General features: G+C 39.5%; 9 protein-coding genes across 12 annotated transcripts; 5 read left to right on the top strand and 4 right to left on the bottom strand.

Annotated features, from left to right (window-relative positions):
• The first annotated feature begins 4,610 nt into the window (after positions 1–4,610).
• Positions 4,611–5,345, top strand: LOC117302599 (snaclec bothrojaracin subunit beta-like). The gene has a single exon (XM_033786576.1). The coding sequence runs from the start codon at positions 4,611–4,613 to the stop codon at positions 5,343–5,345; it is 735 nt and encodes a 244-aa protein (XP_033642467.1).
• Positions 5,346–15,699: 10,354 nt separating this feature from the next.
• On the bottom strand, positions 15,700–16,437 carry LOC117302600 (asialoglycoprotein receptor 2-like). The gene has a single exon (XM_033786577.1). The coding sequence runs from the start codon at positions 16,435–16,437 to the stop codon at positions 15,700–15,702; it is 738 nt and encodes a 245-aa protein (XP_033642468.1).
• Positions 16,438–17,783: 1,346 nt separating this feature from the next.
• On the top strand, positions 17,784–28,396 carry LOC117302262 (alkaline phosphatase-like). The gene is made up of 10 exons (XM_033786119.1): positions 17,784–17,986; positions 21,295–21,521; positions 22,833–23,010; positions 23,452–23,627; positions 24,369–24,471; positions 24,857–24,955; positions 25,163–25,303; positions 25,737–25,928; positions 26,873–27,010; positions 27,588–28,396. Exons 1-10 carry the CDS (start codon positions 17,920–17,922, stop codon positions 27,878–27,880), a joined length of 1,614 nt encoding a protein of 537 aa, XP_033642010.1. The 5' UTR covers positions 17,784–17,919; the 3' UTR covers positions 27,881–28,396.
• Positions 28,397–29,673: 1,277 nt separating this feature from the next.
• On the bottom strand, positions 29,674–41,279 carry LOC117302261 (alkaline phosphatase-like). Its single transcript, XM_033786118.1, has 10 exons — positions 40,992–41,279; positions 38,388–38,614; positions 36,870–37,044; positions 35,033–35,208; positions 34,423–34,525; positions 33,653–33,751; positions 32,492–32,632; positions 31,671–31,862; positions 30,864–31,001; positions 29,674–30,305 (listed from the first exon to the last, which is right to left on the bottom strand). The coding sequence occupies exons 1-10, from the start codon at positions 41,080–41,082 to the stop codon at positions 30,034–30,036; spliced, it is 1,614 nt and encodes a 537-aa protein (XP_033642009.1). The 5' UTR covers positions 41,083–41,279; the 3' UTR covers positions 29,674–30,033.
• An 8,621-nt stretch (positions 41,280–49,900) lies between these two features.
• On the top strand, positions 49,901–65,404 carry LOC117302346 (ATP-dependent RNA helicase DDX19A-like). The gene is made up of 12 exons (XM_033786262.1): positions 49,901–50,048; positions 50,724–50,892; positions 51,589–51,618; positions 51,770–51,914; positions 53,125–53,217; positions 53,646–53,748; positions 54,902–55,016; positions 55,842–56,019; positions 57,277–57,514; positions 60,279–60,441; positions 61,447–61,638; positions 63,853–65,404. Exons 1-12 carry the CDS (start codon positions 49,986–49,988, stop codon positions 63,909–63,911), a joined length of 1,548 nt encoding a protein of 515 aa, XP_033642153.1. The 5' UTR covers positions 49,901–49,985; the 3' UTR covers positions 63,912–65,404.
• Positions 65,405–68,793: 3,389 nt separating this feature from the next.
• On the bottom strand, positions 68,794–78,753 carry LOC117302146 (selenocysteine lyase-like). Of its 2 annotated transcripts, XM_033785948.1 has the most exons (13): positions 78,522–78,753; positions 78,150–78,255; positions 76,825–76,934; positions 76,175–76,278; positions 75,491–75,683; positions 74,968–75,095; positions 74,126–74,287; positions 73,317–73,423; positions 72,075–72,111; positions 71,106–71,189; positions 70,829–70,931; positions 69,269–69,344; positions 68,794–68,969 (listed from the first exon to the last, which is right to left on the bottom strand). In XM_033785948.1, the coding sequence occupies exons 2-13, from the start codon at positions 78,215–78,217 to the stop codon at positions 68,813–68,815; spliced, it is 1,329 nt and encodes a 442-aa protein (XP_033641839.1). In that variant the 5' UTR covers positions 78,218–78,255; positions 78,522–78,753; the 3' UTR covers positions 68,794–68,812. The 2 variants fall into 2 exon arrangements, with proteins under 2 accessions (XP_033641839.1, XP_033641840.1); XM_033785949.1 differs by lacking the exon at positions 69,269–69,344 and having other exon boundaries at positions 68,852–68,969.
• A 79-nt stretch (positions 78,754–78,832) lies between these two features.
• Positions 78,833–100,187, top strand: LOC117302145 (6-phosphogluconate dehydrogenase, decarboxylating-like). 2 transcript variants are annotated; one of them, XM_033785946.1, is made up of 15 exons: positions 78,836–79,144; positions 86,405–86,438; positions 87,157–87,198; positions 87,771–87,950; positions 89,288–89,353; positions 89,754–89,872; positions 90,937–91,003; positions 91,959–92,093; positions 92,587–92,712; positions 93,175–93,238; positions 94,425–94,555; positions 95,524–95,657; positions 95,932–96,031; positions 96,627–96,749; positions 97,925–100,187. In XM_033785946.1, exons 1-15 carry the CDS (start codon positions 79,137–79,139, stop codon positions 98,042–98,044), a joined length of 1,449 nt encoding a protein of 482 aa, XP_033641837.1. In that variant the 5' UTR covers positions 78,836–79,136; the 3' UTR covers positions 98,045–100,187. The 2 variants fall into 2 exon arrangements, with proteins under 2 accessions (XP_033641838.1, XP_033641837.1); XM_033785947.1 differs by lacking the exons at positions 96,627–96,749; positions 97,925–100,187 and adding an exon at positions 96,471–96,545 and having other exon boundaries at positions 78,833–79,144.
• A 1,267-nt stretch (positions 100,188–101,454) lies between these two features.
• On the top strand, positions 101,455–117,444 carry LOC117302755. The gene is made up of 15 exons (XM_033786774.1): positions 101,455–101,866; positions 103,334–103,381; positions 104,346–104,450; positions 104,976–105,138; positions 106,204–106,553; positions 107,543–107,599; positions 108,209–108,365; positions 109,114–109,214; positions 109,720–109,887; positions 111,200–111,261; positions 111,781–111,996; positions 113,413–113,525; positions 114,365–114,531; positions 115,804–115,962; positions 116,298–117,444. The coding sequence occupies exons 1-15, from the start codon at positions 101,543–101,545 to the stop codon at positions 116,373–116,375; spliced, it is 2,268 nt and encodes a 755-aa protein (XP_033642665.1). The 5' UTR covers positions 101,455–101,542; the 3' UTR covers positions 116,376–117,444.
• Positions 117,445–124,903: 7,459 nt separating this feature from the next.
• On the bottom strand, positions 124,904–131,597 carry LOC117302293 (putative tRNA (cytidine(32)/guanosine(34)-2'-O)-methyltransferase). Of its 2 annotated transcripts, none has more exons than XM_033786169.1 (10): positions 131,556–131,597; positions 130,575–130,731; positions 129,395–129,464; positions 129,131–129,233; positions 128,079–128,210; positions 127,620–127,673; positions 127,302–127,404; positions 126,627–126,710; positions 126,111–126,160; positions 124,904–125,190 (listed from the first exon to the last, which is right to left on the bottom strand). In XM_033786169.1, exons 2-10 carry the CDS (start codon positions 130,693–130,695, stop codon positions 124,936–124,938), a joined length of 972 nt encoding a protein of 323 aa, XP_033642060.1. In that variant the 5' UTR covers positions 130,696–130,731; positions 131,556–131,597; the 3' UTR covers positions 124,904–124,935. The 2 variants fall into 2 exon arrangements, with proteins under 2 accessions (XP_033642060.1, XP_033642059.1); XM_033786168.1 differs by having other exon boundaries at positions 126,111–126,214.
• Positions 131,598–138,044: the final 6,447 nt, after the last annotated feature.

The following is a 138,044-nucleotide window of genomic DNA, read 5'->3' on the forward strand; positions in this document are numbered from 1 at the left end:
TTTATCCTTGTGGGACCAGTCTAGTTGTTCTTGACCTTGTCCTATAATTTGTGGCTACGTTAATATTCATCAGAGGCGTGCCATGTGCATCACTCATTCAATTACAAAGTGTTTTCCAGCGAAAACGTCTTTAAAGAGATGTTTGAACAGCAGTAAAACAGTCTCAATGTGCCAGAGGATTGAAGTGTGATGTAGACTTGTTGTGACTGTATAAATTGAATCAAATACCCCTTGATAACTACTGACATTTCAGGCAGAGGGCTGTTTTTGGTGGGAAAAAAATCCATAGATCACTACAAAATATGTTCATACGCTTACAGCAATAGGTTTTTTCCTCTTTTGTGTCTAATCAAACTTTTTTTACCGGTACCAACACAAGTCTTTGTGACGAAAGTCGTGCGGTGCATTTTATATGAAGTACTTACTTAAATTAAACCATATTCGTGTGAAATGTGTGATGGTAAACTTAAGTGGTCTATAAACCTTTTTTAAACCTTTGCTTCAAAAATTATGTATTGCTTTTCCACCCGTTTGGTCTAGCTGTACACTGAACAACTCTTTGAAGCGTATTTTATAGAGCCGAAAGCGCTGTTCCGGTTGCCCGTCGAAGGACCAATTAATTCTGACCTGCGGATAATTTGACGAAGGTTCCGTGTAGACTTGAGCGCGAGCAAACTATGACAACGTCAATTGAAAATTGCGAGGCTTTTTAAAATCTACACAAAATTAAACGCCACGTCGTCAGTCGATAAAGCTCGCTTCGCGATGTTGATAATGAACGAATCCATAACCAACAGCGTCAGTGTGAAAAGCCAGCACCGTTCTACTAGAATTGTGATGTACATCGATCGGTGGTGGGTGTTTTCATGAACTCTTAGCGACATGTCCCAAAACTTCAAGTCACAAAGTTAGAGAGACGACCACTAACGGTTCTAAAGACAAGCTGTTCAGTCCCCCACACAGTCTTCTGTAACCTTTCATTGCAATCACTTGTGGTGTTCTTCTTGTGGCAGTTTTTTTTTTGTCATCACAAAAAGCTGTGACATCATCTGACATTGATGACTTGTTAAATCCTATCATCTAAAACAAACAAAACATCAGTTGTTAAACATTGTAACGTCTTGCAAAGGAGCTTTGATTTTGAGAGAATTTACGTGGTTTTTGTCACAGCTTGTCGCGATGCGTTTTTATTGTGTTCTGTTGCTTCTTGTTTGGTGTTATACAACCATGGCTGCTATCTGCCCTACTGACTGGCAGCGATACGGCGAGTCATGCTACTTACTGATCACCGAGTCTATGAGCTGGGCTGACGCAAAGACATCCTGCCTCAAATCAAATGCAGCTCTAGCTGTGCCTAACTCAAATACAGAACAAACTTTTATCTGGTCGGCGTTCCTGAAAATCTTCAATGGCGAGCCAACCGACAATCTCTGGATAGGTTGTTATTTCAACTCGGTGGCTGGGGGATGGCAGCACTGTCCATTGAGGGACGTGCCTGACACCTTTGAACATTGGAGGCAAGAAAAGCCAGATTCAATTGGTAATAGGGTTTGCGTTACTATGGATAAAAGAGACAATGGACGATGGAATAACGAAAAATGCAGTTACATCCATTTTGCAATCTGTGAGCTCCAAGTTGACATCACCCCTCACTCTTTCTGCCTTCAGACCGGTCCAGATGGTCGCATCAAGTCCCAGTGTCTGGTCGGTCACGTCATGAAGGAGCTACGGGCTGATGGTGTGGTGTCGTGCGGGAAGGCGTGCCGATCAGAGCCCCGATGTCGCTCCTTCAACCTGCTGATGAAGCAAGGCCCAGGGAAGATGGTTTGTCAGCTGAACAACGCAACTCGTCATGAAGCGACTGATGTGGATATAATGGAGAATGATAACTGCTACTTCTTTGATCTGTAAAGAAAAAGAGCCTATTGCTGTTTCAAATTTATAAGAACCGCTCTTAATGAACAAACGCGTATAGAGATGCTTTCGTCAATGATATCGGATAAAAGGTCATTTAAACTGCTTTTGCAACTTTTATTCTTGCGTTTAGTCATTTTAAAACTGAAGACTCATATTAAATAAGCTTGTGAATGTAGTAGGAATAGATAGATAGTGCCTTACGAGTGAGTATTTCATCTTTTTTACATCGTCATCTTTAAGAAGAGAGAATTCGTTCCCATCATCAAGCTTGCAATAAACCCAATCTTTGTTAAGGCTCGCTATCAACGTAAATCTGAATTGTTCACTTAATAATAATATTGGTAACATTGCGTTATAATGTTTGCGACTGGTTTGATGAGAAATTTATTAATTCATGAAACGTAAAAAGGTTAATGAAACGGTTTCGTCACTTTATGAACATTCAAAAAGCAAAACCACGCCTATTTTGGCACCGTGCCTGTGGTGTGTATTCAAGTGGAATTTTGTGGAGAATTTTGATCTGTCACTTAAAAAAACAAAAAAATTGAAACTTTTACTCATTGTGTCATGGATGGAACCATAGTATAAAGGGTAGCTCCAATCAGTTTTCAAGGAACTGATCTCACTGGGAACCCTGGATACTTACAATAAAAAAACATAAGAAGCTAAAAAGTAAATCCTTTTTTGTGTGCAACTCGTCATTTTAAACAATCTTGTGCGAACATGTTGTGTCCTCCGTAAGTTAATACGGGCTGATGGAAGATTATCAAGAGAGCGCGCTATCAGATGAAATTGCTACACAATTCTCTGTAGTGTGTGATAGAATTATCTCCAGGGGTTGTGTGATGTTGGGAAGAATCTTCTGTCACACCGATACTAAAGATGGGATGTACAATAATTATACATCAATGGGACACTCGTGCAAAAGGAGCGGTTTTCTTCGAAATGTATCTAGAAGTCAAATATATGATCCACACAGTGTGCCTATAAATTATGTTGTTTTCATTTTACTTCGCCATGTTTTAGAACTACATTTTGACTCCACAAACTGAAGCGTAGCATTTACCGGTCTTGAGAGTTCTACAATCGAAAACAGCGCCCTCACTTTATGGACAAATTTAATTACTATACATCTTTTTACCAACAGGTAACCGTTTATCCTCTTACCAACTGATAAAGCAAAATCGTTTTGTGCTGAGCAAGTGTTTTTTGAGTGTCCAAGTAGCTCTTTGAAAATGTGTCCTTTGCGGTGTAGCTGCGTGTGACGTCACTGACGCGTCAGTGTAACGGGTCAATAAGTAGAGAAACCTAAATGGTTGTTTCGTCCTCAACAATCCAGCAATCTTAAACCTTTCGATTTGATGGCTTTGTTGATTTCAGAGAGCATTATTCTTGTACTTTAGCCTGAACATCTGACGTCACATAATGACGACACAAGCTTTCCATATCCGTGTTTTGATTGGTCGGAGGTGATTGTCAGCTGCATTGATATCATTGTATGTATCCATCAATGGGATCGCTGGTTCTGTTAAACCAATGTCTTTATCCTCGTGGATAAAGGCGTACAGGGGACCAGTCCTTGTACTTGACCTTGTTCTGCTTTAAGGTTACGTCAGAATATCATTTTCGTCACTCATTCAATTACAAAGTGTTTGATCCAGCGAAAACGTCTTTAAAGAGGTGTTTGAACAGCAATATGTGTCAGGCAGACTCACTTGCGGCTGTATAAATGAAATCAAAACACCATGTGTAACATAGTTCAGATACCAGAGGGTGCTATGTTTCCGGTGAAACAAATGTAATTGATGATTCCATATATTTAGTACTAAACAACATTTGCAAACCTTTATCGTTGGCAGCAATGGGTTGTTTTCTTCTTCGTCCAATCAAAGTTACCGTTACCAAAATGAGTCTTGGTGTTACAAATAGTGCGGTGCCTTTTGTATAAAGTACAAATGAAACTTAATATTAAACCGTATTGGTGTGAAATGAGTGATGGTCTATATACTCCTTTCAAACCTTTGCTTTAAGAATTATATATTGCTCTTCCAGCCGTTTGGTCTAGCTGTACACTAAACAACTCTTTGAAACGTACGTGAGTGCCGAGAGCGCCGTTCCGGTTGCCCGTCAAAGGACCAAGTCTTGCATATGATTTGACAATTATGTGTAGACTTTCGCGCGAGGAAACTATGACAACGCCATTTGAAAATTCTAAGGGTTTTCAAACACTACACAAAATTAAACGCCACGTCGTCAATCGATATGCTCACGCCATTAAAAAAATATATATATTATTGAAACTCGTTTTCGCCCCCGTAGCACAACCTACGTGTTCTTATAGCCAACCCTATTCCACTAGCATTGTCACGTACTTCATTTTTGAGCGTGAATTCTAAGCGACAACTCAAGATTTCCAGTCGATGTTAGAGAGACAACCGACGGTTCTAAAGACGAGCTGTTCTAAAGACGAGGAGTACAAATCACGCTAATAAACACTTGGCTGTACTTCGCGTGGCAGTTAATTAATATCTTCATAAAGATGTGACATCACCTGAACATTTATGGTAATCGTTTTGCAACCGTTTTGAGCGAAGTACTTGTTGTCTCACCGGATCTTTGCTGCTTCAAAGGAGACTTTGATTTTGAGAGAAGTGGAAACTTTCCTTGGTTTAAGGTTTTAACGGCTTGGCGTGATGAATCTTGCTTTGGTTTTGTTGCTTCTGGTTGGGTGTTATGAAGCCCTGGCAGCTATCTGCCCTACTGACTGGCAGCGATACGGCGAGTCATGTTACTTTATAACTCAACGCATGAACTGGATTGAAGCAAATGAAACCTGCATCAACTCAAATGCAGCTCTAGCTGTGCCTAACTCGAAGACAGAACAAACTTTTATCTGGTCAATGTTCCTGGGTTTCTTCAATGGGAGTCAGCCAACGGAACATCTCTGGATCGGTTGTTATTTCAACCAGGAGGCTGGTGGATGGCAGCACTGTCCATTGAGGAACGTGTCTAACACCTATGAGAATTGGAAGGAAGATAACCCAGATGATGTTGAGCCTGCCACGGATTGCGTGGCTATGAACCGCCTGCACAACGGTCAATGGGGTGACAGACCGTGTAATCAGGATCATTTTTCTGTCTGTGAGCTCGAAGCTGACATCACCCATGACTCATTCTGCCTTCAGACCGGTTCCGGTGGTCGCATCAAGTCCCAGTGCCTGGTCGGTCACGTCATGAAGGAGCTACGGGCTGATGGTGTGGTGTCGTGCGGGAAGGCGTGCCTATTAGAGCCCCGATGTCGCTCCTTCAATCTGCTGATGAAGCAAGGTCCAGGGAAGATGGTTTGTCAGCTGAACAACGCGACTCGTCATGAAGCGACTAGTGTGGTAATGATTGTGAAACATAACTGCTACTTCTTTGATCTATAAAGAAACAATCGCTGTGTCGATATTTAAAGCACTGCTCTTAATTAATACACGCGTCTGGAGATGTTTTTGACGCTATTATCTTCTATTAGACAGTCATGTAGACTTGTTTTGCAAAACTTATTCCCGCTTTCATTACTTAAAGAGTTGAAGAATTACATTAATTTAAATTAAATTAAAATGTACCAGGGGATAGATACAGTGCATTTCGATTGAGTAGGCCTATTTCATGTGTGTTACTTTGTTGTATTTTAAAAGAGAGAATTTAGTCTTATTTGTTGGCTTTCAATGTACACAAACCTCTGAAAATTTCATCAAATCCACTTCTCACTTTTAAATGAAAGTATCAAACACAGTTTAGTTGATCCTTTTGTCAGGATTATTAAAACCGTCATTGTTTCCAACCGCCACTGAGGGAAATGGCAAATTAATGAGACATAGTCACTAAAGTGGTTTCTCTTAAAGCCACTATACACTTTCGCTAAACAGTATTGTTCAAGTCCCACACTTCGTGTATCACAACTTATATATAAAATAACAAACCTGTGAAAATTTAGGCTCAATCGGTCATCGGAGTCAGGAGAAAATAACGGGAAAACCCACTCTTGTTTCTGCACGTTTCGCCGTGTCATGAATGTGTTTAAAATAAATCCGTAATTCTCGTTATCGAGAATTGATATTGATTTACTGTTTTCTCAAAAAGTAAAGCATTATTGTTTTACTGTTTTCTCAAAAAGTAAAGCATTTCATGGAATAATATTTCAAGAGAAGTCTTTCACCACTACCTTCTGTAAACCCTGTAAGTTATTTGTAAATCTGTGAACTTTTTTCTTTTTTTTTCTGTACCAAAAGGGTCCAATGGCTTTAAAATGAAAGAACCATACACAGTTCAGTTGATCCTTTGTCAGGATTATTAAAACCATCATTGTTTCCAACCCCAACTGAGGGAAATAGCGAAATAATGAGACATAGTCACTAAAATGTTTTCTCTTAAGTGTAATGACTGCGGCTGCCCTACAGCGAGGTAAAATCACTCCTGCACCAGCCACACAACGAAGGAGAAGTGGGCGGTTGTTGCGTCAACTGGCAGCGGCCTATGACGATTGATGATGATGATGATAATGACTTCGGGAGTCAAATTCCTTTATATCCTAGAATGATGCAATCAACATAACTAAGAGGGGGATTGGACCCCCGATTTTTTGACGAATATATGATTCCTGCACGCTGGATGAAACGGTTTCGTCACTTCGTGAAAGTTTAAAAGTCAAACCACGCCTATTTTGACACCGTGCCTGTGGTATTTATTGTAATGGAATTTAGTGGCGAATTTTTATCGGCACCTTAAAAAAAAAATATATATATATATATATATATCAAATAATAAACCACAAGGGAAACTGACTGGGAACATTTTTAATGATTTTGGATTGAACAAAGAAAAATTGACTAGAGCGGGATATATATATATATAATGAATAGGGTAGATGGCCTTAGCTTTCGATCCAATCCGGACCTTCTTCAGAGGCATAAAACAAGTACAAACAAATTCATATCCATTTATAGAAAAAGAGAGGGGGAAAGGGATTAAGGAAAGGATCCAGAAAGAAGCGGGAAAATAACAGCCAATCAAAGTTCCTATTTCAGAAACAATATTGGTCGCTAAGAACCAATGGGAGTGAAGTGGCGAGGACAAAGGATGTTTAGAATGAAAGGAAGGGTTACTGGACCATAAAAGTGGTAAAAGTATTGTTCGACAACAATGCAGGGAGACATGAAAGGGTAGGATTAGAGAGCAAGTTGCATCATGATGCAACTAACAATGGTCAATTAATAAGAATAGCAAGATCAGCAAGATCAAAGGTATGATGATTTTAAAAATAGGTATGAGGGACCTGTGGAAAAAAAAGGGGGGGGGTTACTTACATCAGATAGTTACAGTGATGAATTTATAAAAACAACTTTAAACTAGGTTAATTTATACTTTATGTACAGAATATATACAACATATAAGTTCTTAGGCAGAAGTGAAGTGGAGGGTAATGAGAAGTTATTTAACACCAGTGTTTATGTTAAGTCCAAAGGGTTTGACTGTCTTGAGTTGGTGAATCCAGTGTGATTCTCTATTTTTGCGGTGTGTGTCATCACCATTGCAAGCTTCAATCACCAGAAGTTCAACATCAATGACACTATGATTGGGGCTGTTGAAGTGGATAGAGACTGGGTACGGTTTCTTAGTCTTTATGGAAGAGACATGATTCGCAAAGCGAAGACTAAGTTTGGTCTTAGTCTCTCCCACATATTGTAGCCCACATCTCTTACATGATATGACATAGACTACATTAGACGTGCTGCATTCAGAGTCGGTCTTGATGTTGTATGAAGAGCCAGTGGTATGACTCTTCACCTTAAGTGAGGGCTTAATGTGCAGACACGTTTTGCATTTGGAACGGGTACATTTGTGACAGCCCAGTATATCTGTCGGGGGTTGTGTTTGGACTGTACCTGGGGGAAGTTTGGCCCTGACTAGTATGTCACCAAGGTTCTTAGGGCAGCGGAATGCAACCATGGGAACCTCAGTGATTGCTGAGTGTAACCTGCTGGAGGAGTGAAGTATAGGCATGTTATTATTGAGAATTGAGGGAAGTTTGGGTAGTTTGGGGTGGAAGGTGGTGACCAAAGCAACTCTATTGGTAGGAGCTTTTTTAGCTCCCGTGTTAGTCAACAGAGTATGACGAGGTACGTTGAGAGCCCTGTTGATAGCAAGTTGGACCCTACGTTCGCTGTGTCCCCTAGATACAAGGTGTTTCCTTAGCTCTGATGAGCGCCTCTTGTACAGGGTATCTGTGGAACAGATACGCCTGATACGTAAGGCCTGACTGTAAGCAATTGCCTTCTTACAGTGACTAGGGTGACAGCTATTGGAGAGAAGGTACTGGTGGGTGTCGGTGGGTTTACTGTAAACATCTGTGACAAGGCCATTAGGAGACTTGGTTATTGTCACATCTAGAAAGTTCACACTGGTGAGAGATTGTTCGGTAGTGAACTTTATGGTGGGGTGAAATGAGTTGATATGGTCAATAAACTCATCCAAGCTGTCTTGGTCACCACACCAGATGGAGAAAATATCATCAATAAATCTCCACCAAACTAGTGGTCGGTTGGGGGCGGAGGACAGGAGTCTGTCCTCCAACTGAGACATGAATAGGTTAGCATATGAGGGTGCCATTTTGGTACCCATGGCAGTACCCTGTACCTGTAGAAAATGCCTGTCAGAAAATGTGAAATTATTCTTCATTAGAATGTGGCTCATGAGTTCCTTAATATGACTCACTGAGGGGCGGGACTGATTACTAGCATTGAGGGTAGAGACACATGCACTCATGCCTTCATGATGGGGTATGTTAGTATACAGTGATGAAACATCAAAAGTAACCAAAATAGCAGAGTCAGGTATTTGGTGCTTGACCTCATCTAGTTTGTGGAGAAAGTCTTTGGTATCCTTGATGAAGGAAGGAATACGGCAGACTAAGGGTTTGAGGAAGCTATCGACAAACTCAGAAATGCGCTCTGTGGGGCTACCATTCCCAGATACAATAGGTCTCCCCGGGTTATTGGGCTTGTGTATCTTAGGTAGAAATGTAGAACCTTGCTGTACGGGGGTCATGTGGGAGGAGATAGTTAAATGTATCTTTCTCAATATCATTGGCATTATAAATCTTAACCAGGGTGTCACTGATATCTTGGGAGAAAGATTCAGTGGGATCAGAAGCACATTCAATGTAATGATCATTGTTACTGAGCTGTCTAAGGCCCTCAGCAATGTAGTCATGTGTGTTCATGACTACAACTGCGGACCCCTTGTCAGCCCGTTTAATCACTATGTCTGGTGATTGGCGGAGTTGTGTAAGGGCGTGACGCTCATCTTGGGGAGGTTGTTGGGAGTAGGGGTACTGGGGGCCTTAAGAACCTCGGAGTTAACCGAATTGATGTATGTCTCTAGAGACACATCTCGGTTCTTAGGGGGTACCCAAGTACTCTTTTCCCTGAAGCGGTTGCGGGGAATAGGTTGGGTCTCCACAGATGACTCGTCATCCATGGAGGGCTCTACATGAAAGTATTCACGTAGGCGTAACCTACGATTGAATTGGGCCATGTCCTGTTGGAAAAGAAGTTGGTTAGGCTCTCTGGGTGTGGGGCAAAACTTAAGACCCCTTGAGAGGAGTTTAACCTGTGGGTCAGTAAGGACCATGTCAGACAGGTTAACTACAGTATTGGTCTCTGGCAACCTAACAGTAGGAGGAGCAGTGGTGGCTCTCTTACTGTGGAAACGTCTATGGGTGTGTTTCTTATGGTTAGCCAGGACATTCATACGTTTCTTGTTCTGTTATATATATATATATATTTATTTGTGAGTTATATTATCGAAATAACAAGACTTTTGCTTTTGTTATGCATTTTGGTAAATGTGTTTACAGTTAAAAATAAATCATTTAAAAAAATGTATTTGCAAGTAGTTATGAGCTTACACATTTTTGTCACTTCATAAAACAAACCTAAGACGGTGTTTTGTACCTTTAACATAATGCATTTTCTTTGTTTTAGTGTTGTTTGTTTTGCAACACTGGCTGCTACAATTAGTAAAAAACATTATAGGCGAAAATATCGACAGGAATATAAAGTAGGTCACTCTCTTTCAACTGTTGAAAATGTAATATACTTACTTACACCCACGTAATAACATCAAACTGTTGCTTGGTGATTTTTCGTGTCTTTTTAGGGTCTCTTTGTTTGATGTTAAAACCAGGTCATAAGACGACCTTGGGCTCTAAGGTCTTATTGTCTGTTAGTTAAATCGTGCAGGACTGTGGGAGGATAATAGATACGGTAGTAATTAAAAATCAGGTCAAAAATCAATGAAAAGGAAGTCAATAGAAACGTGTCGTGCTAGTGATTTTGATTAGACAGTGACCTGTTTCCAACGTGAGCTGCCTTCATTTGCAATCTGACTCTAGAATCGTCAAGTCTGGCTGCAACAAAACCTGCACATTACACAAATATATATTTCAAAAAGATTGCTGTCGCATTGTTTCCTACGGGTAATATTCCTCTTAAAGTTCATTTTCGAGATGGATGTTAGTGGTGTTCTGTTTCTTCTGTTGGGATTTTCTACAACCAGTGCTACCATCTGCCCTACTGACTGGCAGCAATACGGCGAGTCATGCTACTTACTGATAACTCAACGCATGAACTGGATTGAAGCAAATGAAATCTGCATCAACTCAAATGCAGCTCTAGCTGTGCCTAACTCGAAGACAGAGTAAACTTTTATCTGGTCAATGTTCCTTGATTTCTTTAACGGGAGTCAATGAAAGAAAAAACACCCTTGTCACACGAACTTTTTTTGTGCTTTCAGATGCTTGATTTCGAGACCTCAAAACCTAATTCCAAGGTCTCGAAATCAAATTCGAGGAAAATTACTTCTTTCTCGAAAACTACGTATAGAGGGAGCCGTTTCTCACCATGTTTAATACCATCAACCTCTCCCCTTACTCGTTACCGTGTACGTTTTCTGCCAATAATTATTTTGAGTAATTACCCGAGGGTGTCCACTGCCGTTAAGCTTGTAAATAAAGCAGGAATAGATACAAAGAGTCTCGCTAAGTATACAGTGCTGACTGAACACACATCTTTGTAAATGGGTAAGACCAAAATTAATGTTCTTCATCCCTGATGCAAATTTCCATCTATTAAGCCATTCTAACAGTGTTTACCATCGACAGCTGCTATACCGGGCTCTCAAACTTAGTAAGTTTTATTAGCAATAATTTTGTGATTTGTTATATGAATAAAACTCGTCTATCAGAGATTGTCTTGTCAAAGTAATGAAGTCTGTACTAATAATTATTATTTTGAGGGCTAATCATCCTTACTCGCAGCTAGAGCTGAATTGCGTAGGACGCGGCTACAACATGTTCGAGAAGCAGGCATGCAAGGGCGCATTCAGCTGCCAGCCACATCAACCCATTATGACCACGGAGCACAGCCAAGATCGAATGTGTTTGATTTTTCCCGAGGGAGGAAAACGGAAAACCCTCGTGGCACATCAGAGAACCAACGCTCATCTCAACTCAAGATGGCCCTGGTCGGTAATCGAACCGGGGTCACCATGGTGAGAGGCGAGCGCTTTACGCACAAGCCAACCGTGCCAGTCTTATTGAGAAACATGGACATCTTTCAATAGAAACAGGGGTACACCCACGATGATGTACCAATTGAGATTGTGGCACATCGCCCCCAAAATGGCAATCACAAACGCCCTCTTGCGTTGTTGCTTGAAACGTAGAGATTCGTCTTCCCTGGTTTTCGGCGCACCCCCACTATGAAAACAAAACGTCCTACCAGGCAAAGGCGTTGGAAGTTCCCGGATGAGCTACGGGGAATTTCCACTGATCTCGTGGATTCTCCGATGCCCAGCCCTGGAGGAGCAGTGCTGCCTTGAAGACGCGATGGCAACAAATGAGAAGGCCGTTGAGATGTGTCCAATTCTAGCCAAACACTTGAGAAGAAGATGATGGACTCGAAAGTAGAATATGAAATAATGTAAACTGTTCTATTTTCTTCTTACAACTGTTAATTTTTTTATGATGCTTTTAAGAAGGTAAAAACAGCAAGCAGTTGATGTTCTTGTCATTTTTGTATCGTGCATGTTCTTCTAAAATAATTAATGACTTGCTTTCGATTTCGGCAATCTAAAATAAAAAGATCAAACTGCGATTTCCTCGTCAGTATTTCAGGCGGATAAGTGTTTTTACAAAATTAGGACTTCTCGTTTTCTACATAGGGAGTTTTGAAGGTCTCCCGTCAGTGTAGGTCTTGGTCTTCCCCTTAGCTTGGACGTGCTTGTATTGGTCTTGGTCTGCCCCGTGGTCTGCCCCTTGGTCTAAGTCTTCGGCATGCAGGTCTTGGTGTTCACCATAGAGTTATATATAACTCTATGGTATTCACCTTTGTCTTGGTCTTCACCTTGGTCGTTGACATGCTTGAAAAAAATTGCCTGTAAGACCTTTAAGAAGATAAAAGCCTGTAAGACCTTTACCTGTCATTATCCTCGCGGGTATAGACAGGAAACCAGATACTAGTTTCAAGAGAGCGTCTGGTTCCATAATGCAAACTTACCGTGTAAGACACAACAAGTTCGCACAAAAGATTTTGTGAAGGTGATTAGTTGTACAAACTAATACGGATACACTTTTTATTTATTTGCATTTTTTTATTGTATGAATCCAGGGGTCGATTTCACAAAGAGTTAGGACTAGTCCTACAATACAATACAATACAATAATCTTTATTAGATCCCAAAAAGGGTTATTCAAATGCTCGCATACAGTAAAAACATCGACACATTAAAAACATTAAAAAACAGACAATGGCTATATACAATTACAAGAAAAACCACTAAAAAGCGATAAGAAAAATACTGGAGACTGGGCAATAAATTTATAATTATCGTTAGTAAAATTGAGATAAGAAAAATACTCGAGACTGGGCAATAATTAATAATTATCGTTTAAAATTGAGATTGTGGTGTGTTATTGCACAAGGGATAAAGGAGGATGGGTAGCGGTTTTTCGCAGAATATGGCACTCGCGGTATGGCATATACGACCAGATCTTGGGATCAGCTCTGGTCGTGCGAGTGCCATATTCTGCGACATACCGCTACCCATCGAAGTACGAAGTGCCAAAGTCCTAGCTTAAGACTAGTCCTAGGAGATATACCAATTGCATGGATAGTCCTAAGTTTGGACAGGTAACTGGTCCTAACTCGAGATAAGACTAGTCCTTACTCTTTGTGAAATCCACCCCAGGGTCCTCAGCAATAACACAGTTAATTGAGAACCGATGAGGGGCTACCCTTTTTACCAGAATGCATAAGACAATATAAAGCAATAGTTTCGTTACACAAAAAGTAGAATAAACGTAAACTTAGGGGTTTTTTTTTACGAAGTGCCAAATCAAACACCGCTACTTATTCGATTTAATTGGGACACATGCCACAGACACGGTGCCTATATAGGCGTGATTTTACTTGCATTGTTACGATGTGACGAAAGTTAGTTCATTTACAGTGTTTACGTACAGGAATTATATAAACAATTCTCGAAACAATCGCATTTATTTAAAAGAAAATAGTTACACAATAATAACAAACAACAAAACAGTTCAACCTCAGAAGAGATTTTCTAAAAACATTTTGGCTGCGGGTTGCTTCGTACAAATGAGAAAATATCATCTGGCCTGTATGTGTTGCTTTTACTAAAAACTGAGCAGTGATTTGGAGAATAATTTCACGGTTTATTGAAAGTTAGGGGTGGGAAAGAATTTTCTCTTTCAAAAGGAAACGATTCTTGCTATTATTTACAAGCATAATTAATATGATTAATAATTATTCACTTTTAAAAGTAATAAACGCAATAGTAAATGTTGCGAAAGCAGTTCACATGATCAGACAATTGTAGCGTTGACAAAAGCATCTCTGTACGACGCATGTATTAATTAAGAGCAGTTCTCAAAATAGCGACACGGCGATTGTTTCTGTCTACGGATCGAAATAGTAGCAGTTACCCTTCTCCATTATATCCAAGTCAGTCTCTTCATGTCGAGTGGCGTTGTTCAGCTGACAAACCATCTTCCCTGGACCTTGCTTCATCAGCAGATTGAAGGAGCGACACCGGGGCTCAGATCGGCACGCCTTCCCGCACGACACCACACCATCAGCCCGTAGCTCCTTCATGACGTGACCGACCAGACACTGGGACTTGATGCGACCATCGGGACCGGTCTGAAGGCAGAATGAGTGAGGGGTGGTGTCAACTTGAAGCTCGCAGACAGAAAACTGATTCTGACCACACGGTTTGTCAGCCCATTGACCATTGTTTACCCAGTGCATGACAGCGCAATCCGTGGCAGGCTCGTCATGCTCTGGGTTATTTCTCTTCCAATTCTCATAGGTGTTAGACACGTTCCTCAATGGACAGTTCTGCCATCCACCAGCCTCCTGGTTGAAATAACAACCGATCCAGAGAGGTCTTGTAGGTTGACTCCCATTGAAGAAACCCAGGAGCATTGACCAGATAAAAGTTTGTTCTGTCTTCGAGTTAGGCACAGCTAGAGCTGCATTTGAGTTGACGCAGGTATCATTTGCTTCGGCCCAGTTCATACGTTGAGTTAACAATAAGTAGCATGACTCGCCGTATCGCTGCCAGTCAGTAGGGCAGATAGCAGTCATGGCTGTATAACACCCAAATAGAAGCAACAGAACACCAGTAAGATCCATCACGAGGAGGTAACTCTCGATAGATGGATTATTTTTTTGAAAACAATATTTGTGCTGGTTTAGTGCAGGTTTTGTTGCAGGCGGACTTGACGATACTAGAGTCAGATTGCAAATGAAGGCAGCTCACGTTAGAAACAAGACGCTGTCGAATCAACATCACGAACACGACACGTTTCTACTGATTTTCTTTTTATTGATTTTTGACTTGGTTTTCTCTTACTACTGTATCTATACTCCCACAGTCCTGCACGATTTTACTGACAGACAATGAGACTTTAGAGCCCAAGGTCTTCTTATGATCTGGTTTAAATATCAAACAGAGAGAACCTAAAAAGACAGGAACAATCACCAAGCAACAGATAGATGTTATGACGTAGGCTTGTCATGTGAAAGAGTGTTACATCTGAACAGTTGGAGAGACTGACCTACTTTGTATTGATGACAATGTTTTGCCCATATTAATATTGATAAACAACAACCAGTTTTGTAAAACAAAGAACAGCAAAACAAAGAAATTTCGTCAGCCAACTTCCACTGCCTTGCCTATAACAAACATTGCTCGGCGATATTTTCTGTGTAAAGTGCTTCTTAAAATTTTGCCGCAAATCTGAAATATGTCTCAATACGATCTTGGTTTTACCCAATCTTCAGAAAACATCATCTGACCTGTGTTGCTTTGACTAAAAAGGGAGCAGTGATTTTGATGACATTCTCAGAGGTTTTAGCACAAACCTCTGAAAACTAGAGGATGGGAGTGAATTCTCTCTTTATAAAGATGACGATGTAAAATAGATGAAATACTCACTCGTAAAGCACTATTATCTATTCCTACTATATTTACAAGCTTGGCTAATGTGATTCTTCACTTTTAAAAGAAACAAACACAAGAATAAGTGTTGCAATCGCAGTTTACATGACTTTATATCCGACACCATTGACAACAACATATCTAGACATGTGCATTCATTACTGAGCATAATAATATTATAATTTAGAGACAGTGATTGTTTATTTTTCTCTACGGATCGAAATAGAAGCGGTTTTCATTCTTCATCATATTCACAACAGTCGCTTCATGACGAGTCGCGTTGTTCAGCTGACAAACCATATCCCCTGGACCTTGCTTCATAAGCAGATTGAAGGAGCGACATCGGGGCTCTGATCGGCACGCATTCCCGCACGACACCACACCATCAGCCCGTAGCTCCTTCATGACGTGACCGACCAGACACTGGGACTTGATGCGACCATCGGTACCGGTCTGAAGGCAGAATGAGTGAGGGGTGGTGTCAACTTGGAGCTCACAGACAGAAAAATATTTCCAAGCGCACTGGTTGTCAACCCATTGACCATTGTGTTTCCAGTTCATAGCAACGCAATCCGTGGCAGGCTCGTCATGCTCTGGGTTGTTTCTCTTCCAATTCTCATAGGTGTTAGACTCGTTCCTCATTGGACAGTTCTGCCATCCCCTAGCCTCCTGGTTGAAATAACAACCGATCCAGAGATGTTTAGCTGACTCACTCCCATTGATGAATTCCAGGAACATGGACCAGATAAAAGTGTGTTCTGTCTTCGAGTTAGGCACAGCTAGAGCTGCATTTGAGTTGACGCAGGTATCATTTGCTTCAGTCCAGTTCATACGTTGTATCATCAGCAAATAGCATGACTCGCCGTATCGCTGCCAGTCAGTAGGGCAGATAGCAGTCATGGCTGTATAACACCCAAATAGAAGCAACAGAATACCAGTAAGATCCATCTCGAGGAGGAACGTATGTAACTCTCGTGATTATAACGCGAATTAAACAATGCGGCAGAATTATTGAAAAAAAAAATTGTTCAGTTAATTGCAGGTTTTGTGGCAGGCATCTATACTTGACGATACTAGAGTCAGATTGCAAATGAAGGCAGCTCTCGTTAGAAACAAGACGCTGTCGAATCAACATCACGAACACGACACGTTTCTACTGATTTCCTTTTTATTGATTTTTGACTTTTTCTCTTACTACAGTATCTATACTCCCACAGTCCTGCACGATTTTACTGACAGACAGTTAGACAAAACAAAGAAAGTTCGCCAGCCAACTTCCACTGGGTAGCCTTGCCTAACAAACAATGCTCAGCGATAGTTTCTGCTAAGGTGCTCTTTAAAGTTTTGCCGCAAATCTGAAATGTCTCTCAATACGGTCTTGGTTTCACCAATCCTCAGAAAACATCATCTGACCTGTGTTGCTTTGACTAAAAAGGGAGCAGTGATTTGGATGACATTTTCAGAGGTTTGTGTTTAATGAAAACTCGAGGATGGGAATGAATTCTCTCTTCTTCGAGATGACGATGTAAAGTGTATGAAATACTCACTCGTAGGCACGACCATCGTCTAATTGGTCCTTTGACGGGCAACTGGAGCTGCGCTCGTGTCACTCGTGTTCGTTTCGAAGAGTAATTAAAATGTACAGCTAAAACCAAAAAGGGTGGAATAGCAATAAGGTATACTAAAGCAAAAGAGTACTTAAATTTACTATCACACGTTCCATATAATTACGGTTTAATATTAAGCTTATTAATTTGTGTTTTTATCATTGATCTCCATTATAATGGAGATCAATGGTTTTTATACAGAAGGCACCACACTCTATACTGATAGCGCGCCCTCTCTTGAGTCATCTAGTCTGCAGCCCACACACTGATATATTTTTTTATGTCAAAATGCGAGTCTCCATACCTCGATAAAAACAGGATTACCAACCAAATTTGCACGTGATTTTAGGATAAGCAAACAACAGCTGAATACTAGTAAAAAAATGAAAAATTGGTTGGTAATCCTGTTTTTATCAAGGAAAAAATTTCATGCTACGCGGCAAATTTTCGTGCTTAGCAGCTCTATGGAATTGGGCCCAGGTTGGACCGCTTCATCATAAATATGCACGAGACTGCTCACATACATATTCCGCGTCGTCTGCGCATAATCTCACTGAGCCAGTTATACACGCACTCTAGGGATGCGTTTTGGCGGCTTTAACCAATAATTGTTTCTGACGTCATAACCAAAACGGTAACCGAGCTCACAACTTGGTTATCGTTCAGTCTGACCAGCAGAACCAGCGACCAACAACCGAAACAGTTTTTGGTTGGGGTCGCCAAACGACATTCACACTTTGCATTATGGTATTTTCTGTTTGCTAGACCAACAAGTACTATCGTTGAACGTGTTTTGAAATAACTCCAATCAGGTCTATTCACGATGTTGTATTGGCCTATGTTTTTGGTAGCCGTGTTGTTTGGCATCATTCATCTAGTACCCGCCCAAAGTAAGTAATAAATGCACTGCGTATGGACACTATTGGTAATGCTCGAAAATGATTGTTAGAATAAAAACTTACTGTGGTAACAAGCAATTGAGAGCTGTTGATAGTATAAAACATTGTGAGAATCGGCTCCCTCTGAAGTAATGTGATTTTCGAGAAAGAAGTATTTTTTCACTAGAATATTTGAATTTGATTTCGAGACCGAAGAATTAGATGTTGAGGTCCCGAAATCAAGCATCTGAAAGCACACAACTTCGTGTGACAAAGGGTGTTTTTTTCTTCCATTTATATTATGTTGCAACTTCGACGACTAATTGAGTTAAAACTTTCACAGGTTTGTTATTTTGTGCATCATGTTGAGAAACACCAAGTAAGACGACTGGTCTTTGACGATATTACCAGAGGTGTCCAGTGTCTGTAAATAGGATACAGCGACTCTCTTTATACTATAACGTTTTAAATAATTATAGAATATTGAACAATTTTTTGTGAGAAATAACTTTGGAATTATAAGACGGTTTTACCATTCACCACTCTCTCACACGGTCCAGGCCTTGAATTTCGTTCTTTTCTTGAAGGGGCGCGGCACTTTTCGTCTGGCAAGGGGCAGTTCTATGTGGATTTGTTTTTAATTTGTTCTGGAACTTTCAAAGGGCACTATAGCAATTGTTGTGGGTGCTGTGGGATATTTCAAAGCCTGTACACCTACAGAAAGGCACTGTACACGGTATATTGTCAAAGACCAGTTAAGTCTTCTCACTTGGTGTATCCCATTATAAGCATAAAATAACAAGCCTGTGAACATTTTGGGCTCAAGTGGTCATCGAAGTTGCGAGAAAATGATGAAAGAAAAACACCCTTGTTGGACGAATTTGTGTGCTTTCAGATAGGAATAAAAGACTTCTAGCTAGAAGTATTTTAATATTTTAGTGAGAAATTACCTCTTTCTCAAAAACTACGTTACTTCAGAGGGAGTCGTTTCCCACAATGTTTTATACTATCAACAGCTCTCCAATGCTCGTTACCAAGTCAGTTTTTAAGTTAATATTTGCATTGAGTAGTTACCAAACGTGTACCTTCCCTTTAAAACTCTTTTTTTGGGACTATTTATGAGGTTACAAGGACCAGCACATTGTGTACGGATGTTGTTGACGGTTTGTGCGATTTTTTTATTTTTAAATGGTTTGGTCTAGAAAAAAAGCTTGGTTTTATGAATTACTCATTATTTTCAAGGGTTGAGAGGTCATCGGCAGGCACATTGGTATTTTCATGTAGCGAAGTGACTTGTATGGGCCATAATCTTATATAATATGTACAGTATTAATTGACCATTGTTAGTTGCATCATGATGCAACTTGCTCTCTAATCCTATCCTTTCAAGTTTCCCTGCATTGTTGTCGAACAATACATTTACCACTTTTATGGTCCAGTAACCCATCCTTTCATACTAAACACCCTTTGTACTCGCCACTTCACTCCTATTTGTTCATAGCCACCAATATTGTTTCTGAAATAGAAACTTTGATTGGCTGTTATTTTCCCGCTTCTTTCTGGATCCTTCCCTTAATCCCTTTCCCCTCTCTTTTTCTATAAATGGATATGTATTTGTTTGTACTTGTTTTATGCCTCTGAAGAAGGTCCGGTTTGGATCGAAAGCTATAAGGCCACCTACCCTATTCATTATATGTACAGTATGAATATGTTGAACCAATGATGTACAAGGAAGAAATTTACTGTACAAACATTATACGTGAATGTCAAATATCGAAAAAGCAACATTGATGTTCACTGTACAAACTTTTTATGTGACTATCCAATAATAAACTAAATGGGGTTTGAAGCTTTGCATGGTGTGGAGAATATTAAGAGTAACTATAAATATAAATATGGTAAACTTGCATCCCTCAAGCCATACATAAGCTCAAACACCACCGGTAGTCCAGCACGACGAGCAGAGTATACTGTTCGAAACGTCGAAAACAAACAGGCTCTTTTCAGAGCCGCCACTACTTCAAAATAGATTTTACTCATGGTTGTACCCGCAAGTTTACTATCTATATTTTTATCTATAGTAACTCTTAATAATAAACTCATTTTACCGTCCTGTTTCTACCATTTATTGACCCAACCACATGGCACTCAAACGACGTGGACGAAATTTCATGTGTTGGTTTATTTATTTAATTTATTTATTTCCAGGCAAACAGTAAAACATACAGAGAAATAACACTAAAATAAGACTACAGAGAACAAGCTTGCGGATCCATCAAATTACAAGAGAAAACACGTCATTGAAAGTTTAAAATCAGGTTACTTATTTACATAGACAATACGAACTACAATTATAAAACCTATATAAATCTACAAACCAAACAATACGTTGTGTGTGCCCCTGACGCGACCCGAGTATTCAAACATTTTTTGGGACCAGTTTGGTTCCATTTGCATGGGCTTTATTGACTTAAAGGCACTGTACATGTTTGGTAAATTGTCAAAGACCAGTTTTCTCACTTGGTGTATCCCATAATAACCATAAAATAACAAGCCTGTGAAAATTTGGGGTCAATTGGTCATCGAAGTTGCGAGAAAATGATGAAAGAAAAAACACCCTTGTTAGACGAATTTGTGTGCTTTCAGATAGGAATAAAATACTTCTAGCTAGAAGTCTTAATATTTTAGTGAGAAATTACCTTTTTCTAAAAAACTACGTTACTTCAGAGGGAGCCGTTTCTCACAATGTTTTATTCTATCAACAGCTCTCATATGCTTGTTACCAAGTCAGTTTTTGTTTTGAGTAACTACCAAACGTGTACCCTCCCTTTAAAGGCATTGAATAGCTGTGTGTGTTTTTTCTCCGTTACATTGATTTAATCCAATACAATTAATGTAATTGTATACAATTAAATTAACCTGTGAGAATTTAATTTCAAAATGTAGTCGCTTTTTTTTTCTTTTTTTCTTTTTTCTTTTTTTTCTTTTTTTATACCTCCGAAAATGCGGAGCGATCACGTCCCAACAGGAAGTAATTGGACCCGACCCACATTCAAATTGTGGGCGGTAAGAAGTAATATTTTTCCATAACACTACTTCAAGGTGAAATGATTCTCAAAATGCTGTATACTATCGAAAGCTGGTGTAGGGCCGACTTAACCATAGTTTGTGGTTACCAAATCTCTTCCCTTTAGAATACTACATTCCTCATCAGCACCATTTCCACGCCCCCATCTAACAAAAACACTCCACCACACACAGTCGGCATTCAAATAGAAAGGTAACTTCTTTTCTTTCTGTTTTGTTTTGTTTTGCCAAAGACGCAAAGTTCTGGAATGACCAAGCACATGACACTTTACAAAAGGCTCTGAACAGAGAGGCATCGCTGAACAGAAACATCGCCAAGAATGTGGTGCTATTTGTGGGTGACGGCATGGGGGTGCCTACCATCACCGCTGCCCGGATTCTGAAGGGACAGCAGGCGGGGATGCCGGGGGAAGAAACGGTCCTGGCTTGGGAAGACTTCCCGAGTGTTGCCCTGTCCAAGGTTTTTACAATTTTGATTTTTGTTCCCTGTTTATTCAAAGGCACTGGACACCGTTGGTAAGTGTCAAAACCCAGGGCCCAATTTCTTAGAGCTGCTTAAAAGAACACGTTGCCTTGGATCGGACGAGTTGGCCTATAAAAAGCGTTTATAACCGTTTGTTATAAAATACATGGTTGGAAAGATGTTTTAAAACGGGAATACAATGATCCACACAAATTTGCCTCGAAATTGCTTGGTTATCCTTTTACTTTGTGAACTAACACGGTCGGCCATTTATGGGAGTCATACAAATTTGACTCCCATAAATGGCCGACCGTGTTTAGTCGACGAGGTAAAAGGAAAACCGTGCAGTTTCTAGGCATGTTTGTATGGCTCTTTGTATTCTACTATTACAACATCTTTCTAGCCATATGCATTTTATAATAAACGGTTATAAACGCTTTTCAAAGACCAACTCGACCGATCCAAGGCAACGTGTTCCTTTATACCGACAATATTGGTTAAGAATTTTCTGCTCAGCAGAAACGAGCAGGATAGTTATGCCAGTCACAAATTGTACAATACGGCATAGCAGCTTGGTTGGTAACATTATGCTGGTAATAAGTACAACTTTTGCTTAACAGCAGTCAATAAGCATGTTATGCCGCAAAACGGCAGTAACTCATTATGCACTTTCGTCCCAGCACAAAAAGTAATTCTGCCAAAGTAGGCCATTTGAAAGTGAGTTCAACTTTTTGAAAACTCGCACAATCCATAAAATTAGGTCGTCATGCACCAACCTACGCTCACAAGTAAAGACATTCCTTAGTTCATTTTGAATGTTTCTAAAAATACATTCTTTAGGATTGGGCCGTAGACCAAGAGCACAATGCGTAACACTCAAGCGGAAAGATTAACTGGGTATCTGGCGACCTCGCATGATGTGATGTTATTTTTGTGTAAACAAAATCATTCGAGAAAGGCTCTGCTTGGGTCGAAACGTCATATATTTATATCATGGTTCCTTTTAGTTGATAAGCAGTTCTTAAAAACCGCAAGTTCCATTTGCTCATAAGGAAAACAAAACTGAAACCTTGACACTATGCCTTCAAAACTATATCTCGAAAAGACATGAGCATGCAAGATTAATTGTATAAAGGCCTACAGAGTCTACATTTAAAAAAAAAAATTAAAACAGGATTAAAACTATCGAACGGTTCCAAAAACCAGTCTATGAAATATTAACAGTGTAAATTTCAGCCACGGCAAACTGATTTTGAATTCATATTTTGTGCAGTAATCTTTCATTTTGCATTTTTTTTTTCAAGCCAGAATTATAACACCAACTCACAAGTGTCCGACTCAGCCGGTGCAGCGTGCGCCCTCTTGTGTGGTACAAAGACCAAGCGCGGCGTGATTGGCGTTGACGATCACGTGACCAGGGGTGATTGTGAATCCATGACCGATGCCGCCAAGATCGACTCCATCCTCGTCCATGCCAGAAATGCAGGTACATGTATATGAAAATGTAGCCTACCGTCAAGGCATTCGCTGTTTGGTATAGCTGTATAGCCGCGAAGTGACTTGAGTCGGTGACTCGAACCGGAGACTATATCCCTTGATTGTTGCTGCCCTCCCCGAGCACACCAACAACTGCAAATCAATTGTATAAAGCGATGAGAGCAGCATACAATGCTTTCATTGTGATTGGTTAATCTTTCAGCACTTTACTTTTAGTATAAAACTTCATGAAAACATGTCGTCATTTGAAACTTAATTAATTGCGATCGTGGCAATGTGTCTTTATCACAAACATTGTAATGTTCTAACTTTACAAAAATAAAAGGAAGCCAAAAGGTTCCTCAGGGTAGCCAAAAAACAGTAGACTCTGGTTCTGTATAGATTCATAAAGACAATCCAAGTCTCTTGTAATAACTTTCTCCTGAAACAGGTAAAGCAACCGGGTTTGTTACCACCACAAGAGTGACTCACGCTACACCCTCTAACCTCTATGCTCATTCGCCCGACCGTAACTGGGAAGATAACAGTGAGGTTCCCCCTGATCAGGAGGCTCTAGGGTGTACCGATATCGCCAAGCAACTGATGGAGCTTGGAAGTGACATAAAGGTAGAAACAGGCAGGAAACTCTCTCCATATACTTTCGTTTAAAGACACTGGACACTATAAGTAATTGTCAAAGACCAGTCTTCTTACATGGTGTATCATAACATAATATGCCAAAAATAACAAACCTTAAAATCTAATTCTGAGGTCTCGAAATCAATTTCGTGGAAAATTATTTCTTTCTCGAAAGCTACGTTGCTTCAGAGGGAGCCGTTTCTCACAATGTGTTATACTATCAACAGCTCCCCAATACTCGTTACCAAGTAAGGTTTTATGCTAATACTTATTTTGAGTAATTACCAATAGTCTCCACTGCCTTTAAAGGAACATTACATAATTGGCGAGAAGAAACTCGTCTAAGATCACCTATTTACATAAGACTTGCACAGTCTATTATGATGATGATAGTAGAAGACATCCCTTAAAATATTTATGTCTGAAATTTAATATTATTTGATGACAGTTAAAACTAATTTCCCATTTGGAGTTTTTTTTAAATCGATGTCATGAAATAATGTGTAATCGGTTTTATTGAAAGCTTACGTCACTGCAAGTTTATCCACTGATATCATTGAGCCTGTAAAGACGTGTGCCTGTGGACTAGCCTATGGAAGTGTCTTACCATGCGTAACTAACTTTTACCCTATAAAAAGGTTCACTTTCGACCTGCTTGAGTTGCTTAAGTCTGTGGCACTATATGAATTGGTCTTTCTCCAGCTTCAAATCTTTTCTTGTCTGTTCTAGGTTATTATGGGTGGAGGACGGAGCAAGATGATACCTTATGATGTAGCCGACTACGAGTACCCAACTAAGAACGGATCAAGAACAGATGATCGCAATCTAATAAGTAAACGAAACGAGCGTTCGGTTATGGACGAGAGGTGACTGTGAAGTATGGTTACCGGGCGATGATTAGGTGTGGTGGGGTGTGATGATTAGGTATGGTGGGGAAGTCTTGAGGTATGGTGTGGCAATGAGATATTGGGTCGATGGTGAGATGATGAGGCAATAATGAAGTATTTTGGGGCAGTGATGAGGTATGGTGGGACGATGATGGGGTACAGTGAGGCGATGACGAGGTTTATGAGACTTTGTAAGGAAATGTATGGCGAGGCACTTTACGTGATATGAACAGTTGAACAAAGATAACAAGATCAAAGGGAGTTTTCTTAAAGGGAGAACTGTGTAGTTTGAAAACTGAAAGTTCAAACACTTTCTTTTTGTTCACGTAGCTGAATGGATTGAGAGTAAAGATGCATCAAGAAGCCGGTTTGTCTGGAACCTGGACGAGTTCAATGCAGTGGATCCAGCCGAAACTGATCATCTTCTAGGTGACGTACCAATTGACCCCTGACTATGTCTGTCCAAATCATTGATCTCTTCTTCTATATTGACCGAGATCAATGGTCCAAATCTATTCTCCTATTTCTTTTTTAGTAATGGATGCAAAAGGTTTTTACAGCCATATCCAAAACCTTGTGACATAGACCTCTAGCGCCCTCTCGTGATATTCTAAAACGACAATTGTTTCTCTTCAGGTCTTTTCGAGCCAAGCCACATGCAGTACGAGGCCTATCGTCAGAACGATACGGGAGGTGAACCATCGATAGCTGAAATGGTTGAAAAGGCCATCAAGATTCTCCAGAAAGATGACGTTGGATTCGTGCTTGTGGTGGAAGGTAATTTTGTTTTGTAGAATGCTGATATTTTGTGCACGAAGGCAAAATTGACTTCAACCATAGCAAGGAGCAAGTTCGGGTGGTCGATTAGCCTTAACTATACCGACTAGAAAAAATCTAGAAACCATAGACCACAGGGATATTGACTATATCGAACCATGCCCTTGAGCATCGTCGATATAATCAAATCGAGAGCTACGTCACAGTTTCTGGTCAGTCTATAGTCTGTGTACTCGCTCTCATGAACTTGCTCTAGTAAAAACACAATTTGAATGAGTAGATAATGGTAAAATTTTAATTTAAATAAGTGTTAAAAAACAAATCATTTGTTGCTCAAGTTGGCCCGGAAACCTTATAATGATATAGGGCCTATCACCGTGATAAAACATCGTGATCGAAACAATTTGATGCCTTCCATGGATTCTCCTTTCAGGTGGTCGAATCGACCACGCTCATCATGACGGCCTCGCCGCCCTAGCACTCCTCGACACCATTGCCCTAGAAGAGGCAGTCGTCAAAGTCATGGAACTGACCGAAGAAAAGGACACACTGATTGTGGTAACGGCTGATCATAGCCACGTTATGACCATAGGAGGTTGGCCTGTTAGAGGTAACCCCATCTTAGGTGAGTTTCAGCCAGTTAAGAACTTGTTGCCAAGTGGTTGTGTCATTATTTTCTGTAGTAATGTTTAAAATTTCTATACATTGTATTACTGTTAAATTATCTGGCATTTATCTTTAATAATTATACTCGTTGTTATTTGCTTTCAACTGTATGCTTATTGTCATTGACATGAAAAATAGATGTCAATTGAACTGAATCTGGCTTTAATTTCTTGGTTTCTACTTTTAGTTTGTGGGCTTGGTTTCCACGCGTAAAATTTGCTAAAATTGTTCCGCATTGTTCTGGATGCTTCCCTTTGTAACCCTTTGCTCCTCTGTTATGCTATATGAATTTATATGATTTTGTTTGTGTTTGTTTATGCCTCTGACGAAGGTCCGGTTTGCGGATCGAAAGCTTAATTTATCTCCACTATTGTGGCGGTTATGTGTGTCGATGCGCATAATTATTTATATGTGTGTATATCCGTATAATTTATTTGTATATAGGCCTGCTCGTCTTTCACATTATTAAACATCTTTCAATCTTCATTATAAGTTTATAATGATAATGCGAGTTGGTTTTATATAATTGTGTGACTAGCTTGTTGCAAACTGACAAAATGCGTAAACAAAGTGTTAATGACACTATGTTCGTACCTTTTTTCGAAAACACTGTGCTACCTCAAATAGTTTAAGACAACCTAAAGTTTAGAGATTTCCAGATTGGTAAAATGGAGTAATTTTGTGCCACGCATTTCATCGACAGTTTTTGCAACTTTGTTTTCTTGACCATGACAATTTTATATGTAGGCCTATGAACTTATGTCCGATTAAAAATAAAATTAAAATAAATTAATAAAATGGATTGTGTTTACAAATGTGTACTACCCGTCCCTAGAGGATTATTAATTTGATTTCTATTTTTTTTTTTTTCGATTTGTAATTATGTTTGTGAATGGCTTCCAGGCCTATACGATGAAGAGCTTGCTGAGGATGGTTTTCCGTACCCAACCCTCTCCTACACAAATGGACCTGGTGGTATTTTGGAGCAGGAAAGCTACGAGACAACTGGGAAACGACGTAATCTAACAGACATTGACACTGGTACGTCGTAAAACAACGGTCACGGACGCGAAACGTGGCTCACGTTGTGGTAAATGGAACCCTTTTCGAATCAACGGCTTAGGCCGGCTAGCTTGGCCCGGCGGTTGTTTTGATAACTATTGCGCGTGCTTTTGCGTACGCGCTCAGGGCTTCAGACGAGAGGACTGCGGAGCCTGAAGCCGAATCCAAAGCCGAAACCGTGGTTTCGAAAAAAAAACATACACGTCAACGGCTTTGTCCTGTAAAAGTGGCTTTGTTTTAATCCACGTTTGCTAAGAAGCATTTCGCTAAAAGAAAAAAAACACTCTTGTTGCACAATGTGTGCTCTCAGATGCCTGTGAATGACTTCAAGCCTGAGGTCTTTCTCAAACCTAAATAATTTGAGTAAAAAATTACTTCAGAGTGAGTCGTTTCTCACAACGTGTTTTACTATCAATACACTCCCAATTGTACGTTACCGAGTAAGTTTTGATTAAAGCAATATTTTTCCGTAATAATTACCAAACGTGTCCAGTGCCTTTAACCGTTTCATTGTTTTGTACCTGATTTTTTGTTTTCTGTCTTATTATTTTTCCAGACGATCTGTCCTTTGTACAACCTGCTACTTTCCCTTTAGTAGAGGAAACCCACGGAGGTGAAGATGTCACGATTTACGCACGGGGTCCCATGTCCCATCTCTTCCACGGAGTTCACGAACAGCATTACGTATCACACGTAATACGTTACGCAGCGTGCCTTGGAAATGCTGAGCACTGTGATAAATACGTAAATCCGTGTGTGACGAATGGGGCTACCTCGTTCCGGGTACGAGGATGGGTAATAGCTTGTCTCAGTCTCATTTTTATTGTTATTCCCTGTCTTCATGCTTGATTATTTACACTTCCACGATACAAAGTTTCAAATTCTACTACGTAAACCATTTTATGGTTAACGTAGGATTTGAAACTGTGCATAGTGGAAGTATAACCAAGAGAGGCGTGCGGTATCACATGCGATTGTCTCTAACTTTTGAGTAGTGTTGGTTCTGAAAAGAACCGATTTGGTTCTCGTAAACATTTTTGACAAGATCATTAAAATGTGTGTTCTCGTATACACTGAGCTGTTGGGACTTGCACACACCCACACAAAAAAACAGGTTGGGTCTACCCACACCTTTTTTGTTTACTGGGTACCAGCAAGGTCTTTAGAGAAGGGAACAATAGAACAAAAGCAAGTCCCACAACTATGTGTACAAAGCTGTATAGCTGTAGGTGTACTAAGAGAACGTAGAGAACTTAACAGAGGGTCCAACCCACAGCCCTCTGAAAGAGTATGTTGTCATTTTTAAACAGCTACCTGAGCGGAATGTTTTCAACGGAAACGGTATTTTAACTTGTTTATAATGCACTTGTTCACCATTTTAATGTAATTTTGATATGTGTACACTTCTGAATTTTTCGTAATTATCGATTAAAAAATCAGGCCCCAACCGAAAGGTTTTGAAAAACTAAAAACACTTCTGCCGTTGAGGGCGCACGTCAAAGGACAATGCTGCTGACGTCATCTCTGGGAGCTTGCTTTGTTGTGCCTCCACGCTGCAACAAAGCGGCTTTACAAATTGGAGCTCCCAGAGATGACGTTTGAGAGTGATTACGTAACAGGGCTTTTCGCAAATCTCTCAGAAAAGCCCTGGATGAGGGCATTCAAAATGATTGTTTTTTTACACAATTGAAATATTTTTATAGTCGTATGACTCGATTTCCCTATTCTTTGAAAACATTTTGAGTGAATTTCGAGCAAAGTTTACGACTTGACATATTCGTTCAAGCAGGTCTTTAACAAGGACAGAATCTTCTGATACAAAATATTTTATTCAGATTTTTTATTAAAAAGAATTACTTTAATAATACATTGTATTACTATTAATTCCTGTCAACCAACAAAAATAGAACAACAACAACAAAGTAGGTTCAATATGAATCGTTTACTTTAGCAATAATAGTCATGAGTGACAAAATAACCACATATTGCCGTCGGCAAAAACAAACGATGTGAACATTTTGTTGTGACCAAAGCTTTTAAGCCCTGTTGGTTTTACAGTCATCTTTGAGCTAGTTGCTATAAACCGTTTACTCGTCATCACATCCAGAGTCGTTCCGTGTCTGTTTTCTTTCAAAACGAGACATTCTTAATAAAAGTAGCGAACCTCTCATCACTACTTCTATGTTGTACTATAGACGATGTGACCTCTGACGTCACACGAAAACCGTAACATGATTCGCGCGCATACCGCCGGGCAAAACCTTTGTGTTTCGGCAGCCAGCTAGAAAGTGTACGCAATCTTACTATGACTACGCAACTCGGTGCCAGGCGAAACATGACGTATATAGTGTTTTGTCAACAGAGGGCGGTTTGAATGTAAACATAGGTCACAGCGTCTATAGAGCCACGAGTACTGATACACCTCAAACGAGAACATTTTAACTGAAAGCAAATTGGAATTAAAAAGAGTACTTATTCTTAAATTATAGTACAAACTTTATTTCTCAATATACAAACTAAGAAACTAAAGGATAATAGTACTTTCACTCTAAAAACGAAAACAAAACAGTACGAGACCCAACAATTGTCCACCTTCGTGTGAAACAAAGTGTAGGGTCGATCACCTGAACAGGCAAATGAGTTTTTTTTCTTTCCCTTTTGAACTCGCAACTATGCGGGATGCTGTAGGTAGCGCGCACGTTTTTCCGTACCATTGAGCTGCCTCATTATGTGTCGAGTGTACTGTGGGGGCACTGTTTGAAAGTGTGACGTGGTATGCAAGAGGTCTATTGCATGCGTGATTGGCGGTGAACCACTTTTTTTGTAAATTGATGCAGCTCAATGTGAAAACCATAAGCTGCCTATAAAGATGGCGTTCATTTGGAATTATATATTCGAACATTTTATCCGCGTTTTAGTGGGCAAATTTTCCCCATTATACTCCGATTAAACAATATTACTTGAAACCCGAGATTCCAAAGTACATTCAGACTGTTCAATATTTAAATATTCCAGAGATAAACAGTAACTGAAAGAGTTGTCGAAAGAACCATCAATGGAATGACACCCCCGAGAGAGGGCGCACTACTCGTTTCACAATCCTCGCGACCGTCCAAGCAGGCTGCGTACCTGATGACGTGGGCGATGTAGTTCTGTTCGTGGACACCGTGAAATAAATGCGACATCGGTCCATTGGCATAAATGGGCACGTCCTCCCCGCCATGGCTCTCTTCACTTCTCGGTACAATTGCTGGTTGAATAAACTCGGGATGGTCTGACAAATATCAAAATATAAATATGACATTAATTTAATGTTGGTTAACCTTCCGAGCGAGATGTTTGAACTAATACGGGACCGTGAAACACACTTAAAAACTAAATTTATACAAATAAATTTATATTTTATTTGGTAAAGGTGTCCCAGCATGATGAGACCCAAAACAATAAAACAAACTATCCCACAACAAAAACGAAAACAAGCAATCAATTACAGTTGTTGAAAACTTGTTGACAAATGTAAAAGGTCCCAAGCTTCGTATGTGCCACTCCGCCCAAAAGTCATTTAACAGCTGCAATGTGGATGATGTATTTAGCCGGGGTATATACTAAGGTATCTGGTTATAGCAATATACTCGGTCCCCCGTAGAGGGTGGTTTCTTCGTCGAAACCATTTTCACGTGTTTCCAAAGTACATCAGAAAATGACGGCATACAAAACATGTAAACCATATAGGGCATACATACAGCTTGGTGTCCATCTTGGCAGTAAAGTATACTCAGTTTGGTTTTAAGATGACACTGTTGTACATACTGGGCCATCGGGTATATCTCACCTGTATCAACGTTGCTTAAATCTCGTCTACGTCCTGATTTATTATAGCTCTCCAATTCTAGTTCTCCTCCTGGCCCATCGGCGTACGCGAGGGTAGTGAATGGTAGATCGTCTTCACCCTCACCATAATTATAAAGCCCTGAAAAGATGAACAAAAGTAAACAAAGACTCACAATGTTATGATAATTATTTTATTTTATTTTATTACCTTCATTGAACAATACATACAAAATTACATTGGTGCAAAAATTAACTCAGCATTTACGTATCGAGCTATAGTTAAGACTACGAAATCCATTGATCTAGGCAATCTGCAGCCAACCTACCTGATGCAGCCAACTGAAAATTGCCAGAAACACCGGGGCAAACAATGATTACTTACGGGACGTACGGTCTTAACGGCTCATCAGAGACGAAGCAATGGTCAAGTGTCTTGCTCAAAAACACGAGCATCGACTAATCTTAAGTTCTCTTCCTAGCTCGAGATAAAGACTAATTGTCTTGACTCTTTGTGAAATAAGACCTGTCTTTACTCTTTGTGGTCCTTAATCACAATGGGTGCGTTCATTTAGCTTCACTGGGTCGACCCTGGACTGCCCCGGTGCGTTCGAATAGCTTTGACGTCATTCCAGGGGCTCACCCGGGTCAGCTCCAGTGGAGTGGGTCACTTGGGGGCTGGCCCCAGGTACATTACGTCACTACGAGAGCGGTGAGTGGTCGTTCGTTTAGCTCTTGTCAGGGGCTCACCCGAGTGAGCACCGCGGGGTAGACCCAGGGAAGCTAAACGAACGCACTAAATAATTCTTACCTAAAATAGGATTGCCGCGCTCTGGATAACTTCCAATGGTCATTGTATGACTGTGGTCCGCGGTGACGATGATCAACGTATCCTCCTCGTTTGTTAGTTCCATCGCTTTGGCAACGGCTTCCTCCATGGCTAGAGTTTCGTGCAGAGCGATGGACGCTATGCCATCATGGTGGCCATGGTCGATGCGGGCGCCTGTCAAAAGAAACAATAATGTGAGAGCTGTGTTTTGAGAGACATTTGTTATGGAGAGACCAGTTTTCTTTTGGGTATCGTGAGTGCTGGGGCCATTTAAGTCAAAAATACTTCACTGTTTTGACCTGCCCAATTCTAACCAAATCACCATCCCCTTGATTGACACCCCTCTTAGACTTGTGGCATATAGTCCAGCTTAGGATATTAAGGCATAATGACCTGACCAGTAAAATGTACGATGTACAAATCTAAATGCACAGTCTATGTGTGACACCTTATGTGTGCACGTGCGTTTTGGGGCAACAAAATGGCGTCTATATAAGCGCATGATGTCACAACTCGCTCATTATACAGTTTTTGGGGAAATATTTACGATAAATTGGAGATTCTGAACGACACTAGGGCAAGTTCGAGAAGCGATCATTTGACAATTAGTCAGTATTCCATGGTATACCTACACATGCAATACATTCTGGGTACCAGGCAAAAACGACCAATGGTCGACAAGAGTCCCTCGCTCAAACTTGATATTTATAGGTCATAGTATTGCCTCAAGCCATTATTTGAGAAGCTTTAGTTTGATCTGTTTTTGTTTTTTTATTGAGTAATTTATTGTGCTATCTTCTTACCTTCAACGGCCAGAAAGAACCCATCCGGGTCTTTTCGCAGTATTTGAATTGCCTTTTCTACCATCTCGGCAAGAGAGGGCTCCCCAGCTTCGTCGTCCATACGCTCTTGTTCAAATTGCATGTGAGATCTCTCAAAAAGCGCTGTAAAAATTAACATACATTGAACACTCTTCAAAGTTATAATGAAATTATCGTTATGTTTCAACCTCCTGACAAATATTAATAATTGTATAGTCTGGGTATTATCTTTAAAGACACTGTTCGAGGATACTATCGGTAATAGTCAAAGACCAGTCTTCTCACTTTGTGTATCTCAACATATGCCTAAATGACAAACCTGTGAAAATTTGAGCTCAATCGGTCATCAAAGTTCGGAGATAATGAAAGAAAAAACACCCTTGTCACATGGAGTTGTGCGCTTTTAGATGCTTGATTTCGAGACCTCAAAATCTAGTTCTGAGGTCTCGAAATCAAATTCGTGGAAAACTACTTCTTTCTCAAAAACTATACGTCTTTTCAGAGGGAACCGTTTCTCACAATGTTTTATACTATCAACCTCTCCCCATTACTCGTTACCAAGTAAGGTTTTATGCTAAATTTAGATTAATTACCAATAGTGTCCACTGCCTTTAAAAGACAACGCCTAAAGATTAAAGTATATTGCACTCTTTCAGAGCTTTCATTTGCAACGTTTCAACCGCTAGTTTTGGTTGGCACACGTGGGGCGGCCTTCTCTGGAAAAAATTTCAATCGCTTAAACATGTATAAAATTATTGTATCACCAAAACATCGCAAGGACCTGTCTGGTTTCACAAGCTGACAAGTTTATCCATTTGGGGTTATCGTATCAAATATTATTTCATATTTAATAGTGTGTTGTTCGCCTGTACAATAGCTGGGTAAATTTAAAAGTTGACCCTTAAAGTTGTACTGTCAATTATCATAACGATTTTGTACACAAAGAATGCTGGCAGAGTTTTGTCCTGACTCCTTTTAACCAAATCATTGACCTCTGTTGGTCGACACCCCTCTATGGCGTGTGTCATGCTCCAGCTTAGGACATCAAGGTATAGTAGGCTGACCAGTGTGTACGATCCGGCGTAACCCAAATGCAAGAACCGAAATAGTTATGATCTCAAAACGACCGGAAGTAAAACTCACCAATCAGATGGTCTGTTTCGTCGGGGTCCACATTGTTGAAGTCCTCTAGGTTCCAGACGTACTTGCTGCTGTCTAATGGTTTGTTCAGAAGCCATTCCTCTGCAGAAGGACAACATAATCGTAACATTTGTGTCAGTGTGTACGATCACATCAATTACTCATTCATGATCGCTAAAACATGTGACGTATTTATAGGGAGTTTTTTTTAATTAATGTTATACAAAATTGTTTCGAATCAAGTCAATAGTCTGAACCGGGTGTTTAGTGTTCCGTGCGCCTTGAGATATGGAGTTATAATATCGGCCATGGTTTATTGTGTGAACAATATTTCTTTATTATAAACAAAGTGTCATGTTCATGAATCACGAACGTAAATAACCATTGTGTCTATTTGCTGTGGACATTCTTGTATTGACTTCAGAAAAAGACAACACAGTAAGAGGTTAACAAAGTACATCAACAATCTGCCAACTGTTTTGTCTGTACAATCTCGACATTTATGACGTTGTCCCTGCTCTTCCCTACCCCTTGTGACCTAAAATAGGTTTGTGCATTTTTTTTGGTGCTACCCCTGTTCTTATAATATACCCTTTTCGAAACCACGCCTTCGGCTTTGGATTTGGCTTCAGGCTCCGTTCTCTCGTCTGAAGCCCTGAGCGCGTACGCAAAGCACGCGCAGATATCAAAACAAAGCTTGCCTGAGCCAAATCCAAAGCCGAAGCCGTGGTTTCGAAAAGGGCCATAGTAATGTCTGTTAGAGGAGTACGTACGTATAATGTTGCGACCGTCCTCCCGGTGGCCGTCTTTTTCGGGGTACTCAGGGTCGATAAAGTCCCGCGGAGTCAGCTCTCTCCGTCCGCCTCCCATGATAACCTGATTAATGGTAAAGGACAAACACATCTTCATTTAAAAACAATACTTTACTATTTATTGTATATAAAGCACAACCTGGAACCTAAGAAGGAACCAAAATTCAAAAAGGTAAGCTAAACACCATTGTCTGCTTAAAAGTACAAGATAAAAAGCTTTTTAAATATTTTGTCAGGCATGATGTTCTTCCCACTTAACTCTGATTTCTGACTTGGAGAAGTAAGACCAATTGTGATTAAATAGCTTGAAATGTCTTCTACGGCAAATTCCATGTATGCATTGGATTGAAGGCACTGGACACTGTTGGTTGGAGAGCTGATGATAGTATAAAACATAAGAAACGGCTGACCAATCGAGCCCAAGTTTGCCCCAGGTTTGTTATCAAAAATTGATGCATATGTCTGGACACTATAAGTGAGAATACTGGTCTTTGACATTTACCAAACGTGCCCATAAATGTTTCTACTTTTTTTCTAAGTACCAAGTATCAGGCCTGACTTGTTCACTAACCTCAAACATCTTCCCGTTTTCTACGAGCTGGGCCCCGATGTCCGTGCACCCCAAAGCTCGCTCCTCAGACGGCACGTCCTCATCGTCCTCCCAGTAACGATCCGGACTGTGGGCGTAGAGGGCGGCTGGTGTAGCGTGAGTCACGCGTGACGTGGTGACGAACCCCGTAGCTTTACCTAGGATATGAGGAGGGTGACAAAATACACAATAACATCTCAAAATATTGACAACTTTGGTTGACCGACTAGCCTCCTTACTCTTTCTATAGTTTACCATTATTATAATAATAATAATAATAATTACAACATTTATAGAGCGCTAAATACGGAAGTTTCTAAGCACTATAACCAGATTGACAGAAAAGATGGATTTTAAGTTGAGATTTGAAAGTATCCAATGAAGGAGCTGCTTGAATGTGGATGGGTAGCTTGTTCCAAAGTGTTGGAGCTATGACTGAAAAGGCCCGATCGCCATAGCGTGTCATGGTGCGGGGTCCCGGGGAAAGCTGTCATTTGTCATTTTATCATCGGTAATACGTTTTAGGGTAACAAAAAACAAATGACATCTCAAAATATTGACAACTTTGGTTGACCGGCTAGCCTCCTTACTCTTTCTATAGTTTACCATTTTGTCATTTTATCATCGGTAATACGTTTTTCTGATATCAACAAATCTAAAACTGATCCAGTTCATAGGAGGAACATTGGAATGGTGGAAATCCCATCTTTGATAACCCCTGGAGTTAAAGACTCCAATGAGCTTTTGTGAACAGTATCCTCGGTGCTAGACAAGTACTAGATACAACATCATGATTACAAAGAAGAACTGGTCTGAACTCGGATAGAAGTCTGAACTATATCTCATATCAGGATATAAATACAGTACATCATTCTCTGACCTTCTTAACATCATTGTTTACAAAGTTGTTATAATTTCCCCCTTTTTTTCTTTTTTTTAATATTGGGGGTGCGTTCGATTAGCTTCCATGGGTCTACCCCGCGGTGCTCATTCGGATGAGCCACTGACAAGAGCTAATCGAACGATCACACTTGCCATCTCTTGGTTACGCCATGCACGTCGGGTCACCCCCAAGTGACCCACTCCACGAGCAGGGCACTTGGGGCTGACCCGGGTGAGCCACTGGAATGACGTCAAAGCTATTCGAACGTACCGGGGCAGACCGGGGTCGACACAGGGAAGCTAAACGAAGGCACCCATAATAAGACTGTGAGTAAAAAAATAGTTCATAATCATGTGATTACATACAAAATAGCGTGGATAAACTATATTGCGTCATCTGAGGCCGAGGAGTATAATTTACTGTCATACACAACCAAGCACATTCCTTCTCCCCCCCCCCCCCATTTAAGCCATCCCTGGGGGTTTCGGGCGTAATAGCCTAAACATCTGACGTCAGACTTCGAGGCTCGTGAATTACGCCAGAGATCGGCTGTTTAGCCCACGCACATTATCATCCTTGACCTTGTATCAATTCACACGGCTTTCATAATTCTGGAGATTCGCAGTTAAATTTGACGTACATGTGTGTATGCCTACATAAAAAGCTAACACCTGGACCAATTTTCACAGAGCTGCTTAAGCAAAAAGAACTCGCTTAGGCTAAACAAATCCTTCCTTATTAAAATCAGAATACCGGTTAAGACTGTACTCAATTATTGTTATGCTAAGTATAAACAACAGCTAAATACCAGTTACACTAGCAATTTATATCATGGGACTTTGGCCAGTAACATGTGTAAAATAAAAGCAAGCTACATGTAGTTTCATGCTTATTGACCCCAGTCCATAAGGACAAGGCACCAGTCTACGGACGTACCTGCCCGATGACCGTCGACCAGGAATGAATCAACGGACGCATTGATAGTAGTGGCGCAATCACCGAACTGTGCTCGGTCGTCTAGGCCGACCGTCGCGTCGTTGGCCTTCACGCCGCAGAAGAACGCCGTGGCGGTGCTGGAAGAGTCCGACACTTGTCTGTCAACACAGTAGGTCTGTTTACATGAGGGGGAGAAGAAAGTTTATATATTTTATTCTTTGATCACAGACAGATTATGTTCCTAAACCAATGATTTATGTTAGAGCATAACTTATATAGTCACTTTGGTCTTGTCTGCATCCGCTATGTTGAAACCATCTGTTGCAAAAAAATAGTTAATGGCCTGACGTTTCGACCCTAGCAGAGTCTTTCTCGAAGACTAAATGACAACACAACAAACATGAACAGGTAACTAAGTGAAACATAAGCAGTGAAGTGAAACCATCTGTTAGAACCTTTTATACCGACAAAATGGCTTCAGAGTGCCAGAAAGTGTCAATATCAAGAAGGTTAGCATACAACAAGGTTGACAAGACAAGAGAAAGGAAAACTTTATAAAAGAGAGAACCATGCCCTTATTGGGTGAAAAAAATCATTTGCACGAGTATTTATTCTGTTTAGAACCTTATGATTGTTTTTATAGAGGCAAATGAAGGGTAGGACACGACAAAACTCTAAAATGGATTCATCCGTGAATCGTCTGGGATAGCCTTTGAAGCCCCCCCCCCCCCCCCAAGAAAAAAAATATGAAAATATTATGTACAAATAAATGATAATAATAACAATATGAACAGCTAAGTATACAAATCGCGGTCGCCTTTTTCGAGTAGACCGATTATTGTACTTTAAAAACCCTCTCCAAATGCAAGCCGTTTTCGCTGATTTGACTTAAATGTGGCCGTCAGCTTTGTATACAATTCCAATGTTTGTATTTGTTTGTTTTTACTTGCAGAGTGTGTTTTGAAAACTGGGGGGTAGTTGATTTTCGTTCATGGATAAATCAGCATGAAACATAAAGACTTGTATCGTTGAAGTTGAGCCGTGTCGGCACGCAACTGTTCTGTCGTCAATCATTTTATTCACATCACGGACAGTTACCAAAGACGAGGACCATTGAAGTGTCGTCGCCGAGCGGTTAAGAGGACCGATTTTAAACTCGGGTGTTTCTGATGAGCAGAGTGTTGGGTTCGAGTCCCAGTCGTGACATTTGTGTCCTTATGCAAGGCACTTAACCATTGCTTCGTCCTTCGGATGGGACGTAAAGCCGTTGCTCCCGTGTGTTGTTAACGCACGTGAAAGAGAGAGGGTTCGCCCTTGTTCCTTGCTGTGGCTGCTGAATGCGACATAGCAACTTGTAAACCCTTATGATGTGCTATACACAATGGGGTCCCAGAATTCATAACTTAAATAGAATATCTTTCTGTAAAAATGTACTAAGCGAATTGAGTACCTTGTTTGTAGATACTTCGTAAGACTTAGATATTATAGTAATGGATAGTATTGGATGTGGTTACCAACCTTGGACAGAGCAATACTGGAGAAGTCCTCCCACGCAAGCACCGTCTCCTCCCCGGTCTTGCCAGCCTTTTGACCCTTGAGGATCCTGGCTGCCGTCACGGTCGAGATGCCCATGCCGTCACCCACGAACATCACCACATTCTTGGCGGGGTTTGTGTTGAGAGTCCTCTCCCTCCGCAGGGCTTTTTGCAAGGTGAGCTGGGCCTGATCGTTCCAGAATTGAGGACCTGCTAAGATATATTCACATACATACAAATAAAACAAATACCATCTTTGAAAGAGTCCTGTAAGATCATTTGGAATGAATTAATTTCACAGTAAACAAAAAAATGATTACTACTCTTATCCAGTGCAGTTGGTAAATACGTTTGAAATGCTAACACTGAGACAAAAATTAGTATCGTGACATTGTTTTACTCACTTCTTAAAAACTACATCAACTCATCGTGTAATATTTTAAGGGAAGCTTTTTACTATATCATTATCTTCAAACTGTGCAAATTGTAAGTGTATTGTAAATCTGAGGACGTTTTACAAAAAGTACCCAGACCCTTTTGGTGACACTAATTTTTGCAAATGTCGAGATAAGAACGAGGACTTCATAAAATTTCTTCGGGATGAAAGGCGTGTAAAAAAACCATTAGTGTGCTAATTAATAATTGCGTTTAAAGAAAACTGTGAGCATGAAATTTGATCCTTTTGTTCTAACATTCCCCCCCCAAAAAAAAAAAATTATGCAAGCTGGGAATAGGAAAACATTTTCTTTAGAATGCCATTGTTGTTGTTTTGTCTTGGGCCATGTTATTGTTTATGCCATAAGACAAAAGGGAATTTGTGTGCATAGAAAACTGGTTTAAAGGGCATAAACGACGTATCTGAACACATGCTGAGATTTATATAGGAGCATTGCTCCATGATAGGAGCCAGTCAGTGTTGCAATGTCCTTTAGGCTGGCCCCGAGGTCATGGTTCTGAACGTCTTGCACGGGTCAATGCTGAATGTTAATAGGTTTGTTAAAAATAACCCAGAAGTGTTGATGGACTGAAACCTTCGAGGTATTTGCCCAGCCGGTATGAAACAAACGATTTGATGGCAGAGGTCATGCACTTATGGTGACCCCTTGATTGACCTCATTTAGGGTCAGTGGCCTTGACAAAGCCGAGAAGGGAAGTGTTGTGGCGGTCAGACGGCACGAGCAAACACAGTTCGATCACACACTTGCAAATAATTTTATTGGTATAGAAGGGGGCTTTCGGGTATAGTTGTGAACCTGTATCGGACCAAATGGCTTCGATTGGCCAAAGACGGAGAGTAAAAACGAATCTTTTAAATTCATGATCTTCAAAAATCCATATGAACTTACTAAATGATTGGAGAGTGAGCAAGTTTCCATAAATTAAAAGCACTGATGAACACTATAGTTAGCCACTCAAAATAGCATAAACGTACTTGGTAACGAGTAATGGAGAGCTGTTGAAAATATCAAATATTGTGAACGACGGCTCCCTCTGAAACACAGTTTTTGAGACATATGTTTTCATGTAATTTCTCACGCAATTAAGCTGAAGCCTTTCAATAGGCATCTAAATTGCATTGTGCAACAAGTTTGTTTTTTTGTTTCAATTATTCTCTTGCAACTTCGATGCCAAATTGAGTCCAAATTTACAGAGTTGTATATTGTGCATTTGTTGGGATAAGTGATATGCTGGTCTTTGACGATTACCAACGGTGTCCATACATGTGACGTTAGGCCCGTCTATATATAAAACGAATTGTATAAAATGTACATATTATAATGAGTAGGGTAGATGGCCTTAGCTTTCGATCCAAACCGGACCTTCTTCAGAGGCATAAAACAAGTACATGTACAAACAAATACATATCCATATTTTACAGAAAAAAAGAGAGCGGAAAGGGATTAAGGGAGGGATCCAGAGAGAAGCGCGAAAATGTAAATATTATTGTTTATGTATTTTCTCAAATCATTGTTCATTGGCGTCGTTTTATTGGTAATTGACGAAGACAAGTCTTCTTGATCGGTGTATCTCAACATGCATAAAATAGCAAACCTGTGAAAATTTGAGCTCAATATTGGTCGTCGAAGTTGCGAGATAATAATGAAAGAAAACAAAACCTTGTCACACGAAGTTGTGTGCTTTTAGATGGTTGATTTCTAGACCTCAAATTCTAAATCTGAGGTCTCGAAATCAAATTCGTGGAAAATTACTTCTTTCTCGAAAACTATGTCACTTCAGAGGGAGCCGTTTCTCACAATGTTTTATATCAACATCTCCCCATTACTCGTCACCAAGTAAGTTTTTATGCTGATAACTATTTTGTGTAAATACCCATAGTGTCCACTGCCTTAAAGCAGATACGAAGACTGAGAATTGCCCCCTAGAAAGTGGAGGGAAATCGTTTAAAACTGGGTAAACATTATGAAGGACAGGATCACTGCATTTTTAACACAATGGTCTTAAAACCATTGATATACTAGTAAGTAGCCAACGATTATAGTGGAAAATACATAAAGACATCCCTATAACATAAAGAATCACAGCACTCACATAATACAAAAAGGAGATTTTAATTTGAAACACTTGCCTTGTGCGCTGACCGGGTCACTGCATGACATCAGCAGCAGGCATACCGCGAACAACATCGGCACCAGCTGCCCAACTTGTCGGTGTCCCATGCTGAAACTGACTGCAAGCACGGGGCGATAATTACACCGGGTTCAATTCTGCGAAGGAGCGGCGCCGGAGTTCGGCAAAGCGAGCCCGACGAACCTTTTTTACCCGTAGAATCAAAAAGTCCTGGGGGTTTGTGCTGATGGAGCGACGGTAAGAATAGTTGGTAGGAATAGAGTGTATAGGACGTCCGCTCCGTGCACGAACTTAAACCAAAGTGACGACAACTCTGTAAAAGTAGTACACTGCTGTACTGAACTCCATCCCTCCCAGCATGAAAAGTGAGTGTAGTGACGTCAGAGATGGGCCGGTCATATCAAGTGATGCTGGACCTTCAAAGCGTCCATCATTCTTGGTGTGTTTCCTGTCTGATGCGCAGGCGAACGCCGTGACTCTTTGAGCCCCCCCCCCCCCAAGCCTCGATGTGGATCTGTTCGCTGATTGTAATGGGATAATTGAAAGACTGATGGACTGTGAGAAAAGTCTACGATTGTGGAAAACGTTTTGAATGGTTTTTTGCTTATAGCATACATAGCTCAAGCGATATTTTCTCAGTGCTAATAGGCAGCTCTACGTGAAATTGGGCTCAGATCATGGTATCTATGTTCCCAGTGTTTAACACCAGCTCGAAGCTCGAATTGAGGGCACGAGGTAGGGCCTACCGGAAGTGCCCTTAAACTTAATGACCTTTTGTTATGACCCGTACTGTGGTGGGCGGTCTATGATTCATGTTGGAGCTCAGCGTGGAAGTGGGAGGACTGCTACACTTTCCTGAGCCCGGTTTCACTTTCACTCATCGCTGTGAGTGAGTTCTTCTCTTGTGTCACAGTTTGATCATAACCGTACCCCACAGCTAGAGTTCAAGTGAATTATGATATGTGTGGTTACTGTAACAATTTCTGTACAATGTTAAAGATACTGGACACTATTGGTAATTGGCGAAGACCAGTCGTCTCACTTGGTGTATCTCAATATATACGTCAAAATAACCAATCTGTGAAAGTTTGAGCTCAATTGGTCGTCGAAGCTGCGAGATAATAATGAAAGAAAAAAACACCCTTGTCACATGAAGCTGTGTGCTTTTAGATGCTTGATTTCGAGACCTCAAAATTCTAAATCTGAGGTCTCGAAATCAAATTCGTGGAAAATTACTTCTTTCTCGAAAACTACGTCACTTCAGAGGGAGCCGTTTCTCACAATGTTTTATACAATTAACCTCTCCCTATTACTCGTTACCAAGTAAGGTTTTATGCTAATAATTATTTTGAGTAATTACCAATAGTGTCCACTGCCTTTAAAGGGGTTGGACCGTCATGATCAAAGCATGTCTGTAGTCTGTACATGAGTTGGGTGATAGCATTCGTTTTGGTTTTTACCCATACATCCCATGGTGTGTTAGCACTTTCCCGAGTTCTGTGGAAAAAAATCACAGGCATATCTCGGGTGGGATTCGAACCCACGACCTTTGCAATGGGTCATACTAACTAGACCGCCGCGATTGCCCGGTAGCTATAGGCAGTTCGAATCCTGTGTTTTAGCAGCGGGAACTGCAACGCGTTAATAGTTACGTCAAAATATCGTCACATCAAAGCTTATAAGACGTAACATTTTACTCTGGGAATTTTTAAATCTCACATTGGAGATGTTCAGACGATATCAACTTCCGCCTAACATTAATCGAGAGATAACAGTTATACATTGGAACACAGTGCCGAAACTATAGGTAAACTTATAGGGGCACAAGGGGGGTGCATCGGTTTTTGTCTCTCTATTTGGGCACTTCTATTGTAGCCCAAATTGAAAATGTAGTTTCCGTTTGAATTTGTCTTGAACAAGCTCACGATTTCCAGCACCAATGTTATGCAAACTCCATTTTGCTGAAGTGGAGTTTTATACTTAAATTGTTTGCCTGTTAATTGGAAAATAGTTTCAGAATAATTGAAATGATCACGCGAAGAGTTATACAAAATAATGTTACTCTGGTCATTTTTAATCTCAAAAGTCCAGTTTTTTAAATGGGGGCACGGGTTCTGTTGCAAGGACATACATTGGCTCAATTCTAGCAATTGATCAGCAAGGTCGCAGCATTGCATTAGTTGGCATTAGGCCTATAGCTTGAAGCCAACATAGGAAGTTGGTCAGTAATTAATGTTGCGTTTATTTTTATGAGTGTCGGCATCGTTTGAGTCAGGCAAATGAAAGTACTTCACCCTCTGTTAAAGTTGGCCTTCGCAGAATTCCCGGATAATGTTTACACGAATGTGCGCAAAACATTTTGGGGTCATCACGTTCATATCTCAGGGTAGAGTTGAGCATCCTTCCCACTTGGTGTATCTCAACATAATTATGCATATATTATAGAATAAGAAACCTGTGAAAAATTGAGCTCAATTGGTCGTCGAAGTTGCGAGATAAAAAATGAAATAAAAAACACTCTTGTCTCACGAAGTTGTGTGCTTTCAGATGCTTAATTTCGAGACCTCAAATTCTAATTCTGGGGTCTCGAAATCAAATTCGTGGAGAATTACTTCTTTCTCGAAAACTACGCCACTTCAGAGGGAGTGGTTTTTCACAATGTTTTATACCATCAACCTCTCCCCATTACTCGCTACCAAAGTGTTTATGCTAATAATTCTTTCCAGTAACTACCAATAGTGTCCACTGCCTATAAAGATGTTTTCCAGTAAGCAAATTATTTATGCTTACTATCAGAAAAACATGAACATTAAAAGTGTACAACTCCAAAAATGATTGAGAAGATTATTTTTGCGTCACTCATCAACATTATTTGAGTGAGAAAAGTACTTCTTTCTCCAAAAAATTATATTTCATAGACGGAGCCATTTCTCATGATGTTTTATAACTATCAACAGCTCTACGTTGCTCATTGCCAAGTAAGTTTTTAAGCTAATAATTATTTTGATCAATTACCAATATAGTGCCCAGTGCTTTTTAGAGCTCACAATTCATTCATGATTAGTATCGTCACCAGGTCACAGTAAAGTACAGATGTCTTGAAAATTAATTACGGAACAGAAATCTGGTTTTATTTTAGACATGTGTGATGTTAACGTGGGAGCATTGGGAAATGTAACCTTCGAGGAGTTGACGTTTTGGTTTTATGCGTGGGATGTATAGCGTTTACTGCCAATGCTGTAGTTTTTGTAATGAAGTCCAGGCACAACATACCACTATTGTTCAAACACGTATTGTTGTATTATTTCTTCGTGAACAAAACATGCAATCGTAAAGTGTGGCAAACTGTGACGTCATGCAAGGCTGAACTTGTCGTAAAATAAAAGATTGTTCTGGGATGGTTGTTGTTTTCATCCCTTCACCTTTTCTTTGGTCTACCACCGGATTTTTTACCTATTAAATATGGCTTGCCACTAGTTGTGGTTCTCGGTGCCCTTTCTGTTGTGTACATTCATTTTGTACAGAATAATTATTTTTTTGCAGTATTAACCCCTTCGTCACTCGCGGCGATTGATGCCACGCTCACCATGTTTGGTGGGCCCAATTTCATAGAGCTGCTTAAGCACAAAATTTTGCTCAAGCAAAAAAATCCTTGCTTAGTAAAATCAGATTACCTGCCAAGACTCCATTCAATTGTTATGCTAAGTAAACAACAGCTAAATACCAGTCACAAGCAATGTATACATGAAAGTTTGGCCAGTAACATGTGTAAAACAAGCTAGCTATTTTCGTGCTTAAGCAATTTTTTTGCTTAAGCAGCTCTATGAAATTGGCCCAGGTCATAGGTTTGTTATATTACGTGTATGTAAACGCCGCATCGCCTAAAATGCGCACTTCTCTGAATAACACACGTTGACATTGACCACCAAAATGGCGCATCCAAGATTATTCCGATGTTGACGTCAGGTGAATTGGGTAAATATTCACTCACTTATTATCTCTGGGTGCGTTCGTTTAGCTTCCCTGGGTCGACCCCGATGTGGCGTATTTTATTTTTTTCCAGGACGAACGTGGGCACACAATTACCCCACGTTCTTCCTCGAACCTGGAAAACCTCGGGTCAGCCCAAAGTGACCCAATCCACAAGCGGGGCTCTTCGGGCTGCCCCGAGGTGCACCAACGTCACCACGGGAAGGCTCACGTGATGATGTGTCTGTGTTTTTTTCCAGGTGTGAGGACTAACGTGGGGTAATATTGTTCTACCCACGTTCGTCCTGGAAAAAATAAAATACACCACATCGGGGTTGACCCAGGGAAGCTAAACGAACGCACCCTCTGATAGTTTGCCGGTCTCTCAGTGAAATCACTGACACTATTCTTTCAATTGCCCTCTGAGTGGTGGAATGTATTATGTTTGTTAGTTATTGCCCAAGTTTGACACCCATAATAATAATCGTTGGATGTTCACACAGGGTGCGTTCGATTAGCTTCCCTGGGTCGACCCCGGTCTGCCCCGGTGCGTTCGAATAGCTTTGACGTCATTCCAGGGGCTCACCGGGTCAGCCCCCAGTGCCCTGCTTGTGGAGTGGGTCACTTTGGGGTGACCCGAGGTGCATGACGTCACTACGAGCGGGCGAGTGTGATCGTTCGATTAGCTCATGGCAGAGGCTCACCCGAGTGAGCACCGCGGGGTCGACCCAGAGGGAAGCTAATCGAACGCACCCATTGATCAAGCGTCTTTTCTTCAGAGATAGCCTCATGATGGATTTATATAGATTTCTCTACTGTAGGCCTACCATTCAATACTCGGCCTATTTAAGTGGAGTAAAAATCAAGTAATAGTCATAAATTTAATGACTGTGCTGGATTCAAGTTACTCAGTTTCCTCGGCCTTCCACATCCCCCAAAATTCTGATTAGATTTTGCATTGTGTTTGTATGAATGGATTAATTGTTGTGTGTAATAAACCTTATTTCTGATCTGAAGCTGGGAGTGTCCAAAGTGGTTGTCCAGCTGGTAGTTTCATCATTTTGAACGGGAACTCTGATGCACGACCTCGGGCACCCGATTTATATCGAGGTCGCATGATATCATAATTCGAATTTGAACAATTTTGATAATTATATGAATTACTGAACTCTATAACTTAAACCTTGCTTTAGTCTCGATATAAAGTCGCGTTCCTTATTCACAACGAGTCTAATCCACACAATGCGTAATACAGACATTGGGCAATCGCACTGAAGGCACACTCTAAAGTAGTTTAAAGGGAAGGTACACGTTTGGTATTGTCAAAGACCAGTCTTCTCACTTGGGGTATCCCATCATAACCATAAAATAACAAGCCTGTGAAAATTTGGGCTCAATTGGTCTTGAACAAGCTAATGATTTCCAGCACCAATGTTATGCTAACTACATTTTGTATAAGATAATCTGAAGTGGAGTTTTAGACTTAAATTGTTTGCCTGTTAAATGGAAAATAGTTTTAGAATAATTGAAATGATCACATGAATAGTTATACAAATTTTACTCTGGTAATTTTTAATCTCAAAAGTCCAGTTTTTTTTTAAATGGGGGCACGGGTTCTGTTGCAAGGACATACATTGGCTCAATTCTAGCAATTGATCAGCAAGGTCGCAGCATTGCATTACGGTTGGCATCAGGCCTGTAGCTTGAAGCCAACACTGGAAGTTGGTCAGTAAAATGTTGCGTTTGTTTTTATGTCGTTTGGCATCGTTTGGTAAGTCATGCAAATGAAAGTACTTCACCCTCTGTTAAAGTTGGCCTTTGCAGAATTCCTGGATAATGTTTACTGGGAACTACACACATGATGGTGTTCAAAACATTTTGGGGTCATCACGTTCTGGGTAAAGTTCACTTGGTGTATCTCAACATATGCATAATATAGAATAAGAAACCTGTGAAAAATTGAGCTCAATTGATCGTAGAAGTTGCGAGATAAAAATGAAATAAAAAACACCCTTGTCATACGAAGTTGTGTGCTTCCAGATGCTTAATTTCGCGACCTCAAATTCTAATTCTGAGGTCTCGAAATCAAATTCTTGGAGAATTACTTCTTTCTCGAAAAGGGAGTCAGTGGTTTTTCACAATATTTTATACCATCAGCCCCTTTAAAAGCCGTGGACACTATTGGTAGTTACTCAAAATAATTATTAGCATAAAACCTTACTTGGTAACGAGTAATAGGGAGAGGTTAATTGTATAAAACATTGTGAGAAACGGCTCCTTCTGAAGTGACGTAGTTTTCGAGAAAAAAGTAATTTTCCACGAATTTGATTTCGAGACCTCCGATTTAGAATTTGAGGTCTCGAAATCAAGTGACCCAATCCACAAGCGGGGCTCTTCGGGCTGCCCCGAGGTGCACCGACGTCACTACGGGAAGGCTCACGTGATGATGTGTCTGGGTTTCTTTCCAGGTTCGAGGACGAACGTGGAGTAATTGTGTGCCCACGTTCGTCCTGGAAAAAAATAAAATACACCACATCGGGGTTGACCCAGGGAAGCTAAACGAACGCACCCTCTGATAGTTTGCCGGTCTCTCAGTGAAATCACTGACACTATTCTTTCCATTGCCCTCTGAGTGGTGGAATGTATTATGTTTGTTAGTCATTGCCCAAGTTTGACACCCATAATATAATCGTTGGATGTTCACACAGGGTGCGTTCGATTAGCTTCCCTGGGTCGACCCCGGTCTGCCCCGGTGCGTTCGAATAGCTTTGACGTCATTCCAGGGGCTCACCGGGTCAGCCCCCAGTGCCCTGCTTGTGGAGTGGGTCACTTTGGGGGTGATCCGAGGTGCATGACGTCACTACGAGCGGGCGAGTGTGATCGTTCGATTAGCTCATGGCAGAGGCTCACCCGAGTGAGCACCGCGGGGTCGACCCAGAGGGAAGCTAATCGAACGCACCCATTGATCAAGCGTCTTTTCTTCAGAGATAGCCTCATGATGGATTTTTATAGATTTCTCTACTGTAGGCCTACCATTCAATACTCGGCCTATTTAAGTGGAGTAAAAATCAAGTAATAGTCTGTCATAAATTTAATGACTGTGCTGGATTCAAGTTACTCAGTTTCCTCGGCCTTCCACATCCCCCAAAATTCTGATAAGATTTTGCATTGTTTTTGTATGAATGGATTAATTGTTGTGTGTAATAAACCTTATTTCTGATCTGAAGCTGGGAGTGTCCAAAGTGGTTGTCCAGCTGGTAGTTTCATCATTTTGAACGGGAACTCTGATGCACGACCTCGGGCACCCGATTTATATCGAGGTCGCATGATATCATAATTCGAATTTGAACAATTTTGATAATTATATGAATTACTGAACTCTATAACTTAAACCTTGCTTTATTCTCGATATAAAGTCGCGTTCCTTATTCACAACGAGTGTAATCCACACAATGCGTAATACAGACATTGGGCAATCGCACTGAAGGCACACTCTAAAGTAGTTTAAAGGGAAGGTACACGTTTGGTATTGCCAAAGACCAGTCTTCTCACTTGGGGTATCCCATCATAACCATAAAATAACAAGCCTGTGAAAATTTGGGCTCAATTGGTCATCGAAGTTGCGAGAAAATGATGAAAGAAAAAACATCCTTGTTGGACGAAATTGTGTGCTTTCAGATAAGAATAAAATACTTCTAGTCTTTTATTATTTTAGTGAGAAATTACCTCTTTCTCAAAAACTACGTTACTTCAGACGGAGTCGTTTCCCACAATGTTTTATACCATCAACAGCTCTCCAATGCTTGTTACCAAGTCAGTTTTTTAAGTTAATAATTGTTTTGAGTAATTACCAAACGTGTACCTTCCCTTTAATCTCGCCAAGTTGTATCCTCGCGATCTGTATTTTTTTTTTTTCTCGCGAGGCCAAAATTCACCGTTCGAAAACAGTGAAAAGGCCACTATTTCCTCTTGGCTCTGATGACCGATTGAACTTGTCCCTTCACAGAATTTTTTTTCTTCATTTTTGTTGAATCCCACTTATAAGTGCATAATAGGAGCCTATACGCCCACGCCCATTGTTTATTGCCAATGCACTCACGCAAATTTTACATTTTTATTGCGCGAGCGAGGCAAATTCAAGGTTTGAAAATGGAATCCCACTGGCTCATCAGGATGAACTTAAATTTTCGCAGGTTTGTTGTTTCATTTTTCGGGAGTCCAAAATTGCAGAATTTTGTGGATAGGCCGTAATACGCCTATAATTTATACGCCTATTGTTCATGCGGCTTATAGTCGGACTAGTTACGAAATGGGTACAACCTTATTATTCAAGGTTGGTATGATTCATTCAGACATGATATTAGTGTGGGCATATAATGTTTCTTGGACCCACTTTGTCCACGTTCTGCTACACTGAATTGAATACATACATTGTACACGGCCGGATACACCCATCCGGATTGTTGATGGGGATACCAGCTGTTGCAGTGCACCAGCCAAGGATGACCAGCAAGTTGACTGGTCCCCTGGTTATATATTAATGATTTATTTCATATGAATAAAATAAAAAATAAAAAAGTCGAGACATTCAAATTAATTTTTACAAAGTTTTTTTTACAGTGTCCGCACGAGCCTTGAAGTGTTTTTCTTAAATTAAAAGTGACACCATTCATCCATCGCTTCAAAATGTTGATTAATTTTTGAAATACTGGCTGTTTTAATTAAATTGGCCGTATTACTAAAGTGCTTAACCAACCGTTGACATCAAAGAATGCCACGCGGAAAGTATGACCAACGTTCAGCGTGTTGCTGGAAATTCTGTGTCCCCCCGCCGCCGCCCCCTCTTGAATCGAAGTTTGACGTCAGGCTGTCAATGGGGGCGCTATTTCTGTCAAATGTTTCAACAGTTGAGGGCGCACTCTCTGTAAAGTTCTTTCATTTTGTCATGAGATTGCATGTGTTTTGGAAGTTACCTTTTTCGTGAAAAATACCGACCGAATATTGTTCGTTTCAGTGATCCACGATGTCTGGCCTTGACTGGGATAAGGAGATAGAGGAACAGGAGAAGAGAGAGTTGGCATCCAAGGTTAGTTTATGTTGGATACTTTGTTAATTTGGATCGCAGTGGAGTGAATTCATTTGCCAACGTTCAATGTTTGGCATTTTTGTTTGTTAGACGTTTTGACACCGCGCTAAGTTATAAGTACCAGTCAAATTGGGGGATTTCCAGATTGTTTAATACTGTACACACAATCATATGAGACGGAGAGATACACACGTGACGTGTCAAGTTGGACAGAAAGAGGAAATAATTGATACTCTGTAAAAACAACCAAGTATTGGCAGTCATGCCTCCGTAAAATATAATTATAAAAGGGGTCTCACTCAGTTAGCCCACCTTGTTGAGCTGTTAATTAATGGCTCCGCTTTTAACATCAGTCTCATCACTGTCACCATTACAGCCCACCTTCGATAAATGTCTTAAACGCTAAGTTTTCAAAGTTCGCAAAATGCGAGGTAGGTTGATTGCAAATTTCTCCTACTTAAAAAAGTCCAAAACTACTCCCAACATACCTCATTTTATTCCTTACATTTTGTGGAATTACTATGACACATAACAGGGCTTACTTACTAAATGATGACTTTGTCCAGATGTGATGATTTAAAAATTGGTCAAAAAAACGTGTACACATATTACATTTTCCGTGACATACTCTTGGACGCCGCCATGTTTTACAATCCAATTATTTTTGTTCTACAGGTTCAGAATATTCAACTCAACCAATCAGACAAGCCGAAACAGCAGGCTGGAGCATCGGGTGATACAAAACCAGCACAACCTCCACCACAACCCTCGGCACAACCCTCGTCACAACCCTCGGCGCAACCCCCAGCAGATACCCCGACAGACAATGCTACAGCAACAGAAGGTTTGAAACCAAACTCATTCTCAGGGGGATGATTTATTTATTTGTATATTTATTTATTTCTTGTTAATCCTGGGAAATCCATTCAGTAAGAAAAACTCACTGATCTCCCATGGGTCGCAGCTAATAACAATCTACAGAAGTGAACTTAAGATAAAAGATTAAAAATGTACACAGTAAAACATTGCACATTCATTAAAAAATACTAGATCCAAGCACACAAGATTGATTCTGTCCGCACAATTTTTGTTTAAATCCCAGCATGCGCTGCTTGCTCATAAAACTCTGGTAATGGTTAATCGAAATGTTCCAGATATTAGGCGCGCCTGTGTCGGATCCACTCTACGTACATACAAGATGCAGTCAAGTATGGTAGCCCACTAAGAAGACATTAAGTCAAAGAGCAACTGGTATCCTGTCATTCTTCTTTGGATCTTTTGACATATCTAAGACTCTAACTATTTGTTCTGTGTGAAAAGAAGATTGATTTTCATATTTTAAATTTGTTTTAATTGCATCTATATATTTATTTTTTTATCTGATCATCTTTTACTTTGTTAGCACATCCCTATAAGACGTCTCCATCTGTTCACTGCTCATGGTAGCGAGGGTGGTTTGAAATGGCTTTTTTTTTTTGTCAAACACGATCGAGAAAACCTAGGTTAATAAGTTGTGATATATTTTGTTTTATCTCCACAGATAACAACAGCAAAGGAGATGATGCTAATGGTAAGACAAACATCCAAAGTTCCATAAAAACTGAAAAACACTTAAACAAAGTTTTTTAATTCAGACAGTTTCCTCTTTCGGCGGCCAAATCAAAGCCGCATTCCTGATTTAAAAACATCTCCCCTCATTCTTGTTCTACCCTGACCCACAGATGCCGAATCAGCCGCTGATGCCTCATTGCTCAACAAGGCCCTTCACAACAAACTACAGGAGAGCTCACAGACACAGCTTGACGTCCAACAGAACGATCCAAACTCTCCGCTTTACTCTGTCAAATCCTTCGAGCAGTTGCGCTTGTGAGTCTTTACTTTGTTTTACTGTCAACCCTTGTTAAAGGATTTGGGTATTTTCTGTAACACAAAACACAATGTCCACAGATTTGCATCGAACTTACACCGTTTGAAGATAATGATAGTAGAAAGCGTACCTTAAAATATTAGTTGCTGAGGTGCTGTAGTTTTTGAGAAATGAGTAAAACAATGTCATGAAAATACGTTTTTAGATGCTAAAATAATTTTTGTCTCATGTTCACTGAGACGAAAAATATTTTCATGACATTGTTTTACTCATTTCTCAAAAACTACAGCACCTCATCAAGTAATATTTTCAGGGAAGCTTTCTACCATGATTATCTTCAAACTGTGTAAGTTTAATGTAAATCTGTGGACATTGTGTTTTTTTGTCCTACAAAAAGTACAAAGACCCTGCAAAGGCACTGGACTCTATTGGTAATAACTCAACAAATATCAGGATAAAAACTTACTTTGTAAACGAGCAACGGAGAGCTGTTGATAGTTTAAAACATTGCAAGAAATGAATCTTACGAAAGTAACGTAGTTTTTGAGAAAGAGGTAATTCCTTTCTCAAATATTGAAAGCCCTAAAGTCTTTTAATGTTGTTTTAGGCATCTGAGAGCACGCAAGTTTGTGCAACATGGGTGTTTTTTCTTTTCATTTTTCTCTTGCAACTTCAATGACTAATTGAGTCCAAGTTTTCACAGATTTGTTATTTTATGCATGTTGAGATACACAAAGTGAGAAGACTGAACATTAACAATTACCAAAATGTGTCCAGTGCCTTTAGGCAACCCTTTGGGAGTGATCTTTGGAAATTATTTGTTTTATAAACTGTTAACTTAAAGGATTTGGGTACCTTTTCAAAATGTCCATAGATTTACATTAAACTTACAGGGTTTGAAGATAATGATAGTGGAAAGCTTCCCTTCAAATATTACTTACTGAGGTGCTGTAGTTTTTGTGAAATGAGTCATACGATGTCATGAAAATACATTTGTAAATGATTAAAATAATTTTCATGACATTGTTTTACTCATTTCCCCAAAACTACAGCACCTCAGCACGTAATATTTTCAGGGAAGCTTTCTACTATCATTATCTTCAAACTGTGTAAGTGTAGTGTAAATCTGTGGACAATGTGTTTTTTGTCCTACGAAAGTTACATAGACCCTTTAATATATTTATGAATATTTTTATTATTGTCCTCTAGAAAACCAAATTTATTGAAAGGTGTATATGGGATGGGTTTCAATGCTCCGTCTAAGATCCAAGAAACAGCGCTTCCTCTACTCCTTGCAGATCCGTAAGTACTCGACAATTCAATGCAACTTTGAAATTTCATTCCTAGAATGACCCAAATAATGTTTTTGCTTCAGAGAGCTAGCTGGTGACGTTTACATAACATGAACATAAGGTTCGGCTCACGCCAAGAAAACCAAGACACCCCAGAGTTATTCCGAATGACTGCAACAATCGAACTTTCGATTTCTAGCACGTCCAGTTGTCCTAACTGTTTCAGACGTCAAACTTTTCATGGACTTTATTGAACAATTTGGTTCGACGCGACTCTAGAGCGCCTGTCTGAACCAGATGTCACACAGCATGTGCTAGGTTCTGGGGTTTTCAACACCCCCTGCCAATCAAATCATGTTTGGCTTACTGGGGAGCTGGCAACTAGTGGTATAAGTTATGAGTGTGTAACATTTTCTTTGTGTTTTTTGTTTCCCTCAGTCCAAAGAACATGATCGCCCAATCACAGAGCGGTACCGGCAAGACGGCAGCGTTTGTTTTGACGATGCTAAGCAGAGTGGACACCAACAAGAACTATCCTCAGGTATGCACAGAGATTCAGTAGAAAAATAAAAAACCACTGTTGCAAACTGTTTTTAATGAATTAAGGTAGTAGTTCTTGTGTCTGAATATGTTGTGTTTTGGGTAATACCATTTCTTTGCAACAACTTGTTTTTCTATGTTTTGAACCTGTACTAAATAACAAGGGAGTAGAATGGGAAATCGGGAGCCTACCAATTTCAGATAAGAACTTGTCCTGCTGTTATCTGCTGTCACAAATTCATGTAGATTGTGAATCAAAAGACTACCGGGTTCAGATATAAGAACTTGCCCTTGGTACGGGCTTTGGTGACCATTGCCTTGGGTACCATTGCCTTGGGTACCATTGCCTTGGGTACCATTGCCTTGGGAACCATTGCCTTGGGTACCATTGCCTTGGGTACCATTGCCTTGGGAACCATTGCCTTGGGTACCATTGCCTTGGGTACCATTGCCTTGGGTACCATTGCCTTGGGAACCATTGCCTTGGGAACCATTGCCTTGGGTACCATTGCCTTGGGTACCATTGCCTTGGGTACCATTGCCTTGGGTACCATTGCCTTGGGTACCATTGCCTTGGGAACCATTGCCTTGGGTACCATTGCCTTGGGAACCATTGCCTTGGGCACCATTGCCTTGGGTACCATTGCCTTGGGTACCATTGCCTTGGGTACCATTGCCTTGGGTACCATTGCCTTGGGTACCATTGCCTTGGGTACCATTGCCTTGGGTACCATTGCCTTGGGTACCATTGCCTTGGGAACCATTGCCTTGGGTACCATTGCCTTGGGTACCATTGCCTTGGGTACCATTGCCTTGGGTACCATTGCCTTGGGTACCATTGCCTTGGGTACCATTGCCTTGGGTACCATTGCCTTGGGAACCATTGCCTTGGGTACCATTGCCTTGGGTACCATTGCCTTGGGCACCATTGCCTTGGGCACCATTGCCTTGGGCACCATTGCCTTGGGTACCGTTTCCTGCAATTTGAGTGTACCTGTTCCCACAAGCTTTGGGTACCAACGCCCACAATCTTTGGGTGCCACTATCCACAAGCTTTAGTAACCATTGCCTACAATCTTCGGAGACCATTGCTTTTTACTAGACGTTCACCCTTTGTTTGCTAATTAATGTGGATTTTCTATCATTTTTCAAAGGCAATGTGTCTGGCGCCAACCTTTGAGCTAGCGAGGCAAATTGGTGACGTCGTGGAGGAAATGAGCAAATACATCACAGACCTGAAGATTGCCTACGCCATCAGAGGAAACAGACGTAAGTAGAAGAGTAATATGCCTGTGATTTATTACAAAGAACTCGGGGAAAGTACAGACTATACAGTATAAGGGTAAAACCAAAATTAATATTCTTTATCCTTTATTCTTCTATGCCAATTTAACATCTATCAGAAGAGCCATATAATGCTGGTGCTTAGTGCCCGGTTCCCTGTGTCTACATATTAACCTTCCTACATGTACTCTCATTAACGTTTCCCAGTGAGTTGACCAACCATTTGAAACCATTCAACTGTAAGAGTTGTGTTTTGTGGCAAACTGCGAATAGGGCCCAATTTCTTTGCAGGTACAATGTATATTTAAAAAAATTGATTAGCATCATTGATTCTCACCAATACATTTGCTTCCAATTTACTGCTGCTGAATTATGGAGCAATCTTCCACTCTAAACAAAAAACTGTTGAAACTTAAAGACAGTGGACTAAACACTATTGGTAATTGTCAAAGACAAGTCTTCACAGTTAGTGTATCTCAACATATGCCTAAAATAACAAACCGGTGAAAATTTGAGCTCAAGTGGTCGTCGAAGTTGCAAGATATTAATGAAAGAAAAAAACACCCTTGTCGCACCATGGTCACACGGAGCCGTTTCTCACAATGTTTTATACCATCAATAGCTCCCCATTACTCGTTACCAAGTAAGGTTTTATGCTAATAATTATTTTGAGTAATTACCAATGGTGTCCACTGCCTTTAAAACTCGCCTATTTACTCAACCAAGGGCGTAGATACTGTATTGTATAATGCCCTTTATAAAAACTGTTTATTATTATAATGACGTCAACCTTTGACATTTGACCTGCAGACTCCAGGGGCACAAAGCTCACAGACCACATAGTCATCGGCACGCCGGGGACAATGCTAGATTGGAGCTTGAAATTTAAATTCTTTGACCTGAGCAAGGTCGGCGTGTTTGTGCTGGACGAGGCTGACGTGATGATCGCTACCCAAGGACATCAAGATCAATCCATTAGAATCCAAAGGTGAATGGCCAGAATAATACATCCTTTTGATCTTAATCAACTCATACCTGTTATCTCTATGTAATTCTTTATCTTTTAATTGGATCAACATCAAGCTAGTAGTGCTGCTGACTGCGATTGGCAGATTAACTGCTCATCCATTAAGTTTAAAGACCCAAGTTTTACATGACAATGTAAACACAACCAATTCCTGCAAAGCATGTATAGTTTCTGAGTTTTGGTGGCCAAACTCGGAAATTCTTAAATGGAGCTTTCCCTTAAAGCTAGAAAATAAAAAAGGATGTAATTTTTGGTTTAGACTCTACTTAAGGTTTTTAAGTTCACACAGAAAGTATCATGAAAATATTGTATGCGTATTAGTGCATGATCGCAGAATATAATCAGAAGGTAAAATCTGAACTATTTAAAGGATTTGGTTATTTTTTCAAAGTGTTCACAGATTTACATTAAATTTTCAGGGTTTGAAGATAATGATATTGGAAAGCTTCCCTTCAAATATTACTAACTGAGGTTGTGTAGTTGTTGAGAAATTAGTAAAACAAGTCACAAAATAATTTTCGTCTCGGGAAGACGAAAATTAGTTTTAGCATGTAAAATCCCATTAACCAGTTATGATATTATACCAAAACCATAGCATACATTTGTAACTGGCTAATACGTTTTTACATGCTAAAACTGAGACGAAAATTATATGTTTTACTCATTTCTCAAAAACTACAGCACCTCAGTAAGTAAAATTTCAAGGGAAGCTTTCTACTATATAATCTTCAAACTGTGTAAGTTTAATGTAAATCTGTGGACATTGTGTTTTGTGTTAGGAAAAAGTACATAGACCCTTCGATGGAAAAGCCAGATTTCATCGAGCATGCGGAGTAAAAACCTGTACGCTCTTACGGACAACTTACACAGTCTATTTTGTTGGCATTTTCAAAAGACGAAATCTGGTTTTGAAATGCATTTACAGGACGCATTAAAACAGATCGTACAAACAAACAGAGAAAGCAACAGGACAAAGCAAATAAATTACTCTCCTGAAGACGAGCAGAGTATTGTTCGAAACGTTGAGACCAAACCGGCTCTTTTCAGAGCCAATACTCACTCATAAAAGATTTACACATGGTTGCACCCGCAAGTTTACTATTTATTTATAGTTTCTTCATATTTCTCCACACCATGCAAAGCTTCAAACAATACTTAAAGAAATTACTGTTCTAACATGTCTAACAAACTGTTTTGTTCTTCTGTGTTTATCTTCAGGAAGCTTCCTCCGTCGTGCCAGATGATGTTGTTCTCAGCAACCTACGAAGACACCGTCATGGGCTTTGCTCACAAGATCGTCAGCGACCCCGTTATTATCCGCCTTCGTAGGGAAGAAGAAAGTCTCTCCAACATCAAGCAGTTCTACGTGCTTTGTAGTAATGAGAATCAAAAGTACGAGGCCCTGGCAAACATCTACGGGGCCATCAGCATCGGACAAGCCATCATATTCTGCCATGTAAGTCACCGGAAAGATACTTTATGCTAACTATCTTAATTGCAGTGTTTACACTTAGGGTTGTGCATGTATATGAGACCACACATGATTTTTGTTTGTGCTCGTCCGACCCACTGTCTGTTGTGGTGTGACCCAATTTATTTCTCTTACCTTTGTTTTCTGCACATTCTTCACTAAATAAAAAAAATAATAATAACAATTTTAAAATGTTGAAATATGAAAGAACTATGTATTGAGTATGAAGCAGTTTACCAACAAACGATGGTTATACATTCATGACTTAAAGGCAGTGCACACGTTTGGTACATTATTGTCAAAGACTTGCCTTCACAGTTTGTGTATCTCAACATATGCATAAAATAACAAACCGGAGAAAATTTGAGCTCAATCGGTCATCGAACTTGCGAGATAATAATGAAAGGAAAAAACACCCTTGTCACACGAAGTTATGTGCGTTTAGATGGTTGATTTCGAGACCTCACGTTCTAAATCTGAGGTCTCGAAATCAAATTCGTGGAAAATTACTTCTTTCTCGAAAACTACATGTATGGCACTTAAGAGGGAGCCGTTTCTCACAATGTTTTATACCATCAACCAAGGTTTTATGGCAATAACTATTTTGAGTAATTACCAGTAGTGTCCACTGCCTTTAATATTCTGGTGAAATGTCAGTTCTGCAGAAGTGCTGTGCACTCATCAGCTGTTAGCTCTGGTCAAGCTTTTATCTCAACATCAACAACTTAAAATCTTGTTAGTTGAACCTTGAAGTGGCAACATGGCCCTGGTTGGTTTGGGTCAATAGCCCAAATCAGTTAAAGACAGTGGACACCAGTCCAGTCTTCTCACTTGGTGTATCTCAACATATGCATAAGATAAGAAACCTGTCATAATTTGAGCTCAATTGGGCGTTGAAGTTGCGAAATAGCTTTGAAAGAAAAAAAACCTTGTCACACAAAGTTGTGTGCTTTCAAATGCTTGATTTCGAGACCTCAAATTCTATATCTGAGGTCTCAAAATCAAATTCGTGGAAAAGTATGTCACTTCAGAGGGAGCCATTTCTCACAATGGTTTATACCATCAACCTCTCCCCATTACTTGTTACCAAGTAAGGTTTAATGCTCATAATTATTTTGAGTAATTACCAATAGTGTCCACTGCCTTTAAGTGTAGCCCTCAGCCCCTCACCTTGAAGTGGCCATCTGGCCTTCTGATGTTAGGCGATATCTCATAAGCGCCACGTTGAAGAACTAATTTTCAAAGCTCTGTCTTTCTCTTTTTTGTTTGGTGTCGACAATAACAATATAAGGCGCCTTGTCAAAACGTCCAAGCCGTTCCATTCCGCGTGCATTCTGCGTGAGTCCGCGGATTTTTGTAACAAAAGAACCCGTAGCAACCGGGCATGTCCACGGCCACGACGGCTCATTTACATGTCAATAAACATGAATATTTCGGGGGCTCCGCGGAGCTACCGGTCGGCCATTGTAAGGTCCAGCTTATGAGCTGACCGGCGGAACCGCGCAGGAACGTAGGTGGTCAACAATGGTTTTACCTTTGCAGATTAAAAAGCAAAGTAAGGGTGGATGTGTAACTAAAATCCATTTCCTCCAATGTGTGACTTTTAAGACTTGGTTGGGCCTACATAACCAAAACATGAATTTTAAAAATGGTTGTCTTTATTCCCGGCTTCGACTGACAAAAGTTCCAGGCTACGTGCAAACTCCGTTCCAAGTGGGTCAGAGTATCCAGGGGACAATTTTAACTGTTCGTTTTTACTTTCCAAGCGGAAAACATTAGTTTCTTATTTATAAAATCCCAAGTCACCGTCACCAATGAACAAATATACACATCTGTGCGAGTGTGTCTCCATGTCAAAACAACCAGATAGTCTGGTTTGTCCAATGTCTGAGGGGGGAGGAAGCCACAGTTTCAGAGACCGGTGTTTCTATTGGCTGTTGAATTTCCATAAAGCTCGTAACGAATGTTTTCATTGGTCGATTTTGCCCTACTGCCAGAGCAGCATATTGTATTCAACATCATGGAAGAAAACGTTTAGTAGTCGCGGCGGGGGTGATTTCGTATTAATTTAGCAACGTTTTTCTTGCGGGAAAATATTGATTAATAATGTGAATGGTTTCAAGTTAAAAATCGATATTTTTGTATCAAGCATAAATGTTGCAAATTATGCTTCGCAAATTGGATCGCAACATTTGCGATGCACTTTTTACAATTGCATAGCAAATCATCAAAATTGCATCACAAATTGCGATGTGATACAGGCGAAATCGTTCCCTGATTATCATATGCACTGGATGGTGTAATTGTCTTGTCGGTGCGGCCTGTCCGCTTCCAGGAGGATGGTATTCGCGAGTAGAAAATGTATTGTTCTGGAAGAGCACGGCCGGTCCGCGTCCAAGCCGCTGATATTCGTGACCTGAAAATACAACTTGTTTATTCATGAACTTATTGTTATACTAACAATAGCGCCCGGCAAGGATAGCTCATTAACTTCGCCGCGCTTCAACGCACATGGCCGTTCTTCCGCGGACTGTCCGAGGTCCTTAGCAACGGCGGTATTTGCTGTCCAGTCCGCAGACTGTCAGCGGAGGAACGCCCGGGAGGTTTTGACAAGGCGCCTAAGCCTATATCGGTAGTTGAAAACAAATAACAATGAGTGTAATAATAAAAGATAGATGCCAGGTAATTTAACAGCAATACAATGTATAGAAATTTCAAACATAATAACTAGAGAAATTAATGATTTCAGACGAAACGAACGGCTAGCTGGCTGGCTGGGAAGATGGTACAGGATGGCCACGCCGTGGGGCTGCTGAGTGGAGAACTGGAGATCACCATGAGACTCTCCGTCCTTCAACGCTTCAAGGAAGGCAAGGAAAGAATCCTGATCACGACAAACGTCATGTCACGAGGTATGCAAACAAATCTCATGTTGAATCCCAAAGTCTCAAGTGCAGATTGGGTTTCCAGTCAATAGCTGAGTACATGGTTTTTTTATGCCTCCAACGTTCTAAAACTCAACAGGTTTCTTCAGGCCTTTGGGTTTGGTGACGTAGTCACTTTTTAGTATCCCTCATTTATATAAAGGAGAAATGAGAAATTGCACTCATGTCATGGATGAGCGGTGTAGGAGCACTGTTTCTGATCAGTAGAGTGTGGGTTCGAGTCCTGGTCGTGGCACTTGTGTGCCTAAGCAGGACACTTAACAATTATTGCTTTGTCCTTCACAACCAACCCATTTTGGCAGCACCCATTTTTTCGTGTTAGAAGTTATTGTAGTCTAAGGTATTTTTTATTATACTGATTGTGTACGTATTGTATTGTGTGCGAGGATAGCTATAATTTTTTTATGATGTGAGATCAATACTTCAAATTCCTCTGATTGTTTTTAATCATTGGCTTAAAGCCATTATACACTTTCGCGCAGATTTACAAATAACTTACAGGGCTTACAGAAGGTAACGGTGAAAGAGTTCTCTTGAAATATTATTCCATGAAATGCTTTACTTTTCGAGAAAACATTAAAGCAATTATCAATTCTCGTTGTCGAGAATTACGGATTTATTTTAAACACATGTTATGACACGGCGAAACGTGTGGAAACAAGGGTGGGTTTCCCCCGTTATTTTCTCCCGACTCCGATGGCCGATTGAGCCTAAATTTTCACAGGTTTGTTATTTTTTATATCAGTTGTGATACACTAAGTGTGGGCCTTTGGACAATACTGTTTACCAAAAGTGTCCAATGGCTTTAATCTATTTCAGAAAGCTGTAGGGCACACGTGTGCTGGAGCTCCATGTACAATATGTATTGCAGCTTCCTGAACACGACTTAAAAGGAACCAATACATGTATTTGGAAAATTTAGATTGCCCTCTTTGATGATTCTTTGTCATCTCATTTTCTCTCGTCTGCCAGGAATCGACATCGAGCAAGTCACCATCGTGGTGAACTTTGACCTCCCCGTTGACGTCAACGGTCAGGCTGACTGCGAGACGTACTTGCATCGTATTGGCCGGACCGGACGGTTCGGCAAGAACGGCTTGGCCATCAACTTTGTCGACCGTCCCAAATCCATGGAAGTCCTTCAGCAGATCGAGAGACATTTTGGTAAGCTTGTAAGAGTGCAACATTAGTCAACAGCTGTGTTTCTCACTGATTGAAAAAAAAATATATACAAATTTGGTTTAAATTTTAGGCAAATTGGTGCATTTACGACAGTACACATGTTCTGAAAAATTTTGGTGTCAAGTACATGTGATAAACCACAAGGATGAACAAAGAAACACCTGACTAAAATTGGATTTGAAACTGCAACCTCTGGTTTTATAAACCACAAAAGAAGCGGAAGACAGGGCATGTACAAATAAGTTTCGGCTGAGCCAAGAACCATTGACTAAAACGGGGATTTGAAACTGCGACCTCTAGTGTTACTACTGGAGCTCTACCGACTGTGCTTTCTATTCCTATGTTGGTGATTCCCCAATGTTGTCACTTTTGTTGTTAGGGTTGCGCCAGTCAGAATTGTTTTCATGGCATATACATTGCTTGTGGCTGGTATTTAGCTGTTGTTTACTTAGCATAACAATTGAGTGGAGTCTTGGCCGGTAAACTGATTTTATTTAGCCAGGATTTTTTTGCTTAAGCAAACTTTTGTGCTTAAGCAGCTCTATGAAATTGGGCCCAGGGATCATGCCCAGGTTACAATACGACTTGGGATTTCTGTATTTTTATTTCTGTATTTTTTAGTTTTCTGTCTTGGAGCTTTTTATCAATGTTTTGACAAGTAAATTTTCCCTTTTTTATCTTTTTTGGGACAAATAAATTGTCATTGAATTGATGCCAAAATGGAAATTTAAGTTGAATTTTATATGAGAAAATAGAATTAGCTGTTGCAAACAACTTACCAACCAAATGGACCAAATAGTTAATGGCCTGACGTTTCGACCCTCGCAGAGTCTTTCTCGAAGGCTAAATGACAACACAACAAACATGAACTTTTGTCCCCCCTATTCATTGTTTACCCCCTGCTTTTTTTGCACGCTTTCTAACCCCATTCATGTATTTCCACTTCACTGCTTATGTTTCACTTAGTTACCTGTTCATGTTTGTTGTGTTGTCATTTAGCCTTCGAGAAAGACGCTGCTAGGGTCGAAACGTCAGGCCATTAACTTTTTTTTGGAATTTTATATGGTTACAAAAGCATTAAAACCACTCAACTGGTATGGTTGTGTGTGGTGGCACAACTGTGCATGATTGTGTGTCTGTACTTTTGTATATATATTTGTATCGAGTGAGCATTCACCACATGATATCATTTCTAGATGATATTGAATGGTCAGACAGTAGGAGGGTTGACTGTGTACTATGCATTCACCACTGATATCACATTAATTTTTTGCTTAGCTTAGTCTAAATCACAGTGGATGATATTGAATGGTTAGACAGTAGGGGGTGTACTGTGTACTGTATAGATGTTTTCACCACATATCATATTTTAGGTTGGCAAAGTTTATCTTTCCAAAACACAGTGGATGATATTAAATGATCACACAGTAGGAGGGTTAACCTTGTTCCATATAAACCCTTTCACCTCGTGATATAATATTTTAGGTTGGCTTAGTTTACCTTTAGTTTTACCATTTTAAACCATAGTGGATGATATTAAATGGTTAGACAGTAAGAGGGTTAACTGTTTACTGTGTAGATGTTTACGCCTAATATTTTAGTTTGGCATAATTAATTTTGAGCGGTCAGACAGAAGAAGGGTTAACTGTGTACTGTATAGCTGTTTTCGTCAAATGATATTGTATTTTAGGTTGTCTTAGTTTACCTACCATTTTAAACCATAGTGGATGATATTAAATGGTTAGACAGTAGGAGGGTTAACTGTGTACTGTGTAGATGCTTTCGCCTCATATTTTAGGTTGGCTTAGTTTATTTTGAGTGGTCAGACAGTAGGAGGGTTAACTGTGTACCGTATAGCTGTTTTTGCCACATATCATAGGTTGGCATAGTTTATCTTTCCAAAACACAGTTGATGATATTGAATGGTCACATTCATAGTAGGAGGGTTAACTGTATAGATTTGTAATCACGTGCTATCATATTGTAGGTTGGCATAGTTTATCTTTCCAAAAACAAGTGGATGATTTTGAATGGTCAAAGACGCATGTAGATGCATTCACCATATGATATGCCATGACATTGAAGGCTGGCAATGTGGCATACATGTAGTTTATAAACATTCAAAACAACAGTGGATGAAATTAAATTGGTGAAAACACGATAAAATAATTTTTGGTTTTTGATTTTCTTCAACAGGCCGGAAGATCCTCCTGTTGAGCACGGACGACACGGAAGAATTGGAGAAGATCGTTTGATACAAGAAAGTGTGAACATGGTCAAAGTCGGACAACTGTCTGGACTAATCTCAAGACACTTCACAGTATCTTGAAAAGTACTGTGGTCATTCTTGTTTGTTGTCACTTTGTGATGGACTCTCCCATAAACTGTTAGTACTTTTTTGGTATGTTTTTTTTAACCTTACATAAAAAAGAGTGTTATGTCGCTACTCAACGTATTCTTCTTTTGTCTGGATGTATCCAATTTGAAGAATATGTTACACCTTGGTAAAATGTACGCGTGTCCTTGCGAAAATGATAGAGGAAATCAGGAGTTTTTAAGGAGTAGGTCATTGCCTTTTTTTTTTTTTCTTTTCTATTGATCTCTACTCGCCTTTAGATTTTCTTCCATCACCGAGTTGAAAGATTCAGCTCTTGGGTTGACCAAGAAAAGTTGTGCTTGAACCTTTGAACCTCCCCCTGATTCTGCCGGATGTTCCCTGAAAAAAAAAACCTGAATCTTTCCGTGTTCTGATGAACAAATTTGAAATCTCCCTGATTACGGAAACTTTTGCCCCCTATATGTTAAATTTAGTTCTAAATATTCCCATGATCGTTGTACAAAATGCAAGATGCATGGTTAGCAGGTCTGAGATTATTGTACAGTTTCAGGTTTCATTTTTATACGATCTTCTTTCTGGAGTCATACAAGTAGCTATAAGATCACAAATTGGATTTAGATTATTACATATATATAAAGAACTTCTTAATGTACTGAACAGGCAAACTTAGGTGATCGTTAAGTCGTGGATGATTTGAAATGACTGTTTTTCTGAAATGCTTACCTTTTATATGTCCACATTGTGGAGGAGGGAAAAATAGTCTTATGTTAAGAAAACTTTTTTCTCGTAGAAATGATGAATTTTAAGTTGTTTTTTTTTTTGAAGATAACCACAAGTGTCTTTTGAAGATGGTACATGAACGTTGTTGCTTCAGCACAAAACCCCATTGCCTTCTTTAAAGGCCAGCTCGTAAGTTGATTTCTCCAGGAGAATTGTTGAAAGCTGATGATAACCATCATCTTCATGGACTTTTGACTGATGCCTCTGTGAAATCTGTCGGTGAAAATTGTGCGCCAAATTTATTTTTTGCTTTTATACCATCGGTCCATAAGCTGTTCGCAAAAGCTAACTTTATTTTCTAAAATGTTTGAGTGGCGTGACCATTGCGTGACCGACTACAAGCAAGCCTTTTTACCATGGATTTGACAACTTTCTTAGCTACTACACCATTGTACACCACCATAGTGTTCTCAAATGAGTCCTCTGTCCAAATGCCAGTGAAACCATCCGGGGACCGGTTAAACATCCGGGGACCATTGTATATTCTCTTCAAGTCGGGCCAGTGATGTGTTTTTAATTGATTTCTCTTCACCTGTAAAATGACTATTTCACCACTTTGTGACTAGACAAGCCACTGTTCCAGACATTGTTAAACAAGTCTGACACAAATTAATAGCCTTTTTTGGGGGGGGGGGGAGAAAGGAACAGGGTCGGGGTCCTGTGTAAAATCAAGCCCCTTTTCCTCGCTCACAAACACTTGGAGTTTACGTACTACAGTGTATGGGAAAGTACCTGTTTTTAATGTAAAGATTACTTTGTTATTGTTTTGTTTTTTAAGACGGAATGGGTCGCACCCGTTTCAGACAGGTGCTCAACCGGGAGTTGCGCTGAACCAAATTCGGAATTAAGTATATAAAAAGTTTGGCATCTGAAACAGTTAGGAGCGACTGGACGACGCGCTACAAGTCGAAAGAGGGCCTTGGTTTCAGACATCGATCTTTGTCATGAGATGAACCTAATGTTAAAGACACTGGACACTATTGGTAATTGTCAAAGACTAGTCTTCTCACTTGGTGTATCTCAACATAATGAATAAAATAACAAACCTGTGAAAATTTTAGCTCAATCGGTCGTCGAATTTGCGAGATAATTGTGAAAGGAAAAACACCATTGTCACATGAAGTTGTGTGCTTTCTGATGCTTGATTTTGAGACCTCAAGTTCTAAACTTGAGGTCTCAAATTCAAATTCGTGGAAAATTACTTCTTTCTCGAAAACTACGTCACTTCAAAGGGAGCCGTTTCTCACAATGTTTAACAATATCAACCTCTCCCCATTACTTGTAATCAAGAAAGGTTTTATGATAATAATTATTTTGAGTAATGACCAATAGTGTCCACTGCCTTTAACTTGGTCTGTCTGAAACAGAAAATGATTTGGGTCAACCTAGAGGCGCCCCTAATCTATTTGGTATGGCGCAACTCTGGCGCGCCTGTCTGAAGCAGCTGTAAGGGAATTTATGTTCGGGGAGGAAAACAGAAAAAGCAATGGGGGGAAGAATACAAGATGCTACATTTTTTTAGTATGTATAAACGTGATCCGACGAAGTGTTAATACTGTTCTCTGTTGTTGTCCAAGCAATTAAACATGAGAAGTGTTCAGGATTTCATGACTTTGAGTCAAGATTTATTGAAATTATTGCCACATTTTTTTAACAAGTTATTCTCTACCCTGTCACATCTACGTACACGTGTTTAAAGTATTATTTTTTAAAAGTTTACGATAATTTTTGCATTAAGTTGCATGCCTGCTGTGGTCCTGTTGGATTGCCTTACTGTGTACATTCAGGGCAATATCCTTGCTCGTTTCTGTGACATTCATTTGAGGACCTGAACCCAATTTCATGGCTCTGCTTACCATAAGCAAAGAGTCTGCGCTTACGGAAGAAGGGAATTCCTTGCTTACATCGAGTGTATTTAACAGGGTAGCCAGGGTTGGTTGTGTGCATGTGCACTCATTATTACTAGGCGTACATGTACATGAACACATACTTCCTTCACACAGTTAGCACAGGAATTTGGCACTTGCCCTGTAGTGTAAGCTGGGAATGGTGATCCCAAGCACACAACAGACCGATCCAGTAGGCTCCGCCCACGACGCACGTGGGGCTCTCCAATGCCTTTCTGCACAACTCTGCCGCGCGCGCCAAGATACACGCACAATTGTCGGCCCTTATTTGTCGGACCTTCGTTGCATTGTTATTGGTCAATACGCAATGGGGCGGAGCTAAGTGGATCGGTCTATTCAGGAAGCAGAGCCATGAAATGAGGCCCCGGTGGGCCCTGGTGCTTCTTTACCCTCCTACTCTTTCTCTTTGTAACATGTTTGCAACCATTCAACTACACATGTTCAGTGTATACAATGTACATTATACAATGTAGTGGCACAGCTAGCTCGGCGCGAAACTAACTATGTACACAGTGCATTGTGTGAATGCATTCGCCATAATGATATCATAATACAGGCTGGTGTAGTTTAGCAATCATTCATAAACACCTCAGAGAGTTTGCACTCTGATTGGTCCAAGACTGGTCACATCGGGGTTGTATTAACATAAAGCCCATCACATGGTCAAAGTTCTGTATCCAGTTCTGTATGTTTTGCCTAAACTATCAAATCAACCATTTTCTTTGTGCGTGTTGTTTTTGTATTTTTGGCAAACAAAATGCAGGTTACCAGCTAAACTGCCGTATAGTTTACATTGCTGCGACTGGTGCCTTGCACTTTTTTGACCAAGATTTGTTATGCAATGTTGTCTGTTTTAAAACTTCACGACTTTCTAAACAGTTATACATTTACCCTGTAATATGCACACATTTAAAGTACTGCTAAAATTACAACTGAATTCATCAACCACATCTGTCTATACTACAGGATTGCCTGTAGACATAGAACACACAAATGCTTAAATGTCTATCTACAGGAAAAACCCACACTGACCCCCCTTGCATGACGCACAGCACACTTACATTCTGTCATGTATGTAGGTAGTCGGATAAAGCCTAACTATCATGTGGTTTAATTCAAGCGGCAGTATACGCATATATTTCTGAACGTGGTTGTCACTAGTTAGTAGACTTCATTTCTGTTTTGTATGCACAAAATTTTTGTTTTGTGGCTAACCAGTTTTAAGTTTTGATTACATGCGTTCAGTTACAGACTTCATTTCTGGCAGTACTTTTTAACAGCTAGTACACATGTACATGTACATTGGACACATTGATCCGAGCTGCATTAGATACTGAAGTTTGCCCGTCTGACCATACATGCTCCACGGTCTAAAGGTGCGCCACTTTTATCATTTGGACAGTGTTGTACACGCTCAGTACACTGTAGCCTACTGTGCTGTCATTGACTTCAACTATTTGTTACAAAGCGTGCATTGGATGCTGAAGGTTGTCTGTCTGACCATACATGCTCCACGGTCTAAAGGTGCGCCACTTTTATCATTTGGACAGTGTTGTACACGCTCAGTACACTGTAGCCTACTGTGCTGTCATTGACTTCAACTATTTGTTACAAAGCGTGCATTGGATGCTGAAGGTTGTCTGTCTGACGGTACGCCACTTTTTTAATTTGGACAGTGTAGTACATGCTCACAACACTGACTGTACTGTCGATGACTTCAACTACTGGTTAAAAATATGCATTGCATGCTGCAGTTTGTCTGTCTGACGGAGCGCCACTTTTATAATTTGGACAGTGTAGTACATGCTCAGTACACAGTGTACTGCACTGGCATTGACGTCAACTATTGGTTACAAAACATGCATTTAATTCTGCTGAAGTTTGTCCGTCTGACGGTACGCCACTTTTATAATTTGGACAGTGTAGTACATGCTCACACTACTGACTGTACTGTCGATGACTTCAACTACTGGTTAAAAATATGCATTGTATGCTGCAGTTTGTCTGTCTGACGGAGCGCCACTTTTATAATTTGGACAGTGTAGTACATGTTCAATACAGTGTACTGTACTTTCATCGACTTGAACTATTTGTTACTAAACATGCATAAAACAGCAGCTGCAAAGTTCCATTAATCTAGTTCGTTTAGTAGCCCATCTATCCCTTGTTTGATGTCGTCGACAACTCTTTCTATGTCGTCTCTTGTAGTGTGACGTCCGACACTAAGCCTTAGTGCATTGGCTGCAATATCTGATGGCACTCCCACTGCTAGCAGTATGTGAGATGGCCTGAAATAACCATAAAACCAAAAATATATATTAAGATACAAATCATAGGGTCGATACTCCAAAAATTAATGACCAATTAATTCTCAGATTTCTGAGGGAAAATGTTCATGAATGATGTGGCCAGAGATGCAGTTTGTACCCGCTACCACCTCGCTAAACACTGTGGCTTTTTTTTTTGGCTGTTTGAGGTAAGGGCTCGAATCCCTCCCATTGCTGTGATGGTAGAATTTGGCAGCCCTCGTTATATGTCATGGTTTCTCCAACATGAGAAGCTATAATTACTCAAACTTAAAACTCACTTGCATTGCAACTCGGAATGACAAGCTGCTCCTACACTCGCCTGTAGAACATTCACCCTCTCTAGTACTTTATAACCTATATATTCAGATAAAATTAAAAAGGTCTAAAAAAACACCTGCACTGTCTGTCTGTTTAAAGGAACACGTTGCCTTGGATCGGACGAGTTGGTCTATAAAAAGCGTTTGAAAACGTTTGTTATGAAATGCATTTGGGTTAGAAAGATGTTTTAAAAGTAGAATATAATGATCCACACAAGTATCACTCAAAATTGCACGGTTTTCCTTGACTCCCATAAATGGCCGACCGTGTTATTCGACGAGGTAAAACGAAAACCACGCAATTTTGAGGCATATTTGTGTAGATCATTGTATTCTACTTTTACAACATCTTTCTACCCATATGCATTTTATAACAAACGGTTACAGAACGCTTTTCAAAGACCAACTCGACCGATCCAAGGCAACGTGTTCCTTTAAAGCCATTGGACACTTTCTGAACAGAACAAAAATTCACAGATTTACAAATAACATACAGGGTTTATAGAAGGTAATGGTGAAAGACTTCTCTTTAAATATTATTCCATGAAATGCTTTACTTTTTGAGAAAACATTAAAGCAATTATCAATTCTCGATATCGAGAATAACAGATTTATTTTAAATACATGTCATGACACGACGAAACGTGCGGAAACAAGGATTTTCCCGTTATTTTCTCCCGACTCCGATGACCGATTGAGCCTAAATTTTCAAAGGTTTGTTATTTTATACACCTACATTGTACATATAAGTTGAGATACACGAAGTGTGGGCCTTTGGACAAAACTTGTTACCGTTGTTGTGCGATTGCTTTAAAGCGGATGACCTTAGACCTTACGGTGTGGATCATAATAAAATCTACAGTATAGTAAACATCCTGGTACAACCACATTTTAAACTGTTTTTGGAGGAGTGTTGGCTCTGAAAAGAGACTGCAGTTTTGACATTTCAAAAGGTTCCCTGGCTTCCAGTCTATCAAAGAATTAACTTCAAAGTTATGTTGCTCGAATGGAAAGTAATGATGATAAGTAGGCACCACTTTAGTTCAGGAAACCTCTTCTCACCTTATACTTCAAGTCGCAAACTTCGATCTACAAAAAAACTCTTCTAACAGTCCTTAAAACAACCACATCTATAGTGATTGTGCCCTGTCAGTATTCGGTCCCAAACTCTGGAACTCTTTATCGTTAAATATCCAAACTGCAGCATCTCAGGCCATTTTCAAAAGCAAGCGTCGTTTGGAATTGCTTTCGACTGACTCTATATATATTGTGTTTTTTCCACTTGTTTTTTGTTAGTGTGCAAATCTCTTCGTAACGTGCTCTTAACAACTTCCCTTGTAATGTATGCTTTTCTTAAAGTTTCTTTTAAATGTGTCCTGACCAGGATTCAAACCCACATCCATAACATTCAAATGACTTAGCTGCCAGAACTTGAGACTGGTTCACTAGACCATTCGGCCACAAAATCTTTGACCTCCTTGACCCATCCTCTCCTGGATGGACTTTATATTTTACACTTACCCTGTAGTCCCTCTCCGATTACTGACACATTGCACGTATTTGGGATTCTTCTACTTCCAGATGGAAATCTACTGTTGAAATGAACTCGACTTCCAAACGTTTCCTGCAGGAAGAAAACAAGTATCTACAAGTTTAAGCGGACTGTATGAACAGATACCTTCATTATGTCTGTTCCAAATGCCGGCACTGTGATAATATTCTGGTAGCTTCTTGGTTCAACTTATTTGCTCTCTATTTTGATGGGTGATTTTTTTGTTTAAAAAGATCCAACATTTACCTGTAATCTCTCCTCAAGGTAGTCTCGTACTTCTCTCATCTGCTCCTCATACCTTTCCAAGTTCTCGCTCACCAATTCAGCAGCCTAGTCGGACAAACGATCGAAACATTTAATCTTGTGATTTGTTTGTAGGGTTCAAATCATTACGGAAAAGCTCCATGATGAGAAGAGCTAATGATGAAAGAAAAAACACCCCTGTTGGACGAATTTGTGAGCTTTCAAGATAGGAATAAAAGACTTCTAGCTCAAAGTCTTTTATTATTTTAGTGAGAAATTACCTCTTTCTCAAAAACTACAATACTTCAGAGGGAGTCGTTTCCCACAATGTTTTATACTATCAACAGCTCTCCAATGCTCGTTACCAAGTCAGTTTTGAAGTTAATATTAGTTTTGAGCAATTACCAAACGTGTACCTTCCCTTTAAAGAAAGAGCTTAGAGGCCAGAATAAAACATCATTTTCCTCTGGCAACTCACACCTGTTATCTCCGTGTCATTCCTTTTTCCAAACAGTGGACTTATATAATTGGATCATGCACAAACCAGTATTGCTGCTGACTTCCCCAAGCAGATTAACTGCTCACCCATTATTAAATTTGTATTGACCAAAGTAACAGAGCTGACAACTCTTCCTGGTTCTGCAGAAAGTTCCCTGAAAGTAAACCAATCTTTCCATGTTCTGCGGAACACATTATTTGAAAATCTCCCTGATAATGGAAACTTGTCCCCCATTAACTTGAATGCAATTCTAAGTATCTTTCTGATTGTTGTACAGCATCTCACTGATTGCAAGATGCAAATGTTGGAAGCTCTGAAGTAATTGAAACACACCCACTTCATTGAAAAGGATGTGTATACTTTCCGAGTTCTTGTGACCAAACTCGGAAACCCTTAATTCGGCTTTCCAGTAATGAACCGCTCATATTTCATCTTTTGTTTTACCTGAATCATTAGCAGGAATCTGTACCTACCTTCCCTAACCCTGCAATCATTCCAGTGTTTTCTGTACTGAAACGGAGAAAACAATTTTGAAAATTATTCCTCGTTAAACCTAAAAATGCATCCCCAACCCTTCCTGGTCCAAATCCCTTTTTACACTGCTTATTTTATCCACGTGGAATACAGTCCTGGGGAGGCCCCGGGACCTTTTTTGACCCAGGATTTTCTCCCGGTTGTAGACTTTATAAATACAGAAGGGTTTACTGCTAACCCTACTCCGGATCAAGGGTGGTTTTTCCCTGGGATTTGCCGGGGCAGACTGGGGGAAAACCAGGGGTAAAGGGATCATAGTGTGAAAAGGACGGCTATTTCCAGGGGCAACCTCGGGGGAATAGAGTAGTGTGAAACGTGCTATACTAAGGGAATCAATGTGTGGTGAAGAGGTTTTCAACTAGTGGTTTAATCCCAACGACGAAGTCGAGGTAAATTATCAAGAACCAGGCCTTGGCGGGTTAAAACCACTAGTTGAAAACCGATTCGACACACTTTGATTCCCATTCATAAATACCTTTGCGGTAAAAAAACATCAACACTTATGGTCAAAAAGTAAAATAAATGCAAAAATTATAATTATAATAACACAACACCCCTCAAGCTAGGAAATGGTAAGGCCCAGTCAAGGCTCGTGTAAACAACTCATTATAAGGGAATGCTGTGCGCGTCGCGCGTATCGCCTGATGTGGCACAACTGTCTCGGCCGTTGCTCTCGACCAATAGGAATGAAGAAACTGTCTTATACATGTAAGCACAGGTGCAAGCTCGCGTGTCACGCCAATGTTTGAACACTTTTTACTGGTGTTATATCATCCGTTCAAACAACCCCTCGTGATACCCTCTCGACCAATCAGAATGGATAGACTGTCTGAGGTATTTATGAATGTATATTTTCTTTGGATAGACTAAATAAGGACTGTACTAGTAAACTGATCATGCTGTATATCAGGTGTGGAGTAACGGAATGGTGTTGGATTGAGGATTGACTGTGTACTGTGTAGATGTATTCACCACATAATATCATATTGCATGCTTGCACAGTTTGTCTATCATTCATAACCACAGTAATGATATTGAACGGTCAGACAGTAGGAGGGTTGACTTCATTGCGTAGATGTATTCACCAAATGATATTGCATTAAAAACCACAGTGAATGGTAACAATCGGTCAGACAGTGGGAAGGTTAAAGAGTAAAAACAGGAAATCTTTTCCCCCATACCCTGGTCTGTAGTTTCTCTCCTGCCCACCTCCATACAGCATCGGGTAGAGGGGCGTGGTCTTACCTAACCCCCTCACGAAAACCGCTCCAATCCTAGGTCCATAAAACTGCGTTTGAATAACAACACAATAAGTTTATAGCATCATAGATCCCACAAGCAGAAATAAGTATTTACAATAATCCGTAATTAGAATACACAATCTGAGGGACGTTTCTGTCAGTAATGTTTCTCAGCTCATATTTTTGGGGATCGCTTGCTATCGAAAGCTGCTTTGACTTCTGAGCAAGTAAGTTTTTGTTGCCATTAATTTTAAGAGTGATAACCAAAACGTTATCATCCCTTTAAAGGCACTGGACACTAAATAATTATTAGCATAAAAACTTACTTGGTAACGAGTGATGGAGAGCTGTTGATAGTATAAAACATTGTGAGAAACGACTCCCTCTGAAGTAACGTAGTTTTCGAGAAAGAATTAATTTTTCACTTAAAATATTTTGAATTTGATTTCGTGACCTCATCATTAGATTTTGAGGTCTCGAAATCAAGCATCTGAAAGCATACAACTTCGTGTGACAAGGGTGTTTTTTTTCCATTATTATCTCGCAACTTCAACGACCAATTGAGTTCAAATTTTTACAGGTTTGTTGTTTTGTGCATATGTTGAGATACACCAAGTGAGAAGACTGGTCTTTGACAATTACCAAATGTGTCCAGTGTCTTTAAGCCTACACTGATGTGTACTAAGTGCTATGTGGCCGGTGTTTCAACTCTCCTCATCAAGACCCCAACCTGCTTATTAGATGCTCACCTTGTGGCCAACGATAGTCAGGTAGTCAATGCCCAGCTCCTCTACATTCACCTGAATCTTGCCGATAGTCTGAGCTGCGTCTGAGTGGAGAAGGATCCGTGGCATTTCTCGTCTCGAATCGCGTTTGATGGCTCGAATCTGGCGGCAAATTTCTGGTATTGGCTTCACGGAAAAACAATTCAGAAAATGCAAAACCTAGTAAGCTACATTTCATTTTTTTTTTTCACTTCTGTTATTCTGGTTGCGAAGCCAAGGACTCTCAGCAAAGCGAACTTTAACCACTGTCCTAGCCAAGAACCCAAATGGAGAGACGATAAGAAAGGAAGTTTCAGTTTTAGATGTGGTAGGAAAACCCCAGAGAATTATTCCAGCATGTCCAGGGAAAACCTGTGCAGTCAGGTTTGGACTGAAAACCCAATCCACGGCGTGGTTTGAACCGGGTGGAAGGGGAGGAAAGATACCCCTACACCAACCTGCCCACATGATCACTGATGTTTGCACCTGGGCCCAATTTCATAGAGCTGCTAAGCACAACAATTTGCTAGGCATGAAATTTCTTCCATGGTAAAAACAGGATTACCAACCAAATTTCAATTTGTTGCATATACTCCTTGTTACTCTATCCAGCTGTTGTTTGCTCATCCTGAAAATCACGTTGAAATTTGGTTGGTACTGTTTTTATCATGATCAAGGAAGAAATTTCATGCTTTTTTGTGCTCAGCAGCTCTTTGAAATTGGGTCCAGGTTACGTAACAAAAGAGGAGAAAAGTCATCCCTAAATAATTGTGCCATTTTTTCCGAAGCAAGTATTTAGCAAAAAGTGCAGAGGATTTCAACCGTACCTGAATGATGCCTGTCTCGTTGTTTGCATGCATGATGGTTACCAGACAGGTCGTAGGTCGTAGGGCAGCAATGATGTCACTGACCTCAACATGACCTGTGAGCTTTGAAGCTGGCACAAAGGTCACCACTAAGAAAAAAAATAAAATTGAGGGATGAGTAAGGGTCAATCAAAGAGAATTGTTGTTTCTATACCAATGTTCATCCACAATAGAAGAGTTTTTAATTGCAGGGGGATAAATAACTTCAACTAGACCAGTCTTGTGTCTTAACACTTTAATCATAGAGAAAGGACAAGTCTCAAAATCAACTTTAAACATTTTATACAAGACCAAACATATCTTTTTATTTTAATATAGGCTGAACCGTTTAGGGTGATCTTTGGACTTGAAAAGTGGAACCGCCATAAAGTTTTAAAAAGCATAACTTTACCAGACTTTACCAAACACCGAATTGCAGGAGGTTCGGTTGTAGGGTTACTTGCCTGTAGTAGTTTACTCTCCTACTTTTAACTGTTTTATTTACCGACTTGTCGCTCATCAGCCAGTTGTTCAAGTACTAGTTTGATGGAGTCGTGCTCCAAGTTGGACGTGATCACATGGGGGAGGAATCTATGCTGATTGGTCGGTCTGACTCCGAGGCTCGGGTCACCGGGGTCGAGCTGAGGAAAAGTCTTCCAGAAATGTTGGAGCGCAGTGTGGATCACCATGTTGTTAGTCTTTAAGAATGATAAGTCAAAGAGATTATGATACAACAATCAATTTTTTTTAACATTTTTTTATGATTAGCTTTCGTCATTCACCAGGGCCTAATCACATCACGATGCTTAGCACAGAAGTATCTTGCTAAGCAAGTATTCTAAACAAGAGAAAATAGAGTTAGCTGTTGCATACTGCTTACCAACCAAAAGGATCTATGGTATAAATGCAAACAGTATGGCCTGACATTTCTGTCTCTAGAAAGACTCGGCTAGGGTCGAAACGTCAGTCCATTTAAGTACTTTTTGTATTTTAAACAAGTACACAGTTCAGCTGAAACTTTCACATGTTATTTCAATTGTATCTTTTTTTGTAATTGGCTATAAATCAGCATTATGTTGACAACAACCAATCTATGACCCTACTTTTAACAAGCTCTTGTGGCATTTTCTCTGGGATCTGATGAAAAAAGACGGATTCTGAAACTAAACTTAAGAGCCACCCTACAAACCTCTGTGCCGCCTGAAGTGAATACGATGTCATCTGATTGATGTGCTCCAATCATCTTGCAAATGTTGTCTCTTGCCTCAGTGATGATCTGCTTTGCTCTCTGACCTGAACAGAAAATAAAAACAGAACAAAACTCCACCAGGGCTAGATTTAACAAAGAGTTAAGTTTGGGCTTAACTGCCAGCAATTAAAAAACACATCTAACAAAACTGAATGGAAGAAATTTGAGCATTTTAAACAAGTAGGTTGCAAGTTTTTAGTAGCCCACAGGGCAAGTTGAGAGGTGGTGTTTACTAGTTTCGACGATAGACAATGTATGCCGGGCTTAAAGGGCAAGCCCTGACCGTGTTTGTTATGTTTTATTACCCATGTTGGTCTTGCAATTCTGGATTATGCATTACACAGATTACTGTTCCTAGAATGTTGAGTTGTAAATCTTGACATTTATGACAGCAGCAAAGACAAACTGTGAGGTCGTTAACCAATCTGTATCAGTGTTTACACAATGTTGTTTATGGCCCAACTGGAGTTGCCGTCCTAAGTAGTTGGGACTGTACAACTTATAGTTTAATCAAATCGGGCCTGTCACTGACAATACTGTTTACCGAAAGTGTCCAATGGCTTTAAGAAATAAATAAACAAACATATTACCTGCATGATATGAACTACTTGGATTCCCCCAAGCAGCACCCAACGCATTGTGAATTGCATCAAGGACTTCTGGTTCCAGAGGAGTGGTAGCATTGTAGTCCAAGTAAACACTGTAAACAAACAACAACAACAACAACATTACTTTTTTTTCTCCAGAAGACGATCAGAGCATATCGGATCGAAACATTGAGTTGAAACCAACGGTTCTTTTCAGAACCACCCCAACTCATTTTGAGATAGTTATTACATGGTGTTTCTGCAAACCTTTCCATTTATAACATTACCGGATTCATTAGCACTGGTATTTGATCAGCAGGGTGTGGGTTCGGATCCCGGTTGTGACACTTGCTACATAAAATTGGGGAGGTAGTGCTTTCTGCTCTACCGGCCAGGCTTTCGAATTGATGATACCCAAGCCTACATTCGTATGGACTGTAAAAGGGGTAACCCCATTCAGCCCTAGGAGTAGGTGGCAACGGCCTCTGGAAAAAATAATTGTAGCCCACACCTTGAAGTGGCCTTCATCAGGCCTTGTGTGTCAGGCGACTTGCATAAATAAAATAAATAAAAATAAAATACAAAATAGTAAAAAAGTTAGTTGTATCATTCTGGAAAATTTTCCAGAAAGATATAAGAGTCACCTGCAAAAGTTTCAGCCTGATTAAAAAAGTGTTCGTTTGTTGAAAAGATTGTCACAGTATTTTCATTCATCCAATCCAGCCACCTTTAATCAAGTTAGGCAGGTACACTGCATTTCTGCCAAACAAAAGTGCAAATCTTTGAAAGTTTTGAATCTGCCTTTTGGATAATTTTCCGCACGTCGCCACAGACCGCGTCGCCACCAATTCATCCAAAGTTTGTTGCCTTTTTTTTAACTACTAGACCCCACCGCCGTCCGTTCGTCACCTGTGGACACTGTGTGTGTTCACGAGCTCATCGTGGTACATTAACAGGTTAGTTCCAATGTCCTAATAATTCAAAGTTGGTGTGATGTTTCCTGAAAGGATGACTTGCCAACTATATAATTCAGATTCAGATTCAGACAATTTGTTTATTATTTCTAATCAACTGGGCCACTTCAGAGTCAGATAAAATAACCTTACTGGATGCTAGTACTTCTACCACTGATACCATCTGTATCACAAAGTACACCATACAACCCCAATCTGTGACCTTTATAATCATCAAAATGTCATCAACAAATAAGTTAAAATTATATTGTATTGTTTGTTGTTGTTTTTTCTTATCAAACAAAATTATTGCAAAATTGTTGTCTTGGTCAAAAACTTACAAATATACTTCCTTTCTTCTAGCTCCTGACATACCTATCTTCTGATGAATTATTTTCATAGCTTGCACATGCAGACCTGCTGACTGGGGTGCTGTCTTCCATTACAAAAGTCTCAGTCTGCTCACTCGAGTCTGTCTGCCCTATAAAAAAAATATTTTATAATCAGCTCTCTCTCTCAGACTCCAGGCAAAGAATTATTTACAGAATTTAGAAAGTATATTTCTATCTACAGAATTATGCAAACTATATCCCCCCTTTCTAAATGATTGCTGTCCCGTGTCAGTATATACTGAAGAAGTGCTTTTAATTGATTGATTTATCTATTATAATGAATTTTATGGTGACACGATGGGGACAGACAGAAACTCTCAATATTATTATTAATTAAAAAGAGGAAGGGACTTACCCCGATGTCGTAGCCTTTTTTTTTTACTAAGCTCCACCGTCCGTCCGTCACATGTGGACACTGTGTGTGTTCACGAGCTCATCGTGATACATAAACAGGTGTGTTTCAATATCCTAATAATTTTTTAAAGATAGTTTTTATTTTATGTTTTATAACAAGGAACACAAATTGGGGCTCGTCGGCACGTCTGACTTCATCGCAAGAAGTTCAACAACATTCACTGGGAAAAAATTTTTTTATTAAAAGAGCTAGTCAATAGAGGTCGCCCTTCAATATTTACTGTCATCTGCGCGCTATGGTTTTGCTTATTAAGGAATCAAACCGGAAGTGTGAGGGTCGTGTAGTCGTGACTGGGCAAATATCTGGCTGATTTCTCCTGATCATTCGTTCCGCTTCGCTGACCAGGTGCATTTTCGGTCAGACCATCAGACTAGTCTGGACGAATTGTACAGGTGCAAAAGCCGGTTAATCCACACCTAGCAGCAGCACCTTTCAGTGTGAGTGAACCAACGTTACTTTCCAGCACAGAGAAAAGTTGTGAACACCCAGCAATCGACCGCAACAACGTTGTCAAAACACTCACATCACTCGCTCGCAGCTCATCAACACATCATCATGGCAGAGTAAGAGACGTTTTATTTTTCCCTCCCTCAAAATCAATTCCTTAAATTTTTAACTTGAGTTTTCGAATGCATGGTGCAGACTGGAACTGGATGCAGCCCATCCCATTTACGAATACTAGCCTAGGCAGTGGTCCGGCCTTGTTGATTTTTGTCGTTTCCTTGTTTGCTGTCCGTACTCTTTCTCAAGGACGTTTCATTCATCATGTTCATTCGTGGAAACTTATTAAGGAAGGAGTTTTCATCTTGGCTTGGGAAGATTGTCGGATTTCGTCTCGGTCTTCTTTCTTTCATATTGAACAGCAATGTTCCACAGTTTTAAACGTTGTTTGTTACTGTTAGATGAAAAAAAATATAAAAATAAGAGCTACTGACGTACTGTAAAAAATAAACCTTTTAATTTAAACATTTTCATCTTGGCTTGGGAAAATTGTCGGATTTCGTATCGGTCTTATTTTATCATATTAAACAGCAATGATCCACAGTTTTAAACATTGTTTGTTACTCATTACTGTTAGATGAAAAAAAATTAAGAGCTACTGACATACTGTAAATAATAAACCTTTTAATTTAAACATAAAAAAAATTTTTTTTTTGAAGTATTAGCTATTTCTGACCTGGTTTGACCATGTTCATGGTATGGTTTGAAAAAAAAAAATTACCAAATTATTTCTGAACTGAGTGAATCCAGCCTTACTTGTGTTTCGGAAGATTTAAAATGTGTAGTGTTGCTTTAAAATTAGACCCAGTGACTGGGGTGCTAGATTCTTTTTTTCGAAATTGATAATCCCCAGCCGTGACACCTGTGTCCTTAAGCAAGACACATAGCCATTGCTTCGTCCTTCGGATGGGACATAAAGCCGTTGGTCCCATGTGTTGTTTAAACGCATGTAAAAGAACCCAGTGTACTTGTCGAAAAGAGAAGGGGTTCGCCCCGGTGTTCCTGGCTGGATTGGCAGCATATTGCGCCACAGCACCTTGTAAACCATTACATTGTGCTTAAGGATTAGGTCTTATATTGTCTCAGAAATCGCCCCCACTCCTTGCAGTAATAATACCTGGCGCTTTGTATCCTTTGGCAAAAGGCGCGTTATAAATACGGTTATTATTATTATTATTATTATTATTAATGTCAAAATTTCGAAAAAAGAAATCTAGCGCCCCAGTCACTTGGTCTAATTTAAAATGAGTTATTAACTTTTAAGTAAATGAGTGTGCCTTTAAAATTTTATAAATTTTTGAAAAACAGTTTATAAATTCTTTTTTAAATGTATGGCGTTGAAACTATCAATCATTTTACTCAAATTACATTTAAACTTTAAAGCGTTTAAATACCACACCTGTGTGTTCTAGTCATTTATATCCTGGTTCAATCCACTTCCTTGTTCATAAGTACCACTCCACTACTCTGGGCAAATCTTCTTAAATGATTGCACACCTCAGTTTAAAAAAAAAACCAATTAATTAATGAAATGTTGTTAGATGAGAAGAACCTTACTAAATGCTCCCTTTGACAACATGAACTTCAAGAAAGACCCTATTTTAAAAGACAAAATTGTGTTCCATTTTGCAGTGCATGTTATGTATGCAAATTATATTTACACATATAATCCCTTGTCAGTGGGCTGGCTGGCTGGCTGTCTGGCTGGCTAATTTCTACATTGCATTTTCATAGACCTTTTTTTTTTTATACCAGCACAAAATGTTCATTTTATTTTAAAATTCAAAACAAATTAAAAGTACCATATAATAGAAAGGTTTGCGGTAACGCCATGTAATGACTATCTCTATAAATGAGTTGGGGTGGTTCTGAAAAGAACCATTGGTTTCAACTCAACGTTTCGATCAGTATGCTCTGATCGTCTTCTGGAGAAAAAAAAAAGGAGAAAAAAGGACCACACAAATAACAGGGTTGAAAGGAAATCTTAGTCGGTGAAAAAGCTGGTGGACCAGCCATTTGAAAACTAACTGGTACTGGCTAGTCACTGAAAACAAAAACTATTTTTAAAAGTAATTCTTTTTCCAATGGTACAGGTTGAGATGATTATTTTACACAAATTGCAAGAATTACCACACCTCTGTGTGTAAATTTATATCCTGGTTCAGTCTATTTCCTTGTTCGTTCTATAGTACCACTGCGAGGTCAAGCTTTTTTAATGTTAGTACACCTCAGTTTTAAAAGAAAGTCAAGCACTGTTACAGTTAAATGAACTGTTGTTGACTGACTTTAGGACTGTTGTTGACTTTGGGACACGTGGCGTGTTTGTAGCACTTGGCACTTGACGTGTTGTGGCTGAGCAGTCTACAGCCACAACACGCTGCATGTCCCAAAGTCAACACCAAGGTGCTTTAGACTCAAGTTCTGGTGGTCAATCAATCAATCAATCAATCAATAAAACATTTATTTCCACATTCACATCACATAGAGGCATCATCCTAAAAGCCGAGACTTGTGGCGGATGTGCCCGTTACAAGATTACAGAACAAAACAGGAATACAGCACTACTGTAAATAGACGAATAAGTAAATACATACCACTACGGTAGATAACTACACAAAAGTGCTGTTCACATGACATCAATTTAGCTGGGGTCCCTTGCTTAATTCTTAGCATGGTTGTAAAATGTAGTGTTTGACAAGATTTTGCAATGAACCTAGACAGCAGAAAATGATTTTGTCCTTTCACACAAGGTAAATTTTGTATAATTTTACAATACAACCGTGCTATAACTTAGCAAGGGACCCTTGTAAAATTGCTTACGTGTGAAAGGGGCTCTATGTCTTTGAATCGGCATGTGGGTTCGAATTCTGCTCGTGGCACTTGTGTCCTCGACTAAAACACCTCTTCACCCAGTGGTAAATGGGACTGTGTTATGGCAGAGATGGTTCTTGTAAATGATTTGGCTTGGTGCGCCACATTTTTAGGCAGTACAGGCTGTGTGATGTAATAGTCAATGCTCTACATGTATCCAAGGTAATTTCTTTTGCCAAAGCTGTGGTGCGGTGATGATTTTAATTAAAATTGTGTTTAAAAGTTTTAGCTTGGAGAAAGGTCGTTTTTAGAAAGGAAAGTTATAGTTTTACTGAATACATTTTTGTACATCATCATCAAATCAGAGGTCATAATTTGTACAGGAAATGATAGACTTTCCATTTAGGCTAAATTACCATGTAGTAGGCCATGTATAAGTTCCTCAGGTTAGTGCTGGTACCATCACATGCTTTAAAGGTGGTTTTGTTGCTGACTAACTACTTTTAAAAAAGGATGAATGAACTGATGTTGGTATGCTTATTCCAAAGTCCAAATTCATGTTTGTTTGTTTTTTAAGATGAACTCAAAATACAATGCCCACTACTTTTATAAAGTGTGTCTTGGCTTCTCAAGTACCATGTAAAAGTCCAACATAATTTTTTTTAAAACAAGAAAATAACGGTTTGTGTTCTTGTAAAATAACGCTCATGGGAATGCTCTGTACACAGGTACATTGTAGGCCTACGTGTATATACAGTGTAGTGGAGATTTGTTCGGGAATTCTAGCACAGTTACAAACTATCTGAGCATTCCCTCTATTTTATTTGATCTAAGTTTATTACCCTCTTTTGTAATCCATCTTCACAGATGCTGTTGTCGTTGCTAAAAATAAATAATTTAGCAAAGTGTGCTCCAGTTTTGAATGTTAGGCATAAAGGTCAGCGCTTTGGGGGATCAATGTGAGCCCATTCATGCTCAGGTAGTTAGTAGGGACTTTTCGTTTTCGACAACGGATGGTTCTGCGACGGTAAAGATGACATTTGGCGTCATCTGCACATGCGTCAGCTTTGAGGACCGTAGTCCCTCAATTTCTATGACAGTACTCGGGATGAATCTTCGTTGTGCTGAAAACGACAACGTTTAGCTGAACAACCGTCGCAGAACCATCCGTCGTCAAGAACGAAAAGTCCCTATTGTCTTGTTCAAGGACCAAACTGGTACATGTTCAGACTTTAGACTCGACCTTTCATTGGCACTTTAGTTTCCGTTGTTATAAAATAGTTCGATTGGTCTTTCACTGAATTTTGTTTAAATGTCACAGGTTGCAGTCCTGACTGTGTGATGGGAGTTACGAGATGATGGGAGTGGCATACTATTTTGTGTTTAAGGGACCCATGTGAAAACAGTGAAGCCAGAATGTTGGCTTTCAGCTTGCTACATACAATAGATCACTGTGTGAAGTCCATACATGTAGTATAGGATAGTCTCTCGAAGGTAACAATTATAGCCATTTAGCTCTGAAATTTGTTTCCCTAATCCCGCATTTGTGGTAATTTGCAGTCATTGGCTTCAAGCAGTGTTTGGCATTTGGTTTGTGTGCTTTATATTATGATAGGAGTGTAATGTGTTTAGTGTGCAGCATAGTGAGGATAGAGCAGACTCTGCTGACTTTTTTTTTTTTTTTTTTTTTTTTTTACCCTCCTACTGTCTGACCAAGTGAACTACTTTATGCCAGCCTGCATTTTAGGTTTATGTGATGGAGAGCTTGACATTTACATTGGACCACCACTCGTAGTATTGAGCCACTACTTAGATTAAGTCTGGCAGTCTTGTGGTTTTTTTTGTATGTTTTTTTTTTATAATTATCGCTCTACATATTACTGTGTTAAAAAAAGAACATAGACAACAGATGTTCAGATGTTAACTTTGACTCTGATAATTTAATTAAGAATATACATTATTACTACATCTATTATTATCGTTGCGGTACACGCTGCCACAACATAGGATTCGAACTGCCTCTAGCAATTGCACGGTTTTCCTTTTACATGTGTACCTGGTGGACTAACACAGTCGGCCATTTATTAGTTCCGACCGTGTTAGTTCGCAAAGTTATAGGAAAACCACGCAATTTCGAGGCAAATTTGTGCATTGTATTCTACTTTTAAAACATCTTTCCAATCATGCATTTTATGACAAACGGTTACAAACGCTTTTTAAAGACCAACTCGACCGATCCAAGGCAACTTGTTCCTTTAACATAAGCCCAGAATTCGGCATTGGAAAGCAGAGCCAAGAAACTGGTCCCTGGTTTGAGCTTTAGAGCAGGAAGTGCCTGGTTTTGGCATGGATTTGATGCTAATTGTGTTGTCAAGAGGTGTTCTTCATACTTTTCTTTTGTCATATCCCACAGTGTACACAGTTTTTTTTTTGGCATAGTCATGGTGGTGAAAGCTCAATGGTTCTGTGTACAGTTATGCCACAGTAAACAAGTTGTTGAACGGTCAACTTGCTTAGCAATGTTGCATTGTGACACTGTCTAGAAAATCCTGTTCTATCACCCCGTTTCTGAAACATTAACTACACTGGCTCCCTATCTCTCAACGAATCATCTTCAAGCTGATGCTCATTGTCCACAAAGCTCTAAATGGCAAGGCTCCCCACTATATTTCTTAACTGCTTCAAGTTTACACTCCATCAAGGAATCTTCGATCAAGTTCCATGCTTCTCCTCATTGAACCCAAGTCTCGACACTCATGGGGTGACAGGTCTTTTTCTTCAGCCGCGCCACGCATCTGGAACTCTCTACCACTTAATCTTCGATCTTGTGTTTGTACCGCAAAATTCAAGTCTCTTCTCAAAACTTATCTTATGTCACAGGTTTTCAATGACTAATTTTGTTGTGTCTGTTTTTCTTTGTGTTGTGTTTTGTTTTTGGTTTTACTGCGCCTTGAACACCCAGCAGGGTGGATATGTGCGCATTACAAGTCTTATTATTATTATTATAGAGAGGGTCATACACAATCTTAGTATTTTTAGCCTTCATTTTGGAGCACTGTACTTTAATACCCTGTTATTTAGTTTTTCTCCCATTATTGTTGTTTCCAAGTAATTCATCAAGTGCTTTTTCCTTGTCCATTTGCTTTTACTGCAATTGCTAGTTTCTTGAACCTGAGTAAGTACTGAAAACTTCATCCGACCAGTGTATAAGACTCTCTCCTCCCCGTTTCACTTGACCCCCTGACCCCTAAAGCATCATGGGCAAAGGAAATATGGGTGGTTGCCAAGGCAAAGAAAGCAATGTCCGAGTTGTTCCGGACCATGATAAACCAATTAGTGAAAAAACAATGCATGTAAAGAAAGAGGAAAAAAACAATCCGTTGACGATGGTCTGAAACAAAAGGGAGGCAACGACGAAAGGTAAGATGGTGTTTTTTTTACAAAAACACCTGTGTGTCCCCTTTTTGGTGATGGTGCAAATGTAATGTGCCAATATCTTTATTTTTTCCTCATTCAGGATTTCAATAATTTAAAAATATAATTTTCGTTTACCTTCCTGCACCAATGAGTATGATGAAGCGTCATCAACGGCCATATTGATGATAAACAACGGAAGATGTGCATGCACACAACTCTCGGCAAATGATAGCCTTTCACGCATGCACGTTTCATCAAAGATGGTGGTTAATGACGGCATGGGCAATCCATACTCAGTACTTTCCTGAGTTCTGTGAGAAAAGTGCTTCAAAGTTGTTTTTTCCCAATAATTAAGGCAGATGTTATTTCAGTTCACTTCCCAATGCAACAGGATCCCAACTTGGTGCATGTCAGACTTTTGCATTTAACTGGGCAATTTGATGCATTTCCTGCCTATACTCGTTAGTTGGAGAGTGCTTCAAACTGATCTTTGAGACAGTTTTAACCAACATGCTCACAAGTTCTGTAAAAAAAAAGTGCTTCAAACTTGTCTTTCTTTCAATACTGAAGGCAGGTGTTATAAACCAGTTCAGTTCCCAGTGACACAAGATCCAAATTTGGGATCTCACTTTGCATTTGTTCATCAAACAGTCAGAGTTTCAAACTAATTGTCTTTCTTTCAATACTGAAGGCAGCTGTTTATAAACCAGTTCAGTTCCCAGTGACACAAGATCCAAATTTGGGATCTCACTCTGCATTTGTTCATCAAATAGTCAGAGTTTCAAACTTGTCTTTCTTTCAATACTGAAGGCAGGCGTTATAAACCAGTTCAGTTCCCAGTGACACAAGATCCTAATTTGTGATCAAAATAATTGAACATCAAAATAGTCTTGCTTTTGAACCAACTGTGTTGCATTTGTATGCATATCATGCCAACATGTACATTCTTCTGTCAAAAATTCCTTGAAACTGATCTTTCAGACAGTTTTTTTTTATAAATAAACATGCTCTCGAAAGGTTTGACTGATGATGACGATTAGAAAATGTTGGGGTTTTTTTTCTAATTGTTTTTTTTCTCTCTCTTTTGTTTTCAGGGCAGACATTGCACTGATCGGCCTGGCCGTCATGGTAAGCAAAATATTTTCTTGTTGAAGTTGTTATTGACCAATTTCGTATTTTTTATAAAGAACCCAATCCCGCCAACGGCATGTAGCGCTAACATGACATGTAGTCAGTGCTAATAATGGGCAATCAAAAAAGTCATGAAGAAAACTACTAGACCTGCTAAAAAAATGCAAAACAAGATTTGGGGCACCACGGCAATAATCATAATGGGCATAGAGGCAGTTGCTTCCATTGCCTCTGTGAAGTATGTACATGTATCATGCCTGAAATTGAGACATTTTAAGGTGCACCAAGGCATTAACCATATAGGCCAGGCAGTGCTTCCATTATGAAGTATCAAGCCTGAATCTGGTCGGAGAGTTTCAAGGGGCACCAAGGCAATGACCAGGGGGCATGGAGGCAGCTTCACAAAATGTATACCCCCATTGCCTCTGTGAAGTATCAGGCCTGAAACTAAAACATTTCCAGGGGCAACAAGGCAATGACCATAAAGGCCAGGCAGTGCCTCTATTTATGAAGTATCTGCCTGAATCTGGTCGGAGCGTTTCAAGGGGCAACAAGGCAATGACCAGAGGCATGGAGGCAGTTGCCTCCATTTTCTCTGTAGATTATCAGACTTTGGAAGCAACATTGTATCGCAGAAGACTCGTCTAGCAATGCAAATTGTACAATTCATCAAATTTATATTTCTGATAATAATATTTCATGTTTCTTTTAACAGGGACAGAATCTGATCCTGAACATGAATGACCATGGATTTGTGGTGAGTAGTTTTTTTTTTGGGGGGGGAAAACCTTAACTGTCTGACCATTCTGACTATGCCAGCCGGCAATATCACACAGAACTCGGGGGGAAAGAACTGAGTATACAGTGCTAATAACACACACCAGTGTAGTGGTGTATGGATAAAAAACAATATTCTTTTATCCCTGGTGCAAATTTAACATCTCTTATACATACATGTAGTACAGTCAGCCATCCTACTGTCAGATTATTCAATATCAACCACTGTGACTGGGAGTGAGGAATAAATTTGCTATTACCTGCAATTTGATGTGGTGAAAACAACGTACAAAGAAGTGCGGAAGTCCCTGCTTCTGTAAGCAGAGCCATCAAATTGGACGCTGTTGGTATTCCCACTGTTTGGCCATGTCAGAAACGTTGACTTCAGCTACATAAACGGCTACGGCTTGATCGCGCGTGTCTGCCTTTTCTTCAACACTGGTAGACATGCTGATCTAGCCATAGCTGTAGCCGAAACTGCCAATTCGAACAAGGACTTACTCTCAATTGGAGTACTTGAATTTGTTTTTACCCGGTGTCTATCGGTGACAGGTCTGCGCCTTCAACCGCACCGTCTCGAAAGTGGATGACTTCTTGGCCAATGAGGCTAAAGGAACTAAGATCATCGGTGGCAAGTCCTTGGAGGATATGGTGTCCAAACTGAAGAAGCCTCGCCGTGTTATGATGCTCGTCAAAGCCGGGTCTGCTGTGGATGCCTTCATCGACAAACTGGTACGTCGTAAATGTAGGACATGTAAGATGGGAGGCTCTCTATGGTTGAGGTTGTTAATGAACTAAATTTCAATAGACACTATTAGAAAGTGGTGAGATTTTTCCGAAATTTTTTTGACTCTCCCCAAATTTTTATTTCAAATTTCATTTTGTAAGGGGCCATTCAGAATAGTCACTTTTAAAAAGGTGTGAGATTTTTCCGAAATTCTTTTGACTCTTCCCAAATTTATTTTTAAAAGCTTAGCTGATCTAACTTTACGTATCTTATACACTGAAGAACAATCAAATGTCTGGTACCAAGCAGAAGATTAAGATCATATGCTGATTTCAAAACAGGGCTAGTGTAGCTAGCTACATGTACGCCCTAGCTAGCCTATTTGGCTGAAAGTTCTCTTTTGAAATTGGTCCCATAGGTTTTCAAATTACTTGGGGAAAGTACCGAGTTAAGTGCATTTACACTATGTAGGGTAAAACACAGTACTGCAAGAGTGGCTCTAACTAAGCCTTCTTTGGGCAAAATAAAGTCACCGCTGGGGGCGCTTGATCCGGGATTGATTGAGTGAATAAATGAATATATTAACAAAGATGCATAAAAAATACGTTTTTAAGAGGTTTTTTCTGTCCGTCACACCTACATTATACAAAGATATTAGTAAAAATTATAACAATGTGTACTGTTATGCGCTTTTTCAAGCCTAAATTGCCCTTCAAAGTGCCTTGCATTATTATTAAAAATTTTACACTAAAAAGCGATAAGAAAAATACCGGAGACAGGGCGATAAATTTATAATAAACGTTTAAAATTGAAAAGAAAAAAAGATAAAAAATCGAGCCCTAAGCATTCCTGAAGCAATCTGAACCTCTTTGAGGAGTGTGCAGCACCAACAGCCAGGAGAGCACAGGTTTCTAATCAATCACAACAATGATCTCTACCCTTGCAGGGTCCCAATCTTTACCCTTGCTGGGTTGAGATTGGCAATTATAATTAAGTGTTTTGCTCAAGGACACAACTGTCACGACAAGACCTGAATTCACACCACTAGGCCATGCAGCTGCGGCCACACAAATTAATCATTTTGTGTTATCATGTGTGTGCTGCACACAAGTTATTGCAATTGGAATCCCTCATATATTTTTTTCCAGCAGATCTTTTCGTCCACTGGAATGCAAAATCAAATTTGTTTAAATTTAGAAAATATTGTTCTTGTTGCAAAAGTGCTTTATAAATACATTTTATCTGTTTTTTTTTTTTTTTTGAAAAAAGCGAGGGAGCAGCACTAAATTATTGAATTATCATCAAGGCTTTTATCTTAAATGTCATTGTGTCTTGTTTTTAGGTTCCTCTTTTGGAGAAAGGTGATATCATCATTGATGGTGGTAACTCTGAGTATTTGGACACGACAGTAAGTATAAAGCGTTAAGGTCATGTCACATCTCAAACAATTACAGGCAACCAAGTTAAAGCAACTACTGTTTTTATTAATAGTATTGGTTTATTGAAATTAATTAGATGTACATTTTTCATCTTTTCTCGTTTTAAATTAAGAGTTCTTCGGCCAAAATTCAAAAAATTAGGTCCAGAATGCCCCATAAGTTTAAAAAAACAAAAAAACTTAAGAGACCCCTGGTCAAAGATTGGTAAATACCCAACAAAATGTATTGACCATAAAAAACTCCTTCGGAAGAAGTGTTGTAAGAAGGGATTCCCTTTTGAAAGAAGGATTCCCTTTTGAACATTGAAAATATGGTAGTGTTGTGTCTTCCGCCATCTGATTAATATTGGTTTATAAATCGTGTTAACAGCGTCGCTGCAAAGCCCTCCAAGAGAAGGGGATTCTATTTGTTGGTAGCGGTGTGAGTGGTGGAGAGGATGGAGCTCGCTACGGACCGTCCCTCATGCCCGGAGGAGCCAAGGAGGCCTGGTAAGATAGTGATGTTTAAATTGAGAATCATTTCATTCACTTTGAAGTAATGTGGCTACTTTAAAAAGATATTAGTTTTTATGCCCCCAAATTTGAATCTGAGAAGCGACTGCAGTAATGTTTCTCAGATTGTGTATTCCTACTAGGGATTACTCTTCGCTCCGGATTTGATATCTCCAAAAACGTGACCATCTTTTGAATTTAATTAGTCACAAAATTATTTTGTTGTATTGACCACTTGCACGCACGTCACACGCGGCGACTGTGTCACACTCACCTTTTTGGTTGGCAAATAGGTTCACGTGTAAACGCAGCATCGCCTAAAAATACCGACTACACACTGAATAACACATAGTGACATTGCCCACCAATATGGCGCATCCAGGATTTTTTGATCATGACATCAGGTGATTTGGGTCAATACACTACATTATACTGTCATAGGATTAATACGATCAAACGGTTACAAAAACCAACTTTAAGGTATACTTTTCAGCTGCTGATGCAGGGGCCTAACGTTAAAGACACTGGACACTATTGGTAATTGTCAAAGACTAGCCTTCACAGTTGGTGTACCTTAACATATGCATAAAATAACAAACCTGTGAAAATTTGAGCTCAATCGCTCATCGAATTTGCGAGATAATAATGAAAGAAAAAACACCCATGTCACACGAAGTTGTGTGCGTTTAGATGGTTGATTTTGAGACCTAAAGTTCTAAATCTGAGGTCTCGAAATCAAATTCGTGGAAAATTACTTCTTTCTCAAAAACTATGGCACTTCAGAGGGAGCCGTTTCTCACAATGTTTTATACCATCAACCTCTCCCCATTACTCGTTACCAAGTAAGGTTTCGTGCTAAAAATTATTTTGAGTAATTAATTACCAATAGTGTCCACTGCCTTTAATAGACAAGTAGGGCTATAAAAAGCTCTTTGCGATGGCTTTCTACAAAAAAAAAACATTCTTCCTATTATAATTTGGAATTGGCTCTGTTGATTGATAAGTATTAAGAAAATAAAATTAAATTTGAGAAATTTCCTCTTTGTTTTGTTGTGTTTCAGGCCACATGTCAAGGATATTTTCCAGGGCATTGCCGCTAAAGTTGGCAATGAGCCATGCTGTGATTGGGTGAGTGATTAATTCATGTAGTTATTTTTATAATGGGTCACACTACATAAATGTTCCCTTCAGGCCTAATGAAACTGATACATATTCAGTATCTTTGGTGTTTATGAATAATTCAGTTTCCTCTTCGGTTCAGGAGATTTTTGTAATCACTCTTAAAGCCATTGGACCCTTTCGGTAAACAGTATTGTCCAAGGCCCACACTTTGTGTATCACAACTTCCAAGTGAAAGTTGTAGAAGAGACAGTCATAGCATTAGAGAGGTGTTCTAATGACCTATTCTTCAGGTTTTACTCCAAACCTATGGGGTGCAAGATGTCTCAGCTTGCAAATACATCGTGATATTGCGATATTTAATCGATATCGAAATTTCGATTCAAACCAAATCCATCCGATATCGAAATCGTTTCCAAATTAATATCGCGATATTCGATAATATCCTGATATCGCCCAAGCTTACTCCTTAGATTGTGTGTTCCTATCAGGGAGTATTCTTCGTGCGTGGACGTACATAATCACTCCTGATTTTCGGCGATATCTCAAAAATATTACCACATGTTAGTTTTATTGTATTGACCCCTTGCACGCACGTCACACGCGGCGACTGATGCCACGCTCACCATGTTGGTGGGCAGTTAGGTTTACATGTATTAACGCCACGTAGCCTAAAATGCACACTTCACCTGTTCACTGCATAATGCACAGCATAGATTTATATATACAAATCGCATAGTGAAATTGCCTACAAGTATGGCGCATTCAAGATTTTTCTGATGATGACGTCGGGTGAAATGGGTCATTACACCTAAGTTTATATAAGATTGAAACAAGCGAACGGTTAAAAAAACCAAAGGTAAACTTTGCCTCTAAAGAAGTTACCTTAACATGATTATCCGTATTGTTATTTCATGAATATTTATTACGTTTGTAAACTATGAATAATTCACTTGTGTCATAGGTCGGCGATGAGGGAGCAGGTCACTATGTGAAGATGGTACACAACGGTATCGAATACGGAGACATGCAGCTGATCTGTGAGGCGTACCACTTGATGAAAGACCTCCTTGGAATGTCCTGTGATGAAATGGCCGAGGTAATTAAAGGAACACGTTGCCTATTGGATCGGTCGAGTTGGTCTTTGAAAAGCGTTTGTAACCGTTTGTTATAAAATGCATATGATTAGAAAGATATTTTAAAAGTAGAATATAATGATCCACACAAGTATCACTAGACGACCACCGCACTTGCCCGATATACTGTAGCTAGAGGGCAGTGGAAAGACATCTGCTCTAGCTGGCCCCAGTTTCATAGAGCTGCTAAGCACAAAAATTTGCTAAGCATGAAATTTTTGCCTTGATAAAAACAGGATCACCAACCAAATTTCTTCGTGATTTTCAGGATAAGCAGACAATAGCTGAATACCAGTAACAAGCAATATGCAACACATGGAAATTTGGTTGGTAATCCTGTTTTTATCGAGGAAGAAATTACATGCTTAGCAAATTTTTGTGCTTAGCAGCTCTATGAAATTGGGCCCTGCTTTAGACATCTCATGTACAATGATGAATTTTGTTTGTCGACAACAGGTGATGGCTGAGTGGAACAAGACAGAGCTGGACTCCTTCCTGATTGAAATCTCAGCAGACATCCTCAAGTTTAAGGACACAGACGGTTCACCTTTGGTGGAGAAAATCCGTGATACAGCTGGACAGGTTGGTCTCTCAAGATGCTTCTTAAGTCATTTTCACACTGTGTCTCTTATCCCTGGGGAACACATCCCTGGAGGGGCTCTGGGAGTTGTTTTGCCCCATTGTAACACTTTTAAACTGTGCCTCTACTGGGTTTCGGTTGCACGTTTCCAGAATACCCAAGGGTTTTACTGTTTACCCTACTCCGGAGCAGGGGTGGCTATTCCCCGGGGTAGATCAGGGGTATAACAATACAAGTGTGAAAGAGCCAGCTATTCCTCCCGAGGGTTGCCCCAGGGGAATAGTGTGAAAAGGGCTTTTGGTGGAGGGTTAAACACACCCTTTCATTACCAAACTGTTTTGCAATATGCAACCACTGGTTTGACCACTCCAGCACAAAGCTACAAAGAATCAAATGTCCTTCTTGTCTGGGTTTTGTTTTTGAGAATGGATCTATATTTTTTTTGCGCCTTCTTTCTTGAACAGAAAGGAACAGGAAAATGGACTGCCATCTCTGCCTTGGATGCTGGTATGCCAGTCACACTCATCGGTAAGAAGTGATTATACAAAATATTTTTGCTTGGTCATTATATAGCACATGTATCCAAGCAGCTATATATCAAGGGGCTTCACGACATTATTATCTTAAAGCCTTTGGACACTTTCGGGACAGAACAAAAAAACATCACAGATTTACAACTAACCTACAGAGTTTACATAAGGTAATGGTGAAAGACTTCTCTTGAAATATTATTCCATGAAACGCTTTACTTTTTGAGAAAACATTAAAACAATTATCAATTTTCGATATCGAGAATTACGAATTTATTTTAAACACATGTCATATGACACAGCGAAACGTGCTGAAACAAGGGTGGGGTTTCCCGTTATTTTCTCCCGACTCCGATGACCGATTGAGCCTAAATTTTCACAGGTTTGTTGTTTTATATATAAGTTGTGATACACGAAAGTGCGGGCCTTTGGACAATACTGTTTACCGAAAGTGTACAATGGCTTTGAATAAGGGCATCAATGTGTGGTGAAGAGGTTTTCAACAAGTGGTTTAATCCCAACGAGGCCTGGTTCTTGATAATTTTACCGAGACGAAGTCGAGGTAAATTATAAAGAACCAGGCCTCGGCGGGTTTAAACCACTAGTTGAAAACCGATTCAACACACTTTGATTCCCATTCATAAATACCTTTTCGGTCAAAAGCATCATCACTTTTTGGTCAAAAAGTAAAATAAATGCAAAAATTATAGTTGTTCAATGATTTCTTTCAACACAACACCCCTCCAGCTTTGAAGTGGTAAAGCCCCCGCCGCCCTGGGTTAAGCAACTCCTTATAAGGGAAATTGCAATCTAACTACTTCCAGTTACCTGGCAATCTCGGTGGTCTAGTCGGTAAGACATCTGCTCTAGATTGGCTAAGGTCATGGGTTCGAATCCCACCCGAAAAATATGCCCGTGATTTTTCTCACAGAACTGGGGAAAGTACTAAGTATACAGTGCTTAACACACATTGATGTAAGGGTAGTACCCAAAAGTATTGTTATCTCTCCTTCATTTCTCCAGGGGGATACTAACATGTAGCTAGTAATGTGATTCTTAGCTTCACAACCTGACTTAATAAACGAAATGAAAAAAAAATCTGAAGGTTTTTGGGGGTTTTGTTTTTACCACGCCTCTGACCTATTCATGCTTTTTTTCCCCCACCATTTTATTCCCTAACTCAGGAGAGGCAGTGTTTGCCCGTTGTCTGTCTTCCATTAAAGATCTACGCATTGAGGCTAGCAAGGTCCTCCCCGGCCCAGGCCCAGCAAAGTTTGAAGGAGATAAGAAAGAAATGGTTGAGCACATTCGCAAGGTTTGTACATGTAGTTCTTAAGCCATTCAGTCTTGATGACAAATAACAACACTGATTAAAGCAATAAACTACATTCAACTAGTTTGAAGAAACAGAACCGCAAACTCGTAAAAAAACTCAATTGGTTGGGCCCAAGTTGGTCCTAGACGTTTTAATACATGCGAGACGTGCACAACAGTCAGTATTAAAAGTGTAATATGCCACATTTGTAAAATTGGTTCAATCATTATAAATTTTAAAATGTGCCTCAATGTTCACAGACATGTAAACAGGAAATATTTTGAAAGATGTGTAATCAAATTTATGTTTTAGTTTGGGTTAAACAACATCAATTTTACTTGAGCAGGATCTGAACCAACAACCTTTGGATTAACAAATCGGCACTCTGTCAATTGAGCTATCCACCTCTTGGTTGGGGGTCTCCCTGTTGGTCAATATCTTTGTTCGAGGTGCCAGTCAGAAGCCATAAAATAATCGTTAGATGCCACGTTTTTTGTTGTTACCATCAATTTTGAAGACTTTTTTCATCTGGTTTCAGATGAAAGTGGAAGTGTCGTGTCCGAGCGGTTAAGATCACCGAATTCAAACTCTGATGTTTCTGATCAGCAGAGTGTGGGTTTGAATCCCCAGCCGTGACACTTGTGTTCTTAAGCAAGACACTTGACCAGTGCTTCGTCCTTCAGATGGAACGTAAAGCCGTTGGTCCCGTGTAATGTGTAACGTATGTAAAAGAACCCAGTACACTTATCAAAAAGAGAAGGGGTTCGCCCCGGTGTTCCTGGCTGTGGCTGCTTAATGCGCCGTAGCGCCTTGTAAACCCTTATAAGGTGCTAAATACTTGGGTCTCAAAACTCATCACTGCAATCCTATCTTTCTGAAAGTTTGTATATACTCAGCGCCTTGAGTACCTTGTTTGGTAGATACGTGCGCTATATAAGACTTCAATATTATTATTATTATTATTTCAGGCTCTGTATGCTTCCAAGATCGTTTCCTACACCCAGGGTTTCATGCTCCTCCGTGAAGCAGCGAAACAATTCAACTGGACCCTGAACTACGGTGGTATTGCGTTGATGTGGCGCGGTGGCTGTATCATTCGCAGGTATGGAATCAAAAAACATGCAACCCCAACCTACCCCGATTAACTTAGTTCTGGTTTCGTCTTTTTGATAGCAAGGCCATTTTCATTTTGCATAGGGCACTTTTGGTGGACAATCTCAAAGTCTATTTTAAAGTTTTGAAGGGGTTTTGAAGGCACCAGGGCAACAAAGACTGTAACCTTTGTGTAATACCAAGTACGTTATTGCAGTTGGATTTTCCCCTCGTTTCGCCTATATTCATTGAAATCTGAATGATGGTATGTCTTCATTTTACAGCCGTTTCCTTGGTAACATCAAAGAAGCCTTCGACAAGAACAGTGAACTTTCCAACCTTCTCCTTGACGACTTCTTCAAGGGAGAAATCCTGAAGTGCCAGGTAACATCATTTATACCCCCCCTACCGGCCTACCCCACCCAATATTCTAACCCATCATTCCCAGCTGCTCTCTCCTCCATCCCATTTTGATAATAAACTAGTTTGTTCTCGATCTCTCTTCAAGGACTATTGGCGCAAGGTGGTGTCCCAAGCTTGACTGGTATAGCTGAGTGCTGCGCCCTGGCACCGCTAAACCCACTCATCAACAACGCCCACTTTGGCACCTGTAATCCCGTCCACCAATAACGCCAACCCATCCCCAACCAACAATCCCCTTCCTTGTAATAAATCCAGTTTGTGACTCATGCTGCCCTGACCAGCTGATTGCTGGGCCCTGACACCCCTAAACTCAATCATCAACAACGCTACCAATCCCCACCCCAACTCCATCAATCCCCTTCCTTATAATAATCCTGTTTATTCTCGATCTCTCTTCAAGGACTCTTGGCGCAAGGTGGTGTCCCAAGCTGCCTTGATCGGCTGATTGCTGGGCCCTGACACCCCTAAACCCACTCATCAACAACGCCTGCTAACCCCCACCCCAACTCCATCAATCCCCTTTCTTATGGTAAATCCACTTTGATTTTTCTTCAAGGACTCTTGGCGCAAGGTGGTTTCCCAAGCTGCCCTAACCGGTATTGCTACTCCAGCATTCAGCTCTGCCCTGGCCTTCTTTGATGGTTTCCGCTCTGAACGCACTCCAGCCAATCTCATTCAGGTACCGCTCTATACATGTACTTCTCTCAACCTAGAATTACTTTAAGAATAATAATATGAATAAATTACTTTTATATACTGCTTAAGCTATCAAGAGATGATAGAACTATTGCGGTGACACCATGTAGATAAATCTCTTCTGAGTAATGTTGGTTCTGAGAAGAACTTGAGGGCTCAACATTCGGACAGTATACTCTGTCTCTGTCCGTCATCAGGGCCCAACTTCATAGAGCTGCTAAGCACAAAAATTTGCTAAGCATGAAATGTCTTCCTTGGTAAAAACAGGATTACCAACCAAATTTAAGTTTGTTGCCTATTCCTTGTTACTGGTATTCAGCTATTGTTTGCTCATCCTGAAAATCACATTAAAATTTTATTGCTAATCCTGTTTTTATCAAGGAAGAAATTTCATGCTAAGCAAATTTTTGTGCTAAGCTGCTCTATGAAATTGGGCCCAGGAGACTGCTAGTTTCCAACAAAGAGATGGGTCTTAAAAAGTGATTAGAATGATTCAGTAGAGGTAGCTTGACGGATATTGAGACAGATATTGTTCCATTGAGATGGTGCAGCTAAGGTGAAAGCTCATTGACCATTAGTGAGTGTAGGCGTGTGAACCATTTGCTAGTTGAAATTCTGAGTCGTATGACGATGTAAATTGAAGGAAAGCCTTTTGAAGAACGATGATTCTGAATAATATGTAGGTCAGGTAAGTGAGCAGAAGAGTCTTTTGTTTGATGCGTATGGTACCCAGGAGCCAGTGTAGTGAACGGAGTGATGTGTTCCCGACATTTGACTTGTGTTTGTATCTTAATTACGTCCAGGCTTATACAATAAGTAGTAATTTGGTCAACGTAGTTTTCAGTTTGCTGCACCTCATTTATGGTACAATCTCCCTCTACATATCAAACAAGCCACCACTATCTCAAGTTTCAAGACTCTTCTCAAACATATCTGTTCAATTCATCATATAAATAACTATTCTTTTGTTCCTCTGAGCACTTAGAGACTTTCTTTTGGAGGTGTTTGGCTCTATAGAAATGCGATTGTAATTATTATTCCTATTAGTGTGGAGATTATTGCAGTTTTTGACAGATATTGAACTGTGTATTATTATTATCATCACTCCTCAAAATTGTCCTAACTGATGATTGTTTTCCTGATCTTCTCTCGGTACAGGCCCAGCGTGATTACTTTGGTGCCCACACATACGAGCTCCTGGCTTCCCCAGGCAAGTTTGTCCACACCAACTGGACCGGTCACGGAGGGAATGTTTCTTCCAGTACATACAACGCTTAGACCCCGTAAATAAACAAGGGGATGTATACTGTGTATCCATGGGAAGTGGATGGTTACATTTTGTTATTGTTGTTGTTGTTATTTTTGTTTTGTTTTTTCTTGTGTAGACCAAAAGTTGGAAAGTTTTCTCCTAAATAATTACTATTAGTTCTTAGGGAGAGTCTCAAAAGTTAAATATGTTTCTGTTGGTATACGCCCGCAATCCATTGGATGGCCAGACTGATTGCTACTCGGCATCATTGTGCCAAAGTACAGGAGCAATCCGACAGCAGCGATATGCGTGTTAGTATTTTCAGTGTTCCACTGGAGCGTTTTAGTGGGCTAACGAAACAGTCCATGAACACATGCTGGAATTCAATTAGAATCTACCGTCCTGAGTTCTGAAACGCACCCGTTATTATATAACTTTGGATTGTCATGTTCCCTGCCTCGATGGCAGTCACTCAAATATCATTTCTGTAAAGGGAACACGCTAATATGGACACTTAATCTCATGGGCCCAATTTCATAGGGCTGCTTTAAACAGCAAACAGGATACCAGTCACAGATGGTACTTGAGTAATGGTTTTTTGTTGGTAACCTTATATTCTGGTAAGCATACGTTTCTTGTGCTAAGCTACCTTTTATGCTTATGTATCTCATTGAAATTGAGCCCTTTTTCACCAATTTGTGTGTCACTTCAAAAGTCAATTATTTAAAAACAAATTTTGTGAGTAAATTTTATTGTTATAGTATAGATTTGGTTACGGTGCTAAGTTTGGGTCATATCTAATGCAGCTGGAGTAGTCTTAAACGCACATGTTGAATTGTTTTCATGTTGGAAACAAAATTATTTTGTTGACAAGAAATCCTTCCGTTAAAATGCTCTTCCAAAAAAAATACAAAATTTCTTCTGTCTGCACTCTAATGAAACTAAACTTTGAGAATAAGGACCATAATAGACTGACCTAGTTTACCACCATGTAAAAACCACCATAATAGAATGACTGATCGACCAATCGCTCTGGACTAAAGTTCTGGTGTTTTGGATCAGCAGAGTGTGGGTTTGAGTCCCACCTGACACTTGTGTCCTATAAGCAACTCACTGAACCATTATTGCTTCGTCTTTCTGATGGGGCGTAAAGTCGGGTCACGGGTAATGCACATAATATAACTCGGCTTCATTCATCACTAGTAAGGAAGAAGTAAACCCTTGAACGGTGCTACAGAAAAGGGAATCATAAACCAAAAACTTCTTAAATTTGTAAACGTATTTCAAGCGCTTTGAGTACCTTCTTGGTAATGATACGTCCACTATAAGACTACTGTATTATTATGAACATGGATTAAGACTAAACTATTAACAGTGAGTAAGTTTTGAGAATTGAACAAAGACCCAGCAGCGCAGAAGTTTAAAGATGAATGTTTTTGCTTATCAGATTTTGTGTTTTGTTTTAAAAACAAATTTATCATTCCTATTTTTGTTAGTCAAAGTACATTTGAAAGCAACTATTTTTGTACATCATAGTTAGTAAGTTGGTTGATCGCCTTTAAAAGTACTTGTTGAACATTATTATTAATCAAATAAATAGTATATGTTAAGCTTTATACTGATAGAAAAAAGTTACATATATAAAAGTTTTTTTCAGATTATGTGTTATAGATTCTTAAACTTTAAGTTTAAATTGGCTTTTAAGTAGTTTCAGGGCGCCCATATTTTAAAAATACTAAAAAGTGTCGTGGGAAAAAATCTACGGGTGAAATTCCTCATTTGCATGATGGAGGGCGCCCTCTGTCTGTATGAAACTGATATTTTTAGGGGAATTATGGTAATGATATCTTTGGAAGTTTTTGACACTCGAAAAAATTATTAAAGCTTGCTCAGAAACTCCTTGTTTCACACTGGACAACCAAAAATGTGAAAAGCAATAAGCCACTTCGGAGCGGGTATTGTCAAACGGTTACGGGAGATAGACAAAGTCCGTTGTCAGCAGTAACAGACATGCGCCACTGACATTCCGAAGTCGCTTATTCACTTTATCAGATGATGCAATCGTAATAAAGTTATTTCAGTTTCAACAAAGTTGTATTTCGAGCAATATTATTGTACTTTTGGATTAATTGTCTTGATCGAGGTGGAAATAAAGTTTATTAGCTTTTGTAATGCTTGATGTACATACTAAGTGTTTTAATTTATATTTGTGTATTAGATGATCTTCCCAATCAAGGTAAAACTCGGCAAACTCCTATGCACAAGGGGATTGAACACTTAGCTGGCAACAGGCAATCCTAGAAATATTTTATTCAATTACCAATAGTGAAAAACTATTCATTGGATTGATAGTGGCTGTATTCTTTGTAATCCAATCACATTTGCAGAATAACTAATATTGGCAGCTCTCCACAAAACTATGCAAGTAATTACAGATGCTGTGTGCATAATTATCTTACAAACATTTATTCCCAAGCAAGCTTGAATCCTCACTGCAGGCCCCCCCCATACAAAATGTCTTCTACTGAAAATAGCTGGAGGTGCAGTAAAAAGACAAACAATCTGTAACCACTCCTGTGATTATTGCATTGGCGTGCCTCGATTGCAGAATTCTTCTATTTCCAGTGTCCTCTTGGTCAATGATGTAACCACATGGTTATCCCTAGATTTCCCTGTCCCTCATGCATGTTGATATTTATCCAAACCAATGTCCCTTCTGGTAAATCAAGCTAGGTCAAGTGAACTCGACCTCTGTCAGCTCGACCTTGCTGATGAGCTCCCAAAGCTCAAGCTTGCTGGCCGGGACGTAAAGGTTGGCAAAAGTTCACAAAAAGTAGCTACATTAAGCACAGTAAACATAATGTACTTTCCAGAATAAGGCAGACAAATCACATTTCATGCACCAACTGTGACTGCATGGTATCCTGCTCATTTTTGGCTGAGCAGAAAGCGGTTGCACTTGTGGCTTAAATAAGCAGCTCCATTGTGCCCCAGGGTCGATATCCAACTTGGCAACAACGATTGCCACTTTTCATTATGAAGGCGTTATGCTTAGAATATACCTTGAAACATGCCATAATTTCTGTTGAATTGAATTAACCTTTTTATTCAAACATTATAAGGAACAGAATTCATCATTAAAAAAAATATACAACAGGTGATGTAGGCCCGGCCTATATAAAGCCTGCGACTTTTTGGTTCAGGTCATTAAAGTTGAAACCAAAAATTATTATTCAGTCTAGACAATATTAAACACTTTGTACTTTGTAGAGAAGTTATGTTTTTGTCTTAAATTAGGTTTAAATTAAGCCGCAATGCTGATGTTGTCCAAAAATTCCCCCTCCAGATATGTCTGTGTTCCCGCCCCCAATAATTAATTCGAAAGTGCGCCCTCTCGCTTTGCGGAAGAAAATTTGCACAACAAATGAAAATGGACACATGTAAGTCGAACGTGTATAAAATAGACGAGAAAAGCACATCAAAATATCTTCATATTTTCGAGTATTTTTTGCCGTACAACTGCCACAATGAGTATTCCTCCGAATCGCCACCCGTGTTGTTTGGGGCACATCAATTTTTACTGGAACAGAACAGGTGAAAGTAGGGGCCCCCGATGCCCGATGTGTCTTTCTCTGCCGTTGCGAGACGCCTGCATCGCGTCCGATCGACCCACAAAACTAGCGGGCTTCGTGAAGCTCTTGAGTAGCGTGACGCGGCGTCAGCCCGGCGAGAAACTGGACCCGGAGGCGATGGCTTTGGCCCTGGGTAGGGACAAGGACTGGAGGGTTAGACAAGTGGAAATCATGAGGGCGATACAGAGGGCACTGACGGTGGCGAAATTTGACCAGAAGGTAATCAAAACAAAAGGCCTAGCATAGGGACTTTAGACTTTTAGATGTTTAGAGTTAGATTAGACCATGGATGGAGCATGAGGAAGTAGACCCAGTAACTGGGGCGCTGTAGTGTACAATGTTTGTCAAAATTTCGAAAAAAGGAGTACAGCGCCCCAGTCTAGCCTACATTACACTGTACTTCAAACTTGATTTGAGTTTGACATGTTTGATTTGATTTGATTTGATTTGATTTGTTTCTTATTATCATATTCATATCATTATTATTATTATTGTCTAAATTTCTGCATCAGGATTTGGGGGATATTTTTCCGCACCTCGCTACCAATTTTTCACTCATTTTTACAAAAAGTGATAGGCCTATATGATCTCTATAATGAGGTAACTAAATTGGATACTAAATTATTTCATATCGAACATGTCAAATGAATAAGTGGTGGCGTGATACGGAAACTTTTCCAAATCCCAATCCGGATAACTTTCCATATGGCACCACCACTTTTTCACAAATTTTTACAAAAAGGGATTCTCATTGAGGTAAATTAGAAACTATATTATTTCAGATTGAATGAAAAAGTGGTGGCACCATACAGAAACTTTTCCGAATGAACCATGCGATTGTGAACCTCATCAGACATCAGCAGACACAAGGTTAAGAAAGATAACATTACCACACTCCTACTCCTACTTACATGTAGTCCTATCTAGTGAAATAGAATTATCTTCATAATAGTTTGAGGAGTTGGCAACGCACCAAAGAGAGGAACATTTCAACATGCAATATTTTCCTGTGGTACATGTATTGTGAATGGTTTTTGAAGTATTTACTTTATAAAACAAAGGTTTACAAGGGTGCTGTGGCGCAATATATGCAGCCAATCAAATCAGGAACACTGGGGCAAACCCCCTTTTTTTTCTTCGACAAGTGCACGTTTTCTCCACCACCCATTACACAACATGGGATCATCTGCAAACTTACAGACTAAAAAAAAATTGTGTGGGTAATTGTGCCCTTCACTGATCTAGTCATTAAATGGAGGAGTGTTAAAAAATATTTTAATGAGTGTATTCAGTTGTATCGACCTTTGCGTACAAATCTTTGCTCCAATGCAGATCCATTTCGCCTTACTTTTCCCATGACTCACAGTAAGGCGGGAGATCGAACATTCACCGTTTCAGCAGCTAAAGAGTGGAATGAACTTCCCTCCTATATTAAATCTGCTGAAACAGTGAATGTGTTTAAGAAGATTCTTAAAACCTACCTCTTTCCTAATTGATTTTTTTTTTTTTCTATTGTTGTTTGTTTGTATAATGTTTAATTTATTGCTCTTTGTAAACGCTGTGTTATGGTTTTACCATGAATAGCGTACCTAAATGCTTAATAATAATAATAATAATAATAATAATAATAATAATAATAATTGAAATTATTTATTATTACTCTGTTTCAATTATTTTTCTTTGCAGATTACATTTTGTCAAATCATCAATCCAATAGGACCAATAAGTATCAACGTAAGTACTTGGATATTCATCAAAATTTGAGAATTATTTATCAGCCTTAAATTTGGATTAAGCTTCATGATCATTATCATTTAGAGATAATGGCCCAATTTCATGGCTGCTGCACTCTGTTGTATCTATACATGCCTGTATAAGCTCTAGGCCCTTTTCGAATCATTGGGGCAATTCCATGCAAACATGGACAGGACACCAAAAAAAAAATCATCTTTCCACTTAGAAGTTATAGCTAACATATGAAACCAATTTATTTTTTGTTGTTGACAAGGAATGAACCCAATTTTTCCAAATAAGAACTCAGCTTGGGCTCCATGTAGGCGTGGCTACATTGTCTGGGAAACTGGAAAACTGTAATGCGACTGACCGTAATGCGACTGACCATGGTTTTGCCATGTATACCTAAAAGTTCAAGTTGCTGACCATTCATAAGTTTCCTGTAGGATACTCATGTAAGAGTTGTGTGTTACATATAGTCACACTTTCGCAAGCTTTTTGATATAGGAAATTTTTGAATTGTGACAAGTGTGTTTTTTACCATGTCCTTTTTGTGTAATGTGACTGACCGCTTTTTACAGCGTTATAACATCCAGAGGTCAAAGCCCACAACATTTCTAATGTCCTCACTTCAAAGCCTTGGGTGTCAAGCTCAAATCAGTCTATAAACTTAGTGGAAAGAATATCTCACATAGAACTTCTAGCACCAAGATCGAGAAATGACACTGAAAAGTGTAATGCGACTGACCGTGGAATTGCCCGTTGGCTTCAGCTTTGGATTAGGCTTTACGCTCCGCTCTATCGACTGAAGCCCTGAGCATGTATGCAAAGCACGGTGGCGCCCAGCTACCCTGAGCCGAATCTGGAGTCGAAGCCATGGTTTCGAAAAAGGCCACAGTGAGAGTCTATGTTTCTTTGTGACCGAGGTGTTTATTGTTGACTCTGACTCTGTTTTTATTTTCAGCATGACATGGAATGGCGACAGTTAGCCAACCTTCTTATGGATGCAGGAATCTTAGAGGTATCAACTCTACTCCTCAAGATCCGCATACCAAACCTAACAGATGAGGTAATGTTTTGTCAGAGTGTTCCACAACCTTGTTTCCCTGATTCAGCTTCAGGAGTACATGTACATTGTAGGCGGCACGTGCCCTGGTGACAGTTGATTTGGGCAATCCCCCAAATCAGTTAAATCATGTAGGCCTAAGTGAAGCCCTTATTCTTGAAGTGATAAAACAAGAGAGAGGATTTTTCTTTTTGGAATCAGTGTGCTTTGGTTGAATAGTTTTATAACTGTATCAATGCGTTGTCAGTTATTTATGTAGCCTTAAAGCTTTGTAAAATGGCTTAGATTTTTGTGAGGCACTTTAAAATGCCTGTATGTGTAGTATGACAAAGATTTACCAGCAGAAGGCCTTGAACTTTGCTCTTGAAGGGGCACAAGGGCGTTTCTATAAGGAAAATGTCAGTTTGTAAAATAAAACTTTGCAAAGGGCACCACAGCAAAGCATCGCAAGTACTGTAGAAGCCTTGGGTTATTTTGAGGTCTACAGCAGGATTATTTTGTTTGCTTGTTTGCTTGTTTTTTTTTTAGACTGATGTCTACGGCGACCCATGGGAGTCTATCTATTTTTATACGCTTGAGACCATGTCTAACATCTTGTTGACCAGTCACTGGGAGAACCCCAGAGCCAGGGCGTTCACCATCAAGGCAATAGGAACTGACTACATCCATGCTGTCATGGCCTTCGTCAAGGGTAAGAAATTTACACTTCACTCGTCCGATCCCCCCTCCCTTTTTTTTATTAGTATAATACACACATAATGACCAGCAGCAAGTAGCGTGTTCTTTGCTCTCAATGAAATAAAAACAATAATAATTTTATGAGAATTTAGCTGCTTGAACAAAAATCTCAGAGAACCCTATAGCCAGTCTTGCATTCACCATCAAGGCAATAGGAACTGACTATCCATGCTGTCATGGCCTTCGTCAAGGGTAAGAAATTGACACTCCACTTGTCCGATTTCCCATCCCCCCTTTTTTTAATTGGTATAATACACACAAAATGACCAGCAGCAAGTAGCATGTTCTTTGCTCTCAATGAAATAAAAACAATAATAACTCGATGAGAATTTGGCTACTTGAACAAAACTCTCAGAAAACCCCATAGCCAACATTGCACTCACCATCAAGGCAATAGGAACTGACTCTATCCGTGCTGTCACGGCCTTCGTCGAGGGTAAGAATTTAACACTCCCCTCGTCTGATGCTCCTTTAGTTGCGTGTTCTTTGCCCTCAACGAAATGAAAACAATAAAAACTAGATGAAAATTTGGCTACTTTAACAAAAGTTTCAGAAAACCCAAGAGCCAACCTTGGTTTGTTATTTTATGTATGTTGGGATATACCTAATGTGAATACTAGTCTTTGACAATTACCGATTGTGTCCAGTGCCTTTAAATCTCCAAGGACCAAGCTCAGACATTTTTCCATTTTCTACGAGCTGCGCTATTAGAAACTAGTAAAACAGCAAGCTGAATGGTCCTTGCTGGAAAGTCACTGAAAAAGTTATGTACAAACCCTGTAGATCTCCATTCAGGGCTGATTTTCATTAATCCTGTAAGCACAAAACATTGCTAAGCACAAAAAAGTATTGCTTAACAGAAATAGGTTACCAGCAAAACATTTACGTTGTTGTGACTGGTGCCCAATCAATTTTTACTTAGCAATGACATTTATCTAGCAGTATTTTCTGCTTAACAGAGGTCATGAAATTTGGCCCTGATGCCATTTTCTGTGTTTTTTTTTCTCTCCATTAACAGAGACCAAATACTTCATGGTGACCATCATGGCCATCTACAACTTCTGCCACATCTTCACGGACTTCCCCGCCGTGGGCATCAAGCTGGACAGTTCGGGCATCATGACTAAACTCGGCTACTTCCTCCACAAGGACAACTCCATCCGCATCATGAACAAGTGGATGCAGCAGGGACTCTTTGCCTACGAGCTGGACCAGCTGATGGAGAACCCCGCCGGATTGCTCCCGCTGACCACGGTCGCCAACCCGGACGTCAAGAATCTACCAGACTGCAACGACCAGGAACTTCGAGAGATCGGGATCCAGTTTGCGAGCACCTTGCAACAGACGAGTCTGCAGTGTTTAGGGTTTGTAAGTAGCAATATTAATTTTGGTTTTACCCACGACCGTTGCAATTCTAGAGCAGTGACATACCATTTAGACTACCTAGATTGCTCGATAGCCAGAGGCAGTTTGAATCCTATGTTTTAGGAGTGGGTACCGGAAAGATTTAATAGATGGAAATTGCATCAAGGATTTGCATCTTTGGTTTTACCCATAGTACATGGTACATCGATGTATATGAAGCACTGTATACTTGTTAGTAGCAGTCATCAAACTTCAATCAATCAATCAATCAGTCAATCTGGGGTGCGTTTTGGCGACCCCAACCAAAAACTGTTTCGGTTGTTGGTCGTTGGTTCTGCTGTTCAGACTGAACGACAACCAAGTTGTGAGCTCGGTTACCGTTTTGGTTATGACGTCAGAAACAACTATTGGTTACAGCCGCCAAAACGCACTCCTGATTCAATCAATCAATCATCTGTTGTCAACACAGGTAATTTTTTTCTTTCCTTTTTCACATTTCAAAAGAGCATAATCTATGCTTTAATGCTGTTTAAACCGCATGTTGAAACCAACTTTGGTTCAAAAGACAATTAAACTGTGAAAAAGGGGTTTGAAGTCAATTTGTTTTTTTGAAAAAACACTGGCACATTTTATTTCAATGCTTATTTTAACCCCTTTTTGATGTTATTCATAAGGATTCAGGAAGTTGCCAATATCAATTCAAACTTTTTTTTGCATTTAAATTTACATTTAAAATGCGCCCCTGTTTTGGCGTGTTTCTCCATACTGATATTTCAGACAACTGACACAAACCTGTATTTACCTGGCAAGCAGATACACACATGATGTTTCTGCAAACCAAATATACATTGCTGCCTCACCATGCAATGCCTCGAATCCTATTAATCGCATCACATTTATACTTACTGCTTGTGTACTCAGTATTTGAGTTTGGTTTAGGCCTATGCCATTGTTTTCCAAAATTTATTGTAGTATTTTTATCTTTGATGCAGTTGTCAAAAGATAAAGCTGTGCGATCGTATGTTACAAAAGATCAACTTGCAGGAAGGGTGAGTTGTAAGATATGTACCAAGGGAATACAAGAGCGATGACAAGGTTTTAACATCTGTTTAAAACCAGCAGACACTAAAGGACTGAGTCGAAGGCGTGGTCACTTATTGCACAGCCATGACCCTGCAAGGTTTTAAACAGATTTTTAAGACATCACTCTTTTATTCCCGTGAACACATTTTCTGTAAAATTAATTTAAAAGTACAAATCTGACAGTCTAGCCTTTTCACTTGGTGTGTACCAACAATTACAGTACATAAAATAGCAAACTTGTAAAGTGAACTCAATTGGTCTGTTGGTCATCAAAAGTAAGAGAGAATATTGGAAGAAAACACACCATTGTCGCACAAGCTGTGCGCTTTTAGATGTCTTAAAATTTGAGACCTCAGCTGAGTCTCGAACTCAATTAAAATAGTTTAGTGAGAAATTACTCCTTTCTCAAAAACTGCGTTGTTTCAGACGGAGCCGTTTCTCACAACGTTTTAAACTATCAACAGTCTCTCCATTGCTCGTTACCAAGTAAGTTTTATGCTTACAACTATTTTGAGGTATTACCAATAGTGTCCAGTGTCTTCGAAATAAAACTTATTGATGGTTTTTTGTATCAGGCTGTCAGTCGATGGCTGCGCATGCCCATCCTGTCTACAGAAAATTGTTACATGCTACAAGCGTGTCTGAAAGTTTTATCGGAGATGGTCCACGTCAACGGCTTTGCCTGGAAACTTCTCGATGACTATGGCTTTATGGGTCATCTGGAAAAAGGAGGTGAGTTGGTCAAGGAGGGAATAGAGAAGAAAAAAACACCATTGATGCACAAGTTGTGTGCTTTCAGATGTCTTTTTTATTTTATTTTCCTTTTTCAATAATTGTTTGTTTAAATATATTTTTTTGTTGTGTTCCGTTGATAAGCTTCAGCTTCTTGTGTAATGCCTCCATTTAGTAGTTTTTCTTGTATCTATTGTTTAGTTTTTTTTTAAAGATGCTATGTCAGATTTTTGGCCAATTTGACCCAAAAAAGGTATTTTGATTGGGGTCGAGAAAGTTACAAGCTTTCATTTGAGCCATTGCTCAAAAAAGTCCGCCAATTATTAGTAGCCATGGTAGTAGCACTGAAATAAAGTGCTCAAAATTAGTTTTTGTCGGGATCCCGACAATATATCACGTGACCAATTCTTATGTGTTTTATAAGAAACGTTTCAAATTTTTGTCCTGGTTCCTGTCCATTAAAAGTAAAAGTTAAACTTGTTTTCGTTAGAGCGGGTGATACTCTTTGAATTACCATTCACTCAAAAGATATAATTTTTTTTAATGTTTGGGGCCAAAAATCTGACATAGCATCTTTAAAGTGCTTATATCCATGTGAAAATAAATGTTGATAAATTGAACTGAATTGAATTGAAGTTGAATGGTTTCAAACGGTTGGCCAACCGGCTGGACAAGGTCACCAAGTGTAGAAGGGTGTTTGATTTCATTTTTTGTTAACTGTTTTCTTTCTCGTCTCATTGTGATGCAGCATTCTACCCAAGTAAAGACGTCATATGGCATTACTTAGAAGTAGCTACGAGAATAGGAATGCACCGTGGTCTATTGCTAAAGAGAATTGTAGAAAATCCTGTGAGTTTATTTGGCTTTCATTAAAAAGAAAATCTTGAATGCAGTTTTTTTGAGGAGAAAAAAAAAGAATATTTAATTGAGATAACAGACCTGGAATAACATGGAAGCCAAGTTTGCCAATTGCTTCTGGCGCCCCTTCAAAGTTGTCCCAGTCACCTGGAAGTGGTATTTTGGCAAAATAAAGCTTTTGTCATTAAAATATGTGTTTTGATGAGTCGAATATGAATACACAGTCACCTAAGGTTCTAAAAAACTAGTTTCCATTTTATTTACAAATTTAAAAATAGGCCTGACCCAAAAGGGCGAATGTTCGACATGATCATTATCAAGTGGTAATTCTCAAATATGTACTTTGCTTGTATTCATTCGGACTTGTAATCCTGCATCTATTCTTGGTTTGTCTGATACAGTTAGTCAATAGTCAATAGGTATTTGTTGATAATCATTAGTCAATAGTCAATAATCAATAATTCTATTTTTCTTTAAAATGTCTCTTCATTTTCAGTTAGTCATGCGGTCAGCCGGGATCCACATGTACAGCCTTGAGCCCAATTGTCATGTCTATTCCATAGCTCTACTAACACTGGCCGTTGATAACCCTGGGGTGGAGTACGTTATCAAATACTTCGGCCCCAGACATTTCTACTACTACTCTGATTATTTTTTCAACAAGGTAAGTCTAAAGGGAAGACAAAACATTGTGTTTTGTGTCCTACAAAAAGTAACCAGACCCTTCAAAGGCAGTGGACACTATTGGTAATTACTTCAAATAATTATCAGCATATAACCTCACTTGGTAACGAGTAATGGGGAGCGATGGATAGTATAAAACATTGTGAGAAACGGCTCCCTCTGAAGTGACGTAGTTTTTGAGAAAGAACCCATTTTCCACGAATTTCATTTCGAGACCTCAGATTTAGAATTTGAGGTCTCAAAATCAAGCATCTGAAAGCACACAACTTCGTGGGACAAGGGTGTTTTTTTCTTTCATAGTTATCTCGCAACTCTGAGGACCAATCGAGCTCAAATTTTCACAGGTTTGTTATTTTATGCATTGTCGGAAACACCAAGTGAAGACTGGTCTTTCACAATTACCAATAGTGTCCAGTGTCTTTAAAGGAAAATTGTAGCTATCTAATATTGAAGTCATGTTTCCATCAGTTAAGGAAAAAAAAAAAAAAGCCATACATCTTTAGGTGAAATCTCTTCCCCTTTGAGCTCATCAGCAGTCCCTCTTTAAGAATAAAATAATGAATAGAAAACTGGAAAGAACTCCTTGCCTGGCATTTTATTTTTTATTTTTATTTTTATACAAGTCGCCTGACACACAAGGCCTGATGAAGGCCACTTCAAGGTGTGGGCTACAATTATTTTTTTCCAGAGGCCATTGCCACCTACGCCTAGGGCTCAAACAGGGTTACCCCTTTCACAGTCCATACGAATGTAGGCTTGGGTATCTTCAATTCGAAGCCTAGCAGAAAGCACTACCTCCCCACATGCCTGGTGCATGTTCCCTTCATCCTATGATCTGCCATCTTTTAAGAGGAATATCAATTCCTACCTTCAGCTCCACTGAAGCATGTCTATGTTTTCATCTCTGAGCCATAATAATAATAATAATAATAAGACTTGTAATGCGCACATATCCACCCTGCTGGGTGTTCAAGGCGCAGTAAAACCAAAAACAAAACAAAAACAAAACACAACACAAAGAAAAACAGACACAACAAAATTAGTCATTGAAAACCTGTGACATAAGATAAGTTTTGAGAAGAGACTAACGCCCTTTACCTAGATTGGCTTTTTTAGCCTTGTGTTGGGCGAACTTGCATACAAAAATATATAATAAAATATATATAAACATTGTTTTCTGTGCTGGCCATTTCCTGTTCTTTTTTTGCACTAAACAAAGTTATGTGATTGAGTTCTGAAGTTTGAAGCTTAGCAACTTTTTTTATTTGTTTTTTTTTTACTTCTTCCTGCAGACACCAATTATAGGAATCAAAGTGTCTGAACTACAAAATGGCTGCCGACGCTTAGGCAAGAAGTAAGTTATGTTCAAACCTATGGAGATAGTTCTTGTGATTGATTCAGCTTGGTGCACTACATGTACACACTTGGCAGCACAGGCTGTATACTCCCCAGGGAGCTGAGATGGTTTAAGAACGAAGTTTATGGCCCTGTGAACAGGGGTAATAATTTGTTGGTGCGCAATGATCATTCTTTGGAATTGTGCCATATAAGAGCCTATTATATTATGAATAGGGTAGATGGCCTTAGCTTTCGATCCAATCCGGACCTTCTTCAGAGGCATAAAACAAGTACAAACAAATACATATCCATTTATAGAAATAGAGAGGGGGAAAGGGACTAAGGAAAGGATCCAGAAAGAAGCGGGAAAAATAACAGCCAATCAAAGTTTCTATTTCAGAGACAATATTGGTGGCTATGAACCAAAAGGAATGAAGTGGCGAGGACAAAGGATGTTTAGAATGAAAGGATGGTATATTTTGTAATTATTTTTATTTCGATTCTGACACTATCAATACTTCTCTGTTCTCTTCAGAATGTACGATAGAGCAGAAAAAGAATTCAGTAAAACCCGTCATCTCATTCTGGATGCCGGTAAAGCCAGCGAGCTCAAGGAGAAGGGAAATAAATGCTACAAGAGCGGAAAGTGTCAAGAAGCTATAACGCTTTACACCCAGGCCCTCAATGTCTGTCCCCCAACGAAACCAGACAAGAAAGGTCAAAAGAGGGAACAGAGTAGTCCACCATTATGGTAAGTTTTAGACTCCCCCCTTGCAAAAACAAATAGAAGGAAGTTCTCTTTCGTGTCCAGTGGCAACCAGACTTCTGAATGGTTGACGTTTTGCACTTGTTTTCAACTGTTTTCGTGTGCGGAATGTCAACTGTTGGGAGTTCTGGTTTGCCACTGTTCACCTGTTTATGTTTTATTTGTTAATTGTGGTTCTTAATATTGTACGTTCAATTAATGTTCTATTATATGTAATCACCGTATATAATTGCTGTGGTTTCAACCATTTGTACATGTCTGCTATGCATTTTGTCAAATAATCTTTATATTTTTTAATTATTGTGTATTGTATATTTCTCAAAAAAAAATTATTTGGAGCTGATCTACTGATGTAATTGCCTGTAACGGATGATTACAGTGTTTTTAATTGAATTGAATTGAGAGTTGTGGTTCTGCTGAAAAACTGACTACGCAGGTTTAATTCTCTGGGAATCTCTGGGGTTTTCCTCCATCTAAAACTGAAACTTGTCTTCTCTCCATTGCGTTCTTGGCTAGTACAGCGATGAAGTTTGCTTTTCTGAGAGTGCTTGGCTTCAGAACTAAAACTAGTAAATGAAATAAACTGAAACGAAAAGAAATACTGCATAATCTCCACATAAGAATGTACACATGCAAGTTGTTAGCATCTCAAGGTCTTTGTTAGATCAGCTAGAAATCCGCAGAAAAGAAATCTTGTTTGGACACTGTTGGTAAATACTCAAAATGTATATGGCATAAAAACTTACTTGGTAATGAACAACGGAGACCTATTGGTAGTATAAATCATTGTGAGAAACGGCTCCCTCTGAAGTAACTTATTAATGAGAACGAGGTAATTTCTCACTAAAATACTTAAATCTGAGAAAGACATCAGGCCTGAAGCCTTTCTCAGGCATTTGAAAGCACACAAATTTGTGCAAAAGGGTGTTTTCCTTTCATTATTTTCTTGCAACTTTGATGACCAATTGAGCCCAAATTTTCTAAGGTTAATTTATGTATATGTTGGGATACACCAAGTGAGAATACTGGTCATTGACCGTTACCAAAAGTGTCCAGTGTCTTTAATGACTGCCCTTAGTTATTAAAATGTAATTATTCCAATCGGCTGCAGTTAAGTTATGGTACAACTTATTATTTGTTATTTCTAGTTTTTTTGTACTCATTAATCGCTTTTGACGCACTCAGAATTATTAAAACTAATTCCGATGGTTCCCGCTCTTTCTGATCTACTGCTGTTCATATAAATTATTGATAATTATAAATTCCAGTTGTTTTCTACTCATAAATCGCTTTTTACACCCTCAGTTATAAGAACTAGTTCCGATGTTTTCCGGTTTTTCTGATCTACTACTGTTCAGTTATGAAATAAATCACTGATAACTGCTTTTTTCTCCTCTCAAGGTCTCCCCTGCCAGCGACGTTGCTTAGTAACCGCGCACAATGTTATATCAATCTTGGCGATTACGAGAAAGCTGTTGAAGATTGCGACGAGGCGATTGCAAGATGCTTAGGAGGTAATTGAATTCCATCTTAAAGCAAGTTGCAATCTTGATTCCTTGTCCCATTATCAGAGCTAAGATGCATCGTAAGGTTGGTTGGTCAATGAACTCATTTCTGGTGTGATTGAAAATATGATTCCTTTTGCAACTTTATGGACCTAATGCAGTGACATAATGTGACTTAGCATATCAACCAACTGTGGATCCCCCAAATTGGATCCCTAATTGGACCCCTAGGTCAAAGGTCAATGTCATTATGGCTAAATTAAAAGAATCATTGTCCGAGTAATTATTTAAGAATGACTTGGCATATAAACTCCAAACATGGTTTGTGGATTGGTCTTGGAATCCCCTGGAAGCTTACTGTTTTCCACCCCCCCCCCTTACATCAAATGTGAAGGTCATTATGTTTAAAACAAAGTAATGTTGTCCAAGCATAAGCTCAAGAATTACTTGGCATATCTTGTTTATTAATTTTGATTTTTTTACCCATTAGCACTGTATACTCAGTGCTTTCCAGAGTCCTGTGACAGGCATGTTACTCGGTGGGATTCGAATCCAGGACCCTTGCAATTCTAAAGCAGTGTCTTCCCAACTAGACTACCGAGGTTGCCCGGTAGCTAGAGGCAGCTCGAAACCAAAATTAATTATCATCATCCCTGATGCAATTATTTAACATCTCTTTTAAAATTTTGTTTGTTGGCAAGAAGCTTGTTATTTTATGGGTCAAACATCTATGTCATTATGGCTAAAACAAAATAAATGTTGTCCCAGTGATAACTCAATATTTGGATTAATCTCAGCGGGGCATTTGTGTGTGTTTGTCAACACACCATTCTTGTTCTCTCTTACAGCCACAGACGAAGACGACCCAACCTATCCGGACACGGTGAGATACAAAGCCATCTTCCGCCGCTCCAAAGGTCTGTTTGAGCTGGGGCAGTACTTCCGCTCCATGCAGGATATTGCAGAGTGTCAACTCAATCAGCCATGTGAGATGTTTAAGGCCCATCTGGATAAGGTGAGCAGGGCCCAATTCCATAGCGCTGCTTAGCGGCCGATTTTGTGCTTACTGTGCAAATTCAATTTACTGCGCTGCTAACCGTATAGCGTATAGCACACGGAAAGGTGTGCTAACCTTATGGTGCTTACTGCATGAAAATAAATGACGTCACAATGCAAATCCATGTTGAAGGCTTATTATGGCATGGCTGCCTAATATTTCTGCGACACTGTGAAATTCACTTGCAAGTTACCAAAAAATACAGTAAGCATGAAAATTTGCTTACCGTTAAGCAGGGCCCATTGCTCAGCTTACCGCCAAGTTCTGCACTTACCATTGACATTGTCCACTTACAGTGCAAGCGCCAAATTTAAAAACCCAAACCATAATTTTGTACTATTCCTGTCTGATGATGGATTCAAACCAGGGTTTTCAAAGATAAAAGGCAGATACAGGAATCTCTGAGACAACCTTGGACTCATTTTCATAGAGGTGTTTAGGGAGAAAATATTGCTTCAACAATTGTCTGCGAAGCAGAAAAAAGCGGGATACCAGTCATAAGTTGTACATGTAATATGGTAGTTTTGCAGGTAACCTTATTATGGCATTATTTGTGTACTTAGCTAGTTTTTGTGCGTAAAGCCAGTGGACACTATTGGTAATTGTCAAAGACTAGTCTTCTCACTTGGTGTATCTCAACATATGCATAAAATAACAAACCTGTGGAAATTTGAGCGCGATCGGTCGTCAGAGTTGCGAGATAACTATGAAAGAAAAACACACCCTTGTCACACGAAGTTGTGTGCTTAAGGTGCTTGATTTCGAGACCTCAAGTTCTAAACTTGAGGTCTCGAAATCAAATCCGTGGGAAAATGACTTCTTTCTCCAAAACTACGTCACTTCAGAGGGAGCCGTTTCTCACAGTGTTTTATACTATCAACCTCTCCCCATTACTCTTTACCAAGTAAGCTTTTATGCCAATAATTGTTTTGAGTAATTACCAATAGTGTCCACTGCCTTTAAAAGAACGTTAAAGAATTGGTAAGAAACAAAAATTGCGAAGATCACAGATTTACATAAAACTTACACGGTCTAATCAGTATTCTCTCGTGACCAAGATGGCCGATCGATCTCAAACTTCTACAGGTTTGTCAGTTTATGCATATGGTGGATTACATAAAGTGCTAACACTGCCAGCAACTGTTTTGTTAGCAAAAACTAATTCTGTAATGTTCCTTTAAGCATGTGTATGAAATACCCCGCTAACTCCATTAACTTTTGTTTTGACAGGTGATGATCCGTTTCAGGGTTATGATGGGACCGGACCCGATGCCGCGATGCGACGAGTGCGTGCATTACAACGGAGCCAGGGTCAAACGCTGCACTCACTGTATGGCCACGTACTGCTCAAAGAAATGCCAAGAAACCGCTTGGGTTAAACGCCACAAGGTGAGTGTGATAAGCGGGCTCATCAGGGTAGACTGGTTTTCAGCTGGAGGTCAAAGTTCACCATATTCTACAAAGACAGACGTGTTCTGAAACGGTTTTTGGAGGAAAATGCCTGAAATTGTATACATTTGGGAGATCTTTTCACAAGGGGGATGCATTGCTTTTCAGTGGAAGGCCCAGGGGCCTTGTTTATGTGTGTGTGTGAATTTTTTTAAGGAGGGGGGGGGGGTTACACCTAACATGCCCCTGATAGCTGTGGCTATGGATGTCGACTTGGCCCCCAGAACTTGAGTTTTATGCACATTTTCTTGTTTTGTTTGTTTCTACTTTGCTAGATTAACTGCCAGGAGTATCAAGCTGAGATGGCGGCCAAGAAAGAAGGGACTAGACCCAAGCCTCAAGATCTAGACTAAGGAGCTCTACATGGTACCCTCACTCCTGGGTCTTCTAAGGACTTCTCCATGGTACCCTCACTCCTGGGTCTTATAAGGACTTCTTCATGGTACCCTCATCCCTGGGTCTTCTATGGACTTCTACATGGTACCCTCATCCCTGGGTCTCCTAAGGACTTCTTCATGGTACCCTCACTCCTGGGTCTCCTAAGGACTTCTTCATTGTACCCTCATCCCTGGGTCTCCTAAGGACTTCTACATGGTACTCTCATCCCTGGGTCTCCTAAGGACTTCTACATGGTACTCTCATCCCTGGGTCTCCTAAGGACTTCTACATGGTACCCTCATCCCTGGGTCTCCTAAGGACTTCTACATGGTACCCTCACTCCTGGGTCTCCTTAGAACTTCTTCATGTGACCCTCATCCCCGGGTCTCCTAAGGACTTCTATATGGTACTCTCATCCCTGGGTCTCCTAAGGACTTCTACATGGTACCCTCATCCCTGGGTCTCCTAAGGACTTCTACATGGTACTCTCATCCCTGGGTCTCCTAAGGACTTCTACATGGTACTCTCATCCCTGGGTCTCCTAAGGACTTCTACATGGTACTCTCATCCCTGGGTCTCCTAAGGACTTCTACATGGTACCCTCATCCCTGGGTCTCCTAAGGACTTCTACATGGTACCCTCACTCCTGGGTCTCCTTAGAACTTCTTCATGTGACCCTCATCCCCGGGTCTCCTAAGGACTTCTATATGGTACTCTCATCCCTGGGTCTCCTAAGGACTTCTACATGGTACCCTCATCCCTGGGTCTCCTAAGGACTTCTACATGGTACTCTCATCCCTGGGTCTCCTAAGGACTTCTACATGGTATCCTCATCCCTGGGTCTCCTAAGGACTTCTACATGGTACCCTCATCCCTGGGTCTCCTAAGGACTTCTACATGGTACCCTCACCCCTGGGTCTCCTAAGGACTTCTACATGGTACCCTCACTCCTGGGTCTCCTAAGCTTTGTACAGCAAAAATTGCTTAGTACACAAGGCTATATATAGCCATGTACACTTTTCAAGCAAAAATTGCCTTGTGAACTTTTTCAGCTATAGCCTTGTGACACTTTTTCAAGCAAAAATTGCTTAGTTCACAAGGCTATAGCCTTGTTGCACTTTTTCAAGCAAAAATTGCTTAGTTCACAAGGCTATAGCCTTGTGACACTTTTTCAAGCCAAAATTGCTCAGTTCACAAGGCTATAGCCTTGTGAACTTGTACACTTTTCAAGCAAAAATTGCTTAGTTCACAAGGCTATAGCCTTGTGACACTTTTTCAAGCAAAAATTGCTTAGTTCACAAGGCTATTGCCTTGTATACATTTTCAAGCAAAAATTGCTTAGTTCACAAGGCTATAGCCTTGTACACTTTTTCAAGCAAAAATTGCTTAGTTCACAAGGCTATGAGCCTTGGGAACTGAGCCTTGTGACACTTTTTCAAGCCAAAATTGCTTAGTTCACAAGGCTATAGCCTTGTGAACTTGTACACTTTTCAAGCAAAAATTGCTTAGTTCACAAGGCTATAGCCTTGTGACACTTTTTCAGCCAAAATTTGACAAGTTCACAAGGCCTTGTGACACTTTTTCAGCCAAAATTTGACAAGTTCACAAGGCTATAGCCTTGTGACACTTTTTCAAGCAAAAATTGCTTAGTTCACAAGGCTATATAGCCTTGTAAACTTTTTCAAGCAAAAATTTCTTAGTTCACAAGGCTATAGCAAAAATTGCTTAGTTCACAAGGCTATAGCCTTGTATACATTTTCAAGCAAAAATTGCTTAGTTCACAAGGCTATAGCAAAAATTGCTTAGTTCACAAGGCCTTGTGACACTTTTTCAGCCAAAATTTGACAAGTTCACTTTTTCAAGCAAAAATTGCTTAGTTCACAAGGCTATAGCCTTGTGACACTTTTTCAGCCAAAAATTGCTTAGTTCACAAGGCTATAGCCTTGTGACACTTTTTCAAGCAAAAATTGCTTAGTTCACAAGGCTATAGCCTTGTGAACTTGTACACTTTTCAAGCAAAAATTGCTTAGTTCACAAGGCTATAGCCTTGTACACTTTTTCAGCCAAAATTTGACAAGTTCACAAGGCTGTAGCCTTGTGACACTTTTTCAAGCAAAAATTGCTTAGTTCACAAGGCTTTAGCCTTGTGACGCTTTTTCAAGCCAAAATTGCTCAGTTCACAAGGCTATAGCCTTGTACACTTTTTCAAGCAAAATTTGCCTAGTTCACAAGGCTATAGCCTTGTAAACTTTTTCAAGCAAAAATTTCTTAGTTCACAAGGCTATAGCAAAAATTGCTTAGTTCACAAGGCTATAAGCCTTGTGACACTTTTTCAGCCAAAATTTGACAAGTTCACTTTTTCAAGCAAAAATTGCTTAGTTCACAAGGCTATAGCAAAAATTGCTTAGTTCACAAGGCTATAGCCTTGTGACACTTTTTCAGCCAAAATTTGACAAGTTCACTTTTTCAAGCAAAAATTGCTTAGTTCACAAGGCTATAGCCTTGTGACACTTTTTCAGCCAAAAATTGCTTAGTTCACAAGGCTATAGCAAAAATTGCTTAGTTCACAAGGCCTTGTGGCACTTTTTCAGCCAAAATTTGACAAGTTCACTTTTTCAAGCAAAAATTGCTTAGTTCACAAGGCTATAGCCTTGTGACACTTTTTCAAGCAAAAATTGCTTAGTTCACAAGGCTATAGCCTTGTATACATTTTCAAGCAAAAATTACTTAGTTCACAAGGCTATAGCCTTGTACACTTTTCAAGCAAAAATTGCTTAGTTCACAAGGCTATAGCCTTGTACACTTTTTCAGCCAAAATTTGACAAGTTCACAAGGCTGTAGCCTTGTATACATTTTCAAGCAAAAAATTACTTTGTTCACAAGGCTATAGCCTTGTACACTTTTTCAAGCAAAAATTGCTTAGTTCACAAGGCTATAGCCTTGTATACATTTTCAAGCAAAAATTGCTTAGTTCACAAGGCTATAGCCTTGTACACTTTTTCAAGCAAAAATTGCTTAGTTCACAAGGCTATGAGCCTTGGGAACTGAGCCTTGTGACACTTTTTCAAGCCAAAATTGCTTAGTTCACAAGGCTATAGCCTTGTGAACTTGTACACTTTTCAAGCAAAAATTGCTTAGTTCACAAGGCTATAGCCTTGTGACACTTTTTCAGCCAAAATTTGACAAGTTCACAAGGCCTTGTGACACTTTTTCAGCCAAAATTTGACAAGTTCACAAGGCTATAGCCTTGTGACACTTTTTCAAGCAAAAATTGCTTAGTTCACAAGGCTATAGCCTTGTAAACTTTTTCAAGCAAAAATTTCTTAGTTCACAAGGCTATAGCAAAAATTGCTTAGTTCACAAGGCTATAGCAAAAATTGCTTAGTTCACAAGGCCTTGTGACACTTTTTCAGCCAAAATTTGACAAGTTCACTTTTTCAAGCAAAAATTGCTTAGTTCACAAGGCTATAGCCTTGTGACACTTTTTCAGCCAAAAATTGCTTAGTTCACAAGGCTATAGCCTTGTGACACTTTTTCAAGCAAAAATTGCTTAGTTCACAAGGCTATATAGCCTTGTATACATTTTCAAGCAAAAATTACTTAGTTCACAAGGCTATAGCCTTGTACACTTTTTCAAGCAAAAATTGCTTAGTTCACAAGGCTATAGCCTTGTGAACTTGTACACTTTTCAAGCAAAAATTGCTTAGTTCACAAGGCTATAGCCTTGTACACTTTTTCAGCCAAAATTTGACAAGTTCACAAGGCTGTAGCCTTGTGACACTTTTTCAAGCAAAAATTGCTCAGTTCACAAGGCTTTAGCCTTGTGACGCTTTTTCAAGCCAGAATTGCTCAGTTCACAAGGCTATAGCCTTGTAAACTTTTTCAAGCAAAAATTTCTTAGTTCACAAGGCTATAGCAAAAATTGCTTAGTTCACAAGGCTATAAGCCTTGTGACACTTTTTCAGCCAAAATTTGACAAGTTCACTTTTTCAAGCAAAAATTGCTTAGTTCACAAGGCTATAGCCTTGTGACACTTTTTCAGCCAAAAATTGCTTAGTTCACAAGGCTATAGCAAAAATTGCTTAGTTCACAAGGCCTTGTGGCACTTTTTCAGCCAAAATTTGACAAGTTCACTTTTTCAAGCAAAAATTGCTTAGTTCACAAGGCTATAGCCTTGTGACACTTTTTCAGCCAAAAATTGCTTAGTTCACAAGGCTATAGCCTTGTGACACTTTTTCAAGCAAAAATTGCTTAGTTCACAAGGCTATAGCCTTGTATACATTTTCAAGCAAAAATTACTTAGTTCACAAGGCTATAGCCTTGTACACTTTTTCAAGCAAAAATTGCTTAGTTCACAAGGCTATAGCCTTGTGAACTTGTACACTTTTCAAGCAAAAATTGCTTAGTTCACAAGGCTATAGCCTTGTACACTTTTTCAGCCAAAATTTGACAAGTTCACAAGGCTGTAGCCTTGTGACACTTTTTCAAGCAAAAATTGCTTAGTTCACAAGGCTTTAGCCTTGTGACACTTTTTCAAGCCAGAATTGCGCAGTTCACAAGGCTATAGCCTTGTACACTTTTTCAAGCAAAATTTGCTTAGTTCACAAGGCTATAGCCTTGTGACACTTTTTCAAGCAAAAATTGCTTAGTTCACAAGGCTATAGCCTTGTGACACTTTTTCAGCCAAAAATTGCTTAGTTCACAAGGCTATAGCCTTGTGACACTTTTTCAAGCAAAAATTGCTTAGTTCACAAGGCTATAGCCTTGTATACATTTTCAAGCAAAAATTACTTAGTTCACAAGGCTATAGCCTTGTACACTTTTTCAAGCAAAAATTGCTTAGTTCACAAGGCTATAGCCTTGTGAACTTGTACACTTTTCAAGCAAAAATTGCTTAGTTCACAAGGCTATAGCCTTGTACACTTTTTCAGCCAAAATTTGACAAGTTCACAAGGCTGTAGCCTTGTGACACTTTTTCAAGCAAAAATTGCTTAGTTCACAAGGCTTTAGCCTTGTGACACTTTTTCAAGCCAGAATTGCGCAGTTCACAAGGCTATAGCCTTGTACACTTTTTCAAGCAAAATTTGCTTAGTTCACAAGGCTATAGCCTTGTGACACTTTTTCAAGCAAAAATTGCTTAGTTCACAAGGCTATAGCCTTGTAAACTTTTTCAAGCAAAAATTTCTTAGTTCACAAGGCTATAGCAAAAATTGCTTAGTTCACAAGGCTATAGCCTTGTGACACTTTTTCAGCCAAAATTTGACAAGTTCACTTTTTCAAGCAAAAATTGCTTAGTTCACAAGGCTATAGCCTTGTATACATTTTCAAGCAAAAATTGCTTAGTTCACAAGGCTATAGCAAAAATTGCTTAGTTCACAAGGCTATAGCCTTGTGACACTTTTTCAGCCAAAATTTGACAAGTTCACTTTTTCAAGCAAAAATTGCTTAGTTCACAAGGCTATAGCCTTGTGACACTTTTTCAAGCAAAAATTGCTTAGTTCACAAGGCTATAGCCTTGTATACATTTTCAAGCAAAAATTACTTTGTTCACAAGGCTATAGCCTTGTACACTTTTTCAAGCAAAAATTGCTTAGTTCACAAGGCTATTATAAGCCTTGTGAACTTGTACACTTTTCAAGCAAAAATTGCTTAGTTCACAAGGCTATTATAAGCCTTGTGAACTTGTACACTTTTTCAAGCAAAAATTGCTTAGTTCACAAGGCTTTAGCCTTGTGACACTTTTTCAAGCCAGAATTGCTCAGTTCACAAGGTTATAGCCTTGTACACTTTTTCAAGCAAAATTTGCTTAGTTCACAAGGCTATAGCCTTGTAAACTTTTTCAAGCAAAAATTGCTTAGTTGCTTAAACTTTTTCAAGCAAAAATTTCTTAGTTCACAAGGCTATATATAGCCTTGTGACACTTTTTCAAGCATTTAAATTGCTTAGTTCACAAGGCTATAGCCTTGTATACATTTTCAAGCAAAAATTGCTTAGTTCACAAGGCTATAGCAAAAATTGCTTAGTTCACAAGGCTTTAGCCTTGTGACACTTTTTCAGGCAAAATTTGACAAGTTCACTTTTTCAAGCAAAAATTGCTTAGTTCACAAGGCTATAGCCTTGTGACACTTTTTCAGCCAAAAATTGCTTAGTTCACAAGGCTATAGCCTTGTGACACTTTTTCAGCCAAAAATTGCTTAGTTCACAAGGCTATAGCCTTGTATACATTTTCAAGCAAAAATTACTTAGTTCACAAGGCTATAGCCTTGTACACTTTTTCAAGCAAACATTGCTTAGTTCACAAGGCTATAGCCTTGTGAACTTGTACACTTTTCAAGCAAAAATTGCTTAGTTCACAAGGCTATAGCCTTGTACACTTTTTCAGCCAAAATTTGACAAGTTCACAAGGCTGTAGCCTTGTGACACTTTTTCAAGCAAAAATTTCTTAGTTCACAAGGCTATAGCCTTGTGACACTTTTTCAAGCAAAAATTGCTTAGTTTACAAGGCTATAGCCTTGTATACATTTTCAAGCAAAAATTGCTTAGTTCACAAGGCTATAGCAAAAATTGCTTAGTTCACAAGGCTTTAGCCTTGTGACACTTTTTCAAGCCAGAATTGCTCAGTTCACAAGGCTATAGCCTTGTGAACTTGTACACTTTTCAAGCAAAAATTGCTTAGTTCACAAGGCCTTGTGACACTTTTTCAAGCAAAAATTGCTTAGTACACAAGGCTATAGCCTTGTACACTTTTTCAAGCAAAAATTGCTTAGATCAAGGCTATAGCCCTGTGACACTTTTTCAAGCAAAAATTGCTTAGTTCACAAGGCTTGTGACACTTTTTCAAGCAAAAATTGCTTAGTTTACAAGGCTACTATAGCCTTGTGAACTTGTACACTTTTTCAGGCAAAGTACACAAGGCTGTTTACACTTTTCAGGCAAAAGTCGATGTGCATTTAATGTAGTTGGACGAACAATGGTCCAATCTAATGACAAGGATTTATTTGGGCTTTCAAATTGTACTTTTGCTTTAAACTATTGTTAGTAAAATTAAAATAAAGTTCATAAACTCTACTTTATATTCTGTAGTTCTTTTCCTTGAATCTCAAATCAGGGAATCAAAAAGTTTGAGTTAAACTTTAACGAACTGGTCTTTAACTATTGTACTATTGCAGGTAAAATTTAAATATTCTATCAAACTCAATAAATATTAAGTTCTGCCACTTGATCCTTAAATCATGGACATAAACAGGTTGCTTTAAAAAGCAGAAGAAATGGTCTAGAGACACTGGTGTTTTTTTTTTTCCAGGTATGTTTTACATGTAAGGTTTAAAGGATTCGGGTACTTTTTCAAAATGTCCACAGATTTACATTAACCTTACAGGGTTTGAAGAGAATGATATTGGAAAGCTTCCCTTCGAATATTACTAACTAAGGTTGTGTAGTTTTTGAGAAATGAGTAAAACAAGTCACAAAATCATTTTGGTCTCATGAGACCAAAATTATTTTAGCATGTAAAATCCCCTTAACTAGTTATGATATTATACCAAAACTATAGCATAACTGGTTAATACGTTTTTACATGCTAAAACTAAGACGAAAATTATTACTTTTACTCATTTCTCAAAAGCTACAGCACCTCAGTAAGTAAAATTTCAAGGAAGGCTTTCTACTATCATAATCTTCAAACTGTGTAAGTTTAATGTAAATGTGTGGACGTTGTGTTTTTTGTTAGGAAAAAGTACATTACCCTTTAAATAGGTATTTTTAAGGAATATATATATTAATTGTTTATCATACAGGCCTGAATTACTTAAAGTTGATTCTTGCCAGGTGTTTCTTTTTTCCTGCTCCCAAAGTTGTTGTTTGTAAACAAACTATTATGTATAACCTAAACTGATTGTGTTTAATTTTGCTTGTAAATATAGCTCAATAAAATTCGCAGTGAAAACAAAAAAGCTGGATTGTTGTTTTGTTTAACAGAAACTCCTTTGAGCATGGCATTGTTTTGAAAGAAGTTAAAGCAACACGTTGCCTTGGATCAGACGAGTTGGTCTATAAAAAGCGTTTGTAACCATTTGTTATGAAATGCATACGATTAGAAAGATGTTTTAAAAGTAGAATATAACTATCCACACAAGTATCACTCAAAATAGCACGGTTTTCCTTTTACGTCGCCAACTAACTTGGTCTGCCATTTATACCGTGTTAGTTGACGAGGTAAAAGGAAAACGGTGCAATTTTGAGGCATTCAGAGAAACATTGCTATGGTCATACAAAGAACATGAAGAAGGGGTGCACTTACACTGGTGATATCCGGCTCAAACCGGTTTGAACCAGCTGTGCACAACTCAAGCTCACCATTGACTACGTTGTACTTGCTGGAATGTCTGTATCTGTTTTAGACTGCCTGGCACTAGTGTCATCCACACTGGACACACTCACCTCTTCATCTAGTTCTGACTGGCTGGATTTGGTTGCAGCTGATATCCAGCTCAAACCGGTTTGAACCAGCTGTGCACAATTCAAGCATACCATCGACTACGTCGTACTTGCTTGAATGTCTATCTCTGACTGCCTGGTACTTGTGTCATCCACACTGGACACACTCAACACTTCATCTAGTTCTGACTGGCTGGAACTGGTTGCTGCTGCTACTGGTGTGGACTGGTTTGAACCGGCAACATCCGGTTTGGACAGCTTGTCAGTTTTCTTGAGGTAGCAGGCGGTCTTGTAGGGTGGATCTATCGGTGCTTGCATCGGAGGATGATAGGAGTAACCTGCACCCGGTTCAAGCTAAGCAAAGAAAGAAGAAAAAACAAATTACTGTTAAAGATACTGCACACTATTGGTTACTGTCAAAGACCAGTCTTCACAGTTGGTGTATCTCAACATGTGCACAAAATAACAAACCTGTGAAAATGTGAGCTCAATTGGTCGTCGAAGTTGCGAGACAATAATGAAAGAAAAAACACCCTTGTCACACAATCGTTGTGTGCAATTAGATGGTTGATTTCGAGACCTCAAATTCTAAATCTGAGGTCTCAAAATCAAATTTGTGGAAAACTACTTCTTTCTCGGAAACTACGTCACTTCAAAGGGAGCCGTTTCTCACAATGTTTTATACCATCAACCTCTCCCCATTACTCGTCACCAAGTAAGGTTTTGTGCTAATAATTATTTTAAATAATTACCAATAGTGTTCACTGCCTTTCATCAAATCAACATGATCAAACACCGTCAACAAGGGTTGGGCTTGCAGTTTCTTTAAAGTTCAGTTTTAAAACAATAGTCGGGTTCTTGTGATTGTCAAAATACTATGCAAGTCTTTCGCATATTTGAACAGTGGGACCTGGGCTCAATTTTATAATGCTTGTCAGCAGGTGTTTTCTGCTCATTGAGTGGCCATTAGTACAATTAATATTTCATAAACGCTGCTTACAGTGAGCGAAGCACAAGTAGCTGCTTGCTGGTAGTTCTTGTAAGCAGATTAGTGATGAAACAATCCAAAGCCATTGTGAATGCGAACACCTGCTAACAAATCATATCGAGCATTCAGGCAACATAACACAGGGCCCAATTTTAAAAACTTGCTTACCGGTAAACGCCCTAACTGTATGTTTTTGTTCTACATTGTTTAGTTAGAACAAAAACTTGCTTACCGGTTAACACCTTTATGAAATTGGGCACTGTGTTATATACGACATTCCTCTTACCTCTAGTGGATAGGTTTTGTCCGAGTCGTAGGCGCTGAGGTCACCACACGCTAAGAACGGTACAATTACTCTGTTTGGTCCCTCTAGGCTGTTGAAATCTACATCTGGGGAAGGAAACAAAATTAAATTATCAATAATTTCAAATGACCATTTCCAAAGGTAGTAGGGACTGTTGAAAGAAACATGGTATATTACCGTGCAAGTCTCGGCTGTATCAAAAATAAGAAAAAACTTGAGCAAAGAGTTTATTTTTAAATTAAATCAAACCTTTTTAAGTTCTATAGACCCCTTGCATTTGACGACACCACAAGCCAAAACAGCGCCCTCGGTTGAGGTCAATGAAGATCTTTCATTGGCTGAGAGTTGTGCGCTGCGCGTAAAACTTAACCTGATTCCATTGTTTGAGCAATGATAGTGGCCTATCTAGGGAGCTTTTTCTCTGTTAATTATTTGTGGCCTAGAAAGATGAAGAAACAGAAAATGTTTGCAGAGTTGCAGTTAAATTGTTGGACTTACTATAACGTTGATCGAGTAGTGGATTAGACATGTTGGGTTTGTAGCCAGCCGGCGGAGCATAGCCCTGGCAAACAATAAACGCTTCTGCAAAGAAGAAGAAAAACAACTGAATTAAATTAACAATTAAAAGTAAACAATTGGACACAGAACTTTATATTCATTTATAAAATCTGGTTGTGAAGCCAAGAACTCTCAGAAAAGCGAACTAATTCACGATAGCCAAGAATCCCAAAGGAGAGAAGACAAGGAAGGAAGCTTCACTTTTATAGCGGGGAGGAAAACCCCAGCGAATTAATCCTTGGCAACCCATGCAAATCAGGTAGGGACTGAAAACCCAATCCACACAGGGCCCCAGGCAGGATTCGAACCGGGGTCCTAGATGTGGAAGGCAAGAGAGAAAAAAAAAAAACACAATGCCAACCCGACCGCCTGACAGTAAAGACCAATCCTTCAGTTTTCAAGAAACTTTGAACTGACGTTTAAAATGATCAACTCAAAAACGAAAAGGAAGGAAGAACCACAGAATTATTCCAGAGAAAACCCATGCAATCAGGGACTGAAAAAGTCAACTAACACTATGCCGCCAGCGAGATTTGAACTTGGGGCACAGAGGTGGAAGGCGAGGAAAAGACACCACAACCTCTCAGTTTCACAGAGGGAGACCACGTTTCTCACCTATACTTGAGTTTCTGCTACTTCTCGGCTTGGCGACCGTCACATTCGGGAAGAAGATCTTGAGTTGTGAGTAGAGGAGAGTGACGTCTTTGCCACGAAATATCTAAGATGTAGAAAACAGATCATGCCATCATTTAGGGTGCAGTGGTGTAGCTAGGGGCACTCCCTTTGTCAGGGGTGTTAAGATTTGAAAACAACTCATTTTGGTAGAACAAAACTCATAATAGGTTGGATTTGAAACACTGCAGTGTTTTGCTGCAATGGGTAACACCATGTAAATGAGTAGGATTTTAAAAAAAGAAAAAATTCAAAATGTACCTTTGCAACAAACGTTCCTCCAGTCTTTAGGACATGAGTGGTGATATTAAGCGCCTGTTAAAAGCAAAAAGAAATCAAAGACCAACTTAATTTTTTACGAGCGAAGTTATTTCCAAGTGAAGTCCTATACAGCTCCTTGGGAAACAAGTCAAAGCCTTCTGCGATTCCAGCATACCATGACAGAGGTTCTACGAATCACGGTCAGTGGCTACGCAATTTTACCACTCGCCAACATCAAATCAAGAAACTAATTACAAGAACCTTTGTTGTCTTATCTTTGTCAAGTCAGAGTTGTATTGTGGCAATGATGATATCAAAAGAAAATGATTACTCAAGAAGCTCTACAAAGGTCGTACAAAAATTATACCATAGGTGGGCATGGACAGTTTTTAAAAAAACCAAGATGTAGTACTTTTAAAGGTGTAAACAATTTACAAAGTCACAAGAAAGAAACCTTACAGCAAGAAGGAGCTGTGCTTGTATATATTCATCGATGTCATGAAGTCCTGTTACATCTGGTGCCCCGTCACACACTACTAAGTCAGCCTGCTCTCCTTCAAACTGACTAATGATCTCATTAGCTGTTGACTCCTGGTGATGAAACAACAACAAATAATATTGTTTACCGATTGTTTCGTCAAAAATCTAAACTGGTTTAAGAAAAAAAACAGCTTTGGTTCTTTGTCTTGTAACCCTTCAGGCCATGTCAGACAGGGCAATCTTTACAGGCATCTTGGGGGCAACCAACTGCACTGCATGCACAAAAAGAACACTTTGGTTGTACCACAGACATTATTCTAACACTATCCAACAGCCCCAAGAAAATTGTGATGAAGTTAACAGGTGAATGTTTCTTCTTCTTGGAGAATCATGGAGCTCTGAAATTTGTCCGCCCCAGAAACGGACCCTCATATCTAGCACTCTGTATCTGTGTACAGCACAGAGGAAGAGTCATAATGTTTCTTCTTCTTGGAGAATCATGGAGCTCTGAAATTTGTCCGCCCCAGAAACGGACCCTCATATCTAGCACTCTGGTTCTGTGTACAGCACAGAGGAAGAGTCATATATAGGACTGGGGTAGTCGGGTCGGCGTAGTGGTATCTTTCCTCAACTTCCACCTCTTGGATGGACCCTGGGTTTGAATCATGCTGGGGGCAACTATGTGGATTGGGTTTACAGTCCCTCACTGACTGCACGGGTTTCCCGTGGAATGATTCTCTGTGGATTTCCTCCCACATCTAAACACTGAAACTTCCTTCCTTGTCTTCTCTCCATTGGGTTCTTGGTCAATTCAGTGATTAAGTTTGCTTTGGCGAGTGGCTTCACATTAACAGTAAAAGAAATTAAATGAAATAGGGTCCACATAGGTGAAAGGAAGGGACGGAAACCACTTAGCAAACCTTGATGCCATTTCACTTAAGCATGAAGTATGAACTGGGCTTACATGCCTATCCCTACCGTTGGAGTCTGTAAAGTCACAGATAGAAGGAAAGCATTTTCCGGATTCTCACCTTTGTTATATCCCCCTGCAGCTGAATGACCCCTGCTAGAGGAGCCATGGCCTGAAGGTCAACTGCTACAATCTTGACCTCTGCCTTGTCCGCATCGCTCTGTCTAAAAAAGTGAAAAATAGAGTGTCTCTATTTACAAAAAAAAGGTTTTAAAAAATACACTAGTCAGTTAAGACTCCTCCACGAGCCCACCTTCTCTGGGCAGTTAAAGACAACAAACAGAGAAAGTAACACCAAACACAGAACAAACGAGACACAACTTACCTGAGTTTTCTACTCAGGACTTGACTCCAACTACCAGGAGCTGCGCACAGATCAACTGCTTTGCTAACACCTGTATAATAAAGAATAAATCATAAGCCATCCTGAAGTTGACAAAAGCACGCTCATAATAATGATGGATATTTAAGGGCAAGTACCTGCAAATTTTGACATGCATGGCTTATGAACAACTATAGTTAATGTTCATTGGGCCATATATTTTATTCCTTAACCATCCCAGCTTCCTAGTATGTAGCACATCAAGCTAAATCAAACGCAAGGACCACCTCTGCCAATTACTGATATACCGGTACACATTTACACCTTGGCCGGGTGGAGAGGATAGTTGAGGAATACGTTGCCTTGGATCGGTCGAGCTGGTCTATGAAAAGCGTTTGTAACCGTTTGTTATCAAATGCATGATTAGAAAGATATTTTAAAAGAAAAATATAATGATCCACACAAGTATCACTCAAAATTGCGTGAATGGCCGACCGTGTTAGTTCGCAAAGTAAAAGGAAAACCACGCAATTTCAAAGCAAATGTGTGTGGATCATTGTATTTTACTTTAAAAACATCTTTCTAACCATTGATGCATTTTATAACAAACGTTTACAATTGCTTTTCAAAGACCAACTTGACCGATCCAAGGCAATGTGTTCCTTTAAGTGTCATGACTGGAAGCAGAACCCACACCTTGACGACTAAGCCACCAGAACTTGAGTCCAGTGCACTGAACCATTCAGATGTGACACTCAGTCATAACAACGAGAACAAACCCAGTGGCTGTTTATTGAGCACCTTTTTTTCTCTGTTCAATTATTTAAACCAGTTTACATGAACTTTGGAGGACTGGGCATACATGTGGGGCTGTGATCAGTTGTTACAATCAACAGCTTTCCAACGGTGTGATTGAACTTGAGAAACATGACTTAAAATCTGTAACGTCTATGAGAGAGCCTCTTTATATGGGGTTTTTCCAAATTGACTTTCACTGACAAAACAAACTATTAATGGCTTCAAAATACAAAGTTACTTTTCAGCAACAAATACGCCTGCATGGTGGGGTAACATGAAAGAAATTTTTAATCCCAGAGTCTACAACTTTTGTAAAGAAAAGTGTCCCATGTATTGGTGTGTTGTTTTTATTTGTAAAGTATTATTATCATATAACTGGCCCTACCTTTAAAAATGTTGAATTCCTCGTTGATCTGAAGCAGTTTGAAAGCGCTACGAGCTCGCCAGCCTTCTTCCTTGGCCAATCGATAATAGATGTCTCTCTTGTCTTTTGAAGAGCGCCCCATGATGATCTCATCAACTCACATCGACGAAAGTTAAATCTGTTTATAAAATGGATAATTGAAATAAGATGACCAACCTTATAAAAAAAACAGTTCTTTCTTGAAATGATTCTTAACACACAGGGATGTAATCAGTTTCATTTGACGCAACTGGGGGGGGGGGGGGTGCTACTCCTCAAACTATTGTCTCCACTATTAATATTAGCGGAACGAACCTCATTGTCCAAAATCTGAGGCCTTCTCTAGGGTACAGGCCGTGGGGGACAGCAGAGCCCCGTCTCCCACGAGCTTGCAACTGAAAACACGGTCTGCTCCATCTGAGGGGGTGTGTGGGGCCCTTGGCACACCAAAGAATTTGTATATGTGGTGAAGGGGACTGAAAAAACACGGGTGGGGTCCCTCATAAAATCTCCTACTTGAGTACTACCAATCTGATCAGTTGAGTGGAATTCACGCGATTGAAAATTTTCATTTATGAAAAAGGCTTACTACATGTATTCCTTTTGTAAAATGGTAGTTCAACCTGTCGACATGTCCCCCCTGCCGGTCCGTCCAGAGCTGAGAGGAGGGTTATCAATTCACCCACACCGACTCCCCAGGTCTCACCATATGAGCAAGGGTCAAACTGAAACTCACTCACAGCTGCTGTGATGTGTAGTGTTGTCGTTGTCCTAGCCCACACAACAAATACTAAGTGAGTTTTGAACTACACATTTTGTGGTCATTGAACATCGTCTGATCGTGTACGTGTGCTTATAAATATACTAAAATAAGCTCTGATCCAATGCTCACATCTCCATGATTTGATTATTAAAGTCGTTATTTGACTGTTTGAGTAAATTGTGAAAAATAAACAATCTTACCTCTATCTGTCCATCACATCCACACAGGTCTGTTTGTCTTTTTGTGTGTATCTCAATTTGGAATAGCGCCACCAACAGTTCTCGTCAGGTAAGGCTTTGCCATCACTAAAGCGCTCCCACTACGCCATCCCCATTATTTTGATCCTCGCATTACCTTTCCTACTTTGAGCTTTGTTTTTGGCTGTATTCATTTGATACTAAGCATTGATTAACAAGGTCCTTCCAGTTTGTTTGCAATTAGAGTTTTAATTTAAACATAAACTGAAAGGCGAGGCTTAATCTAGCCCCACCCCTTTAACAAGGTTGTGGACGAAAGTTTTAAAGTTCCACCCGTAAATGTTCCAAAATGAGAAGCAATTTCAGCGACTTTTTATAAAAACTTTTCCGAGTACCAAACTACATTGTCAAAGATTTCTTATATCTATGTGCACCTTGATTATTTTAAAAAGTTTATAGGAGTGGTGACAATACAGTTAGCCTATAATAATTTAAACGAAGCTCTGAATTTATTTTATTGTAAGAAAATCAAAAGGGATCCACAAAGAATAATGCAAGACACGTAACTAACTATAAACATAACTTAAATAAACTGAGGACAACACGAATAAGAGACTTTTGAAACAATTATTTTTTTCTTTTCGAACGAGCATTGTATGTTTTATTTACACAAAGAAATTAAACCAACCAAAATTATAATGAAACTCTTAAATAGACCTTTACAATAATTAGTCCACAAAGTTGACAAAAAGACAACTAAAAAACTAGTAGCTCTATTATTATTGGTCTTTTGGCAAAATTGTTGCAAAATGGTTGCTATTATTATACACAATTTTTTAGAAGTGTCAACTTTTAAGTTTTAGAGAAAGGAAGTGATTTTTTCTGTGCATTTTCATTGATTTCATCAATTATCGTTGAATTTCAGTAATCAATAGTGAACATTGTTATTCTATTATAATGACTATTATTAGTGTTGCGGTTTAAATTAAAGAAGTTAATTTGGAGATAAAAATAATAGTTGTTTGGGTGCAAACTAGTGATGTTTGTGATTGTGTTCACTAATACCGATTTTTCTTTTTTACTGATAACTGCATGGCTGATTAATAAAGAAACTGTGCCTATTGGGTAGTCTCTCTAGGTGCTATTGGTTTTGATTGTAGAGAGCTGTGACAAAAACAGATTCCAAAGTTGCAAGTTGACTCAAGCTAATGTTTTCCATTTTGAGAGCTGGTATTATTTTGTTTTAAAAGTTTTAATCTTTTTGTTAAAGACTCATCATCAATCCATAACTTATGACTACAATTTAAAAATGCAATAAAGTGCAAAAGTGGCTAAAGAATTTTTGTTTTTTCTTCAAGGATGATTATTGTCCAACTCTCTGATTCATGTTTGTAAAGGCATATCTCTAAGAACCCTTCGTGCATTTTAGAAGAATGAACACCCAAAATAATCTAACATAAATAGGCATTTTTTAAACAACAAAATTACATTTTTAGAAACTAGTCTTAAAATATACAGACTATTTTATCATGGTTTGACCATCTAGTGCCCTGTGTTCAATTTAGATATCAAAGCTCTTATTCTCATTGCATATTAAGGAGCCAGACTATTTTTATCCCAGCCTCAGTTTAGCTAATTATACGAATTGATTAGGGGAGGAAAAGATGGTTGCAACTTGATAAAAGTATGTAGATTCTTATTATGGTGCGGCCATCTTAGTTTTCTGCTATTCGCTTAATCAATATCACCAAACTGAGGGTGAAATGAGAATAGTCTGGTTCCTTTTTGTACACTGAATACTATAGCATCTGTATCTGTTATTGGATACGGGTAACATGACCAAGATGGTGGCAGCATGACAAAGGTTTATGTCTACAAGGCTGTGTCCGACGTGGCGGCTACAGTTATGGCTACGACTAGTTTTGACATCATCATGCATTGAAGTATAAGAATTCACCCTTATAACTGTCAAAGCCATAACTGTTTGTAGCTGCCAATTCAGATACAGCCCAAGGCTCTAGTTGTCACTTCAGGGCCCGATTTCATAGAGCTGCTTAGCACAAAAGTTTGCTTAGCGGTACAAACAACAACAAAGTTTCCATTTGTTGCATATTATAGGCCAATTGCTTGTTACAGGTATTCAGCTGTTTGCTTATCCTGAAAATCACATGGAAATTTGGTTGGTAATCCTGTTTTTATGAAGGTAACAATTTCATGCTAAGCAAATTTTTGTGCTTAGCAACTCTATGAAATATTGGGCCCAGGAAAGTGCACCCTCATGATCCGGATGATGTTGATCCTCATCTTGATTAGACTTGCTCCAGTCTGAGTATTCAGCTCTTAAGCCCGGAGTTCCATCCCTGTATCTTTGATGTCATATTAGGCTGATGTCCATTGTCAAGAGTCTCTCCCAATCTGTAGATTGAAAAAAATTTAACCATTAAATTATTGTTAGATCACTCTCACTGTCTGTGAGGTTGGCTAACAGAATCTGAAAAGTACCTCCTCCATCCCAACGCAAAGTTTTAATTTCTGGACCCGAGCTCTGGCATTGTCCGCAGCAGGGTTTCATTCTCGGTCATGACACTTGTGCCCTTAAGCAATGCACTTGATCTTAATATTATTGCTTTGTTTAAGTTGGAAAGATGATGTGAAGGGGATATCCTGTTTCAGCCCCAGGAGTAAGTGGCAACGTTTCCCCTGGTGAAAGTTTAGTGTAGCCCTCACCTTGAAGTAGCCATCAAGCTAGGTTTCCTTGTGATATTAGGCGATTTCTCACAAAAAGGTGTTTTTTTTAAATAAAAAATTAATGGGTATGTCTTGATCCAATATTCAGTCCTATGCCTGTGAGATTAATTGTGGACTATTATTTCCAACTGTTTGTATTAATTTGTATCCAAACAACCGAGGTGAGAGATAGTGTCAAGTAAGTTTCAATTCAGAGAAAGCATTCTAGAACTTTGAAAACTCAATTCAAACTGTTCTTAGCGCAAACATCATTGCGAAGTGAAAAGTTGTTCCTCTGAAAACTTCAAGTCCCATGTGTAGGAGAGTTTGTGGATATAATGGGATACTTCACGCATCTTGGGGTGATCGAGGGCTCTTGTTTGGTAATTCTCTTTCAAACTTTACATTGTATAAATTTAAATTGTAAAGAGAATTGAATAGCCTGTTGCAAACAATTTTAACAAATGGACCACTGTATAAATGCAAAAAAAAAGTTAATGGCCTGATGTTTCGTTACTAGCAGAGTCTTTATCTAGAAGGCTAACAAAAAAGACTCTGCCAGGGTTGAAACTTTAGGCCATTAACTATTTTCTGCAATAATTTAAACTAATACTTTACCTATTTCCCTGCTTAAGTTCAAACTGCTAGACTGATCAATGAAGTAGCATCACCTCCGGTATCTGTGCTAATGAAGATGTTCTGAAGACAAACAAGAAAAAGCTGATAGTTATAAACCATACATTTATCAACTAAGTTGAACTTTTTTCAGTTGCTCAAGAATTTCTGTTCAATGTCTGTGAACTTATCTGTGGACTACTACTTCCAATTGTTTTTAGCAAGTTATCAAAATAACTGGAGTTGAGAGGTATAGTTTGTTGAATAAATTTTAGTAAAAACTTCCATCCAAATATTTCTAACATCAACTTTAGGGTTGCTCCTTTGAAGATTTCAAATCCAATGTGAGAGGTTAATTTTTTGTTATGATTGCCTCCAAGTTTGTGTACCATAATAGCTTGGGTGAGAAATAGTTTGAAAAAAAACTCCTTTGGTAATTTACTTCTGTGAAAGAGTTTGTAGATTGTTTTTCAGATTGGAGAAGTTTAAATTCAAGCACTTTAGAACTCATAAATTCAATCTAAGCTTTCAATTGATCGCGAACATCTTTAAGAATTGATGATCAGTTAAGTTGCTTCTTTGACGATTTTAAGCCCAGTGTGTGGGAGATTCAGTTTGTGGATGCTTTCATGATTCTTACTGTTTGTATCAATCTACTCCAAACAGCGCGGGATGAGAGCTCTTATTTGGTAATTCTCTTCCAGTCAAACTTAACCTTGTAATAAACTTTAACTTAATACTTTACCAATTCCCTGTCATGCCTGAAATTCAAACTGCCAGACTGCATCACCTCATCTAGTATCTGTTCTCTGAAGAGAAACAATGAAAAGTTGATGGTTATAAATGATATCTTTACCAACTAATTTCAACTTTTGTTCAGTTGCTTAAGATTTCCATGACAATTGACCATTACCAGTTGTGGACCGTTACTTTCATATACAATTTCAGAAACAACATTTGAACTTCTTGAATTCAATCCAAATATTTTCGACAACAAACTTAGGGTTGCTTCTTTGAGGATTTTAAACTGTGAAATCCAATTGTGGTAGGTTTTAGTTAGTTGATTGCTTCCAACTTTTTGTGTCAATAATCATTTCCAAGTAGCTTGGGCTGAGAGATGGTTCATAGAAGCCCTCTTTTGGCAACTCACTTCTGAGAGATTATTTTGTAAAGAATAGTTTTCTGATTTATAAAAATCAATCCGAACACTTTTAACAGCAAACACTTTTAAGAAGTGAAATCAGCTTAGTTGATCCTCTGAAGATTTTAAGTCCAAAGCGTTGGAGATTTAGTCTGCGGGTGATTGCTTCTAATCCCAGCAGATTTGGGTTGGAGCTCTTAACAATTCTCTCCCAGTCAAACCTTGTAATACTTATAATGATACAATACCGAATTCCTTGCCAGGCCCACAGTTGAAACTGGCAGACTACGTCAATGAAGAGCAGTCCTAGAGCAGTCCATCAGCTCAGGTATTCGATCTGCCAATGAAGAAGGTCTGAAGAAGTTATTGAAAAAAGGGTACATTTATAAACCATCTTGACCAATCGAGATGAACGCAAATTCGTTGCTTTTGGAAAGATTTTCTCAGTCCAATGCCAAAGGACTTATTGTGGAGCACTGCTTCCAAGTGCTTCCAATATAAATCTTAACAACTTGAGATGAGAAATAGTTTGTAGAATACTTTTCAGTTAAAAGAAAGCATTTTAGAACTTACAATTGTGCCATCATAATTTAATAAAAGCAGCTTAGGGCCAGAGCAGGTTCCTAAAAGCTCATTTGTGGTCAATCACCAACATTTTATAATAACCTTGTAACTTAAACTGATACAATACCCAACTTCCTGCCACGCTTGAAGTAAAACTGCCAGGCTGCATCAACATCTGTATCTGAAAAAAAAAAGTTCAGAGGAATTATAAACCATGTCTAGTTGAACTTCCCTGTTACTTACCCAAACGTATACGTTACCCGAATTCCTGCCACCTTGAAGTGAAAACTGCCAGACTGCATCAACGAAGAGTATCTGAAAAAAACCAAAGTTCAGAAGAATTATAAACCATGTCAAGTTGAACTTCCCTGTAAAACTTACCCAAACTTACAAACTTAGCTGTAGGCAGTGAATGAGACAACCGTAATTATGTGGTAGGAGTATGGTTTAAGGATTGGCTAAACCATACTATTACCTCATACCTTACTAGTCATCTCTACCTGGTCAACAACCTACAAGGTTGAAGTTCCATCTGCTGGATGGAATCAAGTTGCAATCTGTAAAAAAAAATAAAAATTATTAGTTGTGAAATAGGAAAGTGATTTCTTGAAATGAAAGAGAAAAACGGGGGTTACTGCTGCGAAAAGAAAGGTGGTTATTGCTGTGAAAAGAACGGTTGTTATTAGGAACGTCTATACCTTGACCCTACTCCTAGAACTATTTCGGTTTCGTCCGCTATCGTCTCCCGTAAGACGATAAGGACAAAACTGAAATAGTTCTAGGACCTGACCTGACCTGACCTTACCTATGATCAGGTGATACTTAACCTGTTTGGCAATCAATGTGGACTTCCGGTTGTTCAAAACATCTCTATCTGGTACATCATTAAGGCCCGGTCAAACAGGCCCCGATAACGAGAACGATAAAAATGCACGCCCTCGATTGGTTGAAATGCTCCACGCAGAATAAGCCCACGCTCATTCAACCAATCGAGGGCGTGCAATTTTATTGTTCTCGTTATCGGGGCCTGTCTGTGTAACCAGGCCTTTAGACTTCACACCACCAGCCAGAGCGTCTCATCTCTACTTTTAGCCCTCAATGAAGGAAAAAGTGTCGTGGAGCTGTTGAAAAACAACACTTACATTCTAGGCCTTCTCTAGGCTTTACTCTATGCCTTCTGTAACCACCTACCATTATACATACCAAAATCACCTTTACATCATGGGATGTCTTCTTCATCTTTGTTTGATGTTTCTTCTTCAGTTCTTGTTTCTAGAACTTTTTTTTCTTTTCCGCTCGCTTTGCAACATAATTATTGCCTGCCTGCAGCACAGCGCTCTTAAAAGTATTGGAATTTGTTTCTTTCAAAAATTAACTGTGATTACTGTTTATTTCTATCAGTCGATACAATTTATCCAGCAGAAATATTTAACGATTAATTTACC

The sequence above is a fragment of the Asterias rubens genome, chromosome 18, assembly GCF_902459465.1.
Source record: "Asterias rubens chromosome 18, eAstRub1.3, whole genome shotgun sequence".
Classification (NCBI taxonomy): domain Eukaryota; kingdom Metazoa; phylum Echinodermata; class Asteroidea; order Forcipulatida; family Asteriidae; genus Asterias; species Asterias rubens.

Coding starts and splice junctions, on each gene's coding strand:
- LOC117302145 (XM_033785946.1), top strand. Junction 87,199..87,770: donor TGAATGACCATGGATTTGTG/GTGAGTAGTTTT, acceptor TATCGGTGACAG/GTCTGCGCCTTCAACCGCAC. Junction 92,713..93,174: donor TCCGTGATACAGCTGGACAG/GTTGGTCTCTCA, acceptor TTTCTTGAACAG/AAAGGAACAGGAAAATGGAC.
- LOC117302599 (XM_033786576.1), top strand. CDS start 4,611: ATGAATCTTGCTTTGGTTTTGTTGCTTCTGGTTGGGTGTTATGAAGCC.
- LOC117302755 (XM_033786774.1), top strand. CDS start 101,543: ATGAGTATTCCTCCGAATCGCCACCCGTGTTGTTTGGGGCACATCAAT. Junction 101,867..103,333: donor TGGCGAAATTTGACCAGAAG/GTAATCAAAACA, acceptor TTTTCTTTGCAG/ATTACATTTTGTCAAATCAT. Junction 107,600..108,208: donor AAGATCAACTTGCAGGAAGG/GTGAGTTGTAAG, acceptor TTTTTGTATCAG/GCTGTCAGTCGATGGCTGCG.
- LOC117302600 (XM_033786577.1), bottom strand. CDS start 16,437: ATGGATCTTACTGGTATTCTGTTGCTTCTATTTGGGTGTTATACAGCC.
- LOC117302262 (XM_033786119.1), top strand. CDS start 17,920: ATGTTGTATTGGCCTATGTTTTTGGTAGCCGTGTTGTTTGGCATCATT. Junction 17,987..21,294: donor TCATCTAGTACCCGCCCAAA/GTAAGTAATAAA, acceptor GTTTTGCCAAAG/ACGCAAAGTTCTGGAATGAC. Junction 23,011..23,451: donor CGTCCATGCCAGAAATGCAG/GTACATGTATAT, acceptor CTCCTGAAACAG/GTAAAGCAACCGGGTTTGTT.
- LOC117302261 (XM_033786118.1), bottom strand. CDS start 41,082: ATGGGACACCGACAAGTTGGGCAGCTGGTGCCGATGTTGTTCGCGGTA. Junction 35,209..36,869: donor GGTCGACGGTCATCGGGCAG/GTACGTCCGTAG, acceptor CTCATATCCTAG/GTAAAGCTACGGGGTTCGTC. Junction 31,863..32,491: donor GTTCTTTCTGGCCGTTGAAG/GTAAGAAGATAG, acceptor TTCTTTTGACAG/GCGCCCGCATCGACCATGGC.
- LOC117302346 (XM_033786262.1), top strand. CDS start 49,986: ATGTCTGGCCTTGACTGGGATAAGGAGATAGAGGAACAGGAGAAGAGA. Junction 50,049..50,723: donor AGAGAGAGTTGGCATCCAAG/GTTAGTTTATGT, acceptor TTTGTTCTACAG/GTTCAGAATATTCAACTCAA. Junction 53,218..53,645: donor CCTCTACTCCTTGCAGATCC/GTAAGTACTCGA, acceptor TGTTTCCCTCAG/TCCAAAGAACATGATCGCCC.
- LOC117302293 (XM_033786168.1), bottom strand. CDS start 130,695: ATGGGGCGCTCTTCAAAAGACAAGAGAGACATCTATTATCGATTGGCC. Junction 127,674..128,078: donor AAGCACAGCTCCTTCTTGCT/GTAAGGTTTCTT, acceptor TGCTTTTAACAG/GCGCTTAATATCACCACTCA. Junction 127,405..127,619: donor GAGGAACGTTTGTTGCAAAG/GTACATTTTGAA, acceptor TCTACATCTTAG/ATATTTCGTGGCAAAGACGT.
- LOC117302146 (XM_033785948.1), bottom strand. CDS start 78,217: ATGGAAGACAGCACCCCAGTCAGCAGGTCTGCATGTGCAAGCTATGAA. Junction 73,424..74,125: donor TGACTATCGTTGGCCACAAG/GTGAGCATCTAA, acceptor ATTCAAACGCAG/TTTTATGGACCTAGGATTGG. Junction 72,112..73,316: donor GAGAGAAACTACAGACCAGG/GTATGGGGGAAA, acceptor TCTCCGTTTCAG/TACAGAAAACACTGGAATGA.